The sequence below is a fragment of the Adiantum capillus-veneris genome, chromosome 2 (genome assembly GCF_014529385.1).
Source record: "Adiantum capillus-veneris isolate H3 chromosome 2, ASM1452938v2, whole genome shotgun sequence".
Classification (NCBI taxonomy): Eukaryota; Viridiplantae; Streptophyta; class Polypodiopsida; order Polypodiales; family Pteridaceae; genus Adiantum; species Adiantum capillus-veneris.
This window is the reverse complement of record NC_140932.1, coordinates 118,234,134-118,378,312: the sequence shown is the minus strand read 5'-3', so window position 1 is coordinate 118,378,312 and position 144,179 is coordinate 118,234,134.

Here is a 144,179-nt window from a genome sequence, read left to right as displayed (position 1 = left end):
TTTGCTGAATTCCTTGACAGTGTGACTCCCCTTTCAAATAAAAGGAGAGTGGAATGAAGCTTTGAGTCTGCAAAAAGATCAAAGAATATCACTTCAAAGGGTGTTGAGGCAGTGCTTGACTTGAAAAGCAAGTGCAGATATCCTTTCATCCATAGTATCCTTTTCCCAGGTCAATTAAGGGACCAGGCAGTGGAGTTGATTTAGTGAATCGGATGCGCCCTGGAGGTAATTTAGAGCAAATGTGGGTGCACTTTGATCATGTTCACCGTGTACAAGGATGGCCGACTATGTCAGCGCATGTCTATGACCCTTACGTGCGAGAGCTGCTCACCATTGCAACTGCTGAGTTTAGCGTGGAAAATAAATATGCTCAGATTGAATTTTGGAAGATGCTGAACAATGTGGTTAAGGAACAGGGTTTTGATAAGCCAGAGTTCAGGGGATTTATGGCAGATGAAGCCAGTGCCAATTGGATTGCTGTGCGTACTGTTTATTTTGGAGGAGCAAAGATCTATTCCAAACAAAGAGAGATCATGTATATTTCATTGGGAGCAAAGTATGGTTTGACATACTTGCAAGTGCATCCGTCCCGCATTTCAAGAGGAGCACAAGATTTTGTGCCGCAAGTGGAGAACTGCACCTACAGAGAATGCCGCTGAGCATTGTAAGGGAGAGCTTAGAAGATTTTGGAAAACAGGAATGGCCATTGAAGGGGAGATTGCTTCGTTGGAGACATGGCTGGCTTGGTGGGATGTGCGAGTGCCTCATTGGGGGGAAAGATTTGTATCACAAGATGCTGCAGGAATATTTGTCCCTAACACAAACTTGTCAGAGTCAAAACATGCTAGTATGCGAGCCTCTGTTGGTTATAAGGATCACATAAGTTTGTATGAGGAAGCATGTGCAGATATGGCTTTAGCTGTGCTTCAAAGTGTGAAATATAATGCCTATTTGAAAGGTGTTGGGAGCTCCACCGGTCCTGGCATTAAAGATTTGGCAGATCGCTTCATGAACCAACCTTCATCTGCTCAGTGGAAACAGGAAAGAAACTGGTTGACCTCACACATTCTTCAATGCATGAAATGGGTGTCAATAGTCCTGAAATGAATAGAAATATACTCCAAGAAAAGAGTATTAGAAAAAAGAGGCCAATTTTTGCTAATGCAAATATTGTCTTAGAGGAGGATAGCCACAGGCCAGAGTATGTTACAATGACAACTTCAATTGGTGGGCTTCAGGCCAAAAAAAAAACTCCAAGGGATGTCCCATATCCCAAAGTAAATATAGCAAAGTCAGTTTGGGCAATAAGGAGAACAGAACCTGGGCGAAAGATGACTTGTTTTGGTGTGGTGTCAAAAGATGGAGATAGATGTGGGCGGTTCATTAATGATTGTTCAATGGATGCCAAAATAGGGGTGCCAGCTCCTTGTTTTTGGGGTCGCAAAAAATATCCTCCATCTGTTTTACAACAGGGAGGCCTTGTGGAAGGGTACATTTGGTTTTGTAACTCCAATAACATGCACACGTGGAAGGTTCACAGCATAGTTGAAGGGCCACCAGCTCCAGCTCCTGGTGTTTGGGTGGTTGCAGAGGGCACAAATTTGCAACCCCAAGAGGTAACGTAATTGCAAGCCAATGGTTTTGTTTTGCAAGCAGGAGTGACATCAGCAACAAGAATGCATGAAACAGTTCCATTGAACCAAAGAGTTGCTAGCAGCATCCGTCCCAAATTTAGAGATGGAAAGATTGTGAAATGGAGATCACGATTAACAAAGGAGTTTCATGGCAAGATTGAAGTGGGTAGAACCATGGCAGCAGAGTTGGTGCGAGAGGTCATTGTGGTTTGCAATGAAACACATGTTTTCTATGTTAAGACTGTGGGGTCAAGTGCAAAGGGAGTGACATACTCTGTGACAATGTCAGATTTTCCTAGATGTACTTGCGAGGATTTTCAAAACCGAGAAAGCAAGCGCCTTGTCTATATGCCATGTAAGCACATTTACTTCATATTTCTACAAGTACTTGGCCTTGACCCTCATGCTCATGAGTTCATGCATCAGGCTGCTCTAACGAAATTGGAGTTAGTCCAAGCACTTGGAGGTTCACGGGTGCTGATGCAGCCTTAAAGGCTTGTGGACCTTGCAATGGTTTTGAGAAGTAGTTTTTTGGGTGATATATATGTGCTTATCGGTATTAACTTTTGCCTCAAATATTCTCGTGCGGCAGTATTTTAGTTGTTGCGCTCTCCATTTTGATTTGTAGATGCGATATACCTTTTTGCTTAATTTCAATGTTGATGGAAGGTTTTTGGCATGTGTTAGCGATAGAACAATTTAAAAATTATTTTGATATGTAAAGAAACTATGTAGGGAGTGTCTCTAACCAATAAAAGTCAAAGATAGATACAACTAATATATTGCACAAGGATATAAAAAAACATTGTAAGTTTTGCAAAGTTTATGGTTTGCTCAATTTTGTGTCAAAAAAATTATAAGTTTTGCTCGGTTTCCCCCTCGCTCGATTATATTTGCTCGGATTTTGGGATTCCCCAAACAAGTGTACATGCTCTGTTTACCAAAAAGATGAAAGAATTTACCAGAAGTAAATAATCGTGATTATTAACTTTTGTCAAATTTCTCAAATTTTTTGACCATCCTAGCATACCACTAGTTTTAGCGTGTTATATTAAACCCACAAATCAAATTTGGTAAGATTTGGATCATTGAAGTGAAAATTATGACCAAATTTGTAAAGTCAATCTGCATATACAAAACTGTTAATCATTTGAGCAGGGATTATCCAAACTTGATGAAACTTGGCTAGGGAGCTTAAGTTGAGCTACTTAACCATTCTGTGTCAACATTGTGGAAAAAAGTTGCATAAAAATACTAGGAGTAAATAATCGTGATTATTTACATCTGCTACAAAATTGGACATTTTTGCACATTTGAGTATACCACAAGGTCAAGCATATCAAGTAGACCACACAAATCAAATTTGGTGAAATTTGGATCACAAAAGTGAGACTTAAGCCAGATTCTTGAAAACTGAGTCTGCAGACACGAAACAGTTGTTGATGACTTGGACAAATTTTGTTCAAAGTCAGTGAAACTTGTCTAAAGACTTTAACAAGTTCAATACTCGGAAAAACAAATTAAAAAGTGCAAAAATTTGAGAAAAGTAAATAATCGCTGTAAGGTCTCTGACCCCAATCAAAAGAGCACCATTGTACCATGAAATAATCATAATGTAAAAAGTTACTATTTTTAGCAGTTTTCCAAATTCTGTCAATGCCATGATATTTAGAATGTTTTAAAGCTTCGAAATGTGAATTAAATTAATTTTTGTAAAAAAATTTCCAAAAATAGTAAGTTTTTGGTCACACGACCCGTCCAGTTTTGATCGTCTCGAAAAACTGCACCCGTATCCCGAATTTCAAAAAAATGCATTTTTGGACCCCAAGGGCTGCTAAATATGGCAGGTACTCGGTCCAGTACGTCTTAGTTAGAGCTCCGTATAGCAATTTACGGCATCAAAATCCGATTCGTATGACCCGTTTTAGCCAAAAATCAATTTTTCCAAAACTTGAGCGGGGAGGCACCGGAGCCCGGGACTGTGTGGGAACAGGTCCCAGGCCACTCCAGAATAGCTTTAGCAGCTAGGGGACGCCCTCTTTCCTTGTGGGAGTCCTGGGAAAGCTGCCAAGCCAGTAACTAAGTCTCAGAGTCAGTTAAACTAGCCAACCTGACACTTGGTGAGTAGGGAACTAGACTTGCCATGCTTAACTGGAGAAGCTCCCAGATGCATTTAACAACCCAGGTCGATTTTCAGCCTGTAGGAGCCTATTTAAAGACCTGCATACACACACACACACACACACACACACTTATGCTCATACACACACACACAGTGCATACACACACACCTACACATACTGGGAAGGTGATGCCGGTTCACACACCTTTTGAAGGAGAAGCAAGGAGGAAGGTGCTGCCGAATTCTCATCTCAAGAAGCTCGATTAGATCAGAAAATCGAGAAGATTATCAGCCCTTAATCACGATAACCACGGTTTAATTAATGCTATCTGTAAATTCCTTTCTCTACCATCTAAATTCCTCGTCTATTATGCTTATTCCTAGTTGTAATTCTCTATAATTACTCTCTAAATTCTCTTTAACCATATTCTATTATGTAATCATCATTCCATAGCCAAAAATCATTTTTTCCAAAAATTGAGCGGGGAGGCACCGGAGCGCGGGACTGTGTGGAAACAGGTCCAAGCCACTCCAGAATAGCTTTAGCAGCTAGGGGGCGCCCTCTTGCACACTGGGAAGGTGCTGCTAGTTCACACACCTTTTGAAGGAGAAGCAAGGAGGAAGGTGCTGCCGAATGCTCATCTCAAGAAGCTCGATTAGATCAGAAAATCGAGAAGATTATCAGCCCTTAATCACGATAACCACGGTTTAATTAATGCTATCTTTAAATTCCTTTCTCTACTATCTAAATTCCTCGTCTATTATGCTTATTCCTAGTCGTAATTCTCTATAATTACTCTCTAAATTCTCTTTAACCATATTCTATTATGTAATCATCATTCCATAGCCAAAAATCAATTTTTCCAAAAATTGAGCGGGGAGGCACCGGAGCCCGGGACTGTGTGGGAACAGGTCCAAGCCACTCCAGAATATCTTTAGCAGCTAGGGGGCGCCCTCTTGCCTTGTGGGAGTCCTGGGAAAGCTGCCAAGCCAGTAACTAAGTCTCAGAGTCAGTTAAACTAGCCAACCTGACACTTGGTGATAGCGAACTAGACTTGCCATGCTTAACTGGAGAAGCTCCCAGATGCATTTAACAACCCAGGTCAATTTTCAGCCTGTAAGAGCCTATTTAAAGACCCGCATACACACACACACACACACTTATGCTCATACACACACACACACACACTTATGCTCATACACACACACACAGTGCATACACATACACCTACACACATTGGGAAGGTGCTGCCGGTTCACACACCTTTTGAAGGAGAAGCAAGGAGGAAGGTGCTGCCGAATTCTCATCTCAAGAAGCTCGATTAGATCAGAAAATCGAGAAGATTAATATTATCAGCTCTTAATCACAGTAACCACGGTTTAATTAATGCTATCTGTAAATTCCTTTCTCTACCATCTAAATTCCTCGTCTATTATGCTTATTCCTAGTCGTAATTCTCTATAATTACTCTCTAAATTCTCTTTAACCATATTCTATTATGTAATCATCATTCCATAGCTGACTTATCAGCCATTCATCATTCTCGATTAATGATTAGTGTATAATTATTAGAATTTTCTCTCTCTAGGCGGCATAGTAATTAGTCGATAAGCTAGTATTTGTGTAGATTTAAGAGAATCACTTTTTCTATCACCCATTAATATTGTAACTAAATTAAATTCATTTCCTTTATGCATTAAGGTGTAATTAAGAAAAATTAAATATGTTATTAAGTCTCTACGAGTTGACTTTCCTCACACATATGCATAAGATAACTCTGCATCATCTAGTTGCTAGGAAAGAGGTTAATCATACTTCATTCATCTCTCTGATAATTCCACTAGTGAAATCCTACTATTCTTAATCACGTAAGTCGAGTAATTATCTTTAGAGCAGGTTCCCATAGGAATATGCATCATCCATAATGATTGCTATATGGAAAAATCTAAACCTCTCATGTAGCAGGCATTGTTTGATGTTGCTAATCTATCCTTTGGCTTGTTATGACGCTTGCGGACATTAGCTCTTTTCTCCAAGTTAATTATTTAAAGTAGTGAGTTTAAAATGGCCCCGATTAAGAGGACTTGCTTTGGTGGAGCCCACGACCACGAGGCAGGAACGAGCAAGGTGAACGGGAAGGGAAAAGCTCCCATGGACGAACAATTACCGGCCATCTCACGGGCCATCGACGAAGAAATGGAAGAGGTAGGTCATAACTTCATTCAAGTTGTTTAATTTAACATTGCACACGTTTAGTTAGGAATGAACATATCCCCAAACATGTTGGAGAAATCCGAAGGAAACCTCGGCATTGAATTCATCGTACTGAGGGCGAGCTTTTTGAAATGGGGCCTCTAAACCCAAACCAATGGGCCTACCCTCACAAAATGTTCGTAAAGAGGTACGCACACTACTTGGGGCACCACCTTCTTTTGGGAGTGGAGAAGGAAACCAATCAAAAAAAAAAAAAACACTTGCACTCACCCACTCAAGCAACACACTTTGAAAACCCCCTTACTCTATATACACTTTGGACACTTGAAACACCATCAACGATTATGCAATCCAATGCTGTGCATCAAAATGAAATATGCAATTTGTGGAATAGCATTCACCTTCTCCCCATAAGAATACCCATAATACATCCAAACTCTTCCTCTCTCAAGCACTCATCAAAAAATCATGCGCCCAAGACTTGCCTCTCAAACACACAAGAGAATCACTTACATCAAACTAACACACTTTGCATAGAGAGTTCATCTCCATCTATGCAATGCCGTCACACAAATACAATCACCATAAGAGGTAGCCACATGCATATGTAATGAAGCAAAAGAGAGTTGGAGTGAGAAATTTCTTTAGACCGATTGAATAAGTGTGGAGAAACAAACCAATGGTAAATTGAGAATAGAACACTTACTTGATTTCTCGAACACCTTTTAAGGGGAGGACAGACGCCTGCTAACCATCACGAATTGCGACACTTGAAAGTTTTGAAGATGATTTCATGATCATTAACATAACCATGAGAGAGATCATGATGTATTTAGAAGTTATTGAGGTGCTACAAATGATTTTTTGGGTTGATGGAGTAAGAGATTGTAGAATGGAGAGAGTGGAGAATAGAGTTGCACTTCCTCCAAAGAGGAGGGTTAGGAGGGGGGAGGTGAAAGAGGGAGAGCTTGGGGTTTTCTCTACTATTGATCAAGAAACAACATGAAGTTGAAAATATGGGTGTGTGTGTGTCCTTGAGTCTCTCCTAGGGGGGCTATTTGTAGTTGTGTAGGAGTGGGATTATGCTACACTTAATTAGAGTAAGTGATTAGACCTAATTAAGTGTTCTTTGACCACTCATTGAATATTGGACATAAAAGGGACTATTTATTACCAAAAATATCATTTTAGACCGTGAAGGCTCCATAGGGGTGCATAATGTAGGTGGGCCCCACCATGATGCACTACGGGTGGCTCCTACGGGGTATCTCAACTTGTCTGTCTTGGCATTTAGAAAGCATCTTTAGGTTGGTCCCATCACATGCAAGTGACTTTGAACACTCATTGCTCTTCTAGAAGATGAGTAGGGGAAAAATAAGATCTCACCCTCTTGATTTACTTGATTTATAGTTCCCTTTTGCTGCGAATCTGACAGATTTACACTATTTTGACCATAACTTTTTACCTGTAGCTCGGAATGACATGCTTCAAAAGGCAAAATTGACCTTCTCAACATGTTTGATATGAATTTGGACTATTCTTCACGCCCATGCACCAAGGAATTCGGTTTGGGAGGTCCACACTAGGCTAGGGAACCTTTTGCTTCCAAGTCTTCTTGTATGGGCCCTTTGCTTGTATGCATCCAAGGGGAATCATGCTTTTTCAAAAGGCTATGATGCTTAAACAAATAGAGGAGGGCCCAATATTATTTGCTTGTGAAAAGAATATACAATTGGAGTTTTTTTGAAAGGAGAGAAACTATATGTATATTCTTAAGAGATATTGGGCCACCTATGTAGGGGACATAGAAGACTTGTAGAGAGGGACCATAATCTTTGGTAAAGACAAGTGGAGAGTTGATTTCCATGGGAATTTATCTATATGGAGTGGAAGATGGATATATTATTTTTTCTACTACTAATTCACAAGAGGTAAAAAAGTTTGGGGGTATATAGTTGGTTATTGTATGCTTACTTTTATTTACAAAGCAAAAAGAAAAGGGTGGTAATATAAATATATGACTAAGGTGACATTCTTGGGAAGAGTACAATGTATGTGTCGCCACAAAGGTTAAACGAAGAGAGGGAATTTACTCTAGATAACTTAATAGCGTAGAAAAATATATACACATATGAGGAAGAGGACGTTGAGTAGGCTGAGAAATGTTGCAAAAAGATGGTTACCATTTTATGCCACTCATATTAGCCCTCCCCCAAGCCTAAAGATATTCATATCTTTAGGAGGACGGTGTTGCCTTTTTTTTCTTTCTTTTTTTTCTCTTTTTTTTAATCATTTTTCCTTTTCTATTTATTTTTTTTTCAATAGGAGGAGTGTCATGCACTCTTTTACTCCATTAGACCTGCTTTTCATTACCTCAATCCCATAAATCGGAGATGGGAGGGTTGCCTTGGGTATGTTCAGATTCCAAGGCTGGTTCTTCTTTGCACATCAAAGCTTTAAAAATAGGTGGAGCATTTGCCAAGTTGAAGGGAGCCATGCCAATTTGGAGTTTAGACGATGTAGACAGATGACTGCCTATCAACGGATTGATACGTTGAAAGTAGGGCTTTAATCTCCATCCATTGACTCTGGTCTTGTGGAGTTTTTCTGATAAATCTGCTAATCTGTAACTACCATTCCCAAACTTTGTTTTTATCATGAAAGGTCCCTCCCATCTTTGCAAAAACTTTTTGTCAAGTCGAGTATCAAGTCGGTTATCATAGCGAAGAACCAACATACCTTCCTTCAATCCTTTCCCCTTGAGCTTCTTGTTGATTTTATCCCTTTGGCTTGTCGCTTTGGTGATGTAGTGATCAATGGACTCTTCTCTATCTAGCTCAAGTCGTTGGAGATCTAAGATCCTTTCATGTAGAGCCTCTTTTGGTTTTTTTGCCACTCTTGCAAGAACGCGCAAGCTTGAGAGCTCTACCTCAATGGGGAGAAGTGCCTCCTGTCCATAAACTAGATGAAAAGGGGTGAATTGGATAGATACCTTGAAAGATGTCCTATACGCCCAAAGAGCAGCCGTCAAATGGCGATCCCAATCATTAGGCCGGTCCACAACCTGCTTAGAAATGATCTTACATATCATTCCATTCACTTTTTCCACCAATCCATTGCATTGAGGATAGTAGGGTGTGGAATGCAGGTGTTTCACTTTTAACCTCCTCAAGAGATCATTCAGAAGGTCAGCCCTAAAACCCGGGCCTCGATCTGATAAGATTTCTAGGGGTGTTCCAAACCTACTACAAATATGATCAAAAATAAACTTTGATACCTCTTCAGCTCTGATTCGGGTTGTGCTTGTTGCTTCCGCCCATCGTGTCATGTAGTCAACACCCATGGTGATGAAAACCTTCCCTGTAGAAGTACGAGGTAGGGGACCTATTGCATCCACACCCCACTTTTCAAAAGGGCCATAAGATATTATTGGGACTCGAGGTTCATATGTTAGTCGTCTATCCCCAGCAATTTGGCACGGCTTACATGCCTTACACCAATATTGGACATCACGATGTAAGCTCAGCCAAATAAACCCTGCTTGTAAAATCTTCCTACTTGTAATATCTTGAGAAAAGTGACCACCACAGACATCATCATGACATGAAGAAGAATTTTCTCCACCTCTTGCACACCTGGTACTCTCCTCAAGACCAAATCTTTCCCTTTGTGATATAAATCATCCCCGATCAACTGGTAAGGTGTGGCCTTCTTAACTAGTCTATGTCTTTGCACCTTGTCTAAGTGTTTGGGACACTCACCTGCTTGTAGAAAGAAGATAATGTCTTTTAGCTCCTCTTGACCTTGATATTTGGGTTCATATAGTTTCACACCTCCTACCGCCATTTGAAGCTTTTCATTTGCGAGTAAGTCTGCTTCCTTGTTATGAGTTCTCACAATGTGTTGTACCTGTGTTGCTTTAAAACCCTTCATCAAAGCTCTTACACTACTAAGCCACTCAAACAATGTACGATTCTTGCACCTCCAAGTCCCTTGGATTTGCCTGAACACTAGCAAAGAATCACCTTTTATAATAAGTCTTTGTATGTCTAATTCTTTGTATTCTTCTAACCCAAGGATTAGAGCAGCATACTCAGCCTCATTGTTAGAGTGAACACTGGGTAGAGTGATACCTTTTCTAACCATTACCTCCTTTTGTGGGTTCAAAATGATGATTCCCCCTGCTGCTTTGTCTTGTTGGCGTTGATAAGCTCCGTCAAATCATAGAGTATGGGCATTATCAATCTCCTTCACTTTGAACTGTTTTGAGCCTTCCTCTCTTTGTAGTCGTGATCCTTCCCTTTCTCTCACTTTGTAGGTGAGAATGTCTGCAAGTCCTGCTCTTGTGCTATCTTCTACAAGGAAAGTGTATTCAAATTCTTGGAGTTCAAGCACCCACTTTGCTATTCTAGATGAGAGGCTCATGTGTTGTACTACATATGGTAGATTGTGCTCTAAGGTGAGAAAAACAAATGGCACAGGGAGAAGATACGATCGAAACTTCCTTACTGCAAACAAGATTGCAAAGACCACTTTCTCCATTTCAGTGTATCCCTTCTCGGCCGGAGTCATCACCTTGCTTGCAAAATAGATCGGCCTCATGTATGATGTTTTAGGATCTTTTTGCATCAAAACAACACCAATTGCTTCGAAACCTACACTTGGAGTGACATAGTAGGTCTCCTTTGGATCTGGTGGCATTAGGATCGGGAGAGAGCTAAGAATGCCCTTCACTTCCTCAAAACATTTTTCATGTTCCCTCCCCCATTCAAATGTAGATTGGCTTGCCAACCTATGCAAAGGGGCGATGGCTTCTGCTAGGAGATGGATGAAGCGAGACATGTACCTCACTTTGTGGTTGAAGGTCATTAGCTCCTTAGTTGTTGTTGGTGGAGATAATGACAAAAGGGCCTCTACTTTAGAGGGATCCACTTGAATTCCTTGTGAAGAAACCACATGGCCTAGCAAAACCACCTGAGATTCACCGATATGACACTTCTCTGGGTTGAGTTGTCCCCCAAATTGATGGAGCCTCTTAAGCCCCTCTTCAACCTTTTGGCAATGAAGTGATCTACAACTATAAATACAGAAATCATCCATAAAGACTCTTATGGATTTTCCAAAGAATGGTTGAAATACAAATATTGTGAATCTCATGAAGGTGCTAGGAGCATTGGTGAGCCCAAAAGGCATTACTTTGAATGCAAAACATCCCCAAGGTGTGATGAAGGTGGTTTTTGGTTGGTCCTCTTCTGCTATTCTAATTTGAAAATATCCTGAATACCCATCACACACAGTGTAGCATTCGTGACCTGCTACTTCATTCAAAATTTCATCTTGGAAAGGGAGAGGGAAGTGGTCCCTCTTTGTTGCAGCGTTGAGGAGTTTGTAATCCACGCAGACCCTCCACTTACCATTCTTCTTGGGAGTGACTACAATAGGTGATACCCATTCGGAGTTGGATACTGGATAGATGAAGCCAGCCTTCAAGAGTCGATTCACTTCTTGTAGGAGAGCCTTTTGTTGCACAGATCCTAGTCGCCTTAACTTTTGAGCCACGGGTTTGGTCCCTGGTTTCAATTCAATTCGATGCTCTATTACATCTACACCTCTTATTTGTGAGTAGTCAGTGATAAACAAATTAGGATACTTCCTTAACATATTGATGTAGGACCTCTTCTCCTCACAAGTAAGATCTTTTGCAAGCATCTTCTCAAATCCTTCTTCAAGGTGGTGGCATCTTTCATCCCCTCGTGTGTGATTGTCTGTTGGCTTTTCTTCTACTGGAACATCTTGAGTGTTGGCGTTGAATACAATTCCCATTACCTCCAAAGAAGACTCCTCTTCACTGGTTGATGCACTGGTTGATGCTTCCTCATCACTTGAGTAAGGACTCTCCTCCTCGCTCTCTTCATCTGCCGTGGTTTCATAGTTGATATCTAGTTGCTTTCCTTCTCGCCAATCATACACCACCGGTTGACCCTTCTTAAGAATCAAACGACCACTTCCCCATTTTTGATCTGCATTCTCAGCAATGAGACAAGGCCTCCCTAGGATGATGGGATAGCCCTCCCCCTTAGCTGGCATGACATACATATCCACTCGTGCATCTATGTTACATACAGAGACTTTTACATTTTCAATGATCCCCAAACACTTCACACTTGAGTTGTTGGCTAGCCTAGCTTGACAATTAGAGGACTTTGTAATTTCAAGCCCTAACCTGTTCATTGATTTTTCCGTGATCACACACATTTGAGCTCCACCATCAACATATACATTAGACACCTTTTTACCCCTTATGTAAGCATCCACAATGGGTTCCACATCTTTTTGTAGCTTTGAGGCCGCAACCTTAATGGAAAGATTTGTTTTCTTTTTTGGAATTCTTGTACTTACCAACTTTGGCCATTGCCTTCTTACTTTGGCTGATAGGTGTAGAAGTTGAGGCCATGAAATGTTCGGCTTTTGGGTTTGTAAATCCTCCAGGATGTTGTAGGGCTCTAGCTCCTTTCCCAATGGGAAGTCGTTGATACCAATTTCCCTTCGCCTTGATCTTTTCTTCCTGCTACTTTCAGCTTCTTCCATCTTTGACTTCTTCTTCTTGTCCCTTCTGGCTGAATTTGTTCCTTCACTTCTCATGTCTTCATCCTTATCATGTGCTCTTGTGCGTTTTTCTGCCGGCATAACATCAAAGTTTAGAGTATGCTCATCTATTACCTCTTCTAGCTTGATGATGTTGACTCCTCTTTCTTCCTCCTCATGTGGGACGGGAGGTATATTTGTTGGTGGTGGTGGTCGACAAAGGATTTGTGGGCCTTGAGCTTGTTCTTGCTGCACAGTGAGAGGAGGCGGTCTGGGGGGATATATGTCTCCCGGAAGTCACCTTGGATGTGGACAATTGTACATGCCATGGCCCATTTCATTGCAATTCCAACATCGCAACTCTTGAGCTTGTCTTCGTTGATTGCGATTCCCTTCTCTTGGTTGTCGTTGTTGAGGTAGGCCTTGTACTAGATTCAGAGTGAGGTTCTCAAGCTGTTGAGTTAGCCTTTGTAAAACCTCTTGTTGAGAGTTATCTCCTATTTGTGAAGATTGTGCAAGAGGGGTCCTAATTGGTGCTTCCATGGTTTGTGAAGACTCTCTCTCACTCACTTCATTCAAACCCCTTGCTCTATGTGCTTGGAAGTGTAGTTTTCTAAACTTGATGATGGCTACCTCACGTGCTTCTTCGAAGGTGGATGGGAATTTTAGCTCTACTTTAGCCTTTAAAAGTGGATACAAGCCAATCATGAATCTCTCTTTTTTTAGAAAGTTAGGTGCACCACCATGATTTTCTAATGTAGTCTCCCACCTACCCCATAGATTGACAAAGGTTGCTTCATAAGAGGGATAGCCTTCAAGTGATACCTGCTTATGCCCAATAAGACATTTCCATAGTCCTTCAGAAGTATCACCTTGCCCGAACTTGGAGAGGAAGCTTGCTCGCAGTCTCTCCCAATTGGACTTGATTTGGGGTTGCAAGGTCTCATACCATGCTTTAGCTTCTGCTTTTAGAACCAACGGGAAGGTTCGTAGCTTTACTTCCTCTTCATCTCTCCCGGATATGAGATGTGCCATCTCCAAGTTGTCAAGAAACTCTTGCGCATCTTCCCCACTTCTTGCATAGAACGTGGGAAAAGAACTTGACATTTTGTTTAGACTTTTTTAAATCTCTTTTTTTAAAGAAACTTTTCTCTTATAGGCCGCACAAGATTATTGACACTATAAATCTGATTACATTAAAATGAATATGTACACATCCATTGTTAATTCGTACTTTATCATAGGTAGAATAAATGGATTAATTGAAGCATTGATTTCATTGAGGCGAGTGGATCCAAATATCCTCCTTATGATAGACTGAAACCTAAACTTAGTTGCAATGATTATATGAATGGATTGCCGAGCAATAGGCCTAAAAGGTTCATTATTTTGATCATGATTCATGTGCTACTCCTCGTTGTTGGTTTGAAGACCTCTTTCCTTCATATGGCCCTTGAGCACCCCTTCACCACTCCTTGTTCCTACCTTTAAAACAAAATGAAAACGTGAACATCAAAAGAAGTTTCATAATTGATGATTGGAAGTATAATTGGATTGGGTGATGCCAGTATTTCTCTAAGTCTTTCTGCACCAAACATAAAAACAATGCGTTGCTGGAAAAAGACTTTTCTATTTATGTGAACATTTACTCTAATGTGTTGTGCAAAATGAAATGGATAGATGGGAACTCCATTGTTCATCACTAAAGAATTTGAAGGTAACTTGGAAATATGTTCCTCAGTGGGGGCACCACTTTATGAGGGCGAGCTTTTTGAAATGGGGCCTCTAAACCCAAACCAATGGGCCTACCCTCACAAAATGTTCGTAAAGAGGTACGCACACTACTTGGGGCACCACCTTCTTTTGGGAGTGGAGAAGGAAACCAATCAAAAAAGAAAAAAAACACTTGCACTCACCCACTCAAGCAACACACTTTGAAAACCCCCTTACTCTATATACACTTTGGACACTTGAAACACCATCAACGATTATGCAACCCAATGCCGTGCATCAAAATGAAATATGCAATTTGTGGAATAGCATTCACCTTCTCCCCATAAGAATACCCATAATACATCCAAACTCTTCCTCTCTCAAGCACTCATCAAAAAATCATGCGCACAAGACTTGCCTCTCAAACACACAAGAGAATCACTTACATCAAACTAACACGCTTTGCATAGAGAGTTCATCTCCATCTATGCAATGCCGTGACACAAATACAATCACCATGAGAGGTAGCCACATGCATATGTAATGAAGCAAAAGAGAGTTGGAGTGAGAAATTTCTTTAGACCAACTGAATAAGTGTGGAGAAACAAACCAATGGTAAATTGAGAATAGAACACTTACTTGATTTCTCGCACACCTTTTAAGGGGAGGACAGACGCCTGCTAACCATCACGAATTGCGACACTTGAAAGTTTTGAAGATGATTTCATGATCATTAACATAACCATGAGAGAGATCATGATGTATTTAGAAGTTATTGAGGTGCTACAAATGATTTTTTGGGTTGATGGAGTAAGAGATTGTAGAATGGAGAGAGTGGAGAATAGAGTTGCACTTCCTCCAAAGAGGAGGGTTAGGAGGGGGGAGGTGAAAGAGGGAGAGCTTGGGGTTTTCTCTACTATTGATCAAGAAACAACATGAAGTTGAAAATATAGGTGTGTGTGTGTCCTTGAGTCTCTCCTAGGGGGGCTATTTATAGTTGTGTAGGAGTGGGATTATGCTACACTTCATTAGAGTAAGTGATTAGACCTAATTAAGTGTCCTTTGACCACTCATTGAATATTGGACATAAAAGGGACTATTTATTCACCAAAAATATCATTTTAGACCGTGAAGGCTCCATAGGGGTGCATAATGTAGGTGGGCCCCACCATGATGCCCTACGGGTGGCTCCTGCGGGGTATCTCAACTTGTCTGTCTTGGCATTTAGAAAGCATCTTTAGGTTGGTCCCATTACATGCAAGTGACTTTGAACACTCATTGCTCTTCTAGAAGATGAGTAGGGGAAAAATAAGATCTCACCCTTTTGATTTACTTGATTTATAGTTCCCTTTTGCTACGAATCTGACAGATTTACACTATTTTGACCATAACTTTTTACCTGTAGCTCGGAATGACATGCTTCAAAAGGCAAAATTGACCTTCTCAACATGTTTGATATGAATTTGGACTATTCTTCATGCCCATGCACCAAGGAATTCCGTTTGGGATGTCCACACTAGGCTAGGGAACCTTTTGCTTCCAAGTCTTCTTGTATGGGCCCTTTGCTTGTATGCATCCAAGGGGAATCATGCTTTTTCAAAAGGCTATGATGCTTAATCAAATAGAGGAGGGCCCAATATTATTTGCTTGTGAAAAGAATATACAATTGGAGTTTTTTTGAAAGGAGAGAAACTATATGTATATTCTTAAGAGATATTGGGCCACCTATGTAGGGGACATAGAAGACTTGTAGAGAGGGACCATAATCTTTGGTAAAGATAAGTGGAGAGTTGATTTCCATGGGAATTTATCTATATGGAGTGGAAGATGGATATATTATTTTTTCTACTACTAATTCACAAGAGGTAAGAAAGTTTGGGGGTATATAGTTGGTTATTGTATGTTTACTTTTATTTACAAAGCAAAAAGAAAAGGGTGGTAATATAAATATATGACTAAGGTGACATTCTTGGGAAGAGTACAATGTATGTGTCACCACAAAGGTTAAACGAAGAGAGGGAATTTACTCTAGATAACTTAATAGCGTAGAAAAATATATACACATATGAGGAAGAGGACGTTGAGTAGGCTGAGAAATGTTTCAAAAAGATGGTTACCATTTTATGCCACTCAGTACATTAAGTTCTAAAGTAGGAAGGAAATGATTGATGGGTATGCTGGTTGCAATAGGAAAGAATGTTTTTCAATGTTGAATCAGTCCTGACCCCCCTACTGATCACAGGGGGTAGAGTTCCTCGTTAAGGACTCTTGAATCCACGACTTGCTTTTTATGCGGTGGATACCCACGACTTGCTCTCTATGCAGTGGGAACCCATGTCTTGCTTTCTATGCGGTGGGAGTGTCCATGACGTGCTTTCTATGCGGTGACATACCTAGTTGTATAGGCAGCTAGGCGACAACGGGAGGAGTGAACTCTCGCTGGAGGGGGGATGTTGTACCTCCAGAACATTGGAATTTTAATGAATAATTTTGAGTAGAATTTTTACTAGAATTCTGTCTTGGTGCTGTTTGCAATACTGGTTGAAGGGTTGTCTTAACGAACAATGTGATTTGGAATTAAACAAGGAATGTTTATGTTGAACAACCTTTGTGGTAGTAATTAGGTCACGCATGAAAGTGTGAGTGTGGGGGTGGAAAGTGGGGGCTTGGCTCGTGTTGCCAATGCCTACGAGATGGGTGGTCCCGATTGGTCGGGAACTCTCTGTCCCCATAGTGCTTACCCGATATTAGTAATTACTCATTGCCCCTAAGATGGTGAAATCTCGAGGGTACGTGCCTCTGAAACATGGGGAAAAAGGCACTCGGGGTTTCTCTCCTCTTGGAAGGTGGGTCTTAGGATCGCTAGATAGTTTAAGTACGCTTTCCCTGCGAGGTGGAGCTAGATCTCCTTGCTAGTAGGCTCGAACTCGACTCACCTTGTGATGAGAGATCGTCCGCTAGTCGAACCGTGAACCATTTTGTGTGCTTCCGTAATAGATCTAGTGGCCACCAGGTTCACCATCAAATCCGCTGGTTGATGCGGCGGGGTGGGGACCTCACAATCGCGATTATTTACTTCTGATACACAGAGACATAATTTTGGACTTTTGAGCTTGTACAGTGTTATAATACAAGACCACCGGTCAAAATCGGATCCAAATTAGTACATGTTCACTCCGTTTTCAGGTTGCAGATTAGTCTTTTGGCTTTTTGCAAAAGTAGAATTTGAAAGTCTCAATTGCTGACTCACTTAGCTCAAATTGAAGTGATACACATAGACCAGTCACAATAGCTAGCAAAAATTGTACAGTCTTTGTGAAAGGATACCTAGCTTAATTAAAACTGATACAGGAATCAGTTTATAGACAAGGAATTGAAAGCTTGATAGAAGTTGTAATCAAGTCAAGTGGAAGAAACTGATAACAAGTCAATCTGACGGTAAGTACTCTATCCAAGGCTTCAGAAGTCTACATGAACCTTAGATCTGGCCGTATACTCGCAAATCAAGGCATATTCGGAGAGACCACTAGTAGAGCATCCATCAAAGAGAGTGTGAATCAAGGTGATCACTTGGACACTATCTTTGAAGAAGTCTCATACACTTTTTCAGAATCAACATCTGAAATGTCTTCCTATTTGACTCATTCTGAAGCCGGAATGACAATGCAATGTAAAGCACATACTCACCTTTTATAAGACTAATTGCCATGGAGCTCAGGTTTGCCTGGATCCTAATGAAGAGTATGCCATTCGCATTGATGACCATGACATAGAGTTTGAAGAGGAAATCAGGGCAAACAAACAAGGGAATATGTACATGGATAAAAACGGAACTCAGTATTTACAAGTTGAAAACCTTAATGTGATAGAAAAATCGAGGTTATAAGTAAATAGCATAATTCCAGATATGGCAGCAAAAGAAGTACCACCGACTTTAGAATTCAAGAGATACGATCAAGTTGATTTGAAGCCTTTGAAATGGCTTAGCACGGATAATCCCAGGATCGGAATCTATTGTTGGGAGGATAGAAATGTCAAAGATCTTCTATCGCGTTCTCATGCCAAATCATGACAGTTAACACCCATGAAGATCATCTATATCTTCAAAATCAAAGACAAGGGTTCAACAGATCTACCTACCTACCTATTTATGGATTGTTATAGCAATAACTTTGTCATGATGAGTCCTGAGGAGGTAGAACAAACCAAATACCAAGGGTACTCTATAAGAGATTGGATATTGGGCTAAGGACCAGAAACTATTCCAAGAGAGGAACTCCACGTGAGAGATCTTTTGGAAGCAATCTTAAAAAACCCAAAACTACCTCATTACGAAGAAAATTGGGTGACAGTAAAGCCAATCCTAGGCTACATGAGTCACTATTTCCAACAGAGAACTCGAAACAAGGTGTGTGCTCCTTGCCGCACTGTCGAAGCAAGGGACTTGCCTAACACTGTGTGCGAGCCACAGACGGCTCCAAGCACACAACTAGCTTAACTAGTAAGCTCAAAGAAAGCGATGGTGTGTCACTCACCGCTCTACGCTTGCTTCGTGGAGGATTCCTCACCGCGAAGAAGAAGGAGCCGCCGCTTCGCCGCGCTCAACCGCTTTGCCGCCGCCGTGCCGTCGTCGCAATGCTCGATCGCACTCTCGCTCTCTCTCTCTCTCTCTCTCTCTCTCTCTCTCTCTCTCTCACACACATACACACACACACACAAGGAGGTGAAGAAGAAGAAGATGGAGATGGAGATGGAGCAAGAGCACTCTTCTAATTGCACAAATGAGAGAATGAGTGAATTTTAGGTTTAGTTGGCTTTTATATGAGCTCACCCCATTCACACTTGGGCGCCCATGCTTAGCCAACTAATCCCTTGAATGTCCCAGTTAGAGTGCGCCTCTCATCGGCGATCACTCTTACCCTTTTCCTATTGGTCCGACAAGCCCGGTACCCGACTCTACCAAATACATAATACATGTCCGTCGTAGGTGATGGGGTGTCCGTGACCCGTGAGGGTTAACATGCCCCCCTTCCTGATGTAGATTCCGTCCTCGGAAGCTATTGAGTTGAAGCTCGTTCGTCGAGGTGGAAGAGCATTTTAGATGAATGTCCTTAGCCTTCTTCAGTCACTGCAAAATCAAACAACATTGGCACAGTAATTGCATTCTCATAAGTGATTAAAAAGCATATGCAGTTTTAGGTAGACAAATTGATTGGTAAAAGAATTTCAAAAAATTTGTCAGCAATGAACATTAAATTGCAATGTAATCAAATGCATAAACAGATGTAAAGGTAAAAAATTAAACAAGTCTGGGGTCGCTAATTTGACGGTCGAAAGGCACTAGAGATCGAATATTAATACCATGGGTAAGCTTCTTAATTTTCTGTGGTCAATTCAGTTGTTTAATCGCGAGAGCCAAGTATTCATGTTCGAGGGCTGACTAGAGGCTATATCTAGAAGACCTTGTAGTTAAGCTACTATAAAAGGAATTTCTCATGAAATCATCTCCTGACTGATTACTTTTTCTTTGACCCCCCAAATTCTTTTCACAGTGATTCAATTTTGATGTGTATGCTTATTTTGTATGCCTTGGGTTTTTTGCTTTTCAAGAAAAAGCGCCCATACTGGGAACCTCTAGGGCTCTAGTACCATAGGCGATACATGTGAGTGAAGTACCCAATCAAGCTGAGATTTCTCTTCCAGCTTAAGATTTTACAATGTGGCACTTTGATTTTTTGTTTGTTCATTTTCATCATTTTAATTTTGTAACTTTGGGGGGTCATATAACACTGATACACCTCCCCAGGCTCATCACACTAGTAAACTCCCTTTATAATACTTAAGCTAAAGGTCAATAGGGTCAAGTCCACTAGAAAGCCCTAGTACATTTCACACAATGCTGCCTAAATCGGATTAAGAACCTAAGTAACCATTAATTATTAGGAAGGCATTCCCCATGGTATTAAGAGAAGATCTCTAACACCTAACTTGGTCAAACTAGCTTAGTTGGACTTGCTTGATGTTTAAACCTAGACAAGGGATTATGATAAAAAAGACATTGAATTAAATGTTTGATACTAAGCAAATGTGATGGATATTATGCTACCAATCACAATCAAAGCAGACAATCATAAATGCAAAAAAGATAAGGGACAATGCTAATGGACAAGAAACACCTGTTTGTGTTGATGGTGGCGCTTGATCTGAAGTGTGAACGAGAGAAAGGTTCCATGAAGGTCCAAATCCTATCAATAGCAACACGCTCCGGTACACACTAGGAAACAAAAGGAATACCTCTAGGAGGCACATTAGTGGGAAAAGGTACCAACACTTATTGAACACAACAAAAAAACATAAGGAACCCTAACCTAATTAGTTACACTCCCCCTAGAGAGTCAAGGGAATAGGATATTGTAGAGGTTGGGGGGAAACCCTAAGGCTAAACCCCTATCCTCGTCGTCGAGATAAACAAAGTCATCATCCATGAGACCATATGTGCCATCTATGTAGTCCTGTAAGTTTTCTTCTTCATCATAGGTGCCCATGTTTACTAAGAAGGTCACTAGACGCCTATAGTCATCTTGGTCAAAAGGGTAGGCTTGTGCACTGGGAGAAACGTTCTCTACTAAGTATGGATTAGACGTGGTTAAGAGGCGTACCAGACATTCTAACTCCTCAAAATTCCTCTCACATGCTAGCGTACCTATCAAATCCCATTCACATGCAAGCACTGGAAAGACCATGTGAAATATTTGTGAAAAGTAACGAGGGTACCTCTCACCCAAGGCAGGAGTGGATGACTCTAGCGTACTAGCCATATCTGTACATGCAAATAGATGATGGTTAGAGTGCAAATATTACAAGGGTCCTGTTCTTGTGCATAATTTGTTTTTATGATTTTGTGTTATGGCTCTTGCTCTTTTACTTTTTTATCTTGTTTTTGTGAGTATAAGGCTTTATATATACATTCACTAAGATTGGATATTAAGAGGTCAGGGAGAAAGGTTGAGAGGGAAGCAAGTGAATAATGGATGTCAACAAACACTCCCCCCTCCCTTGGGTAGATCATACTGTTTGAAATGATGTCGTCACCCTTTGAAACCAATTGTTCCAATTGGTAATAGGTGAGGATTTTTGCCAGTAGTTTTCTATTACCCTAGGTGCCTCGTCAAGTTGCAAGGGTGGTAAGGTACTCTCCCAGGATCGAACTTGAAGTGGTTCATCAAGTGATTCTTGAACACTGGGACGTGTGGATTCTTTTGTAGCTTCATGGAGGTCCACTACTATAGATGGAGGCTGTGTAGAAGCTTTTACCTCTATGGATGTATTATATGATGAGCTAGAAGCTTCATGGAACTCCCCCCTTCTTGAGCTAGGTGGAATAAATTGGTTTTGCCTTGAAGCCCAAACTAGCTCTGGACTAGGTGTGTAGCATTCTGTGATCTTTCCCTTCCCACGGTCTGCCATTGGATTTAGTGTTACACTGTTTGACTCATATGGGTTTGTTGTCGATAGGGAAGGACACATTTTACGTTTAGGTACCCAAATTTGCTCATTTTCATCATAGTAGCCTTGGGCTTCTAATAGTCGTTTTGGAATCCATCGTGATTTGGTCTTGACTCTCCTAGAGCGCGCTCTTGGTTCTCCAGGGAAATTTTTTCTTGAAATGGATGGGGGGGTTGAGGTAGTTGGAAGTAAGGCCTTGGGGACCCATTGATATGTACTCTTAGGTCGTGCAGGTTGAGTACTTGCAATATTACTGCTTGCTGCAACTAAAAGTGTTGAAGTGCTAGGTTCATGGGTAGCCGGCAAAGACGAGTTAACCACCTTGGCTTGTGAATGTTGGCTATCCTTCAACTTTGCTAGAGTTTGCAATGTAGGTGACTTTGCTTGAATGATAGGGGTAAGAGTCGGTGATCGCATCGTGACAATACCAGTATCCCAATCAATAGTGCATTTGGTTGCCAACATCCACGTGCGTCCCAGGTTTACGTTGCCTTCCATAGCTCCCACGGGCATGACTAGAAACCTCTGGACTATGCTTCCATTGTCATAGACAATAGGGGTCTGAAGGACTCCAAGAATAGCAGTTTTATTTTTATTAATTCCCTTGACTTGCATCGTACTCGGGGATAGGGTCGGTTTCCCTAATTGACACCAAACTCCATAGGACAACAAATTGTGTTTAGCTCCCGTATCTAATAAGGCATTGTATAGTACTTTCCCATAGGGGCTATTTAGCTCAATTGGGTACTATAGGGGTGGCTCAGATTCTAATGAGTCGTCATCTGTGTCCTCGAAAAATGCTTGCGTGATTCCCAGATTAGCCTCTCGTTGGCATCTAAGACGTTGTTGTCGTTCTCGAGCCTCAACTCTTGCTTGGATTTTTTTAAGCTCTGCTTGTTCCTTGGCAGCCTTCTTTTGATGGATAGCTTGCAACTCTTCCTGGCTTAGAGGATCATAATATCTTTTGAATTTACTCCCATTAAGGAATCCAATGGTTTCAACTCCATCTAGAGTCTCCACACAAATGGTACCTTGTGGGGTAATTTCACACACTTGATATGGTCCCTTACCAGCGTATTTCAATTTCTTCTTTTCATTACGTACCCCGTACATAAGAACTTTGTCACCAACCTTGATGTCTTTATCCTTTAAATGGCTATCAAACCACTTCTTTCTCCTATCCTTCTCCACTAGAGCATTTTGCACAGCTAATTGCCTCTCTTCATCTAGCCTTTCCTGGATATATAATCGCTCCACTAAGGGGTTACCATCCCAACCTTCTTGAGAACCTACTCGAAGACTAGGAATGACAAACTCCCATGGCATAACTGCTTCTTGGCCATACACCATCTTAAACGGTGTGCAATTAATAGCAACTTTATATGCAGTACGATAAGCCCATAAAGCTGATGTAAGCTTTAGGTCCCAATCAGTGTGATGAGCCTCAACTGTCTTTGTCAAAATGGAGATAAGAGTTTTGTTGGTACTCTCAGCTTGGCCATTTGCTTGGGGATAATAGGGTGTAGACTTGTGGTGAGATATCATGAAGTTTGATGTGAGTTCTTTTATTACTTCATTTATAAAATGAGTTCCATTGTCACTCACAAGTTCAAAGGGGCATCCAAAATGTGTGATAATGTTCTCAAAGAGGAACTTAGCTGTTGTTTTTGCATCTGCCTTTTTGGTTACATAGTCGGTAGCCACAATGATATATCGTGATTGCGTGTTACGTGCAGCCGGACTAATCGATCCTACAAAGTCTAAGTCCCACTTTTCAAATGGTTGGGTTACCTTGATGGGATGTAGAGGCATCCTATCACTTCTTTGTGGCTTCTTGAAGCGTTGGCATTCATCACATCCCTTTGCAAAAAGTGATGCATCCTTAAACAGAGTGGGCCACCAATACCCTGACTGTAAGATCTTTCGGGCAGTCAACTTTCCTGAAAAGTGACCACCAACTACGCCCATGTGTGCCTCTTGTAGAATATATAAATACTCATCCTCGCGGGCACAGCGTCTAAGAACATCATCTTTTCCTCTCTTATAGAGAGTTCCCGCCAGTAAGTAATAGGGTTCGCATTCCTTGATTAATTTTTGAGCTATATCTTTTCGCAACTCTTTGGGTGGAAAACCATTAACTAAGAAGTTAACAATCTTTTCACTCCATTCAGGCATTGTCTCAACAATGAACAAAGGAGTATCAGGCAATTCATCATCAACCCCCGTAGGAGCTTCGCCATTAGGGATACGAGATAAATGATCCGCCATGACATGTTTTCTCCCAAGCCTCACAACAACGGTGAAGTCAAACTCAAGAAGAATTAACAACCATCGTGTAATTCGACCTGTGGAACACGGCTTGTTTACCAAATATAGCAATGCTTGATGATCCACATAAAACACAAACTTGGTAGCAAGAAGGTAATAGAGAATTTTCTTTACTGCGTAAATCATAGCTAGACCTTCGCGCTCTGTAGTAGTGTATTTCATCTCGGCATCATTTAATTGGCGACTTGCAAAGCTAATAGGGTAGTCCAATTTATGTTCTCCTGGTTGAGTTAGAACACACCCAATAGCAAAGTTTGATGCATCAATATGCACATGAAAAGGTACATTCCAATCAGGTGTTCGCAGGATTGGAGCACTTGTTAGGGCCTTCTTTAATAACTCATAAGATTGATGACATTCTTCCGTCCAGTGAAACTCGATAAGAAGCTTGTACAATGGACGCGCTATCTCAGCAAAGTTTAAAATAAACCTTCGATAATAACCAACATGGCCCATAAATCTTTGAACTCCTTTATAGTTCGTAGGTGGTGGCAAATCGGCAATGGCTTTAATCTTACTCTCATCTGTGGATATCCCGTTCTTGGACACTATATGCCCTAGAATGACTCCATGCTTAACCCAAAATTGGCATTTGAAAGGGTTCAATGAGATGCGATAAAATCTGCACCTTTCAAATATTTTTCGTAGATATAACAAATGCTTCTCCCAAGAAGAATAAACACAAAGGTCGTCTAGGAAAGCTTCACAAAACTCCCTTAGAAATTCTTTAAACGCAGTGTTTATTAATCGTTGGAATGTAGCAGGGGCATTTATTGAGCCAAAAGCCATAACACGAAATGCAAACACTCCAAACTCTGTGATAAAAGCAGTTTTAGCTTGGTCCTCTAATGAGATTGTGATTTGATTGTAACCAGAGTACCCATCTAAAAAGCTATAAGCTTCCTTGCCCGCAACTCTTTCAAGCACATGTTCTGAATATGGCAAGGGATAATGATCTCTCCTAGTGGCTGCATTAACTTTCTTGAGGTCCACGCACACTCTTAGTTTCCCATTCTTTTTTGGCACAATGACTATTGGAGAAACCCATTCTGAGTGCTCAATAGGGTATATGAATCCACATTGGATAAGTTTTTCAATCTCCTCTTGTACAATTTTGGCGTACTTAGGATTCATTGGATAGGGTCGTTGCTGGACGGGTTTAGCAGTGTTGATCATGGGAATTGTATGTTGCACCACAGAAGGTGGAACGCCCTTCATGTCATGATATGTCCAAGAAAAGATATCCTTGTATTCCTTGAGGAGATCCTTAAGTACAGCCTCTTTAGTTTCGGTAAGGTCTTGAGCAATAAAGACTGGTTTAGACTCCTCACCTGGTTCTGCTAATTCTATCTCTTTAACTACCGCTGGACCATCATAGACTCCCCTGCTTCCATTGGTAGGTATTCGTTGGGCTTTGGCATACACAACCTTTCGCTCCCCCGTGGTATAAGATTTAAAATGTTCAGGAGCCATATGTAAGTCAGCAGGCTCTTGTCTTGACAGAGACCTTTCGTTTAGTTCTGCCTCCTTTTGTTGTTGAGCTAACTCTCGGTTTTGACGTCTTCTTATAGTTCGACTCAATTTCGGCTCTGTAACCTCCAATTGAGCGAGGTCAATGGGTCGCGGGCTGCACCACATGACACTCTGGAGATGTTCACCCCAATTGTCTACTAGCTTTCGATGAGCATCACATGTCCCTAGATAGCTAAGCCATTCTACAGTAGATCTTTCCTTGTTTATCCTAGCTCTCACATTTGCTCGATATCGTCGTCTCTTATATGACCTTTGTTTCTTGTTAAGGTTTTGATTTTGGTAAATGTTTGAACTCGACTCGCCTGATAGGTCTTCGCTTGTATCTTCTTCACTCTCATATAAATTACCATTGACGGTCGTACTAGGCCTTGAGTATTTATTTTCTATACTTGGTTCACTCGATGTTTCCTCAGGTTCTGAATCCATTTCTTCCTGAGATTCCGTTTCCGATGTGTATTGGCCTGAAGCCTTTGAGGAATCATCAGTTTCACTCTCAGGTAGGTGTGCCTCTTTCTTATCATCGGATGTTACATGCGCTACACCTAACATGTTTACTGGTGCAATGTGTGGTATCTCTTCCCCATCTGGTGTTACCCAAGTTGTTCCTCTAGCTCCCCATGTATCTATAGTTGCCGCTAGGTGCACCCAATCAACATTGTCTGACTCAGCCATTCCGGGTAGGATATCCATATAAGGAGAGTTCTCCCCAATATCCGTGTCTTTGTTACATGTGTAACAATACTGTAATGGAGCTGAGTGAATTGTTGTGTCTGATCGATTATCAATGATGAATTTATTTCCTAGAGGATGCGTTCGACCACTTAAAAGATCAACTCGAATGACAGAGTCTTGGAATTGTAAGTAGATGTGGTTTTTGGACCAGTCATGCACCATTTTTGCTTCCCTCATGAATGGATGCCCTAAGATCATCTCAAATGACATAGGATGCTTGGAAAAATCCATAACAATGAAAGTCTGCCTTACCTTGTGTCCCAAGACCTTGATCCTGAGATCCTTTAGCATTCCAATAGGCGTAACAATAGATCCATTAGCCATTTTTACCACTATGCTTGTGGCTTCAAGGTGAGGTCTCCCCATAGACTCCCAACAACTCTTTGTCACCACGCTGACTCCCGCACCACCGTCAAAGACCCCCTTTACAGTTAATCCTTTAGTAGTGATTGGTAGAGTAGCATTAGATTCATCACCTTCAAAGTATTGCCCCAACTTGCTAACGGGTATTTCAATTACAGATTCATGTCCCGCTAGGTCAGATGGTGGTGCTAAATGTTCCTCATCATTCATCACCGAGTCAGGTTTGTTCATATGTGCAAACTGTGGTAATCCGGCCTGTAATTCTCCATTGAGAAGCGCTCGCAGTGCTAGGAATAATTCTGGATCTCCGTATAACTTAGATATGATAGTCGTACGTGTTTCTGAGGACATGAAATCCATCAGCTTGGCAACATTTAATGGCATCTTGTGGGACGTAGGACCCTGACAAGAGAATGATGAAGATGGAATCTCCACTTCCTCAAGGGGGTCGGGCATTCCCTCATTGAACATTCTCTCTAGTAGGAAGGTGTGTGTGTCCACTTTCAGATGTCCTACCCTCACTCTCTTCCCGAATAATACTGGGTATAGCTAACGGCCTGTAGTTCTTGTGAGGTTGAACTTGTGTGGGAAACACTGTGTCCGACATCTGGATATGTTTGGGTTCAGGTTCTAATTTTCGTTGAGTTTATTCCACCAAACCCCTCAGTTGTTGGACTCGTTCAATTCCCACTGTTGGGTTTGGATAGGTTCCAATCTTTCTCTTGCAATCCTCATTTTTTGTCTCTTGTGGCTTATCTTGGGGGTTCGCAACTAGGTGGTTTAACTTTGAATACTCTTTTGGTGTTCGTCGTAATTCCCTCTTGTGATCCTCCTCACTGGCTTTTTCCTTTGTAGTAACAGTTTTGGTCTCCATGGTCTCTATAGAATCCGAGTCATCCTCAGGGTCATTCATATACACGGGATCCTCTCCTGTCCCTATGTTAGTCTTTGAACTAGGTTTTGAGCTAGAAGCATTAAGGAATTTCTTTCTTCGTGTTTTCTTCTTTCTCACTCGGCCAATGGATGCAACATCTCTCTCTTCGAGGATGTAATTTTGCTTTTGGAGCATCGACCGTGTGAGTGCATTCACTGGTGCTATGTTTATAGTTGGTGGTGTCCCATCAACAATCTCTATTATGTTCAATGGTGTGATTTTCGGTGCGTTTGGATTGTTAGGACACTGTGCGATCAAATGATCTATGCCACAACAATTACAAGTGAGTATTGGCATTGCCAATGCACTCCCTTGACTTGTTTGCATTAGTGCGGCATTCTTTTGCATTCTAATGGGGCACTCAGCTACTCGATGTGGTCCACCACATTCGTAGCACTGAAGAGGTGGTCTCTGGGCAAAACTATTAATGTTTTGGCCTCTTGCTGCTAGCGCAATAGCTTGATATACCGGTTTGATTTGTCCCCAATGGTCTTCCATATAGTACATGGGACACTCCTCAAGCATGTCGACTCCATAGGTGATACTAGAGTCTATGTCCTCTTCGCAATCTACATAAGTACCAGATGACTCGCAACCTATTTGGTTCATAGGTGTAACTCTTGGATGAGGGGGTTGCGGTCCTAGCACTGGAGGTGGCAACGGTGTGGTTTGGACCACATTTTGGGTTCTAGGGACCATGTGCTGTACTGGCAACTGTTGCTCCATGGGTGGGGTAGGCATCAATGCAGGAACTCGAGGTGAGTCTACCCAAGCTATAGGCGGTCTATTTTCCATGATGCATTTAAGCATTAGGCAATCCTTCGCTTGATGGCCATACCTACCATACGCGTTACAAGTCCCGTTAAACTTTACTCTGAAAGTAGGGCATTCACTCGTAGTATGTGGGCCCAAGCAAATTGAGCACCATTGTTGCTCCCTTCTTGGATACATATGAGTGTTTTGTGGAGCACGATTACCCCTAAGGCTTTCTTGGATGGCCTTGGTGAGATCTTCCAAAGTCATCTCAGATATCATTTGCTCTTTCACGATTGGGTTTATCTTCATTGGCTCATGCCCTGACGCTTGCGAGCTACTAGACTTCATCTCGGCAGACACTCTTTCTCCTGCAATCATTAAATTATCCTCCAATTGGATTGCATTCATGGTGACTGCTTCCCAAGTAGTGATACCTCTAATGACTAGGCCATTATAGATACTTTCATGTCGTAGTCCCCTAATGAATCTATTGAGCAATTGGTTGTTGTTGAATCACTCGTTTGGATTGCATCGAGAATTCAAATTCTTTAGGCGACTAATGAAGTCTCTCACGGATTCACCTTCTTCTCGTTGGGCTTTCTGGAGATGAGAGGCTACACCCCAAAGTACTCCCTCTCGTATGTGCTCTTTCAAGAACAATCTCCTAAGAGTAGAGAAGATCGTTTTCTCTTCTACTCTTAAGGTTCTATACCAATCTCCAGCCTTTCCGCTTAGGGTCAAACTCAAAGCCTTACACTTATGTAGCTCATTGTGCTCTTCCAAGGAATCACACACATGTTCAAAGACTTCCATATGCTTTCTAGAATCTCCGTCTCCACTAAATTTCGGTGTGAGCTTAGCTACTTGAACTGCCTTGCTCCTAGGCTCTCTATCATGCGCACTACGCATGTTTTTCGCAATAGAGCGAGCGATAGTTTGAGCAAATGCTGCCAAATCTCCTATTTGAGCAGGTATAATGGGTGTATGTGCTCCTGGAACCACATGTGAGATGGGAGTTGGCCTTGGCCTTGGCGTACGCACGGCTCTTGGGTCCCATATTTCATATGGTGGTGTACCAGACGGTGGTCCAAAGTTTACAGGCATGGCCCTAGGCATAGGGGGTGCCTGATATGGCATGCTATTAAATGGCATGTCTCCACTTGTATAAGAGCTTGGATAATGCCATTGTGGATTGTAAGCTCTTAGAATAATCAGAGGTGTAGGAGCTACATGAGGCTGAGGTACGACAGGTGCACATGATTGATACATACATGTAGGTATAGTTGGGGGCACTGTGCTACTAGGCATCGACGCAGTATTAACAAATGAACTCCATGGTGTACTTCTTGTCATGCTCACCACTAGGATATGCATGGTAGCCGTAGTGTCATTAAGAGAAAGATGAGCTAGATCTGGGAAGGTAAAGCTGCCACTTGTGGGCTCAGATTGTACTGAGGCTCCTGGCGAAACAACATATGGAGTATCAATGGGGCTCACTGAGGGAGTCTCCATTTGTGATAGGGTTGGTTGGTTGGCCTTTCCCGTATCCAAGAATCTCATTAGGTCTGTTGAAGGCATGTTGATCCCCGTGTTCTGTCTTTCTAACTCGACAATCCTATGGAGGACATCACAGACTTTCTCTTGTTGCTCATCTATGCTAGTAGCACCCGATGTGGATTGTAGAACATCTAACCAACCCACATGATAGTTGTGTCCTGTGTACCGATCAGTTAAAGCTTCCGCTTGTAGGTCATACTCCCAATTTTCGTTTAGGAATATCCCATCTAGGCCTGGCGTGCTGGAGGTTTCCCTCAAGGTGGAAGCATTATTGCTCCCCATCGCTTGCCCCTCCGTGACTGCTACCTTGGGAGCACTCGGTTGCTTGGCTAGCATGATTGTTGTCATAGGAGCCTTTTCTTTCAGGGCTCGACTTTGTTCTAGGCTTCGTAGGTTCTCAATTTCCCTCTCCCTTGTTGCTTGCATATAGCGTTCGATCTCTTGCACTTCGGCAAGACTCCTACCATCGGGTAGTAGAACCTCAGATGGAGATAGTCCTAAAGGATCAGGAGGTGCAGTGGATGGAACATTCACATGCACACTCTCAAGAAGCATAGGTTCTATTTTAGGCATGAATGATGAATTTACTTCCCCACTCCCTTCATTTATTTCATTAACCGCATGTTCGGAGCGAGTAGCTCTACTAAGGGTCTCTTTTAAGCGGCTAAACAGCTGGACCCGGGCCGTGGGCCCATGGCATGCATGTTTTGAATTGAACTATTAGGGTTTGGTGTAGGATACCCCTCCATGACTTCGTAGTCAGAGGAAGAATCACTAGACGCGATATGAGGATCTTGGTTCGCGCTACCTTGAGTCCCGGCCGAAGGTCCAGAACCTAGGGTGGAGGAATAATGGGTGCCCGCGTAAATGGAGGCACTACCAATATGCTCGTGCTCTAACACTCGTCCAGACCGTAGGTACATGTGACCTCCACACTCTAAACGTGTTGGTGAGTGCCCGTGAAGGCCGCTCACTTAGTTTTTTTTTTTTTTTTTTTTGGTGTTTATAACCCAAGTTTTTCATTATTCTTGGTTATTTTTTGTAACCAAGCCACAAAATATGGCGTGTAATAGGTCATGACGAGCGTTTTGTCTAAAGGAACGTGCCGTGCTTTACAGCTCCCTATTCGGCTACGTGAAGCCCTCGAAATCCTAAAATTAGTCTTTATAGTCCTCGAAATCCTAAAAATGGTTTTTAAATATAAAAAGGTGTATAAACTATATTTTAAAGATGAGGACTGAGGTCTGGGTTTGAGCTTGGGCTTGGGGAATGATCCCCAGTCCAATCCTTCTTTTATTTTTTATTTTTTTTTAAAAGATTTTTTTATTTTTTTTTCCTGAAAAAGTCACCGCGGCCGTGCCGCGCACGCGCGCACACACACACTTAACCTACACCCAACTTATCTACTTACAGCTAATAGAGATACTACCACACACACTCTAACACTGTTTACACAGTACTACAGTAGCTAACAGATCTACAAAACTAACCTTACAGAACTAACATTCCATAGCTAATACCTTAATTCTAACAGTACATTGCAAAAAAAATTGTAACTCCTTCTTTACAGAAAACAAAAAAGACAGTACAGTGTAACAAAAATCTTCTCCACACAACCACACACCTTCCTTCTTCACAAATCCTTCTCCACACAACCACACACCTTCCTTCTTCACAAATCCTTCAATTGAAATTGCATCACAAGAAAGCGTAAGGTGCTTAACCGAGCTTAGTGTAGGGCATTTCCCGACAGCGGCGCCAAAAATGTGCACTCCTTGCCGCACTGTCAAAGCAAGGGACTTGCCTAACACTGTGTGTGAGCCACAGACGGCTCCAAGCACACAACTAGCTTAACTAGTAAGCTCAAAGAAAGCGATGGTGTGTCACTCACCGCTCTACGCTTGCTTCGTGGAGGATTCCTCGCCGCGAAGAAGAAGGAGCCGTCGCTTCGCCACGCTCAACCGCTTCGCCGCTGCTGTGCCATCGTCGCAATGCTCGATCGCACTCTCTCTCTCTCTCTCTCTCTCTCTCTCTCTCTCTCTCTCTCTCTCACACACACACACACACACACACACACACACACACACACACACACACATACACACACACACAAGGAGGTGAAGAAGAAGAAGATGGAGATGGAGATGGAGCAAGAGCACTCTTCTAATTGCACAAATGAGAGAATGAGTGAATTTTAGGTTTAGTTGGCTTTTATATGAGCTCACCCCATTCACACTTGGGCGCCCATGCTTAGCCAACTAATCCCTTGAATGTCCCAGTTAGAGTGCGCCTCTCATCGGCGATCACTCTTACCCTTTTCCTATTGGTCCGACAAGCCCGGTACCTGACTCTACCAAATACATAATACACCTCCATCGTAGGTGATGGGGTGTCCGTGAGCCGTGAGGGTTAACACAAGGCCAACTGCCAGGAGACCGGGAGTTGAACCAAATAGACGTGTCAGACCATCTGATTTTCAGAAATGGGTCAAAAAATACAGTGGATCTGGGGATCCATATGACCACTTAGCAAGCTTTAAACAAATGCTAAGAGCAGAACGCATATTTGATTTCCATACTCAATTCAAGGGATTTGGAATGACATTAGAAGGAAAAGCACTGACATGGTTTCACAACATTCCACCAAGGTCAATCATGGACTTAAATACATTAGCTCAAGGATTTGTAGCTACATGAACCTATTGTTCCAATTGAGGTAATCACCAGAGCCTAGGCTAAGAAAAAGAAACATAAGCCTTTGATAATTCAAAGAATAATAAAAATTTCCTCTCAAAGGACCAAGAGAAGCAAAAGCAAAAGGTATGACATGAGAGAACAGAAACAAAGGGCTGAAATCAAGGGGAAAGCCAAGAGACTATTCCAGGAAAAAGTGAAATAAATTGGAAGTGAAATCAAGGAAACCTCTCCAAGATCGAAAGATCATCGTTGAAAAACCTGTTAGGGAACTAAGAAAACAGGGTGAGTCCTATGAAGGACCTGAAAATACAAAAAAGGTAGATCTGGCCGAACCAGGAGAAGAGCCTAGACGTGCTTACATTGCAAACGACTTGACGGAAGAAGAAGAAGAGCTTTTGTTAAGCTTATTAAAAGAATATTGAGATACCTTTGCTTGGTCTTATAAGGATCTCAAGGGTGTTGATCCAAAAATCTGTCAACATACTATACCTATGAGAGATTATGCAAAACCAAGTAGACAATGGCCATACACTTATAAATGAGACATTTTCCAGAAAGATCAAAGAAGAGATAGAAAAGCTAAAGGAAGCCGAATTCATTTAAGAAATTGAACACACAAATTGCGTGTCTCCAATTGTGGTAGTACCCAAGAAAAATAGAAAATTAAGAGTATGTGTCAATCTCAAGAAAGTGAATGTAGCTACCATTAGAGGCAAACTTTCCTTTTCAAATCACTGAGCATGTTTTAGAATGAGTTGCAGGAAAATGTTCTTTCATCTTTTTAGATGGTTTTTCAAGACACAATCAACTTGTTGTGGACCCCAAAGATCGGCATAAAACTACCTTTACAATTGAATGAGGTATTTTTGCCTATTGGGTTATGCCTTTTGGGTTAAATAATGCTCCTGCCACCTTTCAAAGATTGATGAGCCATGCTTTTAAGGAATACCTTTGGAATTTGTTGAAAGTATATATGGATGATTTATGTGTACATTCATCAATCTGGGCTGATTATTTTGAACACCTCAAAAAGGTATTCGAGAAATGTAGACTTTATAAGATTTGTTTAAATCCTAAAAAGTGCACATTTATGGGCAGACAAGGAAAAATTCTTGGACATATAGTGTCTAACAATGGCATAGCTACTGACATGGATAAAATTCATGTTATTGCTGAATTGCCTAGACCGACAACAATCCAAGGGGCTCAAGCTTTTATGGAACATTGTGGATATTACCGACGATTCATCTACATGTACGCTATAATTGCAAAACACGTGTATAGCTTGATTACACTCTTTGAACTTCTTGATGAGTGTGAAGAATCCTTCATGAAGCTTAAGCAAGCTCTCACTTCAGTCCCAATATTGAAAGCACCATACTAGAATAAGATATTCCACATACATTTAGATGCTTCCAATTTTTCCATTGGGTGTATACTAGCTCAACTAGGAGATATGAAAATTGATTTTCCTATTTCTTATGCTAGTATACAGTTGAATATGGCAAAGAAAAACTATACAACCACCGAACGGGAAGGATTAGGAATGATCTATGCCATAAAAAGTATAGACATTACCTATTAGCTAACAATTTGTGTTCTTTGTGGACCACCAAGTCCTATTGTACTTGGTCAACAGGCCATGCAACACAGGAAGAATAGTGAGATGGTTCATCATTCTTTTGGAATTTGATTTCATTATACTTGTGAAAAGGGGAACCACTCACCAAAGAGCATATCATTTATCAAGGATTATTTCAGGAGAACCACCGAAATAGGTAGGCGATGATCCACCAGATGCATATCTGTTCTTTGTGGAAATGATACCCTGATGGTCGGAAAATATGGTATCATTGATGACCATAGCTCAAGTGGATTCGCAAATACCACTTCCTATTACAACCGGATTAATCGAGCAATCTGCTATGTATCAATTACTAGCGGGGAGGCTATACAAAAGAAATCAAGATGGAATATTGCTTTTATGTCTTAATCCTAAGGAGAAAACCCAATACCTAAGCCAAGCACATATTACCATAGTGGAACTTCACTTTGCGGAAGATCAAACTATGCAACAGATCTTGAGACTTGGAGTATTTTGGCCAACCATGAGAAGCGATGTTCACTCATTGTAAAATAATGTCCTCAATGACAAAAACAAGCACCCATACCTCATGTGACATTGTTCGAGATATCACTCGTTCCTAAGTGGAGTAACTATCTACTTTCTTACTTATCATCCGAACATTTCCTGAGGATATGAGTAAACGCCGACAAAGAGCAATTAAACTTAAGCAAGAGACTATGCTCTTATTGGAAACCAATTGTATCAAGGAGGGAAGGATCAACATCTGCGTCTTTGTGCACATGAAGACAAATATATTCCCATTATAGAACAAGCACATGTGAGAGAAATATTAATGGCAGGTATATGGTGGCCAACACTTTTTGCAGATGCCAAGGAATATGTTTGAAGGTGTGATGCATGTCAACAAGAAAAAATGCCAACCCGTGTAGATAGCATGCCTTTAAGACCAATGATGGGGGATAGAGCTTTTGCAAAATGGGGTATAGACTTTGTTGGGTCAATACAACCACCTGCTTATAGAACCCAAGCTCAATATATCATTGTAGCTACAACTATTTGACCAAGTGAACAGAGGCTAAGGCATCCCAAAAAAATGATGCCAGAACCACAGTTGCACTCTTGTATGAGTATGTGTTCACAAGATATGGACTGCCAATAGAAATTGTCAATGATAGGGGAGCTCTTTTCCTCAATGAGGTAATTAAGTTTCTGCTTAATGAATTTATGGTCATCCATAACAAATCGGCTCCCTATCACCCACGCGCAAATGGACAAGCTGAGCATATGAACAAAATTCTTAGCTCAGTATTGACTAAAGTGGTTAGTTCAGGACGGGCTGATTGGGAAATGAATCTCCATGCCACTCTATGGGCTTATAGAGTTTCGTTCAAGATAGCTCTAAATGATACACCCTTTAACCTTGTTTATGGTCTTGATGCCATACTGCCGATAGAATTTCTATTGCCGACACTAAGGGTAGCTCAAGATCTTGAGTGGACTGGACATGAATTGTCAGAGAGGCTTGAAGATTTAGAAAAGCTTGATGAGCAAAGGCTAACTGCTGTAGCTCACATCTATGCACAAAAGAGGAAACAAATATTTTTTTTTGATTCCCATCTAGTTACAAAAATCTACAAAAAAGGGGACTTAGTTTTAGTCTATTCCCTTAAGCAACACATTCCCAAGTTTAAGAAAAAGGGAAACTGACCATTTATCATTGAAGACATATCTCTAAGTGGAGCAGTTAAGTTGTCCACCGTAGATGGTGAACCAATGGCTAATTGGATTAGTGGATGCCGTTTAAAAAAGTACAATTTGCCCCTAGCCAATGCATTTCTAGAAAGGATGCATGTAGCAAAGCAAAGAAAGATAAAATGACAGCAGGTTATTGATGAAGCCCAAGATGAAGCTTGGCTTCGAGTACTCAAAAGAAAAGCTTCTCTAAACAATAAAAAAATACCTATTCCCATCAACACTCTGGAAAATTAGATGATCGACTATGGGAATTACAGAAGGATGCAGTGTCAACAGATGATGAATGGTTAGAGGGAATGGACCTTCGCATCAAAGTACAATTGAACAATCATAGCACAAATGTATTGGTTGATATAGGTGCTTAAGTAAACGCAGTCAGTTATTCCACGTACAGGAAAACAACGAACCAGTCTTTGACAACAAGAATACCAGCTATCAAAGGGTGCAACAAGAACCCCAACACCGGCACTAGGAGTAGTCAACTTAAATGTTGTAGTACATGGATGTTCATGCCCTCATCAGTTTGTATTCTTACCAGATGAGCACATGGATGCGGATGTACAAGGCAGTATTAGATTGGGATACCAATCAACTCAAGCTATCACCTAAAGATGGACAACTCATTGTTCCAATTGCACCAAGCAAAGAAGAATGGAAAAGAGATTACCAATAGAACAAACCACGAAGCAATCAATCATCTCCATCCTATAGACAAGCAAATGCTACAAGTAGCATGCAAGGAGTCAGGCATATCTGGGTACCAAAAGCACAACTCAAGGACAAGTTGTTTCAAATTTGGGTGCCCAAAACATCATCTACCGTACCAAAGAATATTCCAAGGTTCAAAACACAAAGCAGAGCATCTTCGAGCAGCGAATCTGAAACAATATGGATTTGGAGGACAAAGGAGCACTTATCTTCTCCGTTGCAAACTGTAAAACCGATGAAGCAGTGGAGAGTTAAGTCTCAAAACACTCAGCCACAACAAGAACCAAGATACAAATGGCGAGTTAAAGCTCAACAACAGTCATTATTGTTACCGATACCTCAGGAAATCAGCATGCCAAAGCATCGTGATGGTACAATAAAGCAAAGAGCACATAAACTGCAAGATTTTCTCTTTGGGAAACAGCAAACGAAAACCTCGACCTCAGAAACCCTTGAGCTAATTACTCAAGACCCACTTCTTGCACAACATAATGGTTTAAATTGCATTGATCTTCAATGCATGATAGAGCCAACCAAGGCTATGCATAGACACGATTGTTCAACCCATGACACAGTCATTCCAAAGTATGCCATCTAGGAGAGGTGGAAGGGAACTAAGTAATTAGGGGCAATGTTTGAAGAGGGAGGAAGAAGTTGGATGTTAATGTGTGATTTTTTGCAAAATTACCTAATAATGCCCTTAACAAGTCATCAACCAGGAAAATTTAACTAACTAATAACATCTCCTCGATGAGTGTAAATAGTGTATATACTATCAAAAAATGATCAAAATGGTCTTTTTTTGTTATTTTCATCATTTTTTCTTGATTTTCGTACTTAAAAATGGAGAAATCCAAACAATAAAGCAATGTTTCTCAATGGATTTTCTTAATTATTGAGTTTTCACTTTGCTTTTTTAGTGCATTTTATTATTTTCTTTGAATTTTCTCAATAAACACGTAAAAGATTAATAATAAATAGCAAGTGAGCTCAGATGGTGAAACTGAATACGTTGATGATCAGAAGGACAAGGCAGACAAACACAAAAAATTTCACTCGGATCAACAGATGGAAGCGCGAAGCCTAAATTAGACCGCCAAGGCCTACTTTCACAAATTCTTGCAGAATGAGCTAACGCAATCTGATTGAAGAAATTTTTGAGTCTAACAAAGATTTCACGGCCTAGTAGGATTAAGAAGGGAATTTGGGGAAAAATAGTTTGGGAAGTCCGAGTATAGATATCCAAGGTAGCCCAAAATCACCTCATTTTCACTACTCACTCTTCGAGGAGAGAGATTTCTGCCTTCTTTGCGCGCAACTTTCGGAGTCTACAGTCATCCATTTACAGCGCCGTCTTACACGATACATGAGGGGTAACTTCTAAGATTATCAATGAACAATTCTATATGGTTGGGTAGCAAGTGTTAGGGTAAGCCCACGCTTGTGGCACCACTCGTGAAAAGCCCCTAGCACTTGCATGGCTATTAAGCTGCCACCCCTCTTCACAAAGAGCATTCCACCTAGCAGGCTATGTGACACACTCCCATGGCTTATTCTACTTCTATATCTATAGCCTTCTTGTACACAATTTGAAAATCACCTTTTTTTGAATGCTACTCTATCACTTTTGTACAAGCTCTTGTCTATTGTCTATATCCTAATTAAGTGACTAATAGTAGAATCATATAATTACGAATGCTACTAACGTACATCCTCAATAGCTATTAACCTTACAACTGGTATCAGAGCCTCATGTAGGGGTTTATTTATTACCATTAGAATTTTTAATAAAGATATCTATTTTTTTCTTTTATTGTAAATATCTTTTTTGCCTTTTTAGGTGTCTCATTGCACTCCTGATAAGTGTCAAAGGGAAGTCAGAAAGTTTTAGCCAAGTGTCAAGACTCATTCAATGACTGAGCCTTGAATTTGAAAGCCTGAAAAAAAAACTCGCATCTGAGAATTTCTCTTTGGTGGCACCATCTTCAACTTTACACAAAACCACTAGGTGCTCTTGCTTGTCTCTTTTAGTTCAAACAAGTCTCTTTTGGGCTTGCCTTGTTCGTGAGGTGACGGCTACAGTTTATCTTCGAGCTCCAAGTGCTACCACAACTTTACATCACCGACTCGCCATCAGCATACAACTCTAATTTTGGGATGTGTTGTCATCATCAACCTCACGCTGCAACCTCAAGGTGCGTTGCTACGTCTGCTTCCTACCTTCAACTTCACACACATACACAGTGTCCTGTAGCAACAACCTTGCAAGCCCACGCCATTATACAAGTTGCACACCCTTCCGGCATATCTCAATCTAGTCAAGCCCGCTGCACTACCTGCTCAACAACTCACTTGTCAAGGATGTACAAGCCCTGCTGCTCATTTTTCATCGGCCAGCAGCCCCTGCCAACTTTGACAGCTCGTCAACAGAAGCCGGTCGTCATGAGCTGATGGAAACCCACTCACCTTGTAGTTTCCTGCTCGACGACTTGACCAGTGACGGTGCAACCCACTTGTTTTACGTGGTATTCAACCTCGCACACAAGCGTGCTTCCCTCGACGGTCACTCGCTCTACACGCAACTCTAGAGACCCTGCCTGGTCGTCGATGCTCTACACGTGCAATTTCATTGTCCGTTGAAATTTTGGCATTGTTCCCACAAAACCTCACAGTCAACCGTGCTCAAAGTTAAGGACATTTTTCCACTGCCTACAAATCTCGTCCACCAAAAGCTTCAATGCAAGGTTACTTTTTCATTGCACACATAGGCACGACACCAAGCACTTGTATGTATCAAAAATTTCAGAGCCTTTCTCACAATAAACATTATGTATGCAAATAAGTGCACCAAGACACACGGGTTCTAGACACTGCCTATATGTCATGTATACAGTAAGACCGCCCCTCAACATGAGCACACACATAAGAATATTCCTTGGAATGTATGTTTACTTCATGATGTTAGCCATGAAGGCCACACCCTCGACAAGATGGACCAATGAAGATCAAGATCTATATCAACATGATGATCATGAAGAAGCCATCGACACACGACGAAGCTCTCAACATGAAGACAAAGACGGTGAAGGGGACGATATCGACAATCCTTCAAACTAAAACCCATGAATGAATTTTGTATGACCCTAGGTCATTAGAGAACCTATCTTAAGTCTCTTTTGTGAACCATAGTGATGAAGCCAGTAGAGAACCGCTATGATGTGTCATGAGGCATTGAACCATGGTTGTTAAATCCACTGAGAATCACCACAATGTATCCAGTTGGGAACCGAAAGTGTTAAACGTGTTGAATCAGGGAGCTGAATCCTATAAACCTAAAAGTGTTTTATGTCAAAAACAAAACGACTTGTATTTTGCCCCAAGCTTTGGCTTAAGGGGATGATTCTTAGGGTAAACCCACGCTTGTGGCACCACACAGAAAAAGCCCCTAGCACTTGCATGAATATTAGGATGCCACACCTCTTCACAAAGAGCATTCCACCTAGCAAGCTATGTGGCACACTCCCATGGCTTATTCTACTTCTATATCTATAGCCTTCTTGTACACAATTTAAAAACCACCTTTTTTTGAATGCTACTATATCACTTTTGTACAAGCTCTTGTCTATTGTCTATATCCTAATTAAGTGACTAATAGCAAAATCATATAATTATGAATGCTTCTAACGTACATCCTCCATAGCTATTAACCTTACAGCAAGTCTAGGCTCAAGAAAAAACCCTAGAAACCCAGCAATGCACGAAGTCTTATAACACAAAATTGACCATAGCGGCCTGTCAGCTCAACCAAATTGGACGAGACTTGAACTATAGCATGCCCCTATATAATAGAACACTTCTATATCACCAGATGACCATTTGGCAGGGGTGGGAGGGGGGGGGGGGGGGGGGGGGGGGGGGGGACGTCCCAAGTAGATAATCTAGGTTTTTGTCATATGCCAGCATTGGATTCTTACTCCATAGGCAGCATAAAGACTAGGTCTATACACAATGTACCTGGATCGTTTCATGAAAACATTCAAGGCAAGCTCTTGACCAACAGAAAACAGCTCGAAGACTACAAAGCATCAAATTTGACATAGGAAGTCAAACTGACTTCAAATGGGCCAAAACTGGATGGGTAGCATCAGGACTATGTAGCAAACAAGTCCATATCTTCAAAAGTGACTAACCAACTCCACATGCCATCTAGTCATAAAAATCGGTGATTTCAGAGTCGACAAGAGCACGAAGTGATGCTGACACGACCGAACTTTACCAAATTCATTTTAGGACTTGTTTTAGATGTATTAAATATGTTTAGGTCATGAAATTGTCAATGTTTTAAAAAAAGTGGCTGTTGTAAATAATCGTGATTATTTACTTTTGTGCTTGTTTGGCTTGAAATTGATATCTTCACTTCATCTATCACTTGTACACATCTATTACATGCCACATGTCAAGTATGAGCCCAAATGATCAAGAAAAACCTTAAAATTGTCAAAAAATGCACCAAAGTCTTTCCAATCCAATGTTTGAGTTATCTGTCACATTTTTTTATCCAAATCATCCCATATCTCATACATAGAGTCTACATCATGACTAGAACCAAGTTGCAACAAAAAATGTACATTTCGATGAAACTGTAAATAATCGCGATTATTTACTTTCTTACCAAAATGGGTGCAAATTGCAACTTTGACCTTATGGGACGAAAGAACATAATGTCCCAAGTCCACTGACCAAGTTTGGATCAAAATCTCTTTATATCTACTATTTAGATTCTAAAAGACTAAATCTGGCACCATTTTTAACCAGTGCACTCAAATGAGCCCACACATGACTCAGAGCACCTAAATGCCATATGTTTCAAGCCCAATGATGTCAAAAATGCAAAAAGTTGAAAAAAACTATGCATGTTTTTATGCATCTATGCATGCTCGAGCCTAAGTTGATTTGAAGCAAAATGGACATCATTTGTCGGCAATTCAGACTCAAGGCATTTTAGAGCGGAATTCGCAGAATTTTCTAACTTTGACATTGTATTCACTTAACAGGAGCAATGCGAGAGACCGAGAAGGAAAATAAAAGGGTGTCTCAGAAAGAAAAGCTGCAAGAGTTGCCACCATACCAATTATATCCAAGCTCAGTGAAGACAACAAAAGCAACTTACTTACAGCTCAAAGAAAACAACACAGTGGTTTTCACCGGCAGATTCAAGAGCAAAGAAGGACACCAAGTGGAATTGCAAATGCTACCAAAAGAGAATGATGTAGCTGCCAAGCTAGACACCAAGGAAGCCAATAGAAGGCTAGGCCTAAGAGATTTCTACAACCAGGAACCATGCGGTGTGGATTTCCAGAAGGCATATGAGTTACTATCCACGATCAAAGAAGATGGGTCAGCCCATATCACCGATCAACAAGGGAAAAAGGTAGAAGTGGTAATCACAAAAGAGATAGTGGTCGAGGCATTGAACCTGCCAACAGAAGGTTTGAGAAGGCGGGCCAAAGATAGAAAGATAGCAGGTACTTTTACCAAAGATACTGTGCTGCAACTTTTTTTTATCTCATCCAAAGATAAGTGGACAAACCAGCTCGCCTCTACCATCAACATTTCCACTTTCTATCAAAGATACCACCATGGTACACAACTCCAAACCATGCTTGCAACTACTGATAGCCATTTTTCGACTCTTTGTAATTGCCACAGTGAGTTACCTCACCCTACCAAAATCACCCAAACACTGTGGCTATCCCTACCATTTCACTGTACATAGGCGTGCGTGAGTCACGGGACTTTTCCCATATCTTTTCAAAAAACCCTCAATTAGCTAGCCATTGGGCTAGTTGAGCCAAAAAAGTTTTTTTTAAAAAAAAAGTACATTATGGCCCATGCGTATGTAAATATTTCTTTGTATATAGGGCCTAAATAAAAGATTTTTTTCATAATTATTTTGATATTTATTTAAATATTTCTACCGAGGTGTGTGTTATTTATGCTCTGTACATTGCCTCACCATTACCACAATTTTTCTTACCATTTTTCATACTCTTTATTCCATATAGAAATATTTTCATGTAAGCTTCTCTTATTTTTGGTGTAACTCCATCCCAACAAAAATCCAAAAAAACTAGTTCTATTTATGTGTATATTTTTTTCACTATTGTGATTTTTTCCTTCCTACATATATTCTCTATTACTCTCATAAATTAGACCACCAAAAATATTCATCTTTTTATGGTAGACTTATAATGAGAGAGATTTATTTTGACCCCTTTATATTTTTCCACCTATATTATTTATATTTGACATGTACATATTTTTTAGACCCCTCAATATTTGATTTTCTTAGTTGTACTATTCACTTATATCATGATCTCAACAATATCTTCAATTATAGACCTACCAAATAAGGTCAAGGGTAGGTGGCATGCATACATGCACTATGGAGGGCTCACTCTTGGAGGTATTCAAAAGAATCATCCAAAGAAGGACCCCACAAGGACCTTTGCAGTGGAAAAAAAACGGTCGATTTTGCTGAATTTTTAAAGTTCACTTGCTCTCCGAATTTGAAAAGGTGATACAAACAAAAGTTGTAGCTCGTGGGCTGAACTTTTGCCTCAAATGTTTTCATATTTTTTTGAGCTACGAGCTGTGAGCTATGATTTTTTTAGTGGACCCCAGTTTTCCCATGCTATGCAGCCACACTCTCTCTTCCACTTTATCATTTTCCTCTTTCACACACACTTCTCCACTCATCATCCCCATCTCTCTCACCACTCCTCTCTGCACACTACTCACCTTCTCCTCAACCTTGAAGAATAAGAGAAACCATGGTGAACTCATACCTCCCACACACAATTCCATTCCAAAATTGACCACCTAGTCTCATTTTTCCTCCTCCAATTTACCCATATCTTTCAAAAAAACCACAAAATTCAGCCTCTTCTCTTAAAAGATAGCATCATGGTGGTTGATTACTCAGCTTCAATTACCTTGTCTCTCAAGGAAGGTCAAGAGTGGAGAAAAAATGTACCGTCAAAGCTAGTGGACCGTCAACAAGCGTCAAAATTAGCCCTACTCAAGACACTTGGAGCATCAACCTTGTAAGAAATCCACCTTTTCTTACTTCTTAAGAGTTTTTCTTCCTTATTTGTATCCTACATGGATACTCCCATTGTAAATATCCAATTCCATTTGTAAATTAATACTAACTCTACTAACACTAACCCACTATGAAAAGTCCTATCACCTCCATTTCTCTCCTCTCTCTTTCCCCACCAACTTCTTGATAATTCCAAGCAAAAGAAATTAGATAAATTGCTGAAAATCTAACCCAACCATGGTTAGAGGAGTAACCCTAGCCTTCAAAATTGCTATAAAAGGAGGGTGTAGCTAGCACAAAGGGGGAGCCATAAGCAAGAGCACTATGCTATAGCTTGAGAAGCCAAGCCCAACCTCTCTAGAAGGAGCTCTTGAGTGGAAGCTCATTGTCTTATGCATGTGCATGTGTTGTAATAGGGGATTAGCAAGGGAACTCTATGCCATTGTAAGAGAGAGAGTGATAATTCAATTGAGAGTAGGAAATCTATCATTTCTCCTACTAGTGTAAGCCCAACATTTGCTGAATCAAGGAGGGTGGATTTGGACTAAGCTTGGATACTTTGTCTCCCTTCCAACGTGAAGTAATGGACAACAATGATGCGTAAGTGTCTTGGTGTTTTTTGTTAAGTTCTTGATAGCTTGTCTCTGGTGTTGTCATAAATCTAGCCATAAATCCCACATACTGTAAGAGGGCGACAGGGTGGAGAGGACTCCCCTGGCCTTAAGACAGTGATTGGGGTGGCTTTTCTTGTGATGTGTTGTGGTGAAATTTATGCAAGCTATGTTGAACAAATACTAATCTCACTTTGATTTATCATGACAGATTCGTAAGAAGGTATTAATGCAACAAGCACCCCCTCCCCCTTTCTCTCTCCTTCTTAAATATATAGTTGTGTTTGCTTGATCATTGCCGATACGTTTCAAAGCAGCCCGAGCACTATCTCTCTCTCTCTCTCTCTCTCTCTCTCGTGTTTTAGGGTGTGAGAGTATTCCATTGGTGTTATGGTTAGTGTAAATTCCTTGCTTGTTTGTGGGTTGCTCTAACGATTCTCCTCTTTTGCGTCCTAGTTCGCTCTTAAACTAGGTGGTGCCCCTTGTGTAGTTGGGATTTGGCTGTGGGTTTGTTGTTTTGGTTTGTGTTGTGTTGTGCCCCAGCCCCATTGAGCAGCACGAGAGCCTTGAAGGGTGTTTAGAGGCCACTCTTCTTGTTGCCCACCCCGGACCGCCTCAAATTGGTGCCCCCACTGAGGACAGGCTTGTGTATGTTTTGTGAAGGCTCAACCTTTAGCATAATCAAGTAGCTTGCATGAATCACGAGAATTTGTATGATCCCTTCATTCCCATTGCAAGGCAAAAGGTACACATAATTGTTAGTACTAAGTTGCAATTTCAACGTGTCATTCGTAGAATTTTAGGTCCTCTTAGGTTGGCCGAGATAAACGCTTCAGTAAATCCTTTTATTTTGCCTCTCATTAGGTACGACCTTAGTTTGGACGTCTATATTTTTGTTTTGTTTTAAGCATTAGGACATGCATAGGCCATGGATAATGGCCCAGGAATAGAGGTTTTTCCCTTTCATTTTACTCCACACATTAGAATAAACGTTGCAATTAGTAGAAAGATCCATTTTCAACAACGAATGGTGTTCATGTTTGGTGCCCAAAGAGCAGGAGAAATTCTTGCATCACCAAACCCTGTCATTCTACCTCTCATCAACTACCACACTTCTTTTGATGTACATGTGTTCATTTTATTTTAAAATGAAGTGCAGCCCGACAAAATAGTGTGTATGTTTGTTTTTTTCTTTGTCCAAGTTGTTACAAGAAACAAAAAAACGATCATTTGTTCTAACTGGGAATGTGTGTGCAATGAAAGTTCAATCCTTAGAGATCTAGCTCTATTACCAATTGAGTTGTAGGAGCAAGTAGTAAGGCGTCTCCCTCATAACAAGAGGGTGGTGAAGTTAAGACGGAAGGTCCTACGCGTGGATTCCATTTTCCTCTTGTTGTTGGGCACTAAGGAAGACCGCGCATTCATCCAACTAGTGTGTGCCCTAAGATTGGTAAATAGAGTGAAATTTGGCGTTTGGCAAGTGCATTTCACCATTGAGGAAGACTCTTCAGGAAACTTGCGGCCAGAGTTCACGCTTCATAGACTCACATTTGGTGAATTTTTCCCTCATTTGCGTCTTATTAATAGTCTTCCTTTCGCTTTCAACAAAGGAGATAGGGAGCTATTTAGAGCTTGTATTAATAAAGAGAGCATAGAGAAGATTGCAAATTTGTATAAATTCTCATCCTTCTCTACTTTCTATGACACTTTGTTCATAGAGACATTGTAAATCTCTTTATGCTTTTGAATGATTTAACCATAATCCTAAGGAGTTTTTGTCCAGGAATTTTGTAGCACAAGTGGAGTCTTTAAATCTTGCAAACTTGATTGGACTTGATGAGGATGTTCTTTATGAAATTGTGAGAAGGTTGCCTCACTCCGACTGTGTGGAACTCGAAGGAAAGGAGCTCCTAGTCAATTACTACTTTCTCACGGCCTTCGACGAGCATGAAGATCTAGTTTTTATACAAACCGCTTGTGCGTTGGGAATTGTAGAGCAAGTGCAATTTATCACTTGGGACGTGGTTGCTCTTTTGGATCCAGAAAATGAAGTTCTAGAGATTTCTGTTTATCGCCTTAGCTTTGAAGAATTTCAACCCTTCTTAGAGCTCATCAATAGTCTACCTTTTTGTTTTGATCAAACAAATCGAGACCTTATTGAAGCTTGGATAGCTGAAGAAGAAAACCTAGAGTGGTATTTTCTCACTTCTTCATTTGCAAGCGAGTGGTTCTAAATCTCTATTGTATCCCTTATTGTAACTCGTGTTGTAATCTTTCATAATAATGGAGAGCCAACGCCAAATGTCTGGATATCCTCTTTTCTTTGGAGAGCCTGGAGAGGATGCAGAATTATTTTTAGCAAATTTCAAGATGTCTTGCCGTATCAAGAGGATAGTAACCGATCAAGAACGTGTAGAAATGTTTGAGGTGGTCCTTAGGAAAGATGCTAGTACTTGGTTTGACTCTTTGCCTGAGGAAGTTAAGGGGAATTACACAGAAGTGTTGAATCGTTTTAAGAGATACTTCTTTGATTCCCAAAACACTCAAAAACTATGGCAAGACATTGTTTCTCATAAGCAAAAAGACTTAGATGACTACTACTTGTACAAGAAATGGATAAGAAATCTTTGGGCTCTATGGATAAGAAATGTTGCTAACCCTGGTGATGGTGCAGAATTTTTAAAGAAGGAGAGGTTCATAGCCGGACTCTTTCCTGACCTTAAGGTAAAAGTTGAGGCGGGTGCACCTGCTACTTTTGATGCAGCGGAAACTAGGGCTGCTGAGAAGTATAGGAAACTCAAGTGCTTAAGGGGAGAGGTTCCAATAGAAGTTCTTAGACCCAAAGGTAAGTCACAAGCATCAACATCTAGGGAGCTTCCTGATGTAACGTCTGAAGTGATTGAGAAGCTAAATGAATCTTTAAGCAGCCTGTCAATTCACCTTGCACAAGCTGTAGGTCCAAAGGGACAAGCAAAGAAGTCAGAAGAGAGAGAGCCACGAACTAGGAGAGTCTTGCAATGTTGGAATTGCGGAGAGTCTGGACATGGGATGTATAATTGTCCTTGGCCCCGTGGAGAGCCAGGGAGACCTAACTTGAATTACCCAGTGATGAATGCAGGAGAAGGAGCTGGTCAACAACCAAGGCTTCTACAAAGGCCAAATGGACCAAGACCACCTCCACAAGGGGTAGAAGGAGTTCCACCTTTGCCAGATCCAAATGTGCATGTGGTAGAGGTGACAAATTCAAATGAGTTTGACATGGAAGCCAATGGCATTAAGCGTGGCCGAGGAAAAGGTAAAGAGAAAGAGGGTGTCCCATCACAGAGTGACCATGGACAAGGCAAGAAGGCAAAGGAGACCAAGGAAGCTAAGAGGACTCGACGTCGTATCAATCTCCAAGACTTCCCTCTTGGACATGGTATGGCTCCATACAACCTGTTGGAAGACATGCGAGGTAAGGGTCCTGATATCTCATGGCCTCAGTTTCTTGCATTATGCCCACAAGTTAGGAGGGATTTAACAAAGACAGTTAGCACTAGGAGAAAGGTAAAAGAGAGTTTTCCTGTTGTAAAAATTGCACATGCTGAAATGAACGAGGATATTACACCTGTGCTGGATTGTTACATAAAAGGAAGATTGGTTAGGAAAGGTCTAGTGGATGGGGGTGCACAAATTTGCATCATGACAGAAGGGCTCATGCAAAGACTAGGCATGCACATCCATGAGACACCTGAAATCAAAGTGAAAATGGCAAACAATAGCAAGGCTAGGTGCGTAGGCATTTGTAAAAATGTTTTTGTGGAGGCCTTTGGCATTAAGAAAGCGGTGGATTTTTATGTTATGTCGACCAAGGGAAGTGGTTATCCATTTATCCTAGGGAGACCATGGCTAATGAAGATGCGAGCTTTGCAGGATTGGGAGAGTGGGAAATTAATTTGCAGGAATGACAATCATAAGAAGGTTGTCTTTGACATGAAGGAGCAACGCCAAGAGGAGCTCCATGAAGAATCATCTCAAAGTGAGACGGAAGAAGGTTGGACCGATAGCACTTCAGAAGAAGAAAGTAGCGGCAGCATTACTGAAGAGGAGTCTTCCATCGAAGTCATGGGGGTAAGGTTTAAGCCAAGCAACCAAGAGACCTCTTGTCAAGGCTTGGAGGAGGTAGGTCCTCAAGAGAACGAAGGTGTTCAAGATGAAGGGATGCTGGAAGGTATGCTATCAACAACACTTACAAAGGATGAAAGACAGGAGTTCAAATGTGTGCTAAGGAAGTTTCCTAGGCTTTTTGCTAAAGACTACACCGATGTGCGTGGAGTAGATACTGTTCAACACAAAATTGAGTTGAAGCCAGAGGCCACACCTAAGGCTCAGAAGCTACGAAGGCTAGGAGTCATCAAGGAGCAGGCTTTACTCAAGGAGGTAAGAAAGCTTCTAGCAGCAGGTTTCATTTATCCAGTGGAGAATTCAGAGTGGGTCTCTCCCGTTGTTGTCACTCCTAAGAAAAACGGAAAGTGGAGGGTGTGTGTGGATTACCGTCCACTCAATGAGGCAACAAAAAGAGATCACTTTCCCCTCCCATTCCAGGATGAGATACTAAATGAGGTAGCTGGTCATGAGAAGTACACTGTGTGCGATGGTTACTCAGGTTACTTTCAAATAGGGATTGCATTGGAGGATCAATTGAAAACAACCTTTATCACTCCTTGGGGTTGTTATGCTTTTAGAGTCATGCCATTTGGTCTGACAAATGCTCCTGCAACTTTCCAACGCTTCATGAACATGGTGTTTCAAGCATTCTTTGGAAAGTCCATTAGGGTTTTTATTGATGATTTTTGCATTTATAGCTCAAAATCATTGCATCTACAAAGGGTAGAAGAAGGTTTAAAGAAGCTCTACGACATGGGAGGTCAACTCAACCCCGATAAGTGCCATATAGGTGAGGATGAAGTAATCTTGCTTGGTCATAAAGTTTCTTACAAAGGCATTGAAGTGGATCCTTCAAAGGCAAAGGCTCTTATTGAGCTACCATCACCCAAGAGTCTTAAGGAGGTCATCTCTTTCATTCAGAAGGTGAAGTATATGTCACGCTTCATTCACTTAGCCTCGGAGTTGCTTCATCCTTTGCAAAAGTTAACACAACAAGTAGAATTTGCATGGTCTGATGAGATTGAAGAGTATTTTTGTAACATTAAAGTCATTTTGTCAGAGCTACCAACACTCATGCCTCCTTGTTGGGAGTACACATTCTTTGTTAGCTCTAGTGTTGGAAGGGAAACAATTGGTGCTGTGTTGCTACAACAAGATCCCCACAGTACAAGGATGCGACCCATCTACTTTGCTAGTAGGGTCATGAATGCTTTGGAGAGAGACTACACAGAAGCAGAACTCATGATGCTTTCTCTCATGTTTGCGGTGAGAAAGTTTAGATCCTACCTGCACCAAAACCTTTTGTAATTCTCACTGCAGAGAATTTGTTCCCTTGGGTGTCATCTCAAATGAATCTTAGTACTAGGATCTCAAAGTGGATTATGGAGTTGCAAGAGTTTCAATACTCTTTCAAGGTAGAAGATAGTGTGCGTGCACAATTGGCAGGGATTCTCACTTATAGGGTGCATGAAAAGGAGATTAAGGTGCCTGAAGTAAAGACCCTACCATTACCACCACCAAAAAGTATTCCTAATGCTTTTACCTTGTTCTTTGATGGAGCTTTTCGTCGAGCCACAGGAAAAGCAGGGGGAGGGCTAGTGTTGCTCAACCCAAGTGGAGAGGTGGTCATGAAAGAGAAGGTCAATCTACCAGGTTCAACTAGCAACAATGAAGCAGAATACGACACACTACTTCATGGTTTGAAGATGTGCATTGGCCAAGGGATAAAACGTCTCATGGTAAAGGGAGATGCACTTCTCATTGTTAAACAGATTTTAGGCATTTGGGCATGCAAGAATGAAAGCTTAAGGATAAAAGTTCATGCCATTCGTAAGATGTTTAATCAGTTTGAAGAAGTGCAACTATATCATATTCCTAGGAAACAGAATGAAGATGCCGATTTACTTGCACAACAAGTAGTTACATGTGTTGAGAAAGAAGTGCAGGTCATCATGGTGGCAGCAACTGTCAAGCAACCGAGATACCAGGGATTGGAGTCATTGACTCCCATTATTAGCTACATTTTGGAGGGCGAGTTTCCACAAGACTTCACGAAGGCTCAGAAGAGGAGACTCATGAAGAAGGCAAGCATGTATCTCTTCCTAGAAGGCTCCCTCTATCAAAGAGGGAGGGATCAAGTATGCAAAAGAGTACCAACTATTGAGGAAATTCCAGCCATTCTAAAAGGTTTGCATGAAGAAGCATGTGGTGGTCATTTTGCCCAAGAATTAACTGTGAAGAAGATTTTGCTTGCGGGGTATGTTTGGCCAAGTCTGCATGTGGATGTCCAACATTGGTGTAAAAGTTGTCACAATTGTCAGGTAAATGGGAATAGAAGATTGGTTTATGGTCCAAGGCAAATCGTGCTTGCAAATGGACCGTTTGAAAAGTGGGGCATTGATGCTATGGGTCCTCTGCCTAGGACAAAAAATGGTAAACTCTACATTCTAGTGGCTATAGACTATATGACTAGATGGGTGGAAGCACAGAGTGTGGCAAAGGTAAATGAGAAGACAGTGAGCAAATTCGTCTACACTCACATTTGTTGTAGATTTGGCACACCTTTGGAGATTGTTTCTGATAATGGTCCAGGGTTTAGAAAGGGATTGCTCACAGAAGTCTGTGAAGAACTTCACATTCTACATCGTCACAGTACACCCTACTATCCCCAATCAAATGGTTTGGTAGAAAAAGCTAATGGTGTCATTGCAGGCATCATTAGAAAGATGGTGAAAAACAAGACAAAGTTGTGGGATGACTTCTTGGATGGTGCCTTGTGGGCGTATCGAACCACATATAGGGAAGCCACGGAGTTCACACCATTTCACTTGGTCTATGGTCAAGAGGCTTTACAGCCAATTGAACTAAACATTCCAACAATGCGACTTCATGACAAAGCAGCACAAGATGATCAAGAAGCATGGATGGATCGACTTCTTACCTTAGCTGAGCTTGAGTGGAAAAGAGAAGCAGCATACGAGTGCTACAAGAGGAAAGCTACGCAGGCGAAGGAGAAGCTTGACAAGAAACTAAAGGACAAAGGCATCAATGAAGGAGATCTGGTGCTAAGGTATGACAATCGACTCGATAATCATTTTGATGCCAAGTTTGAAACTAGATGGCAAGGGCCATACATAGTCAAGAAGGCTTTCAATTCAAGTTACTATCAGCTTATGGACTTGAATGGTAAAGAGCACTCCAGGAAAGTAAACGGGTATCGCTTGAAGCCCTATTTGAGTCGCCTTCTACCAAAGGATCTACCAAACATCTGTCAAAAGGCCGCTGTCTCATGTAAGTATTGCTACATGAAGCATGAGTGTAACTCCAGCCAAAATTCTGAGGGCCCAAACAATAAAGATCTCGTCCAGGACTCTGAAGCACTCTCTTTGGAAAAGATGCTCTATGATGGTACATGAATATACCATCATCCAGGGGGAGGGCTAATGATAGCCGTTTTTCGACTCTTTGTAATTGCCACAGTGAGTTACCTCACCCTACCAAAATCACCCAAACACTGTGGCTATCCCTACCATTTCACTGTACATAGGCGTGCGTGAGTCACGGGACTTTTCCCATATCTTCTTAAAAAACCCTCAATTAGCTAGCCATTGGGCCAGTTGAGCCAAAAAAGTTTTAAAAAAAAAAGAAGTATATTATGGCCCATGCGTATGTAAATATTTCTTTGTATATAGGGCCTAAATAAAAGATTTTTTTCATAATTATTTTGATATTTATTTAAATATTTCTACCGAGGTGTGTGTTATTTATGCTCTGTACATTGCCTCACCATTACCACAATTTTTCTTACCATTTTTCATACTCTTTATTCCATATAGAAATATTTTCATGTAAGCTTCTCTTATTTTTGGTGTAACTCCATCCCAACAAAAATCCAAAAAAACTAGTTCTATTTATGTGTATATTTTTTTCACTATTGTGATTTTTTCCTTCCTACATATATTCTCTATTACTCTCATAAATTAGACCACCAAAAATATTCATCTTTTTATGGTAGACTTATAATGAGAGAGATTTATTTTGACCCCTTTATATTTTTCCACCTATATTATTTATATTTGACATGTACATATTTTTTAGACCCCTCAATATTTGATTTTCTTAGTTGTACTATTCACTTATATCATGATCTCAACAATATCTTCAATTATAGACCTACCAAATAAGGTCAAGGGTAGGTGGCATGCATACATGCACTATGGAGGGCTCACTCTTGGAGGTATTCAAAAGAATCATCCAAAGAAGGACCCCACAAGGACCTTTGCAGTGGAAAAAAACGGTCGATTTTGCTGAATTTTTAAAGTTCACTTGCTCTCCGAATTTGAAAAGGTGATACAAACAAAAGTTGTAGCTCGTGGGCTGAACTTTTGCCTCAAATTTTTTCATATTTTTTTGAGCTACGAGCTGTGAGCTATGATTTTTTTAGTGGACCCCAGTTTTCCCATGCTATGCAGCCACACTCTCTCTTCCACTTTATCATTTTCCTCTTTCACACACACTTCTCCACTCATCATCCCCATCTCTCTCACCACTCCTCTCTGCACACTACTCACCTTCTCCTCAACCTTGAAGAATAAGAGAAACCATGGTGAACTCATACCTCCCACACACAATTCCATTCCAAAATTGACCACCTAGTCTCATTTTTCCTCCTCCAATTTACCCATATCTTCAAAAAAACCACAAAATTCAGCCTCTTCTCTTAAAAGACAGCATCATGGTGGTTGATTACTCAGCTTCAATTACCTTGTCTCTCAAGGAAGGTCAAGAGTGGAGAAAAAATGTACCGTCAAAGCTAGTGGACCGTCAACAAGCGTCAAAATTGGCCCTACTCAAGACACTTGGAGCATCAACCTTGTAAGAAATCCACCTTTTCTTACTTCTTAAGAGTTTTTCTTCCTTATTTGTATCCTACATGGATACTCCCATTGTAAATATCCAATTCCATTTGTAAATTAATACTAACTCTACTAACACTAACCCACTATGAAAAGTCCTATCACCTCCATTTCTCTCCTCTCTCTTTCCCCACCAACTTCTTGATAATTCCAAGCAAAAGAAATTAGATAAATTGCTGAAAATCTAACCCAACCATGGTTAGAGGAGTAACCCTAGCCTTCAAAATTGCTATAAAAGGAGGGTGTAGCTAGCACAAAGGGGGAGCCATAAGCAAGAGCACTATGCTATAGCTTGAGAAGCCAAGCCAACCTCTCTAGAAGGAGCTCTTGAGTGGAAGCTCATTGTCTTATGCATGTGCATGTGTTGTAATAGGGGATTAGCAAGGGAACTCTATGCCATTGTAAGAGAGAGAGTGATAATTCAATTGAGAGTAGGAAATCTATCATTTCTCCTACTAGTGTAAGCCCAACATTTGCTGAATCAAGGAGGGTGGATTTGGACTAAGCTTGGATACTTTGTCTCCCTTCCAACGTGAAGTAATGGACAACAATGATGCGTAAGTGTCTTGGTGTTTTTTGTTAAGTTCTTGATAGCTTGTCTCTGGTGTTGTCATAAATCTAGCCATAAATCCCACATACTGTAAGAGGGCGACAGGGTGGAGAGGACTCCCCTGGCCTTAAGACAGTGATTGGGGTGGCTTTTCTTGTGATGTGTTGTGGTGAAATTTACGCAAGCTATGTTGAACAAATACTAATCTCACTTTGATTTATCATGACAGATTCGTAAGAAGGTATTAATGCAACAAGCACCCCCTCCCCCTTTCTCTCTCCTTCTTAAATATATAGTTGTGTTTGCTTGATCATTGCCGATACGTTTCAAAGCAGCCCGAGCACTATCTCTCTCTCTCTCTCTCTCTCTCTCTCTCTCTCTCTCTCTCTCTCTCTCTCTCTCTCTCTCTCTCTCTCTCTCTCTCGTGTTTTAGGGTGTGAGAGTATTCCATTGGTGTTATGGTTAGTGTAAATTCTTTGCTTGTTTGTGGGTTGCTCTAACGATTCTCCTCTTTTGCGTCCTAGTTCGCTCTTAAACTAGGTGGTGCCCCTTGTGTAGTTGGGATTTGGCTGTGGGTTTGTTGTTTTGGTTTGTGTTGTGTTGTGCCCCAGCCCCATTGAGCAGCACGGGAGCCTTGAAGGGTGTCTAGAGGCCACTCTTCTTGTTGCCCGCCCCGGACCGCCTCACTACCTTCACCCAAGTATTGAAGTCAACAACTAAGCAGGCAATTGATCATGCGCATTACGTGCTTACAACACTGAAGAGCACAAAGAAAGAGGGAAAGATCACATATCTGGGCTCTCCAGAAGTGCTAACAAGAATAGAATATCATGCTATTGGAATGGCCGATAATTTACCGCTAGCCCCAGATCAGAACACCTGGATCGTGTTTGCTCAACCTTCTCCAAGAGCCACTCGATCAACAAAGAGAATGTAAACGTTAGATGAGGAATCTGCAAAAAGTTCCCATGAAGTTCATAGCAGTGAAAGTTCTAACAACGAAGAAAGACGAGCAAGGATTGAAGAAATGAAAAAGAAACCAGTAGAGGCTCACCAAGGAGAACCGCAACAAAAGAAGGTGAGATTTGAAAGAGAAAAGAAAACATATGAAAGAAGCCGCCAAGCTGTAGGTGAGGACCCTAAAAGATGGAGTCAAAGAGATATAAGGGGATCAATAACCAAGAACCTTGCAAGGAAAAGAACAGAGGATCCCAAGGATTTCCTTGAGTGGATGTATGTAAAAGCAGATGCCTTAAAGCTGCAAGAAGCTCAAGAAGATCAAAGGAAAGCAAAGGAAGAAGTGGCCGAGCAACAAAGACAAGTGGAAGCTACTGAACAAAGTGAGTCACATCATGAACACGGGGATATGTCTCCAAGACCCACTTCACCCACTATAGAGCAAGAAGACCATCCCATGCCAAGTCCAAATCCTTCACTAACTGCTAAACCCAATGAAGGCGAGGAAGCAAAGGGAAAAAAGAAACAACAATAAGAGGCCAGTTTTGAACAGCCAAAGGGAACAGAAACGCCTGGAGCTGGACCTTCTACAATAATGCAACAAGAATCAACAAAGACTTTTGCAACATCTCAAGGAGGAGAAGTAGAACCCCCTCCACATGGCAAAAAGCAAAAGCAACATCACCAACCAAAGACCCACAAACTGAAACGGCCTAGACCTCTAAACAATCCCAGGTAGACCCTGAAGATTGGGAAACAAATGATGAAGTCATCATGCAAGTGAATGAATACGCTAAGCAAATGCAGCTGATGACAGATAAGATGCGAACATCACCACTTAGCCAGTGTGCTAAGGTTAAGGATCTTGAACTAGTCATTGATGCTCTACAAGGAGAGCTAGATGACAGGATGAACATCATTGCAGATCTTCAAAGGTAGATCAAAGAGTTGAAAAATGAAGTAGAAGAACACCAAATTTCAAAGGAGAAGCAACAGAAAGAGATGGAAGAGCTAGGAGAGCTTTTGACTAAATTATTCAATGCTCGAAAAAGAAAAGATAAAAAACTGATAGAAGTAACCAATGAAATTCCAACTACTACTCTGATAGTACAAAACATCCAAGTGCAGCTCGGTGTAGCTAATGCTTCTTTGCAGTACTCCGAGCAACGGATCAATGACCAAGCAACATTTTTAAGACAGATAAGAGAAAACCCTGTTGTCGCCTCAATCAAGGGAATAGATGAAGTCTACAAGACTTTATAAAAGAGGAACAAAGACCTTTAGCTAGTGTTAAAGCTGGAACAATCGCAAAGATGAGACCTTGCATTGATGCGGGTCCAAAGAGATGAGCAATTTCTCAAATAAATAGAGGAATTAAAGAGATCCAATCAGCTTCTACGAGAGAGACAACCAAAAACTCAGGATGAAGCAGGAACCTCTGAACAACCAACCATCAACATACCCTCAGTCTCATTTGCTGATATGGAAACACAACCGTCAGAAGGACTAGCAAGAGAGTCGGATTTTCAAGTACCACTCACTAAAGTCGAGCAAGTGCCCATGGTCCAACTTTCTAAAGCCAAGGAAGATGCATTAAAAGAGTAGATTGTCCAAGAAACAGATACCAAATGGAAAGCAACAATGGATTGGGAGTTGAGAGTTCTCCACTTAGTAAATGTAACTCAGCTCACACCCAACCAAATCAATGCTCAGTGGCATCATCAATCACTGCCCTACCCATTGATCAAAGTGGAGCTACTATCGGTTACGAAAAGACTATACAAGAATATGCAAGCAACATGATCAGAGGATATCCACCCCAAGTTGAGAAAAAATTGGTTGAACAAGAATTCTAGATACCTAATTCTGTTCACAAGAGAACCTACAGCCCTACAGAAAGACCATACATTTTTTCCTGTACCAAGAGTAAGGACATGCATGCATATGATGTACTGAAAAAGAAGAGGCCAACATGGCTGAATTACTCACGACTACCAGCTCTACAGCAGGGACCAGCAACGGAAAGAGTACATGGTGAAAACCCTAACGGGTGCCATGAACTTCTTCAAGAGCCTCCCTGACCTCTCATGTGAAATGTTGTACAAGATTTGCAGAATGCTTCTCACTTGTATTCAAACTTTTGGAGCCTGGGCAAGCGAGACCACCATGGATGTCTTTCCTTGAAGGCAATAAAGTTCTATGTTATGACTTAAGTGGACAACCTTAAGAAGAAGTCCTTTACGACTTCTACACTAGATGCATGTTTCTGCCATCTAGAAATATGTTGGCATTTAAAGAAGCATTCTATATAGGTTTCTTTACATGGCGAACGAAGATATTTGGGCTAGTGATAAGCAACCTTACATCAAGGTTTGTTGGCTATTCAGCCATTGAGCTTAAAAGCAGAGTCACCATGCAATTTTTGCAAGTATCAGACAAAGAAAGAAGAATCAGATATGAAAAAACCCTACATACGCTTAAAGACCGCCTCACCATCCATCAACCCAAGACTACTTTAGTGCATGAAGCTGTGCCAAGGGACAGCATAGTCGAGGAGGGGGGGGGGGGGGGGGGGGGGGGGGGGGGGGGGGATGTTAGCAGCAAGCTAACTCGGATAACATTTTTTGGAGATTTTATTGTAAAAACACTTATTATTTTGATAATCAAGAATGTTGTAACTCCTACTCTCTAGATAAACAGTGTAATTGATGAGCCAAGGCTACAAGCTTCCAGATTGTATCAACCTATCTTTAGTTAGAACTCCCAGATTATTAGTTTTGACCACAAAAACCTTGGCTAAGCTAAAGCCAATTTTTATAAGTATTTTATAAGTTTTTGGATAAGAGAAACACATTGTGAGCTAATAATGCTCACTTCTCTCCTTCTCGTGCTTCCTACTCCCTTCGCGGTTGTCACATTGCAGTGTCGTCTATTGCGTTGCAACCACACGTAAGAGCTCTACGCATTGACCTAAGCATTTCATGGTAATCCGTAGCTTTTGGCGTCGTTGACCCGTGGCCTAATTTCATCATAAGTAGGAATTTAAGATTAAAAATCATAAAATAAGTATAGGTGGGTATTGGGGCATCATTGCTAAGCATTTAGATGCATTCTTGGTCGAAAACGACTAGGTCAAAAACTCACTCTTGTTAATAATCACGATTTTTGCACTTGACCTAAAGTGAGATTTGAGACCATAAGCATGTGTGATTAGGTCTTATAAACATGTCCTAGAAGTTTTGTAATATTTTGATGTCGTTTGATGCTGTAACGGCGGTTATGATTTGTTTGCCGCCACTGAGCGACTAGCTTTTAATGATTTCTGTCATTTGAGTGTAGCTTGAGTTAGATACGAGTTGTCTGTTGTTTTCCAAGAGATTGAAAACCTCTTGTAGCCTCTATGCACTAGTCGAGTCACCTTCGTACCATGGATTGACAATTATATTCGTGGTTCTCGCTATGTCTGCAATAAGATAAGAGTGAGGTGTTAAGTATGGAGCCTGATTTACCCTCGTAATTTTCTGTGGTAAAAGCGCACATTTGTAAGGCCCCCATTATGAGGAGAAGCCATCGTGCGTGAAGGAAAATCACTCACCGGAAACCAAAATTTTCACGGACAAGAATCAGGGGCAACTTTAAAGGCCTCGGGGGCGGAGGCCCCCGAGACTTTTTTTTTCGCCGGAATATTATGGCCGGACGGCGGCCGGAAAGTGGTCGGAAAACAACCGGTCGGTTGGCCGGTGGCCGGTAGTCAATGGTCGGTGGCCGGTGGTCGGAAGTCAATGGCCGGTGGCCGGTGGCCGAATTCAAAAGCGGACTTGTCTTCTCAAGGGCGGCCACACATGGGCGGATTGGAGGGTCCGATTTGGACTTATTCGCACAAGGGCGGCTACACATGGCTGTCTCTCATAAGAGAGGGCAGCCCTTTTGGCCTATAAAAGGAGGCCATTTCTACACACATTTCATAGTGTGAAGTTGATGCAACAAGGTGAGTGTGAGGTGGTGAGAGTGAAGCAAGGCGGGAGCTCCATTAAGGGTATAATCCCTTTGTAAATTACTTCTTGTTTTGAAGTACTAAAGCCATTGAGTGGCTGCTTTCCCGTGGACGTAGCCCACATTGGGTGAACCACGTATATCGTGTGTACTCTCTCTCTCTCTCTCTCTACTCTATAATCTCGTGTATGTAAATCTGTCTCTCTCCATTAAGTAATCTACTCACTTATCTATTTAGCTACGTCTTATTTCCTAACATGAGGTTAGACACCCGTCCCACAAAAGTACATTGAAAACACAATCATGCCATAGGATGCTATGACTTTTGATGTCAAGAGTGATGGTCACAAGAAATTTTTAAGTACCTTGAATTTAAATTTCATTTTTGAAATTATTCCATCTTGTAGGATTGGGCAATGCCAATTTGACAAGTAAATGTTGTTTTGGTCAAGCAAAATTTGGCATTTAGAGGAAGTTTGATAGCTATGTTTTCTAAGCTATTTATTGTCACAGTATTGAGCAATCTCATGATTCTTAATAAGATGTATGATTTGACAAGGCCAATTCTCTATGCAAGCTCCACAAGGGTCGATTCTCTTTTGCTTTGACATTTGTGTGTCAACAGGAGCATCTGTTAGCTATGAGCACTTTGGATCAGTTCTAAGATGCAAGGATTCACTTTAGGGCATACTACATAGAAGTTCAAAAGTTTGTAATATGCTATCAGCATAAAAACTTGGGAGAACTTTGGAAACATGTCTACCTACATATTATTGGAGGTCACTATCTATGAACCCACCTATGAGGCCATACAAGGTATAACCAATAGCTCTAATTTTTTTAGTATACATAGTCATGAGCTAAACTCATCAATACGGATGGCTATGATCCTGTTCCAAGCACAAGGATCAAATTCACTCTCAACCAAGCAACTCCCTCTGAATTTCAACATTATGGGCCATGGAGAGGTGACAAGGTTAGCTATTTTTAAGTTCCTCTTGTTTTTTATGTCTCATCTTTAAACTGGACATGATTTTTTGCCTGTGCAAAGAAAGTGCTTTGACAATTTCAATGAGAAGCAAGGCTTTCATTTTGTGCCAAGTACTATCCATTGATTTAGATTTAAGAATAATGGCACACATGTTTGACAATAAGAGGATATAAGCTCACAATTATATTCTACAATGACCAATTGTGATGTATCCATGCCAATACACATCATGCAAGGCACATATGGCATCTGCTCACGTTGTGGAGACTATCACTAAAGACAAGGGCTTATCACACTATTTTTCTGATATGCATGTATGGCATGCCAATATTGGGGATTCATTTCACTAAAGCATACTTTAGGCTTCCACTATAACATTAGCTATTCTGTTCAGAAAGAGTTGAGCCTAGTATATTTGTTGTAATCATTGTACATGCCTATAATGGTGGAAACTTTCTATGCACAAGGTGTTGGCAATATAGACGATGCTTTCTATGGATAGCAAGTAGGCATGGCCTTGCTATCAAGCAAAGAATTCATGGGATGGCATGAATAGACTAAGAGAACCTCAAGGTAGGTCACCTCTTGTTTGAATACCAAGAAACTTTAGTATGACTACCTTTTTTGGGTGTTGACAATTTTTCTTTTCTGTTCATAAGAGATATGATTTCTTCCAAATTGAATTGTGAATAAGATTCCAATTTTAAGACAATCTACGCTTAGTTACAACACTGATTGTGTCTCTCAGAGTGGTAATTGTAGGAGTATGACCTAGCTAATATATAATCACTCCATAGGTGTTGAAGGTTCCACGCTAATCTCATCACAACTGCAATTTTAAGGAAAATAGTTCACAATCTACCAAGGGATAATGACAAAGTTCCACTACCCAGGTCCTTTATAAGTACTATTAGATATGGTAGACAATGCTGGTCCTCGTTGGCTAGTTTGAGTAGTTTTTATATAGAGTCTACCCAAGGGATTTGACATTCCAAACCAATGGTTTTGGATTGCAAAGGCAACACCCAGGGTTACCATTGCAATAATACTTGATTTTCAGTAATCTTTCAATTAGTTTTACTAGCCCTTTTCAAGTAGGAGATCTAGTCATGTGTGTGTGACTACGGGGAAGTGAACGCTATGTTCAACCTTGAGGTACGCATGTGGTTTGGTTTTATTACATTTTTTAAATATGTTTTTTTTCTTGAATTCTCTAAGTAGAATGCGTCAGCTTAAATGCTTTCATCCATTTTTCTCTTCAGAGACATGACAAGGTCATGTATGGGCAACAGATTTTCGGATGTAGTGTCCTAGATACATTTATGCATTATGCAATTAAGGACCTACATGGTAGAGTTTTATTTTGCACATGTTGTCCCAAAAGGAGCAACATGGTCTAGGAACTCATGTAGTTCAATTAAGCGAGTGTGGAGCAAAGTTTATGAGGGCTCCTCTAACTCATGTCACTGGATGTTTACAATTACCTCCACACATAAGCACCTCTCGTGCTTTATGGATGTCATTTTTTGAGACATTGTTATATGAGTCATATTCCAAATGTGGAGAATATGAGTCTCTAGGACTAATATTGGCGCCTGTTATTTCAATTGTGTGTCGTGACAAAGCCCCTAGGTGGTGGTCAAATCTGTTTACTAGACCATTTTGAGCACAATGGTTGAACAACTTGTTGGTACTTAGTAAGACTTGCTAAGGTTACAAGTATTGTTGAACAACTTTAACTGATGATTGCTTATACACATAGAACCATTATGTTTAGTTAGTGAACTACTTCTTTTGGTACCTAGATGTGATGGATTTTCACATTATATTATGGTCCAAATATATTAGCATGGTTTCAAGTGGAAAGTATTTACTTCTTTCCCCATGAGCTATGAGCATAACATTAGCCATGAGCATTGGCAAGTACGCTTATGCATATGTAGGTTTGGATTTTTTTTTTGATAAATGCATGCACAATAAGTGCTATGCGCTCTAGTGTTTAGTAAAGGCTGATTTGGAATAGCATGTACATTCATGACATTAGTAGCTTCTTAAGCATTTTGCACTCTATGTCCACTATCTCTAAGAGATTACTTGTAGATCTATCAATCACTAATAGAGGTCATGGCTTGGTTTGGGTGCTTGTAGATCATCTCACTGCAGCTAACCAAGATGGTTGCTCCTAAAATTACTGATTAATCAATAATAATACAAGGAATTGAGATCCCTATTTACTAGTCATTTTGGAGAATTGTCTGTAAATGGTGGGGAAACACAGCTCAGTATTGTCAGTTACCCAAAGAGGATAGAAAGTTTACAAGTGTTAATCTGGTGCTAAAGGATATGCTAAGCACATACATTAGCACCAAGAAATCCAATTGGAATGTTATCTCTCTAGTTGAAGTTAGCTTACCTTGAGCCAAAGAATGTTGTGAAACTAAGTTTACCCTCTTCATGTTTTCAACCTTGAACACTGGTTATGGTGGGGTTGTTTACTGATGAATATTGATAACAAGTCAAGGACTTAATCTTTGCTGATGAGTTATGTCAGCCACTTACTTTCATGGAAGGTCAAAAGAGGTACTTTTTTGGGTACATCTTAGTTGTGATAACTCGTTCAGAATACTCAAGTGAGTTCTAAATGGAGTCTTTATGCTATGTTGGATATGGGCCGATTACATACAACCGTTACAAAGGGACAACACTGTAGAAAATCAAGATGTTCTTCTTGATTTCAATGAACCTCATATTGTTTGCAAAGGGACAATAATGTAGAAAATCAAGATGTTATTCTTGATTACATTGAACCTCCTACTGAACCATATTCCGGTCAATGAACAACTGGATCCATGAAGGATTCCACTACAAAGAACAAGTATATTTATGAAGATATCACCTTTTTTTTGGAGGAAAAAAGCGCTCCTCCAAAGGAGGAGTAATGTCAAGCCTAGGGTAAGACCGAACAAGCCAAGGGCCATGATGAACATGCGATAAAGGGGGTCCTATTATTAGCAGGGCCAAAGGAGGAGTGATGTCAAGCCTACGGTAAGACCGGGCAAGCCAAGGGCCATGATGGACATGCGATAAAGGGGGTCCTATTATTAGTAGGGCCAAAGGTCTATGTAGGACATGGTTGGGTGGTGAGCTGCATGGTTCAATCCCCCACGGTCTTATAAGAAGAATACACAGAGCTGCATCGCTTGATTAGTGCTACACTCTAGGGGAAAGAAAGAACAAAGTATCTTGCTTATGATTTGTAGAATGATTGTTTGAAACTATTGTCCCCTCAAGGCACATGTAATGCTTGAGGTTAAATGTACATTCTTTGCTAGATTTAATATAATTTTATAAAAAAAATAAACAGATATGAACTCACATTTCTAGCTTTAAAGCTCTCTTTTCAGGGCAATCAATTATAGATAGTGTGTTGAGAATCTCTAATTGAAATATTTGGAGACTCCAAGTCATTTTAAGAGATTATTGTATTATTTACACCTTTGTTTTGACTAGAGTATTAGAAGCTCTAGTTCCAAATGAAGTAGGAATGCAATTCTTGGTCTCATTTGCATTTGGTCCAAGGATCTAGTTTCATATCGAGTAGTGTAAGAGATTATGTATCATTACACCCTCGTTTGACTGGAGTATTAGAAGCTCTAGTTCCATATGAACTAGGAACACAATTCTTGATCTCACTTGCATTTGATTTGAGAATGTAACTACATGAGTCAAGTGGATACTCTTTGTCTCTTTCGTCTTGATTCTTTTATGTGAATAGTGCATACTTCTATTCTTTTACATGCACATGCTCTAAAATCTAGGGGGGGGGGGGGGGGGGGGGGGGGGGGGGTCACTACAATATAAAAATATAGGGGGAGTCAAGCGGATATTCTTGTCCCTGTCATCTTGATTCTTTTAAGGACAGGACATAGCTCTATTCTTTTGCATGTACATGCTCTAGAATCTAGTGGGTCACTACAATAAAAAAATTCATATCACGTGGAATTGTTTTATTCTTTATTTTATCATATCTTCACTATAGAAGGGTGTAGAAAAAATGATCTTGAAATAAAAATTACAAATTGAATAGGTAAAGTACCATCAGCGAGATATGAATTTTACGATGGACCCCAGTCTGTCCACTTTTTCTCACAAGTCACCCTAGTCTTCTCTCACTTTTATTCACACTTCCACACACACACTCATTCCTGTTTATCCTTCACTCAAACCTGTAACTTCCATGGTTTCTTTCACCCTCTTCAACACCAACCTCCCCTCTCACCTCCATTAGCCCTGATATGAGCTCTACATGTATATACACTATATCTATGTCTCTCTCTAGTACCTGTAAATCATCTTACCTCTTCTTTATGCACATAAAATTCAGTATGTATGCCATGCTTAATCTCTACAAAATTGGAAAATCTTGTCACTGAATCGTCATCTTAATAATTGGTGATCGACATCGGCAAAACAAAGGCTAAAGAAGAAGAAGAAGAAGAAAAGGATTGGTAGTCATTCTTGACAATCTACACAAGGTAAGTCCAAGCTTCTTCAAGGCTTCACCATCTCCTTTAACCATCCAAACCATTCTACCATTGTAAATTACACCACTAACTTTTTAGCGATTACTAACACTAACCACTAACTTTGTTGTAAAAAAATGCACCCTATACTATCCACTAAAGTAGGCACTCCCAAGTTATTCACTCAAGCATCTCTTATTTCAACCTCAATAATTCTCTCTCCTTGAGCTCACATTCATGTGACTCAAAGGATAAAAGAGACCCACTCTCATATGAAATTTTAAAAAATTCATAATCCTTGTTTCTCTTAATAAAATTGATTAGGCTTAGTCAGGGCTTTCAAAAACCTATAAATAGAGCCCTTCTCTTCTTTGTAAATAGGATCCATTGCACACATAACATAGCACTCTCCAACCCTAAATGTGTGAGGAGATTGTAAGCTTTGAAAGCTTTTTATCACATTTTTATGTGCATAGAGATGCTTTGACGCTATTGAGAGGAATTGAGTGATGCTCTACTCTCCATCACATTTGTAGCTTCCACTTGCTCATAAATAAGATTAATAGTTTGGTGTGCAATTGTGTACGACGGTTACACCTCTTCTCTCCACAATAAACTCGGCATGTTGGCTCAATGGATTGTATAAGGATAGCTTGTCCTCAAGATTATTTGTGTCCTTCCGTGCTTTGTGGTTCTAAGGGGCTTATTGAATTGCTACCTAGGACTAATTGTAAGAGGGTGATATGGTGAGAGGGCTCCTATAACCCTAAGACAAAGGTATAATGGCAATAAGAGCAAGCCTTGTGTTGTCTCTCTAATTTTTTAAAGCCTAGAAATATCTAATCTTTTAGGCCAAGATCTAGTTGTTCAAGTTGATTTTGTACTCTCTACCTTACTCTCTTCCAAATCCCTACGATTGTGAAGGATTCTATCTTTTGGGTGTTTGTGTGGCAATTTTGTATTCCTCTCTTTGCATGTTGGCCTACATACTATTTGCATCCTAGTTTGCATCCATAACTAGGTAGTGTTCCTTTCTTTTTTTGGGTTTGGATGTGGGTTTGTTGTTGTCTTGTGTGCTTGTAGTCTCTCAGACACCAATTGAGCGGCACGGGAGACTTGAGAAGTGTTTAGAGGTACCTTCTCTTATTGGCGTCTCTGAACAACCGCAATTTTGGTATCCCCACGGAGGAGGGTGGGTGTATGTTTTTGTGAATACTCACCCTTTAGAGTAATCAAGTAGCTAGCATGAATCACAAAAAAAATGTATTACCCGTTTGTTCCCATTGCAAGTCAATAGGTGCATATCATTATAAGCACTAAATTACAATTTCAATAAGTAATTTGTAGAATTTTGGACCCTCTTAGGTTGGCCAAGATAAATGCTTCAGTAAATCCTTTTATTTTGCCACTCATTAGGTATGATCTTAATTTGGACGTCTATATTTTTGTTTTGTTTTAAGCACTAGGTCATGCATAGAGCATGGATAATGGCCTAGGAATAGAGGTTTTTCCCTTCCATTTAAATCCACACATTATAATAAACATTGCAATTAGTACAAAGATCCATTTTTAGCAACGTATGGTGTTTATGTTTGGTGCCCAAAGAGTAGGAGAAATTCTTGTGTCACCAAACTCTGTCATCCTGCCTCTTGTTGACTATCATAGATCATTTGATGTGCATCTTTTTATTTTGTTGTAGAATAGATTGCAATATAGAAAACATTATTGTGTAGTTGTTTTTAAGAAAGAAAAAAAAAATGTGTTGTCACTTTGAAATTGATTCAATGGAGACCCAACGCCAAATGTCAAGATATCGTCTTTCTTTTGGAGACGCGCGCAAGGATGCTGAGCTATTTCTACTTAATTTAAAAATGGCTTGCTGCATAAAAAAAGTGATAGGAGATAAGGAATGCTTAGAAATGGTTGAGCTAGTTTTGAGGAAGGATGCTAGCACTTGATTTGACTCTCTATCTCACGAGGTTAAGGGAACCTATAAGGAAGTTGTTAATCACTTTAAGCGATAGTTCTTTGACCCCCAAAACACTCAAAAGCTATGGCAAGACATCATTTCTCACAAGCAAAAGGATTTATATGACTACTACATGTATAAACAAGATTTTCTACATCTTTGGGATGTATGGGTGAGAAATGTAGCCAACCATGCTAATGGTGCATAGGTCCTAAGGAAGGAGATGTTCATAGCCAATCTCTTTCCCATACTCAAGATACACATTGAAGCAGGTGCACCTGCTACCTTTGATGCAGCTAAAACTAGGGCTATTGAGAAGTATAGAAAACTCAAGTGCCTAAGGGGAGATGTTCCAATAGAGGTCCTAGACCCAAAGAAAAATTGCAAGCATAAACATCTAGAGAGATTCTTGAGGTAAAAATTGAGGTGATTGAAAAGTTAAATGAATCCTTAAGCACCTTGTCAATTCATCTTGCACAAGCTGTGGGTCCAAGGGACAAACAAATAAAGCTAAGGAGCAACATGCAAGTACTACAATGTTGGAATTGTGAAGAATCTGGGCATGGGATGTATAATTTTCCTTGGCCCTTTGGGGAACCAGGGAAACCTAGCTTGAATTATCCAGTGATGAAAGCAAGTGAAGGAACTAATGAACATCCAATGCTTTTGCAAAGAACAAATGGTGCAAGCCCACATCCATGAGGAATGGAAGGAGTTCCACCTTTGCCAGATCCAAATGTGCATGTGGTAGAGGTGACAAATTCAAATGAAATTGACATGGAAGCAAATGGCATCAAGCGTGGCCATGGAAAAGGTAAAGAGAAGGAAGGAGTTACCTCGCAGAGTGACCATGGATGAGGCAAGAAGGCAAAGGAGACCAAGGAAGCCAAGAGAACTCGACATCGTATCAACCTCCAAGACTTCCCTCTTGGACATGGTATGGCTCCATACAACCTGTTGGAAGACATGAGAGATAAGGGTCCTAATATCTCATGGTCTCGGTTTCTTGCATTATGTTCACAAGGTAGGAGGGATTTAATGAAGGCAGTTAGCACTAGGAGAAAGGTAAAAGAGAGTGTGGCTGTTGTAAAAATTGTACAAGCTAAAATAAATGAGGATATTACACCTGTGCTAGATTGTATATCAAAAGAAGGTTGGTTAAGAAAGATCTAGTGGATAAGGGTGCACAAATTGGCATCATGATAGAGGGACTCATATAGAGACTAGGCATGCACATCCATGAGACACATAAAATCAAAGTAAAAATGGAAAACAATAGCAAGGCTAGGTGCGCAGGCATTTGTAAAAATATTTTTGTGGAGACCTTTGGCATTAAGAAGGTAGTGGATTTTTATGTTATGTCAACGAAGGGAAGTGGCTATCCATTTATCCTAGGAAGACCATGGCTAATGAAATGTTAGCTTTGCAGGATTGGGAAAGTGGGAAGTTGATTTGTAGGAATGACAATCATAAGAAAATTGTCTTTGACATGAAGGAGCAACGTTAAGAGGGATCCATGAAGTATCATCTCAAAGTGAGATGGAGGAAGACTGGACTAATAGCACCCCAGAGGAAGAAAGTAGTGGTAGCACTACAGAAGAGGAGTCTTCCATTGAATTCATGGGGATGAGGTTTAAGCAAAACAACCAACAGACATGTTGTCAAGGTTTGGAGGAGGTAGGTTCCCAAGAGAACCAAAAGGTGCAAGATGAAAAGATGATAGAAGACATGCTATCAACAACACTTACAAAGGAAGAAAGAGAGCAGTTCAAATGTGTGCTTAGGAATTTTCCTAGGCAGTTTGCTAAAGACTACGCCGACGTTTGTGGAGTAGATTTTGTTCAACACAAGATTGATTTAAGGCTTGAGGCCACACCTAAAACACAGATGCTACGAAGGCTAGGATTTATCAAGGAGCCGGCTATACTCAAGGAGGTAAGAAAGCTTACAGTAGGTTTCATTTATCTAGTGGAGAATTCAGAGTGGGTCTCTCCCGTTGTTATCACTCCCAAGAAGAACGAAAAGTGGAGGGTCTGTGTGGATTACCATCCACTAAATGAGGCAACAAAAAGTGATCACTTACCCTCCCTTTTGAGGATGAGATACTAAATGAGGTAGGTGGTCACAAGAAATACACTGTGTGTGATGGCTACTCAGGTTACTTTCAAATAGGTATGGCATTGGAGGATTTATTGAAAACAACCTTTTTTTGACGGGCGAGCGGCGTCAACGACATGCATTATGCTTCCATTGGTGTGTACACATATGTGTATGCATATATTTTTTGTATTTACGGGCTCCACATTGGGTTCCAAGTTGTACATTGATGATTAGATGAGCCTAGATACCTGCAGCATGTTATACATTTTTTGGCCGGCCGCCCATTTTTAAAAGCCCTTGTATATAAGTCAATTCACAAGATGTGAAAGGGCATTCTAAGAGAAGAGAGTGTGAGGGAGTGTAGAGAAGAAGAAGAGGAGTGGCTATGGAGCTTGGATCTTCCACATCATATGTAGTAGTGATCGAGATTAATGGAAGCTAAGTTCTCTCCACTTCAAGATTATGTGTGTTAATGGTTAGATTAGAGTGTGTGTGTGCGTGGGCTGCATACATTTCTCTCGTTAGGCTTCTTTGTGTATGCTTAATGTGTGATTAGAGTGTGTGTGTGCTTGAGATTAGAGCAAAGGGATACACCATTGTCTGCATGATTAGAGAGTTAGAGTGTAGATTGAGAGTGTGTGTGCATAGATCTTGCTTCATCGGCTTTCCCTCTTCTCCTCTCTTGCTTTACCCCTCTTCCTAGAGTCCTCATTCCGTCACATTAGGTGCATCCATGCCTCCCTGCACTAGCCGGGTTCCGATCCACCGGATTGACATTATGTCGGTGGGTTGTGCGTTGTGCGTTGTGCTATGACCGCCAACATTGGCGCTGTTTTCGGGGATCAAGCGCCTAAGTAGAGGATCACCTGTGTGATGGTTTGAGTTTCTAAGTTTCATTAGGATTAGGTATTGGTGATGGTGAATGGTTGATTTGTGATGAGATTTTGTTAAAAAAGTTGTGTGTAACTTCCATGTTTTCTCTTCATTTTTACTAATTGATCACTAATTTACTACTAATCCGCTAACAATTGGAGTGTTTAACATGTTTATGTGCCTAATTAGAGGCTTGTGCATCACTCTTACGGGTTGAAATTTCATCAATTTTGCATGATTTGAGTGATTAGAAAGTGTGTACTTATGTGTGATTTATGCTAATTTTGATGTTTAATTACTCACTAATCTTGTGTGTTTTTGGTGCTACACACGAATGAATCTCTAATTGGATGTTTTGTCTTCATGATTATGTGTTTGATTTGAAGAAAAATGATGCTACACATGATGCTTTGTGATTGTTGCTTGTAGGTGGAGATGCGGTGAAGCGGTTGCCTACACACACGTGTGTAATCGTCAATTGGAGTGGAGAAATCGACACGATTCTTGTTGTAATGTGAGAGTGCATTAACCCACTCTAAAATCTGAAATTAAAGTGCAGGTTTGAGAATTGATTAGGTGCACTTAATCGGTGCAAATCTAGTGTATGCCAACGTGAGGGAAAATGTGTACAAATTGGTGCTTGATTTTTGGCAATTTTGATGCTAATGTGTTTGATGCAAAACCATTGATTGATTATGGTCATTATGTTGATATGGTTTATGGTTTTCGATTGCCAATTTTTCACCGAAATGTTGCCCAATTTTTGGTAGAACGGAATAGTGTGTGCATTTACTTAATTTAGGTGTGTGCATTTACTTAAATTGGGTGTGTGTATGCAATTACTTGATTTAGGTGTGTGTGTGCACTTACTTGATTTAGGTGTGTGTGTGCATTGCTTAATTTAGGTGTGTGCATCATTTAAGAGGGGTGTGTGCCATCCTAATTTTGGTGAGTGTAAAGTGTAGTGCACAAGCAAACAAAGGGTGTGGGGGTCAAGCACATGTACATGCTTGTCTTTAGGTGTGTGGAAAGGGAGTAAAGTCAACAATAGACAAGGCATGTGAGAAAAGAATCTAAGTGAGAGAGAGAGAGAAACAAAGTCAACAAAGATAATAAAAAGAGTGTGAAAGGCACAAGAAAACAAAATTTGATTTGCATGGGCGTCCGAATTTAAAAGGCCTAAAAAATTAATTTTAAAAAATGATTTTTTTTCTTTCTTTCTTTGCTTCTCACACATATTCCACACGCATCACACGCCCCACATACTCGACGCTCGCGCGCATGTACACACGATTAGACACATTTAGAGTAGATATGTCCGAGAGTTAGGTTTTGCTAGATTTGAGTCCAATTGTACGCATAAACCTCGATTTAGTGCAGATTTTGGTTTTAGTTTACATTCAACGAGTTGACGAGGTTTAGAGGCCTATCACATGCCGAGAGAGCACATATGATGGCCATGACCACTTCGTGCTCTGAGTACACATTGCTCACACTTGTAGGCGAGCACAGAGGCCGGCCCTTTTACATGGACACATATGGACATTTCTTTGTTCAGTGCCGCACCTCCTTTGGCCCCACACAGACCCTCTAGGTGGTGCGAGTCCTTCCCGACGACACGCGGGATGGCACATTTAGAGATGACTATCGCACCACGTATGTGGTCGACAATTTGATTAGGCTAGAGGAGATAGAGCTAGTACACGCAGATGATTGCCTTGAGGCCTTCGACCATCTCATGCGGGTTACATTACAGCGGGTAGGTCCTCGAGTGATCTATATAGATAGTGCTCAGTGCATATATCGATTAGAGTGTCGCACTTCTAGTAGACGCCTATCCACAGATATTGTGACACTAGTTGGCGAGCCTAAAGACAGATGCTACATGAGCACCACAGGCACTGAGCTTTACTTTTTGACTTGTGGATTGCCGTACGATCCTCAACCGACCGAGCACCCTACTTCGAGTAGGAGTGCCTTACCTCCTTTAGACACAATGCCACCACCCACATCACTCAGGAAACCACCGCCAAGATTCTCCTCACCTAGACTTGATTTGCCGCCAAGTGTTTCGAGCTATCATGAGTCTAGAACGATGTACACGGTGATTGCTAGCACTTTGTGTACCACTCAGAGTGAGCCACAGATAGAGACCCAGAGCCTTCGAGACATGTACTTTAGAGAGTCTCAACCTCGACACCTTGCACCATCTAGAGACCCATGCCAGCCTTTGATGACACAGATTAGAGAGCATACGAGAGAGTCTATGACGACCACATCACCCCAGTTGAGAGCACCAGAGGTAGGGACCGGTAGATCACCCATTGTAGATATGAGTGCCCCTAGACCACTGACCCCCACCCTTCAGACACTGTCCGAGACCAGAGAGACTAGGGATAGCATGAGAGATATAGACGGTCATATCTTGCATATAGTAGGCCAATCTCCATGAGGGGTTGCATATTATGTTGACACTTATGATTACCCCTTTGTGAGGCTAGCCACCCCGTAACGTATGATGTCTACACCTAGGTAGATTGTGAGAGCCTTCCCACAGGCCGATAGAGAAGTTTTTATTGATGAGCTCGGAGAGCAGTATCTCTTGATTGAGACCCTTGATTTTGATGAGATTGAGTGAGCACACCAGATGATAGCCTAGACACACAGACACATCCTAGGCTAGTGGAGCTTTGGAGAATTGAGCAGACCATGACCTATCTAGATGAGCTTCATCGTAGGTACAGACGCCTGACAAGTGGTGGATCCAGAGATCCTTCAACCCGCCTTCTTGAATATTTGATAGGAGATCCACGTGAGCGAGTTTATAGGGATGTCGATCATGCAGTATATTTTTGACTATAGGTCTGCTCTACTCCCCTCGACTTAGACATGATGATTTATGTTTACCCACGATGACCACGCTAGCTCCACAGCTACCGAGAGATCAGAGTCCTTCAGAGACACCACTAGAGAGGTCACCTCCTAGACTTCTTTTGTCATGTCGTACTCTACCACCTTGGGAGATGCCAGCAGAGGATGATAGTGTGCCACGAGAGATAGCTCCATCACCTAGCCTGCCACAGGTAGAACCCCTGAAACTAGAGCCCAGTCAGAGTATTTTTAGGGAGCCTACACTACCTACCACACTTATCCATGAGACTTCCAGCACACAACGAGAGATCTCACAGAGTCATAGAGTAAGGACTCCGATGGCTTTGTTATAGATGAGACCACTCCACACATTCTAGCTGCCCTTGAGCATCCTTGTTTAGATCTGCTGACCTCACAGAGGCCCTTAGAGATAGCTGTCGAGCTAGAGCCATCTACAAGAGTAGATCCCCCTATGAGAGAAGATGCAGAGCCGACAGCATCGCTATCCCACTCTTTTAGCTTGCATAGCGGTGTCATAGTCAGTGAGTCACAGAGAGAGCAGCCACCACATATAGATGTTGCCCTAGTGCCATCTACGAGTGTCGATTCACGATCATATCACCCGATTGAGCGGAGACCATCCACGAGCCGTACTTTTCTAGATCAGGTTCCTAGAGACCACATTACTGACACCACAGAGATAGAGGCTACACCAGAGATACATGGACGTACACAGACTAGAGTGACCTCTACTGACACCCTATGTAGGGATACGATAGAGTCTGCTAGACTTGTTTGGAGACCATGTACACAAGCATCTCAGCCATGTGTAGAGCCTTCTCTAGGCAGAGGCTCTGCGACGATGAGTAGTGCCATTGAGGAGTGACACACGATAGATCAGGCACATAGCTCTCCACGTAGAGCTTCCAGGACAACCCAACATGTATTTTCTCCCCATGACGAGATACATGCTAGATTTTTACCTTGTGATGACACGATCATATTTCTAAAGATCCATATGAACGACGACGGACTTTCATATGGTTGGCTCACATCTAGATGGTCACTTGAGGCGCAGGATTACTTTGAGGGACAAAGACATGTTTGGGTACCTAGGCCACGAGAGGTAGCACACCCAGCGCATACAAGATCATACCCTAGAGTGAGACCTCCACAAGCCAGATGTCGAGAGATGAGACTACCCCTAGAGAGGTCGGTACCTTCACAGCAGAAAGTATGTCCTAGAGCTGGATGCACACGTAGACACGCTAGGAGAGCTCAGACTGACATCCCTACGAGAGTGCGAGCATTGCAGATTTGGCTACCGAAGAGCCTTCCACAGACTATTCGAGTAGAGGTTGATTCCCACCCTACAACCATTCCTTGTGCTGTTGAGCAGACTTTACATATGGAGCTAAGTGTTAGCCATCCCTTGACTATTAGAGATCGAGCTAAGAGATTGCAGATCATGCTTCATGGTGAGAGCTCTCTCTTGACTCCTAGTTGCATGAGATTTGATATTTGTACACATTGATATGTGCACTAGATTTATGTGCATATACCAGAGGCACTTTTTTCCCTTTTGGGTTTTTTCCCTCTGGATATCCAGGTTTTAGACCGTAGCTTAGATGTTTTATTTTATTATTCTGTTACTTTTGTTATTTTATCTTGCTGCTGACATACCTCTTGGAGGTACGGTGCTTTTGTTGATCTTTTGATGCAGCACGTAGACACACATTAGCTTGCCCATGGAGATTGGACGACCATGTAGACATGATGTATCTCCAGACACGAGGAGCTTCCATGACATCGACCTCTTCATCGAGCCCATGCACAGGTGTACTCCTTCCTATGCCATATGGTTTTGTACATTTATATTTTTTGATTGTGGCTTCTTCTTGGTTTAATTAAGTGCAGTCAATTATGTTTTGTTATCTGCCATTAAAGATGTATAAACTTGTCCTTTCTTTAGTTAATTGACTTAGAGTTTAGTTTTATTGATGAGCCTTGAGGCTAGGAGGCCGTGACTTTAGGTTAACTCATTTACTTGACTAGCTACTAGTCCTAGTTGGTAAAATTATTTGAGTGTTTGAAACCTTAGGAGTGTTTTAAGCATAAAGAGGCAAACAAAGAACACTAGTGAAAATACAAAGGAAATGGAAGAAAAACAAAAGTGCCACAAGTGTAAAAGCTTAAGCTGGAAGAGAAATCCTGGCTTGATTTGGTACTTCATGCACATGTATTGCCTATGGTACTAGAGCCCTAGAGGTTCCCAGTGTGGGTGCTTTTCTTTGAGAAGCAAAAAGCCCCGGGTATACAAATAAGCACACACGTCAAATGATTTTGCAAAATGTGAAAAATAACAAATGAAAAGCAAGAAAAATGAAATGAGAAAGACTTCCATTGAGCTTCAAGTAAAAAACATTCAAGCTTTTGTTTCGAGTTGTGAGAGTTAGTTAGCTAATCTATGACAGACATAATTAGGGAATCTTGCATTGGGATAAATTTACTAACTTAGCTAGTACTAGAGTAAATGTTTTAATCCTTAGTCGTAGCTAACTAATTGATAGACTCATTCATAAGCCCAAAAATCTTGATAAATTAATTTCAACAAGTGCAATTTATTTTTCCTTAATGGCAGTGTAACATTTCATAATTCTTTGCATTTCCTCATTACTACATGTGCTTTGCCTTTTCCTTATGCCTTATCACCATATATTTGAGCTTGCTACCTCATCCACCTTTTTCTTTTTGCAGGCACATTCTTTCTCAAGCATCTACCATGACATGGCTTTGTCAGGGATGACAAAGGTTCGGCAGGGAAGAGTGTTGACGGGCGAGCGTCAACGACATATGCTTCCATTGGTGTGTACACATATGTGTATGCATATATTTTTTGTATTTACGGGCTCCACATTGGGTTCCAAGTTGTACATTGATGATTAGATGAGCCTAGATACCTACAACATATTATACATTTTTTGGCCGGCCGCCCATTTTTAAAAGCCCTTGTATGTAAGTCAATTCACAAGATGTGAAAGGGCATTCTTAGAGAAGAGAGTGTGAGGGAGTGTGGAGAAGAAGAAGAGGAGTGGCTATGGAGCTTGGATCTTCCACATCATATGTAGTAGTCATTGGGATTAATTTTAAGCTAAGTTCTCTCTACTTTCTCTTGTCTTTCAAGCTTATGTGTGTTAATGGTGTATGATTAGTGTTAATCTTCTCTTCTCCCTCTTGTTTGAGCATTCTTGCTTCACATGTGTGCTAGATTAGAGTGTGTGTGTGTGTGCGTGGGCTGCATACATTTCTCTCGTTAGGCTTCTTTGTGTATGCTTAATGTGTGATTAGAGTGTGTGTGCTTGAGATTAGAGCAAAGGGATACACCATTGTGTGCATGATTAGAGAGTTAGAGTGTAGATTGAGAGTGTGTGTGCATAGATCTTGCTTCATCGGCTTTCCCTCTTCTCCTCTCTTGCTTTACCCCTCTTCCTAGAGTCCTCATTCCGTCACATTAGGTGCATCCATTCCTCCATGCACTAGCCGGGTTCCGATCCACCGGATTGACATTATGTCGGTGGGTTGTGCGCTGTGCTATGACTGCCAACACCTTCATCACTCCCTGGGGTTGTTATGCTTTCAGAGTCATGCCATTTGACATGACAAATGCTCCTGCAACTTTTCAATGCTTTATGAACATGGTGTTTCAAGCATTCTTTGAAAAGTCAAATTAGGGTTTTTATTGATGATTTTTTGCATTTATAGCTCAAAATCATTGCACCTACAAAAGGTAGAAGAAGATTTGAAAAAAAATTACAACATGGGAGGTCAGCTCAATCCTGACAAATGTCACATAGGTCAAGATGAAGTGATATTTCTCGGTCACAAGGTTTCCTAGAAAGGCATTGAGGTGGATCCTTCAAAGGCAAAGGCTCTTATTGAGCTACCATCACCTAAGAATCTCAAGGAGGTCATCTAATTCATTCAAAAAGTGAAGTATATGTCCCGTTTCATTTACTTAGCCTCAGAGTTACTTCACCCCTTGCAAAAATTGACACAACAAGTTGAGTTTGTTTGGTCTGATGAGCTTGAAGAATATTTTTGTAGCATTAAAGTCATTCTGTCAGAAGTACCAACATTCATGCCTCCTAGTTGGGAGTACACATTCTTTGTTAATTCTAGTTTTGGGAAGGAAACAATTGGGGTTGTTTTGTTATGATCTAGAATTGAAGTGCTTGAAGTGCTCTATCGGCCTGTCTTTACAGCTTGTCGATTTGAGCTACGGTGCAAAAGTTATGGCAGTTTGAAGTTTGCGTCAATTGCAGATCCATACTGGATTGGGCAACTGCAGCTGAGGGGACAAAATGAAATGAATGCATCGGTTTAATGTGCTCACTTTGTGGAGTGCGTCGGTCTTTTTAGATCACTGATCCGAGTTCCGGTTGCCAAGATATCGCCAGATTAAATTTCCCTGGGGGCCAGTTTCGTGCCAGGTCGATCGCCTTGGACTCTGTGTCATCTGGGAATTTTACAGCCTCAGTAGGGTTTGTATGAGTTCTATGCAGCTTGAGAACTCTATAGGAGTTTACAGCTTGCCAATCGAAGTCCAGAACTGTAAAATATTTATGTTTGAAGTCAGTGACAACGACCAATCAGATGACTTTTGGCAGGTTTGGCAAACCTCAGTTAGTGGGTCCACAAAGTTTGGGACGATGGATTTACAGTTCTTAATGAGTTATCTGTCCAAAAATTTGTCTCCTATAGTGTGCAGCCATGTTGAGTCGGAGAAAAAAGTTGTGATCTGCAATGCTTGAGCTGGTGCAATGCCCAGGCTAATGTGTATGCTAAATGCTGTAAGAGGCAATGCCATAGACGTTATGTAAGCCAAATGTGGTGATTTTTGTTAAAAAGGGCTTAAGGGGGGCGGCCACCCAAAAGGGTTCCGGCCACTAGTGAGCTTAAGGGGGACGGCCGCCCAAAAGGGTGCCCGCCCAAAAGGGAGGCCCCGTGGGCGGCCACTAGTGGCCGCCCAGGGGGCCTCCCACTTAATGAATAAGTGAGTGTGAAGTCAATGGGGGAAAGGGGGAGCCAGGGTGTGGTGGCAGCAAGCAGGCGAGCTGCCAGGGAGGAGAAAATTGTCGTGGCCTGCACAAGGCTCAGAAGGGCAAGCATGAAACAAAAGTGGCTTAGCAGCCCATGGTGAAGCTTTTTGGCACTGTCTCTGCCACAAAGGGCGCTGTCCAAAAGATTTCCTGCCACGTCATAGGGTCCGATTCTGTGACACATCACCGACGGCACCGTCGTTGCAAGAGTAAGATGGGGTAAGCAAGAGGAGGGTAATAGGGTAACGAGAACAAGACGAGGAGGAGAAGGAAGTGAGAACTCCGGCATAGCAAGGAGAAGGGCAAGAACAAGGGGAATTGAGGGCTCTCTCCCGTGCTCTTTCTTGTCCTCCGACACAAAGGTAAAGCTCTCTCTCTCTCTCTCTCTCTCTCTCTCTATATATATATATATATATATATATATATATATATATATATATATATATATATATATATATATATATATATATATATATATATATATATATATATATATCTCGCGGCCTGAGAACCAAAGCGGGGTCTCTCTTGCTCTCGTGTTGGAGAAGCAAGAGAGGGTCTCTTTATCTCATGCTTGGGGACCAAAGCAAAGGCACGGCTCTCTCTCTCTCTCTCTCTCTCTCTCTCTCTCTCTCTCTCTCTCTCTCTCTCTGCCCTTGAGAAGCTTGATAGGGCATGACGCATTAAGGAGGAGTCAGCTTGGCAAAGAAGGAAAATTAGGGCTTGGCGATGAGCTCGGCAAGATAAGGTGAGCAAGAAAAGAAAGGTTTCCGAGAGCTTGAAGGGGAGAATAAGGAATCATAAAGCACTCTTTTCCTCGCTCTCGTCCACGGCTAGCAGAGCAAGCAATGGAGACTCTTTCTCTCGCTCTCGGCCATAAACTAGAGAAGACGGGAGTAAAGTGCTTGAGAAGGAGAGACCTCAAAGTTGTTGCATGAAGGTGGCATGAGCTCGGAAGAGGAAAACAGAAGGCAGGCCAAGCAAGTGTAGCGGCCAAGCAAGGGTTAAAGCTTCAGATAGCAATTAAAGAGCAGGAGGAAGTTAAAACTAGAGTACGGCAATTAAACCAGTGCAAAGCATAAAGAACGAGAGATTGCAGCACAGTTGGAAATTTTCATCACCGACATCAGTCCGAAGGTTGATTAATCATCATCTTAAGCCCTGGTGTCATTAACACCCCGGTTAATTTTGTAAAAAGGGAGCTTAAGCTCCTAATGTTTAGCTGATCCGAGAGACGGTGCTGCTAACAACCCACCTGGCTACCAATTATATTGTACTCAGAGTTTGAATTGATTAATTGAAGACTACGGTGATTGCCAAAGTCATATGCATCTGTTTTCCTTGTTCTCTTTCACACCTCCCACAGCTAGAGGCCCAGCGCCTGCCCGGCTCACGTTTCAAATACATATCCCTCGACATCTTTCGTGAACCCGACGCAAAACGAGCCGGGGTGGGAGGTAAAGATGGATAATTTAGAGCAGATGATGAAGATGATTGCAGAGCTAAGTGCAAACGGTTTGAAGATGCTTCAATTGGTTCAAGAATCTCTGCTTGAGATGGAGACCGTAAAGAAGAAAAATCAAATGGGTGAAGCTTTGGATGCATCTTTAGATGCGTATACGACGAGAGGCGCTTGTTTGATGGATATGATCCAGAAGGTTACCTTGAGTGCTATGAGATGGAAACCAAGTTAAGAGGCATACCTGAAGAGTTAATGGTCAGATCTTTTGAGGAGTTAGTGAGTTCAGATTTGAAGGAGCAAATTCAAGAGATTACCGAAGCCTGCAACCACGATTGGGAATATTTCAAAGAAGCTATTGTACATGTAAGTTATGAGAATTATGCAAGCTATCAAGAATAGAGTCCAAGTCTACCAAACTACACAGATATTCGAGGACAAGTACGATCAAAGTTAGAAGCTGTGATTGATGAGTGTATTGTACAAGATGCTACCTTCTTACAGGCTAATGATGCAGATATAGTTGAAGCTGTGTATAAAAAGATGGGTTTAGCAGATGCTTTGCATGAAGTAGAAGTCTTTGAGGGTGAGTCTTTATAGCTTCAGGATACACAGGGTGAATTTTGCAAAGAATCTACACATGCAGTTCAGGATACATTTCAGGATACACAGGGTCAAATTTGTAAAGAATTTATAAATGCAATACAGGAGGAAAAGAGATCAGGGGATCAAAATAACAAATTGGCTAAAGCTCAAGAAGAAATTGTGCAGGTGAATGAGTGTAGTCATATTGAAGAAGAAGCTGATACTTTTGCTACTACTGGCTTAGAATTAGAGAAAAACAATTTGGGTACAAATTCTACCATAGAGTTGATTGAAGATACTGGTACAGATTCTACCATAGAGTTGAATGATGATACATATGTTATAGGTCAAAGAAAGGCTACTGCTGTTGAGAGTAGCATGATCATGGATTTGGGTATACCAGATTTACCAAATTTGGATGTACCAAATTTTGAGGACTTGGTTAAGCAAGAGTATGTGTTTGAAGATCTTCAAAATGTTGATTCAGAGGGGGTGCAGACTCCTTCATTGACAAGCTCTAGTGAATCCAAGCTACCAAAGTGGAAAACTGATCTACCAATGTGATGATGATGAATCAAAGGGGGTGCAGACTCCTTCTTTGACAAGTTTCTCTGACCTAGAGCTACCGATCTGGCAGACTGATCCTGAATTTGATGCTGATTTAGAGGGGGAGGAAACTTCTTCTCTATTAAGAATTTGTGACACAGAGCTCACATTATGGCAGAATGATCATGAACTTGATGATGTTGATTCAGAGGGGGTGCATAGTGAAGTGCAATCTCTTAATGTTGAATATGATTGGTTTCATTGTGCCGATGATACAGATAGGGCAGTAGATGAAATTTTCAATGTGCATTCTGAACTTTGTGCTACAGAAGTGCAAAGATATTTGGATGAGGGTGAAAGACATACAAACCAGTCTATAGCAAATGTGTCTTGTATGCATGGTCCTATGTGGAAATCTTAGTTTACTGCAGCAACCTGAGATGTGCAGGATGGAGGAAACTTCTGAAGCGGTGGACCTAGATCTTATGTGCTTATTGCACGAAGCTTTGGAAGGGTTCTCAATACAGATGCTAAGGATACCAATCAATATAGAGTCATGCATGAGTAAGTTTGTCCAGATGCAGCTGATGATGACCTTATGTAGTTGTTGGATGATGCTCTACTTAATTTTAAGCCTCTACAAGATAGAGAATTGTTTTTTGATGCATCTTACGAGCTTGATGAAGAGAGTTCTGTCAAAGATTTGATGTATTGATATATGCATGATTGGGATTCCAATACTAATGAGAGTGAAAGTGCACTATCAATGCTTTTACCTGTGATTGATGATCGACAATTGGATGAGCCAATTGCATAGGGAATATGGCAGTATCTAGTTCTACTTGATGCTATATGGGATCTGATGTTACCCTATGATGTAGGGGATTTTGAGCTAGTTTTTGACCCAGGAGCTGACAGATACGGGGAAATTGACTTATATGCCATATGATATAGGCGGTGTTCATGAATATTTGTGGGCTAATTTATGTTTATTCTATACTGATTGGAAATTCTTGTATTTTTCATATGATCCTGGAGATGCTGCAAAATTTTTAAAGGAATGCTCACAGTTGGGCAAATGATTAGTTTCCCGTTTGATTTCGGGGGCTACTAAAGTTCTAGTTGCAGATTTGAAGAGTACTGGCTATCTATTGTAGCAGGTTGCATGGTACAAGGTTTTGTTTCCTAGATCTATGCTAAGTCAACAGTGTTTTGGTTATGCATTCAATAAGATTACATGGTTGGCTTCCAGTTGAATTCTTTGGACAATTGATGAAGTATCTTTACATCTTTTGAGTGGTTTCTGCTACCAGAACTTAAAGTAAAGGACTTGACGGCCATTCCCTGTGCAGACAGAGTAAGGCATACTTGAGCTTGACAGGGTTCTCTAAAGCGTGCTTAATGGTCAAGCCGTGTGCATCATAAACTGGAGCACTTGAGTCTGGCGGGGTTCACTAAATAGGTTTACATAATTGCATGCTTTGGAGATACGGGAGATACAGTTCAAAGATTTTGGATGGGCAACTACCTAATGGTTAAGCTAGAACATTGATGATAGGGTGTAAGCCTTACTTTAGCTTTCATATGTTTACCAGTTTCGTAAGTCTGATGATGGCAAAGAGCTTAAAATACATATAAAAGATGCAGATTGAAGTGCAGTTGGCACAGACCGTAGGCTGTGCAGGTTCAGAAGGGGTGGATGTCATGCAGCTCCGCTCCCATGCTAAGAAATATGCCAAAAAAATCCACATGAAGATTATTTGAAGCTTACCTGATTAATGATCAGTGTTCAAGGCTTGGTAGCACGCTATCTTTACAGTTAATGTATGCTAGATGCGGCTTATAAGGGCCAACAGATGCCTTGATGATTCCAAAAATGAGTATGTTTGAAGTGAGCACAGATGGGGATTATAAAGTAGAATTGAAGTGCTTGAAGTTCTCTACCGGCATGTCTTTATGGCTTGTCGATTGGAGCTACAATGCAAAAGTTATGTCAGTTTGAAGCTTGAGTCAATTGTGATCCATACTGGGTTGGGCAACTGCTGCAGTTGAGGGGACAAAATTGAAATGAATGCATGGGCTTGAAGTGCTCACTTTGAGGAGCGCATCGGTCTTTTCAGATCAGGAATCGGAGTTCTGGTTTCCAAAGATATCGCCAGATTAAATTTCCCTGAGGGCCAATTTTGTGCCAGGTCGGTTGCCTTGGACTCTGTGCCATCTGGGCACCTTGCTCTCGTTACCCTATTACCTTCCTCTTGCTTATCGCGTCTTACTTACAAAAACGCCATCGGTGACGTGGTGCGGAATTAGACCCTATGACGTGGCATGCCATTTTTTGGACAGTGCCAAAAAGCTTCGCCATGGGCTGCTGAGCCACTTTTGTTTCATGCTTGTCCGCTTCTGATCCCTATGCAGGCCGCGATGTTTTTCTCCTCCCTACGGAGCTCACCTACTTGCTGCCGCCATGCCCTAGCTTACCCTTTCCCCCATTGACTTCACAGTCACATTCATTAAGTGGGCGGCCCCCTGGGCAGCCACTAGTGGCGGGCACACTTTTGGGCGGCCGGCCCCTGAATGTCTTTTTAACAAAAAGCACCACATTTGTCTTACATATCGGCTATGGCATTGCCTCTTACGTTATTTAGCATGCACATGAGCCCGGGGATTGCTCCAGCTCAAGCACTACAGAGCATAACTTTTTTCTCCAACTCGACATGGCTGCACACTATAGGAGAAATTTTTTTTGGACAAATAACTCATCAAGAACTGTAAATCCATTGTCCTGAACTTTGTGGACCCACTAACTGAGGTTGCCAAACCTACCAAAAGTCATATGATCGATCGTTTTCACCGACTTCAAACATTAATATTTTACAGCTCCATACTCTGATTGGCAAGCTATAAATTCCTATAAACTTCTCAAGCTGCATAGAACGCAGATGAACCCTCCTGAGGGGAATTGAGGGCTCTCTCTCGCGCTCTTTCTCATCCTCCGACACAAAGGTAAATCTCTCTCTCTCTCTCTCTCCCTCTCTCTCCCGGCTTGAGATCCAAAGCGGGGTCTCTCTCGTTCTCGTGTTGGAAAAGCAAGAGCGGGTCTCTTTCTCTCATGCTTGGGAACCAAAGCAAAGGCATGGATCTCTCTCTCTCTCTTTCTCAGCCCTTGAGAATCTTGAGAGGGCATGAAGCATTGAGGAGGAGGAGTCTTGGCAAAGAAGGCGGCGATGAGCTCAACAAGATAAGGGGAGCAAGAAAAGAAGGGGATCTGGGAGCTTGAAGGGGAGAAGAAGGAAGCATAGAGCACTCTTTCTCTCGCTCTTGTCCATGGCTAGCAGAGCAAGCAAGGGAGACTCTTTCTCTCGCTCTCGTCCATAAACTAGAGAAGAGGGGAGTCAAGTTCTTGAGAAGGAGAGACATCGGAGCTGTTGCATGAAGGTGGCATGAGATCAGAAGAGGAAACACAAGGCAGACTAAGCAAGAGTAGCGGCCAAGCAAGGGTTAAAGCTTCGGATAGCAATCGAAGAGCATGAGGAAGTTAAACTAGAGAACGGCAATTAAACCAGTGCAAATCATAAAGAGCGGGAAATTGCAGCACATTTGGTAATGATTGAAGCGTGATGATTGACAGAGTGAACTTACATGAGGTTTTCAGAATCTTGAAACTAGATGAGGCAGATTAAGCAACAAGAGGAAATTTTCATCACTGACAACAGTTCGAAGGTTCATTAATCATCATCTTAAGCCCCGGTGTTGTTAACGGCCCGGTTAAGTTTGTCAAAAAGGGGCTTAAACTCCTAATTTTTAGTTGACCCAAGTGACAATGCTTCTAATAGCCCGCCTTAGCTATCGATTACATTGTACTCAAAGTTTGAATTGATTAATTGAAGACTACGGTGATTGCCAAATCCATATGCATCTATTTTCCTTGTTCTCTCTCACACCTCCCAAAGCTAGAGGCCCGGCACCTTCCCGGATCACATTTCGAACACATATCTCCCGACAGCGTGCACAATTGGTAGGGATTCTCACTTATAGGGTACATGAGAAGGAGATTAAGGTGCCTGAAGTATAGACCCTACCATTGCCACCACTTTAAAGAATTCCTAATGATTTTAACTTGTTCTTTGTTGATGAAGCTTTTTGATGAGCCACAAGAAAATCAGGGGGAGGGCTAGTGTTGCTCAACCCAAGTGTAGAGGTATTCATAAAGGACAAGGTCAATCTATCAGGTTCAACAAACAGCAATGAAGCAGAGTATGACATTTTACTTCATGGTTTGAAGATGTTCATTTGTCAAGGTATACAACGATTCATGGTAAAGGGGGATGCACTTCTCATTGTGAAGAAAATTTTAGGCATTTGGGCATGCAAGAGTAAAAGTCTAAGGACAAAAGTTCATACCATCCGTAGGTTGTTTAATTAGTGAAGAAGTGCAATTGCATCATATTCCTAGGAAACAGAATGAAGATGCTGATATACTTGCACAACAAGTAGTTACATGTGTTGAGAAAGAAGTGCAAATCATCATGGTGGCAGCAGCTATTAAGCAACCAAGATACCAAAGATTGGATTCATTGGCTCCCATTATTGGTTTCTTTTTTGAGGGCGAGTTTCCACGAGACTTCATAAAAGCTCAAAAAAGGAGACTCCTGAAGAACACAAGTTTCTATCTCTTCCTAGAGGGCTCCCTCTATCAAAGAGGGAAGGATCAAGTGTGTAGAAGAGTACCAACTGTCAAAGAAATTCCAGCCATTCTAAAAGGTTTGCATGAAGAAGCATGTGGTGCTCATTTTGCCCAAGAATTAACTGTGAATAAGATTTTTCTTGCGAGGAACAAGCCTGCATGTGGATGCTCGTTATTGTTGTAAAAACTGTCACAACTGTCAGCAGGTAAATGGAAATAAAAGATTTGTACATGGTCCAAGGCAAATCGTGCTTGCAAATGGACTCTTTGAAAAGTGGGGCATTGATGCTATGGGTCCTCTACCTAGAACAAAAAATGATAAAGTCTACATTCTAGTGGCTATACATTACATGACTAGGTGGGTAGAGGCTCAATGTGTGGTAACAGTAAATGGGAAAATAATGAGTAGGTTTTTCTACACTAATGATTTGACACACCTTTGGAATGGTCCACGGTTTAGGAAGGGTTTACCCACGGAAGTTTGTAAAGATCTTCACATTCTTGGATGACTTCTTGGATGGTGCCTTGTGGGCGTTCTAAACCACATATAGGGAAGACACATAATTCACACCATCTCACTTTGTTAATGGTCAAGAGGCTTTGTAGCCTAGTGAAACTTGAGTGGAAGAGAGAAGCAGCCTATGAGTGATACAAGAAGAAAGCTACATAAGCAAAGGAGAAGCTTGACAAAAAAAAAAGGACAAAGGCATCAAGAAAGGAGATATTGTGCTAAGGTATGACAATCATTTTGATGCCAAGTTTGAAACTAGATGGGAGGGACCATATGTAGTCAAGAAGGCTTTCAATTCAAGTTACTACCAGCTCATGGACTTGAATGGTAAAAAAGATCACTCCAAGAAGGTAAATGGTATCGCGCTAAAGATTTAGTTGAGTTGCCTTATACCAAAGGATCTACCAAAGAATTGTCAAAGAGCTACTATCTCGTGTAAGTTTTGTTGCATGATGCATGTGTGTAACTCAAGCCAAAGTGAAAAATAACTACACAATAAAAATCTTGTCAAGATACCAAGTATCACAAAGGAATCAGACCAATCTCTTTGGAAAAGATGCCTTATGATGATAATGAATGTACATTCATTTGGGGGAGTGCTAATGATAGCCGTTTTTGGCTATCCAAAATTGCCATAGTAAGCAACCTCACCCTATCAAAATCACTCAAACATTGTGGCTATCCTCACCCTTATAGTTGTGTGTGAGTTAGGGAACTTTCCCAATATCTTCTAGAAAAAAGCTAGTCATTGAGTTAGCTGAGAATAAAAAATAAAAACAAAAAAATATATATTATGGTCCATTTGGGTTTAAATATTTCATTGTATATAGGGTCTAAATATAGGGATTCTTATAATTATTTCAATATTTAATTAAATATTTCTACCTAGCTGTGTTTTATTAGACCTATGTATGCCTTCTTTCATCCTCTTGCACCATACATGTATTTTTGTTGCCAATGTGTACATCCCCTAATCTCATAATTTTATTTTTTTTTTTAATACAAATCACCCCTACATTTCCACCCTCACCCTTGTGAAAATAAAAAAATCGGTTTCTACTCCCTTAGTCACTTTTATTATAAATTTTCATTTACTTTTATACTTTTTTCTCTTTCACCCAAAATAATACAAATGAGGGATTATGTCATATGATTCCAATATCTTTTTTCAAATCCATAATTCTTCCTTTTTTTTGTACTCATAATTCAAACACTATGCGCTCTTAGAGATAAAGTCCATGAATAGTCCATACACTAGTCCCACCATGTATATATTTCTCTATTCACCAATGATCCTTCTCCATGTATGTGTAGAGATAACTTGGATGCTTTGTATCATGATATGACTCATGGAGAGGCTCACTCTTGGATACATTGTGCAAATTCAACAAAGGAGGTGGCCAATAGAAGACTTTTGCAAGCATTAAAAATAGGCTTTTTGGTGAGATTTTTGGCGCCTATCTCCACTCAGCGTTTGAATAAGTCACCAACAAACAAAATGTAGTGCAGAAGCTGAATAATTACCTCAATTTTTTGAATAATTTTTGAATCTACCATCAGCAGCAGTGAGATATGAATTTTATGGTGGATCCCAATCTGTCAAATTTTTCTCACAAGTCACCCTAGTCTTCTCTCACTTTCATTCACACTTCCACACACACACTTATTCCTCTTTATCCCTCACTCAAACCTACAACTTACATGGTTTTCTTCACCCTCTTCACCACTAACATCCGCTCTCACCTCCGTTAGCCCTCCTATAGACTCTACATGTATATACACCATATCTATGTCTCTCTGTATTATCTCTAAATCATAATTTCATCTTACCTATTCTCTATGTACATAAAATTCAGCATGTAGTCCATGCTTAATCTCAAAAAAATTGGGAAATCTTGTCACAAAATTGTCATTCTCATAATTGGTGATTGACATCGCAACAAAGGCTAAAGAAGAGAAGAAGAAGAAGATGATGATTGGCAGTCATTCTTCACAATCCACACAAGGTAAGTCCTAGCTTCTTCAACGTTTCACTATCTCAAGGATTGTCACTTCATTCACTATCTCCTTTAACCATCCAAGTCATTCTACCCATTGTAAATTGTACCACTAACTTTTAAGTAATTACTAACACCAACCACTAACCTTGTTGTAAAAATTGCACTCTCTAATATCCACTAAAGTAGGCACTCCCAAGTTATTCACTCAAGCCTCTCTTCTTTCAACCTCAATAATTATCTCTCCTTGAGCTCACATTCATGTGACTGAAAGGATAAGAGAGACCCACTCTCATTTGAAATTTAAAAAAAATCATAATCTGTGTTTCTCTTAATAAAATTGATTAAGCTTAATCCTAATCAAGGCTTTTAGAAACCTTTAAATAGAACCCTTCTCTTCTTTGTAAAATAGGAGCCACTACACACATAACATAACACTCTCCAACCCTAGTTGTGTGAGGAGATTGTAAGCTTTGAGAGCTCTTTATCACATTATACTCATATGTGCATAGAGATTCTTTGAGGCTATTGAGAAAAATTGAGTAATGTTGTACTCTCCATCACATTTGTAGCTTCCACTTGCTCATAAATAAGATTGCTAGTGTGTTGTTGCTCTAATTTTTCTAAGCTTGGAGGCATCTAATATTTTAGGTAGGATCTAGTTGCTTAGGTTGATTTGTACTCTCTACCTTACTCTCTTCCAAATCCGTACGGTTCTGAAGGACTGTGTTTGCTGAGTGTTTGTGCGGAAATTTTTCATTCATCTCTTTGCATGTTTGGCTACATACTATTTGCTTCCTAGTTCACATCCATAACTAGGTGGTGCCCCTCTCTTTTGTTGGTTTTGGCTATGGGTTCATTGTTGTCTTGTGTGCTTGTAGTTGCCCTAGCCTCAATTGAGCAGCATGAGAGTCTTAAGGAGTGTTTAGAGGTCTCTTCTCTTGTTGCCCGCCTAGGATGGCCTCAATTTTGATGCCCCCTTGGAGGAGGGTTGGTGTATGTATTTGTGAATACTCAGCCTTTAGAGTAATCAAGTAGCTTGTATGAATCACAAAAATTTGTATGACCCGTTTGTTCTTATTGCAAGGCAAAAGATGCATATCATTATAAGCACTAAATTACAATTTCAACGAGTAATTTTTTAGAATTTTGGGCCCTCTTAGATTAGCCGAGATAAATGCTTCAATAAATCCTTTTATTTTGCCTCTCATTAGCTAGGACCTTAATTAGGACGTCTATATTTTTGTTTTGTTTTAAGCATTAGGTCATGCATAGAACATGGATAATGGCCTAAAAATAGAGGGTTTTCCCTTCCATTTCACTACACACATTAGAGTAAATGTTGCAATTAGTAGAAAGATCGATTTTCAACAACATATGGTCCTACTCTTTGGCGCCTAAAGAGTAGGAGAAATTCGCGTCACCAAACCCTGTCATCCTGCCTCTTGTTGACTATCATAGACTATTTGATGTGCATATTTTTATTTTAATGTTGTAGAATAGATTGCAATTTAGAAAGGCATTATTGTATAAATCTTTTAAGGAAACAAATGTTGCCAAATGTCTGGATATTTTCTTTTTTTTGGAGAGCCTGACGAGGATACCGAGCTATTTCTATCAAATTTCAAAATGGCTTGTCACATAAAAAGAGTGATAGGAGAGAAATGCTTAGAAATTTTTGAGGAAGTTTTGAGGAAGGATGCTAGCATTGGTTTGACTCTCTATCTCAAGTGGTTACCGGCAGCTATAAGGAAGTTGTTGATCATTTCAAGTGATACTTCTTTGACCCCCAAAACGCTCAAAAGCTATGGCAAGACATTGTTTCTCAGAAGCAAAAGGACTTAGATGACTACTACATGTATAAACAAGAGTTTCTATATCCTTGGAATGTATGGGTGAGAAATGTGTTGGGTGGGCACATCCTATTATTCTTATCTATGGCATATGTAACACCTCTTAGCCCTATTAGCCTGTGTGGCATAATATCTAGCCTAATAGTGTGTGTGTCACTATGCTAGAAATAATATCTTGGATATTTCTACCACCTTACCTATGATGTCACCTTGTATGTCATTGTATGGCTCTTCTATATAAGAGCACCATTGTACATTTCTACAATCAATCTAATTTAGCAATCCTTATTTTGTATTTTGACATTTGCATATCTTGTCTCTCTAATTAAGTGTAATTTACTCATAATAATGTGTCAAGCATGAATGCAACTTACAACAAACCTCCTTAACTAGAGCCTTACAAATGTAAGGTTCACTTATTTATCTTATAATTATATCTTATTGTAAATATTATATTATAAAGTGATTATATCTTTAGAATTAAGTATCTCTCTACATGCATGCTAGTGTAATCATCTTCATAGTCTAGGTGTCTCATTCAGGATCTGATAAGTGGCATGGAAATCATGAGAGGATGAGTCAAGAGTCAAGAATCAAGAGGTTCGCTCTTTTTTCATTTAATGAGAGAGATTTTTTGAATTGTCAATTAGGGGATATTATCATTTCCTAGCTATCCAAGTTCTTATCTTCATTGAAGGCTTTGCATTACATAAACTTTGCCATACCTCTTGCACTCGACCCAACTCCATCACGCCAAAGCTATTTCTGCAGCTCCTCACCCTTAGTCGGACTCACCCTAATCTGTAGCTACCTACAAGTCCTACCACTCGGGCTTAGCACACGGCTCATTAACGACCTTTCACTCGTCACATGAAACTACGGCCCGTTCTCATTTCTCGCCATCTGAGCGTGAAGCTCAAAGCATATCTCGTGTCCTGCCATCGGCTTGACCATTACCAACAGCCTCGACCCTTTATAACGAAAGCCTGTGTTTGAAGCCCGGCAGCTCGAAGCCATACCTGCAACCCGCTCCCAGGGCTCACAAGCTAACACTCTTAGTGGCTTCAAGCTTGACAAATCCCACTTCATCTTCGAGTTCCCTTGCCAGGCCCATCCTCTCCACACGTTGTGCTAGCCTACTCACGATCTGCCACGTCACCTTGGTTGCAGGCGTCCAGCTGTAATTTTTTTTTTCAAAGACTCCGAAGACTTATAGGCTATCCTCACACAAGGTTTTTTGAGTGTTAGTCTCACCATTCACACTCAATGCACTCTTGGTTCTCCTAATTGTATGCAGCTTCACAATTGAGCATTATCATCAGTTTCTAAATGAAGCATGCTTATGGACTCTTTGCATGGCAAATAACGGCACTTACTCAAATTTAAATCCCAACCAAGAAGATTCAACCACCTTGACTTCACTAAAGAAAAGAATTTCAAGGACCGAATATCAAGAGCATTGGTGCAATAAGCTTAGGCCGCAACAACCAGCTCCTCAACTTCAACGTCATAAAGTTCAACCACAATTCAAGCCCATTGAAGAAGTCGCTGAAAATGGTCTAGACAAAGCTTTCTGCAATTACACTCAGAGCTTGGTAAATAGAGTGCTTAATTTCTAAGGTATTTTCAAGACTTTTTATGATTTGTATGCTATCACTTCAATAATTATTTAGTTGTAAAGAGGTGGACACTGGAATTAGAAGAGTCTCCTAAATCTAAGACCCCTCTAGCTAGCCAAACAATGGGTGATAAAGGAGTGGAAAAATTCAATGAAGGATTTCATACATGTTTGTCATCCTGAGTGGATACCATTTTGTCATCCTGAGTGGATACCATGTTGTCATCCTGAGTGGATACCATTTTGTCATCCTGAGTGGATACCATGTTGTCATCTTGAGTGGATATTTTACCTTGTCTTCATTTGTAGTACATGCCCAAGGGGAGGATTGTTGGGTGGGCACGTCCTATTATTCTTATCTATGACATATGTAACACCTCTTAGCCCTATTAGCCTGTGTGGCATAATATCTAGCCTAATAGCCTGTGTGGCACTATGCTAGAAATAATATCTTGTATATTTCAACCACCTTACCAAATGATGTCACCATGTATGTCATTGTATGGCTCGTCTATATAAGAGCACCATTATACATTTCTACAATCAATCTATTTTAGCAATCCTTATTTTGCATTTTGCCATTCGCATATCTTGTCTCTCTAATTAAGTGTAATTACTCATAATCATGTGTCAAGCATGAATGCAACTTACAAAAAACCACCTTAACCAGAGCCTTAAAAAATGTTGCCAACCCTGGTAATGGTGTAGAGTTTCTAAAGAAGGAGAGTTTCATAGCTGGTCTCTTTCCCACACTCAAAATAAAAGCTGAGGCGGGTGCACCTGTTACCTTCGATGCAGTTGAAACTAGGGCTATTGAGAAGTATACAAAACTCAAGTTCTTAAAAGGGAAGGTGTTCCAATAGAGGGTCCTAGACCCAAGGGAAAGTTACAAGCATAAACATGTAGAGAGATTCTTGAGGTAACAACTAAGGTGATTGAAAAGTTAACTGAATTCTTAAGCAGCTTGTCAATTCATCTTGCACAAGCTATAGGTCCCAAGGGACAAACAAAGAAATCTAAGGAGCGAGAGCCACAACCCAGGAAAGTACTACAATGTTGGAATTGCAAGGAATATAGGCATGGGATGTATAAGTTTCCATGGTCCCATGGGGAGCCAGGGAGACCTAACTTGAATTATCTAGTGATGAATGCAGGTGAAGGAACCAGTCAACATCCAATGCTTTTGCAAAGACCAAATGGGGCAAGACCACTTCCAGGAGGACTGGAAGGAGTTTCACCTTTGCCATATCCAAATGTGCATGTGATAGAGGTGACAAATTCAAATGAAATTGAAATGGAAGCAAAGGGCATCAAGTGTGACCTTGGAAAAGGTAAAGAGAATGAAGGAGTCACATCAGAGAGTGACCATGGAAAAGGAAGAAAGTAAAGGAGACCAAAGACGCCAAGAGGACTCAACATTGTATCAACCTCCAAGACTTCCCTCTTGGACATGGTATGGCTCCATACAACCTGTTGGAAGACATGAGAGTAAGGGTCCTAATATCTCATGACCTTAGTTTCCTACATTATGTCCAGAAGTTAGAAGGGATTTAATGAAGGAAGTTAGCACTTGGAGAAAGGTAAAAGAGAGTGTGTCTATTGTAAAAATCACACAAGCTGGAATGAATGAATATATTACACATGTGTTAGATTGTTACATCAAAGGAGGTTGGCTAGGAAAGGTCTAGTGGATGGGGGTGCACAAATTTTCATCATGACAGAGGGACTCATGTAGAGACTAGGCATGCACATCCATGAGACACCTAAAAATCAAAGTAAAAATGGCAAACAATAGCAAGGCTAGGTGCGTAGAGATTTGTAGAAATGTTTTTGTGGAGGCCTTTGGCATTAATAAGGCAGTGGATTTCTATGTTATGTTGACCAAGGGGAGTAGCTATCCATTTTTTCTAGGAAGACCATGGCTAATGAAAATGTGAGCTTTGCAAGATGGGGAAAGTGGAAAGTTGATTTTCAAAAATGACAATCATAAGAAGATTGTCTTTCACATGAAGGAGCAACATCAAGAGGAGCTCCACAAAGAATCATCTCAAAGTGAGATGGAGGAAGAATGGACTAACAACACCTCAGAGGAAGAAAGTAGCGGTAGCACTATGGAAGAGGAGTCTTCCATTGAAGTCACCAATGATCCTCCTCCATGCATCTCTAAAGATAACTTAGATGTTGTGTATCATGATATGACTCATGGAGGGCCTCACTCTTGGATGCATTGTGTAAATTCAACAAAGGATGGGGCTACTAGAAGACTTTTGCAGGCATAAGAAACAATCTACAAATAGCTTGAAACTCATCTGGTAGGATTTCCATAGCATGTGTATGGTGCCTATAGCATTAGAATTGAAATTGAGCTTGAAAATGGATATCAAAAGCCAAAAATGGAATTTGTACGCTTAGATTTATGCCACATGGGTAAAAATTGGTCAAATGATGTCCAAATATGATGAAACTTTGCTGGCAAGCTAGTAAAGATGTGATAAAGGCAATGGAGATCTTAAAAACACTGCAACATGTCAAATTAAGGGGTCTAGACATCATACAAGTATGATGTCTAGGTTGGCTTTTTTGGCTCATATTGATGTATAGCTTGTTCATGATGTGTGCACCACTCTAATGTGTTCATACCTGAATTTGAACAAGTTCTCATGTGCCCAAAGTCATAAAAGGTGTTTTCGACACTTGAATCTGGAAAACGAGATGTGTAATGACCAAAACTTGTCCATTCATGCCCAAACTTGGTGTAGAGGTTGTGTATGACATGATATTGAATTTTGGATACTCAAATGATGACAAAATCTCCATTTGATAGGCCTAGACATCATACACGTATGATGTCTATTCCTGGAAATTGAAATGGGAGCATGGGGGTAGGATGTATATGCTATGTGCATGCCTTGTGTCAAGCTTCCTTGAGTTTGGAGCATTATTTTTATGGATAAGACCATATTTTTCTTGAGGACTCCAACCTACAACCAGCTTGCAATCACTCTTAAAGATCAATATAAGACATCATTTGCCATAAAATGGGGTATATATGTGTATAGAGTCATGCCCTTTGAATTGACTAATGCCCCGACAACATTCCAGGCATTAATGTCACATGCTTTTAAAGAATACTTGATGATATTCTTGAAATTTATATGGATGATCTATGTGTACACTCTCTCTTGGGAGATTAACAACACCTCATAAAAGTATTCAAGAAGGGATCTACTTTAACTCAAAAAAGTGTGTATTCATGGCTAGACAAGGTAGAATCTTCGGACATACCATCTCAAAAAATGGCATATCCACAAATTTGGATAAGATAAAAGTGATTGTAGAGATTCCTAGACCAAACAATGCAAAGCAGGTACAATGCTTTATGGGACACTATGGTTATTACAAGAGGTTCATCCACATGTATGCAGTCATTGCTCAACCCCTTGTATAGACTTATAGTAGTCTTTGAATGGACGGAGGAGTGTGAAGAGTCATTTCCAAAGTTAAAGAGAGCACTCATAGCCGCTCTAGTATTAAAAGCACTAGATTGGGAAAAGATCTTTCATGTTCATATTGATGCTTTGGTGTTTGTTATAGGGTGCATCTTGGCTCAACCAAGAGAAGGAAATATGGACTTCCCAGTCTATTATGATAGTAGATATTTTAACATTGCAGAAAAGAACTACACTACCACTGAGAGAAGGGTTGCGGATTATATATGTTGTTAAGAAACTTTAGCATTATCTCCTTAAACACCAATTTGTGTTTTTTACTTATCATCAAGCCCTCTTATACTTTGTCAACAAACCATGCAATACCAAAAGCACTATACAATGTTCATCATGTTACTGAAGTTTGATTCTACAATAGTGGTTAAAAAGGGAAAGACACATCTTTGAGCAGATTATCTTTCTAGATTTCCAAATGGAGAAGCTCCCGAAGGTGTAGATGATGGCATCCCTGATGCATAACTTTTCAATGTTGAAATGGTACCCAAGTGGTCTCAGGAGATAGCTCGTTTATTGTCCTATGGAGGAGATTTTGATAGGATTGAGCAAGGATTTAAATTACAGATGATGCATCAATCCAATAATTTTCAATTAGTTGGCAGAGGTTTGTATCATTAAGGCTCAGACAACATTTTACAATCATGCATAAGTCCCAAAGAATATGATTTCTATCTTTTAGAAGCACATGTTCAGGACTTGGAATTACATTGCTTGCACATGAAAACATATTAGCACTTGAAAAAAGTAGGAGTTTATTGGCCAAATATGTGTGTTGATGCTCATGCGTATGTTACAAATTTGTGCTACATGCAAATCTACACCACCAGTAGAATATGCAACATTGTTTCAGGTGACAATTGCACTAAAATGGAGGCAGTACATAATTGACTACCTAACAACGAGAACGTTTCTTGAAAATACCTATAGAGCACGTCAAAGAGCTATAGAGATAGAGGATCAAGACTTCACATTGATTGAAAATCAGCTCTATAAGAGAGGAAAGGATAATCAACTCAAGATATGTGTAACAAAAAGCACGTATCTTGAGCACACACATGAGGGAATAAGTGGAGGCCATTTCTCAGGAGATAAGACAAAAAAAATTATCTTAACCACGGGAATATGGTGGCCTAAATTACAGATGGATACTGAAGAATATGTTAAAAGATGCGATGCTTGTTAGGGTACAAAAGTGCCAATAAAGAGAGATGAGATGCCTTTAAGTCCAGTAATGGGATCCATAGTTTTTTCTAAGTGGGGTATAGACTTTGTAGGTCCAGTTTCACCGTCTGCTTATAGGAATCACGCCAAATATGTCATTGTTTCCATGGACTATCTCACTAAATGGACTGAAGCAAAAACCACACAGAAAGGGGATGCAAGGACCACTGTACAATTTCTCTATGAACATGTCTTTGTCAGATATTTTCTACCAGTTAAACTTGTTAGTGATCGTGGCACACATTTCATTAATGAAGTTATTGAAATTATTCTAGATGAATTCATTGTGATTCACAAGAAGTCTGCTCCATACCATCCACGAGCTAATGGACAGGCTAAAGCTACAAATAAAACCCTCTGAAATGTATTGACTAAAATAGTATCTCAAGGACTGATTGCAATCAAAAGTTATAGTCTACATTGTGGGCTTACAAGGTATCTTATAAGACATCTTTTGGAACAACACCGTATAACATGGTGTTTGGTCTTAATGCTATCTTGCCCATGGAGTTTTTAATCCCAATGCTAAGGGTGGCTAAGCAACTAGAATGGACAAGCCATGAACTCTCTTTGAGAATAGATGACCTTGAAAGCTAGATGAGCTCCGCTTGAACATTGTAGCTTCTATCTACTCTCAAAAAGAAGGCAAAATAAGTTTTTTTAAAGCATGTTTATTCAAAATAATTTAAAAACAAGAAATTATGTTCTGGTTTATAAATTAAAACAACATGCCAAGAAACTTAAAAAGCGAGGGATGGGACCCTTTGTGATCAAAGATCTATCACCAAGTGGGGATGTCAAGCTTGCAACATTAGCTGGTGAAGAAATGCCCAATTGGATTACTAGATGCAGGCTTAAAAAGTATCATTTTCCACTAACCCAGAACATGCTTCAAAATATCCATGAGGAGAAGAAACAAACACAAGAAAAATAGCAAATAGTTGCAGAAGCTCAAGCAAAAGCAAAGGAGCAAATGGCAAAGAGAAAGCTTCTACAACAAAGGCAACAACAAGGATCACAGCCGCTACTGATCAATGCACTTAAAGTAATAGAATTTGATGAAAATGATATGGTGGATCCCACAATCAAAGTCAAGATTGAAAGTAATCAAGTGGAAGCAAATGTGCTTGTATATTTAAGAGCTCAAGGAAATCTTATTTCCTATAGCTTATACAAGCAGCTTGCACTTGAGGAAAAACTACAACCCACAAATATGACATTTAAAGCTATTTGGAGAATCCAATCAAGGAGATGGGATGGAAATTCATACTTGTGTAAAATTAACCAATATGTCTATCCGTATAAGTTTTATGTGGTAGAAGATAAGCCAACACAGCATTATTTATTGCTCGGTTAGCCATGGCAGAGAAAGTACAATGTACAGATTGATTGGAGCTCTGATAGAGTCAACATGCAATATACTAAGGAAAGCCAAGTTGTTCCATTTGTTGCACAAAAAGATAACGAACCATCGGTAGTGGAGTCAAGACTGAATATGTCAAGGAAACCCACAAAGCAAAGGTAGTTGTCACAGACAACAGTACATAAGCAGGTATGGTTAAAAAGAATAAAGTCGCAAAGTTTTAGCAGACCATGGTCAAAGCTACCTCTCCAATGACATATGATACACCCAAAAAATTGAACACATAGGGTATCACAATATGGGTGCCAAAGAAGTTGATTGCAACTCAAGGAAATCAAGAATAGCTCTGGATTCCAAAGAGATAGGGGGAGATCTCCCTTCAATACAACCACCTAAGATTCAACCAGAACCAAAGCCCAAAAAACCACAACAAAACAAGAAGAATATTTCGGTACCCAAGAGCTTGTGGATAGATCAAAAGAGTGAGCCTAAATTTTGGATCCTTAAAACAACAGACCAAGCCCACAATATATTCAGTATTTGGATTCAGACAAGTGTGCAACCACACGATGCAAGACAAAACAGTAGTATAGGAGAATCCAATGTCAATTAAACAAAGAGTGACACAATTATAATGCTTATTATTTCATAGCTCTAATACAGGTTATACCAAAACAAGACGCCTCAACATATCGACTACCAATAAGCGTATTGCTTATACCCTCCTCTTGCACAACATTAATTTTTTCCATGCACTGAGTATGCATATAGGGCTAAACTACATGGCTTGCATTAGCACAATGTTGATATACATGTACAACACATACCCTAGGATGATACACCATTGTTCAGAGGACTCCAACTAGGTGGGGGGGAGGCATTGCCAATGCAAACCCACAACAAGCATAAAAGAGTGCAAAAAAAGGGCATTGTTTTCTATGTTTTTGGGTTTCTCGTGTTTGATTCTGAAATTTTTTGGTGAGATCGAGTACTCATGCCCTTATCTACCTTGGTACTACAGATATATGAGGACAAATGCCAAAAATAAGCCTTCAGGGGTGTGAGTGTGTGTGTGTGTGTATAAAAATAACAGTTTTCCAAGCCAAAATATGATAAAACGGAGCAATCCAAACAAAATTATTACAAATAAATATACGTAGTGGATTATCCTTTTTTTTAATTATTCTGATTTGTTGGCATTTTAAAAAATTGATTTGCTATTTTTCTTTTATTTTTGCAATTTTTTGAAGAAAACACAAAGAAAAATAAAAAAGGTAGCTGAGATGGTGATGTAGCAATAAAATTAAAATACGAGGTTATCAAAAAGTCAAGGGAAACATATGGTAAAGGCGGGGTGCAATTTTGAGAACGTTGTGGAAAGTCCAATTCGACCAATTTTTGAGAAAAATGACAAATTTTTCGAAAGTCAAGAAAACGATGTTAAAATCGAAATTTTTTTGAGCCTAAAGTGCATTTTGTGACAAGATAATAGCACATGTCAAATTTTGTGGCAAGTGGTTTCGAGACCCTCGATATAAGATATTTTGACCCCACTTACTAGCTCATTTTCACTATTCACACTTAGAGAGAGCTTGAGAGACCTTGAGAGACCTTGAGCGTGCGGAACTTCTATGGCTTTGTACAATACCCATGGCACACTGGTCAACACCAGATAATGAGAGGTAGGCTCATTGACATGGGCTCTTCATGTTCAATACTAACTTCAATGCAAAAAACTAACAAAAGTGCAATGTGGCATCGACGGGCAGAGAGTGAAACCGGACCATAACTTGATTATCACTACTACGATAGCTACAAGATTCGATAGGGGGTTAAACCTAGGCTAAATGAGCATGTGTATGCCCTTCCATACTAGTTCAAATAAAAAAATTACCAAACTAACATTCTTGAACCCTGTAGAAGACAATCTGAGACAAGTCACCAAAATAGCACGGAACTTCATGGGTAGGTGCCTCTTGAGGTTGTCTAACAAGACCATGTAACTTCCTCCATATTCAAACTACAAAAGGTGGGACAAACCGTTGTCGAGAAATTTGCGGTCTTGCCGGGAAAGCACCGGGCTTATGGCTGTGAGAGTTTGTGAGAGAACTCAACAAAAACTATATGAAGGAATTAAACCATAGATGCCATGAAGACTAGGGTTCGGAAAGAAGTGCAATCAAAGAAGTCCCACTCTTTCTCTCTTGCACTCACACACACAAAGAAAGAACAAAAAAGAGAATGTCAAAATAACACAAAGATGAAAACATCAAGGCTATGGTCATATCGTAACATGGGTAGTATGAAAGGGTTAATAGATGAGTTAATGGCATTCAATCTTGGCTGACCAAATATATATGTTTTGTCTAGTGATGGGGATTAATTGTGTATACAAATCCTCTTGGTTCATAGCAAGATAACTACGCTTACGTCAAAAGAAAATTTATAGTCTATGAGAGGTAGTATAATGGGATCCGGTGATAGAAGTATTTCATTGAGCCTTTCTGGGCCAAAGAGAAACACTATACGTTGTTGAAAGTGTATTTTACGGATAATCCATACGTTAATTCTAATAGATCGTACAGAGTGAAAGCGATAGAAATTATCATCATGTGGATTATTCATCTAGTATAACTCTAGTATGAGTAAAATGTAGATATGAGAGAAGAAAAGGGAAGGGAAGAGAAGAGAGTTTCCCTCCCATGTCCTATTCTTGCCCGTAGGCAATAAGGATACTGCGGGGAGAGATGTACCTGTAGCAAGGAGAACCTAAAATTTGTAGAGAGGATAAATTACTAAGAGTGAGAGAGAGAGATTTGGTTAAGGAGATGATATTAGATATATATATATATATATATATATATATATATATATATATATGTTGTATTAGAGATGAAAAAGAAAACAACAAGAAATCAAGAAAACATCAATGTAGAACACATCTTACTTGACAAACCCTTTGACACCATTATTGATGGAGAGAGAAGAAGAGGGGAGAACTCCACTTTGATTGATACGCCAAGTGCAAGACCTTCTTTGATTAGAGTTGATCTTCCAAGGATAGCGTACAAGAATGGCTAGTCTTCCTCTAGGAGAAAGTGTAAGCTTGGGCTTATGTTAATGGCTAAGTACAATTAGGCATTACTACTCACTCCCTCAAGAATTCCTCTCAACAATGGCTTGAATGCTTGAGTTCCTTTTCAAGGATGAAGAGGTCCCCTTTTATAGGTGAAGGGAACCCCCAAGGGTTTACACAAGAAGAGAGGAGCCAGTATGAATAGGAATTGGAAAAGTTAGAAATGAGCTGTCCCTGCATGATGTGGACAGACTGGGATCCATTATTTTGATCATATCTCCTCAACCGTGGCTCCAAATAAAAAAGTAAAAATATAGGCAAAAACTTCAGCTCATTAGCTACGATTTTCATTTTAAAATCATTTTCCAATTCGTATTGGAACCTTGTGTAAAAAAATCATCAAAATAGGGTCCATTTCTGGCAGAAAAAGTCTTCCCGTGGTCCCCTTAGCCTAGACTTTCATTTAATTCCAAAGGACACCTCATGCCATATGAAAGCATGACATTGCTCCTTGACAAAGTTTTGTAATCATGCTTGCAATAATGCATTAGAATAAGTGTATCTTTGAAATCATGCCACCTAGTGTCCCACTAGGATATGATTCCCTCCTCCTAGTAGCTATTTAAAAAGAAATATAAGAAAAATATGAAAAATACATAGAATATATATATACTGGAGTTTACCCTAGATATAGGATCTAGCTAGGGTGTGAGATGATAATGAGATAGTAGAAATAAAGAATCAATGCTTTTTGCCCCAAGTTAAAGAGGCGGAGCTATTGATGCTTTTCCCATAGTATTTTCTGATGGTAAAGTAAGAATAGGTTACCCTTGAGAAAAATAATAGGATGAGATAGAAGGCTTATTATTATACTTAAATATGCATATGTACATTATAGGAAAGATAATTATGTATCTAAAAAATTACAATATAACTCTTGTAGCATGCGTTCCCACTATGTACGTATCACACCACGACACCGTCAATCTTGGCTTCACACACACAAAGCATCATTTGGCTTTCACAACTAGATGGAGCGTCCGTTTGCCACCAAACTTCATGAGCAACATCGACATACCTTCAACAATCAAGACATGTGGTCAAACATCAAGAAAAGTCGACATTGGACCATCACCCAACTAGAAGATTCTTTCAAAGAAACAAATCATCATAAAGGACATCCGTAAGGCCGAAGGCTACACCGAAATCATGGAAAGGTTCCCCACAACATCTACAAGCTTAGGTGATCAAGCTCAAGTAAAATCATCACGAAAAGTCATCTCCAAGAGTAGATATAGACTTCAGAGTACAAAGCATCAAACAATGAGTTTCTAAGTTGAGCTAATGAATTTTAAAGTTGGAACCAAAGTTGAAAGGGCTTAGGGCACTTTCACAAATCTTCCCCATGCATTGAGACCAAAAAATTCATCCCAAACATCATATACATATGATATCTGGTGGACCTTTTTACACATGCACAAAATACATTCTCAAGACCTCCTAATGTAGCTGAATTAAACTCCTCAACTAGGGTTTGGTTCACATCTTTGTAACTATGGTCTTTAATGCTTATGTGCATTGTGGTTTCTATGTGCCTGAGGTATATATGATCATATCCCCAGTCTTGGACCATCTTCAATTGTTGCATGAATGGTCATCCAAGTATTATGTTGTAGTTTCTCAATGATGCAAGAAGTAACAATTACCTCCTCTAGAAGCCCTAGGGATTTCTCCATAAAACCATCTACTAATTGAAAATTCATCCTTGTGGCTCTCAAGGTAGGTTTTCCCCATTTCTTCCATATCTCTTTGGTTGCAATAGCCACACCAGCTCCACTGTCATGAATTGCCATGGTTCTAACACCTTGAAACTGAATGGGAAGCGTAGTATTTTCATCCTTTCCTTCACAATATCCCCTACCTTGTTTAATGGTACTAGTCGCGTGTTTATCTGAGGCTTCTCTAGCTCTCTCTGACCTTCTTTTATCTGTGAAGTTGGATCCTTACACCAAACTTTTCTAAGAATTTTCCAACTCTCACCCACATGTTTGGTCGTATTTGAAGAAGATCAACTAGCATAATGGTGCAAGTTAGAGGTGCAGACAATATGTCTCTATCAATCCTTTTTATTCGACCAGCTTTGATGGTACTGCCTTCATATCAGGCTTTTCCTCATACTCTCCCATATAAGAGGGTAAAATTCTTAGAGATCGAGCTTGGCTATCCCCCCAATATGAGAGAATATTCAAATCTACTCAAGATCTTACCTCAAATTCCTCAATAGGAGAAAGAAACACATCCCTCCCATTATTGGTATGGCTAACTCTCTGACTTAGCTCATTTGTTTTGTTTGCTTCTCGTATTTTTTCCCAAAGTTTGTCTAAGCCATTGTCTTCTTTGTATATCTTAGATGTGATAGGGTAGAAACCATAAGATGCATGATATGTGATATTCATCACTACTTTTGACTTTTGGATTAACTCTACCGATCCTAATTTAGCTATGGGAATCTCATCTATCCTTTCAAGCTCGTGTCTTGGTGGGACCACTGGTGTTGGAGATGGACCCTCCATCCAACCCTCTAGTTTTCTTGCCGGTGGCTCAAATAAAGCTTGGGACGTTTGAATCACCTTCTGACACGTCTCCAGCCTTTGATTTTTCAACTCAACATATGGGTATGTCATCCATCTTTGTTCTAGGGTCTAGTTATTCTTAAGCCGTGTCTCATAATCTTTTAGAAAAAGTGCTTCTAGAGGATCATTCACTTTTTCAACTAGTACAGATCCTCCCGAACTTGCACTTCTTGGTTCCTCATTCTTATTAGGCTCTACTTTAGGGATTCCCTTTTTCTTGTTGGCTTCTCCTCCCAATTTTCTCAGTTTTTCCTTGGTTTGTTTTAGCTCTTCTACTAAGGAAGTTTGTTCTTGTTCCTCCCTAGCTTTCATGCCTGCTTTCCTAGCCTTCCAAGTGTTGCATCAACTTTTTCTTTCAAGACTAGGTACATCTATTCTAGGTTCCTGAATTATTGGTCCTTCTATTTCTATTTGAGCTTGCACTCTTGTGACAACATGTATAGGTATCATTGTTTCATTTTTTGAACCACTACTTGACGGGATTGCCTCTAGCATGTTCAATGTTGTCTTCACCATTTTAATTGGATTTTTTTGAAAAGTCACTAATCAAATGATTGATGCCACAATCTAAAAAATATACATTCACTCTAATGATCTCCATATGAGGACAGGTCACCACCACACTTGTAGTACGGTCCTAATGGATGGCGTGGTGCTCTTGGAGCCACTCTCTCCTGATAGGTAAGCCTTTGTCCTTCTTAGCCACCATTGATTATGAACAATATTGTTTTCTTATCTAAGTTGTATCTACCTTCCATTGAAGCATGAGCTATTTTTGGCGGTCCAACATTTCCAATCATGCTCCAAGGTTCTAGCGCTTTTGACTCTTTGGGTGGATAGTATGCTGAACAATCCATGTATTCACTTAGCTCTTCGTAATATGCAGGCACAAGCACTAAGTCTTGTTCCTTTGGTTCTTCTACAGTGGGTACATACCTAATGCCTACAAGTCTTGCTCTTGGGAGAGGTGGTTGTTGCCCAAAAATTGGTTGTGGCCATTCAACCCCTACTCGTCCAAGAAAATTTCTTGATGTATACCTAAAAATTGGTGGTACTTGAGGGGGTGCTACCTGGGTTGGTGGGGCATACTATCACTCTCTCACATATCCCTTGTTGTAGTAACACTCTTGTGTCAAATGTTTGTCCATTTTTTCTCAATGGCACACCACTTTGGTTGCTTAGCCTATGGCTTAGCAAATGGTCTTATCCTTTTGAGCACTTCTTTAATAATTTTCTCTTGACTTAAAACTACCTCACTCTTCAGTGCTTATTTTGTGGACTTTGATCCAATATGCTTCTCTGATGACAAATCACCATCTTAGTCTTTATAGTCACCTTCCTTGTAGACCACACAATTTTCTACTAGGTGTAAGGCTTCTTTGTTCACCTGTTTAGAGTTGTGCTCTTGTTAATATGAAGATCCTTTTGAAGGTCCGTATTCCTTAGTCCTTGGATAAATATCAACACAATTCTGGATTGCATTGGTAACTCTTCCAAAGGGTAGAGTTTTACATAGCACTTTAGCCTTAAAGCTACTTTTGGTATAGATTCTCCTTCTTGAGACCGTATTGTGAGCTATCCCTCTTTGAGATAATTCCTTGGTAAACTCATCAAATACCTCCTCCATTAACTCAAAATCTGTGCATTCAATGGAATCAAACCAAGTGGTGATGTTCTCCGCTATAGTTAACTCAAATCCTATGAATTGAGTGGGCAAGTCTAGGACTTCCTCAACTCTAATGATGTGCACAAATGTTGCCACATGATCCCTTGGGTCCCTGTTTTTGAAATATTTCTTGTTAACCCATTTTTGGACTTGAGATGGTTTGATCCTATGGTGATCCATCGATCTAAGCATAGGATCCCCCATTCCTCCTCTGTGAGCTCTTTCTAAGCTACGATATAGTATGTGTTCCCCACCTAGGGGTACTCCACCTATGGGTGCTCCTAATCCGTATTTCCTGATTGGTCTAGCAAGTGGTCGTTCCTCTGCTTGGACCCTTTTTTTTTCTCATTTCCAATGTGGTGCCTCAGTCCTGGTCAGATTTGACATTCTCATTCTACTCTTATCTTGGTATTGCTGATGGAGTGGTGGTTTTGGTGGTGCTTCCAACCCTAACATGGCTTGATATCCACCCCCTTTTGTGTTTAGGTCTGGTGTTTCAAACTACTAGAGCCATGCTTGAAATGATAGGGGCGAGGTTTGTGAGTTTTGAGGACTGGATAATGGCTATCTATTTGATTGCAATGTGGTGTTGTAATCATATGAGAAGGGATTTGTAGATTTTCTAGGGGTTTCTATGGGTTTTTTCTTCTCTTCAGAAGCCTGTGCCAATAGCTCTGGCATTATCACTCTCCCTACATCTTCTGGGTGAATTGGCTCATATTCTTGTCCATACCTATCAATAAAAATGATATGGGTTTTAGTTGGAGAATCATATAAAAATTATTACAAGACTTTGTCTTTGCTTAATTCATTCACATGGGGTTCCATGCAACGGTAGTAAGAGGTGACTCTCCCCTGCTGGTGCTTGTAAATGTGAATATTTTTATGAATTGTAGCCACTCTCACTATTCTCTTGTCATGAATGTAGAAGGTGACAGGAAGAGTGAACTTAGGAGGCAATTCTTGGATCTCCATAAGCATCTTCCCTTTTGCTACAATGTCTCCATATTGAATGTAATTTTTTGGGTCTTTGGCAATGAGGTAGTGGTCTCCCTCTTCATCACCAAACATATCACCATCATCATTTACTATAATTATGCTAGTCCTCTAGATCACCGTTCTTCAATACAGATGCATTGATGTCCTCAAACATCTGCATACACTAGGGATATGTGGGAGGTTTTTCCCTGTAGGAAGGCTGCTGTGTATTTTAATATATTAAAGGGTTGTTGCGAGGTGATACCCTCCATAGTCCCTTGATGTTGGAAACCTCCAAGTTACTGGTTAGCCATCCAATGGTATGATTTGTCAGAAGAGGTGTCAGTATCACAACCCTCTTATATGATCGGTGCTAGCATATCCATCCTTGCTTCATTTACACTCTCTTCTATAGACACTAAGCTAGCCAGATCTCCTCCCTCCTTTGGTCTCTATGAAGATAGCTATCAGATCTCAAATTCATCAAATCTTTCACACACAATTATCAACCCAAATTTCTCACCTTAGAAGTCTATGTGTAGCTGCTCTTTGCTCTAATTTGCTTTCAAACTGCTTTCTCAACTTGTAAAGTACTTTGCACTCCAAAATGATAACCAACTTGCAGGATCCTTGGTTCTAGCTATCTGTACAAAACTTTCATCTCTGTAAATCTTGTTCAAAATAGTGATTCTCACTTAATTACTCTACGACGTTGATTGGTATAACTAAAGGGTTAATCCCAACCAAACAACTATATATAAGGATTTGATTTCCTATGTGAGTCTTATGCACCAATCTAAGGAGACAAATGGAATCCAAGGGCATCAAGGCTCTTGGACATTCAAAATAATCCCTAAAATGAACCTCCATACTTCATACCCGTATGATGTCTAAGTGCTTAGAATTAGACCAAACTTAAAATTTAGACTCTCTTAGATGTGCTATGTTCACCCCAAGTTGTGCTTTGTGATTCAGACACCCGTTGGTGGTTCTATCACCCATAACTTTGTCCTAATTCTTGTCATCTTCTTTAGGAGGTCTTCTAAGTCATGATCCAAATTGGGTGAAATGGTCTCTAAGCTTGTTTGGTGGTGCTAAACACTCTAGTCAGCTTTAATGTCACCTCTGGTCTCTAAAAATGCCTATTGGTTAGAATAAGGTGAGACTCACTCCAGAGGTCTCCCACCACATAAGCAACTCACAGTAGCTTTTATAGCTCAATTTCAACACTTTTTGTGCTAGATATAATCAAATGAAGCATTCACTTTCCCTTGATCCGTCTCTTGGTCTTTACAAGCCCAAAAATGCTTAAAATTCAATGGAATTTTTCCTCTTTGCTTCTTAACTGCTCTAGATCACAAGAGTGTACTCAAATGTGTCCTTTGACCCCAAATCTGTTGTCTAAGACAATATACGCATATGATGTCTATCTTGTCAGAATGAAGCTATCTTCCTACCCCACGTGACCCTTGATGTGTACATCATGCACATGTGCTCACAACAAAATTTGGAAGTCAAACTTGCATCAATTCACCATTATTTACCAAGGAGCTTCCTAGAAAGAGTAAAATACTCTTAATATTGAATCTATATGTCCAAATGAAATGAAACTTGGTGTATGTGCTCACCACAACATGCCGAATATGGATGCCAGCTTCACCCTTCAGACATCATATGCGTATGATTTTTTTTTATGGACTTTTGTCCCAAAATTTATCCACAGGCATCTTAAGTCTCCAACACTAGTTTTCAAGAAATTTCACCAGTTTTCATGCAAAGACCTCCTTAGAATCACAAGTTTCTCTTTTTCTTATTTTTAACACTCCGCCTTTTGTCTTCTGGGTACTAAGTGTTGGTCAAGACCTAAGTGTTGGTCAAGACTTTAGTATCAAGGTGTACTTAGGGTAAAGCACCCCTTTTGAACACTCTGGTGTGCAGTCTGTTTCGTCAAATATGGCCTTCTAATAGCCCTTAGGACATCATACGTGTATGAATTCCAGAGTCGCAGAATTACAAATTTTATCAACAAATTTCTTGTAGATGCTTTCTTGTATACTCATCGTCATTTAGTCATGCAAAAATATCCGCAAAAACTTGTTTGTGGCATTTTTTCCTAAAAATCAAACTTTTTTAAGATTTTAAACTCAAACAAGCACACAAGCAAATAAATATGTGATGAAAAGCTCTAGATCATAATCAACATGTCCTTTCCATGACTACTCCTACACATCATATGGGGTGTTTTATTTATGATTAGAAAAACGCTTCCCTACCTAGCATGGACTAGCTATTGTTTTTATCACCTCACAAATCACTCACACACCATCAACACTAAACCACAACTAATACTACATATGGTGAAAAATCCAAGAATGTCACATGCTCCCTAGAACCTCTCCAGATCTCAAGAGTCCAACTGCTAGATCCTACCTAAAATAAAATAACAAGACACTGACAAACGACAGGGACTTCTACCTTGTAGGACTAGTCTAAGGTCACCTACCTAGGGATAGTTGTGCCAATGTTGATGGATATTCCGTGAGCAAACTCTAGCATAGCGCGAAATAAACCAACATACCAAAATATTGATCAAGGATGTAGCTTGACCCGCAGGCACATGGAAGCAAATAGATGGTTGTCGACAATCACTATTTGAGGAAATCAAACCTAGGCAACCTATGTTCTTGTGACTATAATACAACCTACGACGCTGACACTGCCAGAATCAACGCCAAATGTCCTTGATTACCTCAAAACTCACAAGGAACCCTCTACTTACCAAGAGGTCACTACCCTATGGACTCCGACCCTATCTCCCACGTGTAGCCGATTTGAATCCATAATGGCGTGGTCTATTAAAGCTCTCTCTTGGCACATTTTGATGCTAGTTAGCAGGATTTTTCTTGCTTCGGCTTGAAAAAACTGCAGCACTTTTATAGTTGACTGCTATTTAGACTCACAAGAGTTAATCAACTCTAGCTCAAATGCTTCAAACTTGATTGTAGTCCTTTGAAATGATGAAAATTTTTGCTCGTAATAGCCTAGTCTGCAAATCCCCGTGATTTGTGCTCCTGTTTGTTTAACTGTAAGCACAATTTGCAATGCCATTACTTGCACTTGCTCGTTTTTGGTCGGCACAATCACCTCTAATTAATCACCTGAATTGTGGCCACACTATCCACAATACAACAATGATATTCTTCACAAAACAGTTTACTCTCAATTCCCAAGGGTTTTCCCTAACTTTAGACTTTGGTGAGACTTACGACTCAAACTTTATCAAATTTTTTTCCAAAATCTGCAAATGTTAGCCCCGATTCGCAATTTTTGCGTGTGAACAATACCCTATCGGCCAAACTTTACTCAAAATTCAATTATAAACTAAGCGTTGTGTGGACTTTTCCTAACCAATCGGCTCTCAACGCAAATCCGATTTTTCGATTACACTCGATTCGTTTTTTGCTCGCTTTCGAAAATCGGTGAAATTTTTCTAGCGCTCATGGCTTTGAGTTGGTCTCTTTTCTGGCTTTTTTTTATTTTGGAGACTTCTTTTGGCTTTTCTACTGGACTCGTTCTTTTTTTGCTTGCGGTGCGTGACTCTATCGGCTTTGTTTTTTGCTTTTTATTTATTTATATATTTTTTTTCTTTTTTCCTTTTTATATTTTTAAAGGTTTTATGAATTTTAAATATGTTTTAGCTTTTCATCGTGTTGTAATGGATTATTTTCTAAATTTAATTATTATTATGATTATATTTTTCTTAATTTTTTGGCCTTTTTTGTAATTTACTTTTTGTAAGGAATTTTCTACTTATGTTTGGGGGTTTTTTCTATAATGTTTTTTTTTTTAAAAGAGATTCTATTAAATAAAAGCTAACTAAATTAATTTAACTTACTTACCTTGGCTTCCATAGGCGGCGATAAAATTGACCTAGAGTGCACATATGGCGGAGGCGACAAGCGGAAGGCGATGAGCCGAGGGTGTATGGAAACTTGGAAGGGGGGAGAGAGAGAGAGAGAGAGAGAGAGAGAGAGAGAGAGAGAGAGAGAGAGAGAGAGAGAGAGAGAGAGAGAGAGAGGAGAGAGAGAGAGAGAGAGAGAGAGAGAGAGAGCATGCTCGGGTGCGACAGAGGTAGAGGAGAAAAAGAGGGAACCTCCCTCAAGCTCGCGGCTGGCCCCACACCGAAGAAGGGACTTTAAAAGGAAGAGAGAGAGAGAGAGAGAGAGAGAGAGAGAGAGAGAGAGAGAGAGAGAGAGAGAGAGAGAGAGAGAGAGTTGGTGCACATGGGTGAAGGCCAGAGACAGAGCAAAAGAGACGACCTTGCAGGCCCACTCAGCTTGCTACCATCGAGAAAAGACCATCGAGCAAAGAGAGAGAGAGAGAGAGAGAGAGAGAGATAGATAGATAGATAGATAGATAGTTCTATTATCGTCCTGGGAGGTCAAATATGACCTATGGGACCAAATGAACATGTCACGTGGTGTGAGTGGAGTTCATAAGTGACTCTCGATGCTCAAAAATGGCTGAAATGAGCGTCGCAATAGAGAGTCCACATCGTGGTTGGGAGAGGAAGGTATGTAGGGAGAGCTCATGGCTGAATATATGGGGAAAAGAGGACCTAATGTGGTCAAAAGCTGAGCACTCAAGTAGTGTGTGGTACTCACTCTCTCGCACTTGACGAGGGCATAAGGTGCAAAGTCGATGACACTCCTCGCCAGTGCCCCAACGTCCTGTCTCGCAGCGTAGAGAATGGGAGCTAAGACGAATGGAGGCAATGGTGCGGATCGCACTCAACGGGATGGGCTCAAGGATGTAGGAATGGGTTCGGTTACCTCGTTCCGAGAAGAAGAGAGATTTGTAGTTTGGGGCAACGTGTGTGGTGTAATGGCTGAAGCGAGAACCTCCAGATTTCTCCCAAGCCATGATACATTGGCGTTGTAAGAAGGCCTCATTAACTTGGGAGTCGATCGACGCATCCTTGACCAAGTGACATGCATCCCATCTTCCAAACCATTTCTTGATATCAAGCATCCACCCCGAACTTAGTATTTTGCTCTTGCATGTCTTTTGAACCTTTTGACTTGCTTCATATGCGATTCTAGGAAGTCGATGCAAAGGGCTACGTTGTGTCTTACGCATGTACTCCACAACCCTTTCCATGCCCAAGACCTCAATGGGAAGCGATCCGGACTCAAGAAGTAAGAGCATGTAGGGTGTTTGTGTCTTGACTTGGAGAAAGTTGGTGAGAAAACGCTTTTGGACATTCTCAAACTCTTTCCAAGTAGACTTCCCGATGCTTCCACCCCACACCTCCACTCCATAAAGAAGCACCGGTGTCACCAATGTGTCAAAGAGGTACTTTTTGAGAGCCCAACACTTGATCTCTCCTGCATTGCACATGTTCTCAAATGCATAATAAGCCCTCTTTCCGGCTTCCAAGCGACGCATTGCACAATCCTTCCATTTATGATTGGATGGAACCTCAAGGCCAAGGTACTTGAAGTGATCTACCACTTCAAGTTTCTCATTGTTGTATACAATGCATGGATTTTCGTCATTGAGGGTCTTTACAAGCATAACCTTGGTTTTGGATCCATTCACGATCAGCCCGCTATGTAGGCAAAAGCGTTCCAAGACACTCATAAGCTTTTGTGCATCTTCTAAGGTATGTGCCAAGAGCACTACATCATCGGCATAAAGCAAAAGCATGATCACCGCATTTCCAATCTTAACCTCTTCTATGCCTTCTTGCTGCATAAAATCAAGAACCATGTATTCCAATTCATCAATGAGTAGCCCAAAGAGGGTTGGGGAAAGTGGGCATCCTTGTTTGACACCAATAGTGCTTGCAAAAAATTCTGAAATTCCATCTCCCATACGTAATCGACAAATCACTTTTTGGTAGATGCGAAAGACTGCATGCATAAATTCTCTCGGCACTTGAAGGCTTTGCATACGTCTCCAAAGATTTCCTCGCGGTACCATGTCAAAAGCTTTCTTGAAATCCACAAAGCAACAATACAACTTTTTTCCTTTCAATCGAGACGCTTCCATAAGAACTCGAAGAGTGACAAGGTGATCAATAGTGCTATGATGCTTTCGAAAACCTGCTTGGCCAAGCGCACGTTTGCCATTCTTTTCAGCCCATTCACTTATCTTCATCTCCATGATACATCCAAATAACTTTGCCATCAAAGAACCAACCATTATAGTGCGATAGTTGTTCACATTGTTTACATCTCCTCCTTTGTGCAAAGGTTTGATCCAATTTGCACTCCAATCATGAGGCATGCCATACTGAAGTGCAAGGTTAAACATATCGCATATCCAATATCGTGTTTTCTTGCTTGTCCATTTAATCATTTCAGCCTTGACACCTTGAAGGTCACCTGCCTTGCGAGTAGCAAGTTTCTCAAGCGCGCGGCATACATCTTCAATGGTAAAGAAGGGAGACATAAATGGAAGGGAGCTACAACCCTCCATCTTATCAACATTGGGTTGCTCATAGAGGTTCTTACAATGCATATACATATCCTCAAGAGTCAAGTCACCAAAGCTCTCAACGCGCTTGCCTTTTAGATTTTGCCAAAACTTGCCACATGCATGTGCTTTCTCTTGTGCTAAAAGAAGTTGTTTTTCGACTTCCCACCTTCTCCTCTTCTTTTGAACAAGTGCTTTGTATGTGTGTGAACATTCCAAGTAAACTTCCTTGTCTTTGATTGCATCCAATCTTAGCAAGTGTTTTCGGGCTTGACTACATTCCATGTCAAACCATTTCTTCTTGGTGCTACCCTTCTTAGACCTTTTGCAAGACATGTGTTTCGCCGAAAAGCATTCCTTCGCACAAGAGAAAATTACTTCTTTGAAAACTTTCCACTTGCATTCTAATGTTGGGCTCCCTTGATGCTCTATCATGCTTAACATTTGGTCCACCATATCAGCATATATAAGTGCTCGTTTGAAGTCTAGACGTAGGTACAAATGATTCACATCATGATTGGAGGCTACATGCTCGGGCCGTTTACCACACTTGAGGTCAATACATAACATCCTATGATCCGATTCCGGATTCCATTCACCAAGTGTAAAGCTTTGTATGCATTCTAGAGTGGCTTCTGAGAACAACATATAGTCAATCACGCTAGCACCATTGTGCTTTCTACATGTAAAGTCATTGGTGCCTTGCCATAGAGATACACCATTTGCAATGAGCATTCCGGTACTATTGCACATATGTAGAAGTGACTTTCCATAGTGATCCACTTCTTTTGCATCATTAGAACTTCGATTATACATGTATGAGTCATCCACTCTTCTTGATACATGCGGCATGTCGACTTGTTGTGTGTCGTGTTGTAACATATTTGTGCGAGCATTCATGTCTCCAAAAACAATGACTTCACCTTGATCCTTGTAATAAGCAATGTCTTCCTCTAGTTCAACAAAGGGCTGATCTCTATCCATATTCAAGCGAGCATAAAAGTTGGAGTCATAGTGAGGAATGTAGCAGCCGGCCACAAACATGACTTGACCATTTGGTGGGCTGATTTTCAGCCATAAGTAGCGTTTATACTTATCTTCTTTGACAATGGAAACATCTTTCAAACCCTTTTTGGTCATACATGCTATGCCTCCTTGGCCTCTTCGTTGCTTTGCATTTTTGGCCCACATCAAAGAATGTACATCGTATTTGTCAAATCCAAGAATTCGTTGCGCATCATGCTCCCATGTTTCGACAAGAAGTATCACATCGGAGTCATTGGTAAGCTCATCAATGCCAATTCCCGCATTCCATGGATACCCGTTACAATTCCAAAAGCTTATTCGCAAGCGTGAGTTGGTCTCATAGATCATGTGTCCCTATTTGTTGGGTGGACTTGCATCCTCCTCAAGTGCCTTTTCTTCTTGAGATGATACCTTAACCTTCTTGCTTCTTTCCTCGTATGCTTTGCGACGTACATTTTGTTGCATAAGAGTGCGATCCTCATATACATTACAACCCGTTCCTTTGAGGTAGATCCAACCATTGTCAAGGATGATCTTTCTCTTTACCTCATCAGCCATGGTACATACAATAGGTCTTTCTCCCGAGCGAGGGACTCCTTGTTTTCCAACTCGATGTGCACCATAAGCCATGATTCCTGACATGCCAAAGTGTGTAGCAAAAAACTCTTCAATAGCAACCGCAAGAGATTGGGGTGTTTCCATGCTTTCCTCCTTGATTCCACGAATGACGATGTTCTTTGAGCGTTTTTGTCGTTCTTGCAATTCTTGAGTGTCCACATTCTCTACATTCTTTGCTTGGACAACGGCTTGCGTGATAGGAGATGTAGAAACCACATTATCCTTACATATATCAGCCCATGATTTGGATGCATTTCTCATCTCACATACATCATGTCGTATTGTATCTATCGTTTCCTCTTTCAATACATGATCACTCTCAACTTTGCTCAAGCGCTCTTTCACTACATTCATGTCCACAAGAGAGCGTTTACATTCTTGAACTTCATTCTCAAGATGCATCAAGCGCGTTGTTTGCATTTCAAGAACCTTCTTGAGGTGCTCATTCTCCACAACGAGAACTCTTAAAGTACCATTCTCCATTGCAAGTGCGCGCAACTCTTCACCTTGCTTGTTGACGGTTTCTTGTAACGAGATCAAGTAAGCCATGATCATTGCTTCCGTTGTTGTAGACGATGTGGTTGGATTAGCATCCAAATTCCTTGGAGATTTTGCATCATTCTCCATGGCGAGTGTGGCTTTTCCACCCTTGCGAGTTTTGTCTGACATTGCCTTCAAGTCGGCAACAAAAACGCAAAGTTTTGACAGTTTTTTCAGTTCTGAGATGCTGTTACAGCAAAGCCTTCCATTACACAGAAAAATTTTGTCTTTACATCAATGCGTAGAGGGCTTCGTGCTCTTCGATTGAGGCTATAGATCACCTAAATCGGAGTTCGGATGAGCAAGTTATGGTCAAAAGAGTGAACTGCTGTCTACTAGGTCAAAAAACGGCTGTGTGTGTGGTGTAATGGCTGAAGTGAGGATCTCCGGATTTCTCCCAAGCCGTGATACATTGGTGTTGTAAGAAGGCCTCATTAACTTGGGAGTCGATGAACGCATCCTTCACCAAGTGACATGCATCCCATCTTCCAAACCATTGAGAGAGAGAGAGAGAGAGAGAGAGAGAGAGAGAGAGAGAGAGAGAGAGAGAGAGAGAGAGAGAGTCAACGTGGGCACTGGGTAGCGGTAACAAGGAGAGAGAATGAGGTTGGTTGTCGTGGAGCGACCCTGACGGGCTCTAGAGCAATAAATGTGTGTGTGTGTGTGTGTGTGTGTGTGTGTGTGTGTGTGTGTGTGTGTGTGTGTGTGTGTGTGTGTGAGAGAGAGAGAGAGAGAGATGGCGGCGTGCTCTCAGTCAACAGCGAAGAGAGGCGAGAAGAGTGTTGCGTCCTTTGAGGAGAGAGAATAGGGTGTTGTGTGTGTTAATGTGGGCAATAAGACAAAGAGAGAGAGAGAGAGAGAGAGAGAGAGAGAGAGAGAGAGATTTGGTCTGTGTGAGTGGGGTCAATACCACAAGGAGGGAAAAAGAAAGAGAGAGTTTTTTTATTTATCTTCTACGTTTGTCAAGCGAAGAGAGAGAAAGCTAGAGAGAGAGTATCTTTGTTGTGGTCTCAAAGAAAGAGAGAGCTATCTTATGCGGAGAGAGAATAGGGAGAGAGAGAGAGAGAGAGAGAGAGAGAGAGAGTGAAGAAGAGAAAGAGTATAATGAGCGCGTTGAAGATGGAGGGGGAGGGGATTTTTTTTAACTTCTTAAACCCTTAATCACCGAGGAGACGATTCTCACGTGAACAAGCCGTTGAAGTTGATTTTACATCGAGGCCCAAATTTCACTGCCGCTTGTCGTACACATTAACGCCTTGCGAAATTGCACATCGGAGGCTTGTAAAAAATTTTCGGCCCTCACATCAAAGCAAATTTTTCAATTTTAAATTTTGAAAAGCCCGAAAATGCCAAATTTAGTCCAAGAATTAGTCGAAAACGCTAAAAATCGCCCGGATAGAAATAGTGCAGACAATGTCTAGTCATTGATTCTCAAGGTTGAGTTTGTGTTTTTTGGTGTACGATTGTGTGTGCATTATCAAAAAAGCGTGTTTATTGAAGGTGTTTTCGAGAGGATAGGGGTGTTGTGAATACCTTGGGCTATAGATAGGGATTCTGGTTGTGTTTTGGATGTGTTCCTCATTCCCCCTCTCCATCATCTATACATGTCCTATGGCAAGGCCACTGATGGGTATCTCCAACAACCTAATCCACCTCACACAAGGTAACTTGGCGCCCAGTGCTTGGCTTCAAAAAACCTCATGCTACGACCCTCACAAAAGGTTATGGAGACATGGCTAGCCATAATTTCACTACAATCTCTTCCAGATCGAGTCTCAAAAATGGTCTTGTGACTACCAAAACAAGCCAAAATGGACTCCACAATGAGTACAATGGCAGTGTCCTCAACAAAACGTACATCCAAAAAACATAAAATTGTCATTGTAAGGACGTACAACATGCATTCAAACAACCGTTATAACATTTGATGCACTAGTAACTTGTGTGTAGAGGAAAATGATAACATAGTGAGAATTTCATTAAGAAAATGTTCTTAATGAGCATAGAGAAAGTACTTGGTTGGAGAAAGCAACATAACAATTACGCCTAGCTAGTTTGGCATAGACAATACTTGAAAAGAGAGAGAAATAGAACAATTGAGGACCAGATTTACATGGAGCGAGTCTCCCCTCCAAAAAGGCTTTGTATTATAGCTTCTCCCTGTGTGTTCCTTGACAAAACTCGTTGGTGCAATGAAGATGGAAGCTTCATGCACCAAATTATGCTTGAAAATAAACACACCTAGTGGTCCCAGCCTTAGTCCCAAGACCTCACACACCTTCAAAGATAGTGAGAGCTAGCAAGGAATGAGGAAAGATGAAGAGGAAGAAGATGTATCTTACAAGAAAGAAGTATTCTTCTCACATAATCACTCTTATGGAATAGCTTAGCTTAGTAATTAGCATGGTAGAGGAGATGAGCATGTCATTGAATCTTGGCCCTTGGTTGGGTTTGCATTCCATAGCCAAGAGTTGTTGTTGTAGGCCTCTACTTCTCAATCCTTGGAGAAGGAGATGAAGTTCTTATTCAACACATGAGTTGTGTGTGTGTCTGTGTGTGTGTGTGTGTGTGTGTGTGTGTGTGTGTGTGTGTGTTTGTGTGTGTGTAACAAAATTAGTTAGCCTCAAAATGCCAACTCTCTCTCTTCTTGGTAGACCCCTCTTCCCATTTGCTCTTGTTGACTTCCCATTGGCACCAGCAGAGCTTAGCCAATAGCAATTAAGAAGCATAGTTGATAGTCTTGTGACAAGTGTCCTCCTTTCCCCTTTTTTGAGAGCACTAGGTAATTAAAATAACTTATTTAAAATCTCATTCGACCTTTTGGTTTTATGGTCAATAGGAATCAAGAAACTCATTGGGTTGCTAGATGCTCATTGGACCCCTTGGTAGATTGTCCAATAGTCTTCTAGGGAGCTTAATTTCTATTGGTTCTTTTATCAAAAAAATTTAAATTGATTAGACTAATTTTATTCTAGCCTAATTCTCATTGGTTCACCTCTATGGCCATCCAATAGGATTTGAGGGGAGATCGGGGGCATCTAGGCTAGGAGCTTGCCATGTGTCCATTATTCCCTTTGTGTAAAGGGAAATCTTGGGAGTGTGTGTGTGTGTGTGTGTGTGTGTGTGTGTGTGTGTGTGTTTCTCTCCCTTCCCCTAACTTTAGGGCTCGCCCCCTCCTTCCTAGGGATGTGGGAAGACTTTTTAGTCTTCCCATAAACATCCAATATTCCCCACTTGTGACCATTGGACTTTTTAATTAAATTTTGAAACCTTAGCCTATGGAAGTCTTAATGGAGATGAACCTTAGGTCTTTTAAGCTCTATTGATGCACATTGCTCTTTTGCAGAATGTCCCCCTTTGGATCCCTATTTTCCCTCCTTTGGATCCCTGCTGAGATAACCGGTCTGGTAGCCTTACCAATATTCTAGCTTTCACTCCCTTGGTACCTCCCCATATTAAATGATAAGTTTAACATGAGAAAATCATTTGGGGAGAATTAGATGTTAGTTTTCCTTTGCTGAGAGATGGATATAGCATCCTTAATCTTTTGGAGAGATTCTTGCAGGTCTCGGCTATATTCATCTGGAGCGAAGATCTTCCCATGTACCTTGAGTAGCAAGGGACTTTTTTATCTTCCCTCTTTCACCTCAAAAGGTGATTTTCCCGTGGAAGTATGTACAGTGTTATTGTAAGAATACTCCACTAAAGGTAAGTACTTCTCCCATTGGGACTTTTGATCTACTTCTGTGACATAAGCTTTTGAAGTGCGCGAGCGGGAGTGTGTGTGTGTGTGTGTGTGTGTGTGTGTGTGTGTGTGTGTGTGTGTGTGTGTGTGTGTGTGTGTGCAGCGATGGAGAAGAGAGGAGAAGAGGAGACCTTGTGTTTGCAGGGGCTAAAACTCACTCTATACATGTGAGCCCCCTTATTCTATTATGTACATAATGAATAAGTATAGTGGGCGGGCACCTGGCACCCCGCCTAACCGGCCACATGGGGCTTTACCCCAACAACCTCCCACGTAAAGGCCAATGTGGCCGTGAGAGAGAAAAGAAAACCATAAAAAACTTGTACAAGGCCATCACAAGTATGACCTCAGCCAACGCCCACTGGCTCACTGAATCTGTGTGCATCCAGCTCTAATTGTAGAGGAAGTATAGAGAGATTGACACCATACTCCTCACCTACAAAGCATCCCTATGCTCAAGGCCAACGTCAGTCACTGCATGACTAACTGCTCCCACTGCAAATGCATCTACAGCAAATGAAATCTCATGTCGCGAGATGAGTATCTCGTACATGAGACTCCTTAATGCTGATGCAATCCTAGCAATATCTGCCAATTTTACCATATCAATCAAATCTGGCTCAAAACTCCACTCATGGAAATCACCCTGACACCCGAATTCCAATCCCTGGAATCCATCCTCGTGTCCATCTCATGTCACATGCGTACCAAGAGCATCTGTCTGTCCTGAACCCTGTGTATTAAGAGCAATGTCTAGCTCTAACTCACATACATCAATCTCTGGCCTAAGCATATCCATGAATGACTAAATCACGGCTGAATCCTCAGCACTCAAGTCATCCATATCCGTCATCGTATCCACGAATGACATGCCCTGCTACAAAACTATCTGCACAACTGGCTCAACATGCTCACAAACAGGAGCATCATGCAACCTATCCGCAAAGGACACATGCCTCATCTCTCTGCATGGTTGCATACTCACGAAAACTGTGCCGTCTCACACATGACGTACTCGCATCGCATGAATCGTGCCAACATTAGCACCTCTAGCTATGACTAGCTGTCCACGATGCAATCGGAAACTGTGCTCATCCAGCACTACCTGGCATCCACTGTCTCGGAAGTGACTCACAGAGATCAAGCTCTATGTCAAACCTGGCACATGGCATACATCTCGCAACACGTATGATGCACCACTCGGCAACGATAGTCTAACATCTCCTGCACCAACTATGTCATGCACTGAACCATCAACTAGACACACATGTCTAAGCATACCACTAGCATATGTGCTAAACCACTCATGACTCGGCGTGACGTAAAACCTAGCACTCACATCTAGTATCCAATGCGAAGGTAATGTGTCGTCAAAAACCAACATAAGAAAGTCAAGAGTAAACATGGAAGCAAAGGCGACATCTCCGTCATGCGTAGCCACATACGCTACATCTGCTCCCACATCATCCAAAATGATAGCATCCCTCTTGTGTTGTCTCCTGCGTTGTCTCATCCATCGAGAACAATGCCTACGTACATGCCCTGTATGACCACAATGCCAACACACAACATCTCTATGTCGGCAAGATCGTCCTTTGACTATAGGCATCTCTCTAGACTCATTTGTGCCAAAAGCATTGCACAATCTTTGCCATAAATCTCTAGTTGTACATGCATCCAACCCAATGCGATAGACAAACTAACCAAGGTGTAACATGATCGTCGAACGTGCAAGCTCATCCAAGTCCTCCCACTCATCGTCAGTCATTGACTCTGGCCTAGCATCCATGCCCTATAGTGGCAACACTTGGCCCAACTGAGTCAATGCATCATGCATACCTGCTTTCCAATGTTCAAAGTTTGAACCATCAAACTTTGTATGGAAAAGCACAAACCCTGACAATGATGTACATGCCAAATCCATTGCGATAACGTGTGACAAGACCAAGCACAAATCAATCAACTGACAATTGCCAAAGCCTGGCTAACTCATACACCATGTACTGTCAAAATACAACATAAGCTGGCATAAGCTATCTAAGAGAAGTATCATCAAATATGGCGATCAATGTAACAAAAAAAGTGAGAAAAACCGCTCAAATGATGCCAGATTACCCGCTCTAATCCAAGAGCACTATGTGGTAATCGATGAAACTATCATCAACAATTACCACATGTATGTCAAATGACATAATCCGGTGAGCAAACACTCTCACAATGCGATGCCAAAACACTATGGCAAGGCAACCACTGAGTGCCAAATGCAATCAAAACACGATTGCAAACCATGCGCATAAACAAATTAACTCGCAAGAAAAAATCCGACAGGCTTTCGACAGTATTTGGTTATCTAACCATAATAACCATATATGCCATAAACATGCTCAAAACCATGAGCAAATCATGCACAAAATCCGCACTCAAGTATACATGAGCTGCCCCAAAGTCTCAACTCCTTAAACTTGGAAAACAATCCTGTAATCCGAAACACAAAGTGCATCAACTGCACTCTACAAGCGAAGCACAACTAGCATAAACTTGGATGCAAGCCAACCAAAATGTGACACAAATTGATGCTCAAAATAGCTGAAAATCAACCCACATATGCCATTGCAAGGCGAAGAATACCATCCGCCGAAAAGCGCACATCATGTGCATCCACATGGCAATATATACTAGCATCAAGCATGTACCAAATGTGTATCACCACCACACTTTTCGAAATCTGCTCAGTCGCATAAGTCAATGCACATAACCTGTGATGAAGCCACTCTCGAACCTGAGAGTCCACAAGAATGCATACATCCACGAAGTGTTCTCAATGTGTGCGCATAAATGTGTTGAAAATATCAATCCACACTCTCTTCACTGAGAGAAAAACATCAATGCACAATACAAGAGAATGACAAAGCTCAATCAGAGCTCTCCGAATGTAGCAAATCACCACAATATGCATACATAATCTTCAACCTTTCGAATACCCTTGTAGCCTGTCAGCCCATATCTTCCAAACCGCTCAGAATTTGTAGAAACTTCCTTCTGCAAAGTTGTAGACCACGCGAAAACAATCAGTTTATGTGGAAATGGACCTGAAATGTGATGTTTATACAGGTCAAAACAAATCTGTAAAAATCTGCACCTGTATACCCTAGACGTGCAGGCAATCTGAGTGACGTATCTCAAAATTGGTGAAGATTTTGAGAAAACTTTCTTCAACAAAGTTGAAGAGGACAAAAAACCAGTCGGGTCTTGCAAGAATCGTCTTGAATGAAAACATTTTGGTAGGCCAAAACAGATCTACAAAAATGTGCTGCAGTTTTTGCTACTTCTCTGCCTGCTTCCCCGCTGAGCTCCAATGGTGCTCCCAATCCCTGAGCTCTGATACCAATTGAAGTGCGTGCGTGTGTGTGTGTGTGTGTGTGTGTGTGTGTGTGTGTGTGTGTGTGTGTGTGTGTGTGTGTGTGTGTGTGTGTGTGTGTGTGTGTGTGTGTGTGTGTGTGTGTGTGTGTGTGTGTGTGTGTGTGTGTGTGTGTGTGTAGAAATGGAGAAGAGAGGAGAAGAGGAGACCTTGTGTTTGCAGGGGCTAAAACTCACTCTATACATATGAGCCCCCTTATTCTATTATGTACATAATGAATAAGTATAGTGGGCGGGCACCTGGCCTAACCGGCCACATGGGGCTTTACCCCAATAGCTTTTAGTCCATCAAGAACTGTTAGGTTAGCTATTTCACTTTGGCCATCCGTTGTGGGTGATAGGCCGAAGAGAAGTTTAGCATTATACCTAAATTCTCAAAGAGACCCTTCCAGAAATTATTGGTCATTCTAGGATCTCTATCCGACACTATGGACATTCGCAAGCCGTGGTACTTGAAGATTTGTGATATAAAGAGGGTTGCCATTTGATGGGCCTTGATAGTCTTTTTGACAGGTATGAAATGCATTTGTTTGCTAAACCTGTCCACTATCGTCCATATTCCTGTATTCCCATGGATAGACTTGGGAAATCCAAAGATAAAATTCATGGATATGCTCTCCCATGGTCAATTAGGGATTGGCAAAGTTTGAAGCAATCCAGGTTGCTTCCCTCTATCAAACTTTGTCTTTTGGCATACCACACATTTTGAAACATACTCTTGTATGTTCTCTTTCATGGAAAGATAGTAGAAGTATGTTTCTATTCCTTTTAGGGTAGATTGAATCCCTCTATGCCCCATATAAGGAGAAGCATGAGATTCATACATTAATTTCTCACGTAGTGAGTTAGTAGCACATAGCATGTTGCCATAGAGAAGATAACCATCTTGTAAGGTAAATGGTTCTTCCTTCTTCCCTAGTGCAAGGGGTGAAATCGGATCTTTAAAATCGAGATCGATAGCATACTCATCTATCATAGAAGATAATTCATTGTGAGTTGCTATGAATACCGCATTAACTCTCGGTCGTCTTGAGAGTGCATCGGCTACTTGATTATGCTTGCCAGAAATTTGAGCAATATGAAAATGGAATTGCGGAAGGAAATTTTCCCACGTCATTTGTTAGTCAGAGATCTTGGTCTGCGTCATGAAGTACTTAAGGCTATGGTGATCCGTTCGTAGGATGAAAGGAGTCCGCAATAAATAGTGCTTCCACAAGTCTAGAGCATGTAGAACTGGTAGGAGTTCCTTCTCATATATACCTAGAGCTTGCTCAACAGGGTCAAGGCTTCGGCTTTTATAGGCTATGGCATGCCCTTCTTGGAGCAAAATAGCACCAAGGCAATCACCATAGGCATTCCATTGGACCTCAAATGGCTTTGAGAGATCCGGTGTAAGCACAAGTTGAGAGATAAGCTTCTCTTTCAGCTCTTCAAAAGCATTGTTCTCCTTGGTGGACCATGTATACCTAACATTTTTCTTTGTTAGGTCATGTAATAGTCCCGCGATTTGTGAGAATTTTTCTATGAAGCGTCTATAGTATGCACACATACCTATAAAGCTTCTTAGTTCATGCAGATTCCTTGGATTAGGCCATCCTTTTATTACCTCTAACTTTGATGGATCCATTTGGATGCCATATTGAGAGATAATGTGACCTAAATATTGAATCTCTTGTGAGAAAAAATCACTTTTCTTTCGATTTTTAAAAAGCTTATTCTCTCGTAAAACTTGAAATATTACCTGGAGGTGTTGCTTGTGTTCGTCTAATGAATCAGAGTAGATGAATATATCATCAAAGAAAACTCTAGTAAAGCTTTGGTAAGGCCTGAATAGCTTCTCCATCATACGGTTGAATGTGGTTGGTGCATTGGTCAAGCCAAAAGGCATGACAATGTACTTGTAAAGACCAAATGTAGTGTGAACTGTGGTCTTTACAATGTCTTAATCAAATATCCTTATTAGATGATAGCCACTTTTTAGGTCAATCCTACTGAAGTAGGTTGACCCCTATAGCTTATCAAATAGGTCTTCTACCCGTGGAACGGGAAACCTATTATTGATAGTGATCCTATTTAGCGCTCTATAGTCGACACACATACGATATGTGCCATCTTTCTTTTGGACTAATAAAACTGGCGAACAAAATGGAGATGAGCTAGGCCAAACCATGCCTTTCTCAACCAACTCATGCACTTGTCGCTGTTGAGCTTGAGAGACTCGATAAGGAGGTTTATTAGGCGGTGAGCTTCCTGGAAGAAGTTCAATTGCATGGTCGTCCTCCCCTCGTTTGGGAGGTAGCTCACAAGGGATGTCATCAATAAATACATCTTGGAATCCATATAGGAGATTGGATAACTCTAATTCCTTTTGATTCCCTATATTTTCTTTTCCTAAAACATTAGGTTCCTTTTAGGAGTCTTTAGCAAAAATCATGTACATGGAAATAGATCTCTTTATTGACTTATTGAAAGCTTGCTTATGTACAATGGGTATGGTGCTACCCGACTCCTTAGCATCTATTTACATATCTTTTTCTTTGTACCTAAAGTAGATTTGTATTTCAGGGAATTTAACATTGGCAGCCATTCGATCAAACCATGATGCCCGTAGGATTACATCCTCATGCTTGAGAGGATAGATGAAGGAATCCTCCTTGTTCACAAAGCTTTGGACATGGAGCCTCGATTTCCCAATTAAGGGAGTGATTGAGGCTTCTTGTCCCTTGAAAGCACCATCTGTCAACAAGTAGGACATCTCCCATCTCATAAGCATGGATGCCTAGCTTGGTGGCCGACTCCGTGGATATGAAATTGTAAGTAGAACCAAGGTCAAAGAGAATGAAAGCATCATGTTCTCTTACCTTTTCCCAAGCATGACATAGAGGAGATCCTTTGTGATGAGCATCCTCTTATTGAACTTTGATTATGGAAGCTCTAGGAGTCTCATTACGTGAATTCTTGTGGGGGCAAGCATGATAGGCATGCCCTTGCTCCGCGCACTTTTGTAACAACGGTTATCTTTTCGATAAAACTCTAGATCTTCATGAGAGAGTTTATTTTTCCTTTATAAACTCCCTTCTCCTTGGCTTTGTTGTTGTTGGAGTTGCTTGTGGGAGACTTTTGGACGTTGTCCTTCCCCTTAGGCTCACTACGGTCCTTGTTTTCCATGGGCTTAAATTTTCTCTTAACCCCTTGTTGGAACTTGATTCTTGAAGCCACCATGATATGGTGTATGATGGCAGATATGGTGCGAGGCCTTTGGGAGTTAACATACTCCACCATATCCTCTGATAGACCCGCACAAAATTGTTGTTTTTTCTCTCCAAAATCCATCTCTTTATAGACAGTGGCTTTGAGATGTAAGTTCATAGGGAGAGAGCTTCAAGCTTCATCATTTGGTGAGTACTTTGTCTTTGGCATCGCTAGCCAAAAACTGCTTCATGATGGAAGCTCTTAAAGCTTTCCATTTTTGTGGAGCTTCATCGTTTGCTTGTAGGCTAGACCACCATTTCCTGGAAGATTTTTGAAAATGCATAGCTACATGGTGTAGCTTAGAGGACTCCGTGAATCCCTCATCTCCAAACGCCGCATCGAATTGTTGGATAAAGGCCAAGACTTTGTCCGTAGCACCAAAGGTGCCATTGTAGGTAAGGAAAGAGATGTTCTTTCCTCCCTCCTTGAACTTTTTGAGCTTGGATGACCTTTTCTAGGCAGCATAGGATTTACTATGGCCTTTTCTCTTAGGCGGTTTGAGAGCTGCACCATCACTTTCTTCAGAAAAGGAAGAGGATGAGAAGGATGGAGAAGAGGATGACCTCTTTCTCGCCTTTTTCTTCTCTTGTTCCTTGTCTTCTGCACCATTACTTCCTTCAGAAGAGGAAGAGGATAAGGAAGATGGAGAAGAGGGTGACCTCTTTCTCATCTTTTTCTTCTCTTGTTTCCTCTCTTCCCTCTTTGAATTATGGTGAAGAGGAGTATGCGATGGTCTTCTCCGTTTAGGGGGTGTTGGAGAGCGTTTTTCCCGCCGTCTTTGTGGAGCCATCTCCATCAAGGTGGCAGGAGACTTGCTTCTTTCTTGTTCTTTCGATGGGGGCTCTACCGTTGAAACTTGGGCTCTCCTTTGAGAGGGAGATGCCTCATCGAGTAGTAAATTTTTGAGCCCTTCGTACGGATCTCCCTCTTCTTCCCGTATTGGAGAGAGTCCTCTTTTGGAAGTCTCACTAGGAGCTTTCTTAGGTACTCTTCTTCTTGGTGGAGAGTTTGGAGAATACCATGGGTGCGCAATTGTTGTCGCACTTCACCTTGGAGGGATGGATTGCCCAGGGATTTTTGAGCCTAGAAACACGATAGTTTACAAGCATAGGGGCATCATTAATTGCCTATTGTTAGCAAAATCAAAGCTATCAACATTCAGTTCAATCTCTTTACCCTTGTCAGCCATACTAATAAATTTTAGATGTTAATTGTTTACTTGTACTTTGGATTCAAGCCCTAGTTGCTACTCCTCTTTACCTTCAAAGATAAGCACTCAAGCATCTATACCCGTGGCTCGAATATTATTAATTACAAAGAATAGAAGAGAGGGTTTCCCAAAGCCGAACAACACCGGTTCCTGCCAAGCTTCTAACAGCTCAGTAATGGTTAATCCATAGGCAAGCCCCGTAGGGATCCATTATTAAGACCATAGCTCTTAACGGTATCCCCGTTAACTACATAAAGCAAGCGTGATTCAAGGATGAAAAATCCCTATTCTACTTACTCTTTTGCAATTAATAACACCAACCATTTGTAGCAAGCTTGAGGTCCTCTCTTCTTGAGCAAGAAAAGAGAAACCAATAGCTCTAATACCAATGTAACATTTAATGCACTAGTAACTTGTGTGTAGAAAAAAATGAAAACATAGTGAGCATTTCATTAAGAACAAGTTCCTAATGAGCATAGAGAGAGTACTTGGTTGGAGAAAGAAACATAACAATTACACCTAGCTAGTTTGGCATAGACAATACTTGAAAAGAGAGAGAAATAGAACAACTGACAGAGGACCGGATTTACATGGAGCCGGTCCCCCCTCCAAAAATGCTTTGTATTATAGCTTCTTCCACCAAGGGAATTTTTGTACAATACAATCTTTGTGTTCCTTAACAAAACTCGTTGGTGCAATGAAGATGGAAGCTTCATGCACCAAATTATGCTTGAAAAAAAACACAGCTAGTGGGCCTAGTTTCAATCCAAGACCTCACTCACCTTCAAAGATGGTGAGAGCTAGCAGGGAATGAGGAAAGATGAAGAGGAAGAAGATGTATCTTACAAGAAAGAAGTATTCTCCTCACATAATCACTCTTATAACATAGCTTAGCTTAGTAATTATCATGGTAGAGGAGATGAGCATGCCATTGAAGCTTGGCTCTTGGTTGGATTTGCCATAGCCAAGAGTTGTTGGTGTAGGCCTCTACTTCTTAATGCTTGGAGAAGGAGATGAAGCTCTTTCTCAACACATGAGTTGTGTGTGTGTGTGTGTGTGTGTGTGTGTGTAGCAAAATTAGTTACCCTCAAAATGCCAACTCTCTCTCTTCTTGGTCGACCCCTCTTTCCATCATTTGATCTTGCTAGCTTCCCATTGGATTCTGCAGAGCTTAGCCAATAGAAATTAAGAAGCATAGTTGATAGTCTTGTGACAAGTGTACCCTTTACCCTTTTGTGAGATCTTTAGGTAATTAAAATAACTTATTTAAAATCTCATTTGACCTTTTAGTCTTCTGGCCAATAAGAATCAAGCAAGCCATTGGGCTGTTGGATGCTCATTGGACCCCTTGGTAGACTGTCCAATAGTCTTCTAGGGAGCTTAATTTATATTGGTTCTTTTATCAAGCATTTTTAAATTGATTAGACTAATTTTACTCTAACCTAATTCTCATTGGTTCACCTCTATGGCCATCCAATAGGATTTGAGGGGAGATTGGGGGCATCTGGGCTAGGAGCCTGCCATGTGTCCATTATTCCCTTGGTGTAAAGGGAAATCTTGGGAGTGTGTGTGTGTGTTTCTCTCTCTTCCCCTAATTTTAGGGCTCGCCCCCTCCTTCCTAGGGATGTGGGAAGACTTTTTAGTCTTCCCATAAACATCCAATATTCCCCACTTGTGGCCATTGGACTTTTTCATTAAATTTTGGAACCTTAGCCTATTGAAGTCTGAATGGAGCTGAACCTTAGGTCTTTTAAGCTCTATTGATGCACATTGCTCTTTTGCAAACTGTCTCCTTTGGTTCCTTATTTTTCCTCCTTTGGATCCCTGCTGAGACCGGTCTGGCAGCCTTACCAATATTCTAGCTTTTACTCACCTGGTACCTCCCCATATTAAATGATCAATTTAACATAACAAAATCATTTGGGAGAATTAGATAGTTTTTTGACAACCGTCATCGAGATGCAAGAAAAATATAGACTCTCAATAGAGCACAAGTACTCTCAAGTACTAGTCACGCATAAACCATATGCATCCAAACTCCCACTGGAGTTGTAATGGCTATCACTGCTAAAAATGCTTATGTGTTAAGAGAGCTTGTGACTCCTTGTGCATGTAAATTTTTATTTAAGAGCTGTCTTTGAGAAACCATAAACAACTACGCATAGGCAATAGCACAGAGACCATACATAATGGCCAAACACATATGGAAATTAGAAAAAAATTCTCTCAAAAATACATGAGACTATTGCTATCGACAATCTGTAACCTGCCTCCCACTATTGACAAATTGTCTTACTCTCTTGCTCTCTACAATACCAGAGAGCGTGTGAAAATCTGTAGTTGATGTTGTTGAAGTCGATGCGGATGTCAATGCCTGGGGTCACTCCTCTATGGAAGAGGAACATCACCCTTACATGTCGATGTCGGAGAAGAAGATTCCGTAAGCCAAAAAAACGGGTTATCAATGCCAAGAAAAGTGGGTGTCAATGCCAATTTGCACCATTGAATGGAAGTGTCTCGTTCTTGCCTGCTCGAAGATGCTAGAGTCGTTGAATCCAAAAGTCGTTGTGTGTGTGTGTGTGTGTGTGTGTGTGTGTGTGTGTGTGTGTGTGTGTGTGTGTGTGTGTGTGTGTGTGTGTGTGTGTGTGTGTGTGTGTGTGTGTGTGTGTGTGTGTGTGTGTGTGTGTGTGTGTGTGTGTGAGGATACTGATATCGTGCACATTACTCCAAAAAATGTGATCAAAATTATGTCAAATGGATACCAACATTACATGCAAAATGTGCCAAAAACCCCAAACAACTTCTACATATCTGAATTTGTATGAGGAAATTATAACAAAAATTGCATTTTCTCAGGCCAAAAAATGTACCTGCAAAAACCTATTTTTGCTAATCTGTCACAGTGCGGGTTGAATAACCACAACTAAATGGTCACAAATCCTAGCAAATTCAGCTCCTAAATGAGTTAAAGACAAGATAAATATCTTAGCTTCACGATCCCATACATGGCTGCAAATTTCCTTCTCCAAATCATGTTGTAAGCACATACCAATGCACTCCAACGTGTGTGCAATCAAAAGGCAACAATTGGTTGAATACTCTCCTCCATAAGCACTCAAGAACAATTGCAAATTAGTTCCAAATAGTACAAAACACTCATAATGATGAAGCTCTCTCGCCGGCAACCAATCGGCTCTGATAACACTTGTGAAGAGTATGTGCGCAGATACATGCATACTTGGCATGTTGTGCGAGGAAGGAGAACGTCGAGAGTTTTGGGTGGAGCTCTCAATGCAGATTTGAATGCCCCACTACTCTTTATTGTTCTATACGAGCAAAAGGATAGATAAATTTAATATGGTCAATAAGATGGGTATCCGACATTTGGCATGAACCCTAATATACACTATGTTTGTTTGGGTTTCGGTAGTAGTTTTTTGTGTATAAGGCTTGCAAGTGGAGGCCCTTCCTATCCAAAAAAATCATAAAAGCTCTCTGTTGTTGGTAGGCTTCGTAATGAGAATGCCAATATGAGCACTCATGCTATTAAGATCTCCAAGTGTCTCCATCTCTCATCTATTGGATGATCTTACGTTACTAAATCTATACTAGTCTTTAGTGACTTTCATTATACCTCCTTGCTATGCCAGACTTTCCACTTTGCAGTAGGAGCTTTAAACCTCGTAGGTAAAGCAAGTCGAGAGAGAAAAGGGGTGAAGTGAAAACATTTTATGAGAAAAAAAAATTAGTGGAAAAGTACTATCAGCTATTTAGAGGTAGTAGGTGTGTGTCCGTGTGTTTTCCCCAAGCTTTCATGGATAGGAGTTTTTAAGAGCGAGAGAAGGCAAGAGGGAAGAGACATAGAGGCTTTTGGACTATTGAAGAGAGAAAGTATTTTGGTTTAGATGTGGGTATCCTAGGTTCTACTAACGTTTTGGCTTGCCCAAAGGGCAAGGCTATAGCGTTGCCTTCTCTTTTTGCTGATTAAAATAGAAAAAAGGTTGAGTTGTATTTTTAAGCATTTTTGGATAGGTCAAAAATGTTGATTGGTTGAAATAAGATAGTGGGCACTCATTGAAATGAATTGTGTAAGTCTAATGATAGGCATGCCTTGAGTTTTGAAATATGAAATGAACTCTCATAAATCAAGGAAAAGATTTTGGGTTGGCCAATGTCTTTGGAAGCATGAAACTTTGAGAGTCTTACGTGTTAAATGATAAAACCTTTAGAGGCTCCACAAATCCCAAGAGTCACCTTTTCGTTTTGAAATATGAGAAGTTCTTTTACCCACTTTTTCATTTTGAGAATTTGGTTCACCCTTTGAAACTTGAGATAATAGACTAAAGTTGTCATTTTTGTTACTTAAAACTTTATGGAAAGAAGGAAAGAATTTATCATTTAGGGCTTTAACCTTCAAAGATTTTTTATTTTTATTTTTAGAGATTTTAAAGCTAAGTTTAGAACTTAAAGATGTAGAACTTTTAAAGTAAGGTCTCCAACGATCCAATGAGGACCTAAAGGTTTTTTTATTAGAAGGTAAAACTTTGAATTAAAGATAGTGAAAATGTTACATGGATCCACTAGGGGGAGGGTCACCCCGAGACGCTAGAGTTTTAGGACTTAGAACTTTAAAGCTTTTAAAGTGGGATTTACAACTTAAGGATCTATAATTTTAAATTTGTAAAAAGGGCTCTAAAGCTTAAAAATGTAGAATTTTTTAAGTGGGGTGTAGAGCATAGGGATCTAAAGCTTAGGGTGTAGAACTTAAGGGTGCTTTTTTAATCAATTTTATGTACTTATGTTTTTTTTTAAAAAGCTTAGAGATGTAGTGATTTTAAAGTGGGATCTAGCTTCAGATCAAGGCCTAAAATTGACGTCTATTTTTTTTTGTCAAGGGCCATTTTTCCTATCAAAACAATCTCAAAATTGCCTGTCAATTTTTGTATTTATATCTTTAAATTAACGCTATATATGGCAAATTATATAAGTTGATTGCATTACAAAAAGCATATGAAAGGGGGCTTGAAAAATTGCATGTCAAAAAGAAATTTTTATCATACCTGGCAGGCTTTGTGATTTTATCACTTTTTTTTCAAAAACCCACAATATGTGGGTGATTATATAATATTGACCAGAAAAAGCAAAATTACATCAGAATTTATGTTCATCACGAGCCACATATACCCCTTAACCATAGATAGCATATCACCAAACCAAAACATAGCAACACGACAAACCACCGAGAGGTTCCCACAGACTCTGCATGAGCTGCCACCCCAAATAGAAATCTCCCTCCAGATGACAGAACTACAACATTAAAATGGCTAATAAGGAAGCCATCCACTAGAAGACACACAAGAGCAGATTGGAGAAGATACTTGTCGGGCGGGCGGGGCCCAGGGTCCCCATCACCAAAAGGAGCCTCCCATGGTGCCACCATGTAGGTGCCTCCACCACAAGCAGCATGCATGCCAAGAGAAAGCCACCAAGTAAAGACGAAGAATAACCATATGGACGAAAGCAGGAACCACAAACTCCAATAGAAGCCGAACAACAGCAACATCAAAGTCCCACCCCTTACAAGCCAGAGTCGAGGCTGAAACATCTGTTAAGGCGGTTACGCCGCTAGCGGAAGCTAAATAGCGAGAACTCAACCAACAACAGAATTTGTCAGACGAGGACGGAGCTTGACCCGCAGGCGCATGGAAACAACTAGGTGGGTGTCAAATCACCTACTCGACCTTCTAATGACAATCACTACCAAGGAAATCAAATCTAAGTTCTAAAATACGCAAATGACTGAAATCCGTACTACGAACGAATGCTATACGAAACAGGATCTAGAATCATCGAATCGATCTCAAAATCAAGGGGAAGTCTATACACTAGGTAAGAACAACACCCTAAAGACTTGAACTGCAAAATCAACCTATAACCACTCCGTGCGGTAAACGCGTATGAAGACAGGCCGAAAATTACAGGTGATCGAAACTTGACCCCGATGGTACCAATGTGTAGCTCTACTCGTTGTGGTTCTATAGATATGCTGCACGCTCTATTCCGACACACGAGTTGGAAGAAAACTCACATCGAAGCTCGTAGGAACTTACCACACATAGAAGCCGATAGCGCGCACTCTTGGTATCTGTGCGTAGCTCTCGCCGTTGCTAACACAATGGCGGTGTCGCTTCTCCAATGGCGGCTCCATAGCTCGCGTAGCAAGGAGATAAGACTCTCTCTCTCTCTCACTCTCTCAGACACAGTCACAGCGCTCAAAAACTCTCTTTGATTAATAATTGAATCCCTTTAGGTTACAAAACTTTGGCTTATATACCTCAGCCTTGGAGGTGAGAACATCTCTAATTATTTACATCAGCAGGTGAAATTACGTCGGGATTACAAGCTGGAAACTCAATTGAGTCCCGTTACTTAATGAATGGCTCAAATCAAAATTAATGTCGGAAAGACATTTATTACAATCAATGGTTACAAAATGATGGGTGTGAGCAAAAATGCGGTTGTGATCCTCTGCTGGCTCAACACTCCCCCCCTCCGCGTTCATGTCGTCCCTGACATGGCTTTTAGGCTTGGTCAATAGAGTCCTGTCGTCTTGAGCATCTGCAAATGTGATTCGTAGCGTAGGTTGCCGATGGTCAAGGTTGGGCCGAATATTTTGCTTTCGTGAGTGAAAAAGCCGGTGTAGAAAGCTTCTTCGAATGTTTGCATGTGGAAGCTAGGCAAAAACATAATTCTTTGGTATAAGAGATGTAACACCTTTGGTGATGGCTGCAATGAAAGATCATAAATCATATCCGTCACTGTGTCGGCCGTCGATAGTAGACTCGAGGTCGTGGCTTTGTCTGGCGCGAACACTTCAATGCATGCTAAGAGAGTCCTGCAGATTTTCTTTATCATCTGACACGAAAGGTCAGGAGAGCCAGTAAAGAGTTTGATGGTGCCCGTTAGGGTTTTCACCATGTAGGCTTTACCTATTCTCTCTCCTTCCTTTGGTCCTGGCATCCTTGGGTAATTAAGCCAATTTGGCTTCTTTTCTGCCATCCTGCCATGGTCTTTCCAGCTTCTGACTCTTGGCACCGGGCAGAAGGTTGCATCCTCCCGAATCTCCTTTGGAGCCTCTACCAAGTAGATGAGGTAGGCTGGGTATTTGTTCAGCCAACCTTTCCTCCATCTAGGTTGAGAATCTACAATCTTCTTTGATTGTTCCTCTTTTGTGATGTCGCCTTCGTAAAGAGCGACATACTGCTCCTCTTCTATTCTCTTTTTCGTTTTTATCACTTCAAACTTCATCAAAGGGAAAGGCAGACTGGGTTGCATCCACTCTTCATGGAGCACTTTTGTGTCTAGTCCCTGAAGTCTAATGGAGATTAGGAGTCTCCTCTCCCATTCCATTTCCGCCTTGGCACTTTCCTCTGTTGACTTTTCTATTTGGTCCTGGAGCCTTTGTTCTTCTTCTTCAGAGATTCTTGAAGTCGAGGCCACTTCTTGAACTGGGGCTGGGATCTTCAATTGTGGTTGCCTCTCCAGTTTCTGGTAGCTCTATGGCTGCTCCCCCTGCTTCTTCTTGTGGTGTCTCTGTTTCTCTTCTTTGTTGCTCTTGGAGGTCTTGGAGCTGTTTGCGGAGGGCCTCATTTTCTGTCCTTAGTGTTTGGTTTTCTGATGTGAGCCTCTCCTCCGCAGCCAATGATCCCTCTGCCATGTGCAACCTTTGCACTTGCTCTAACCTTAGCTCTCTTTGCAAACTTCTGACCTGATCTTCCAGAGCTGATACAAGAGCTCCCTCTTGTTCGGTTCCTGCTCTGCTAGCTCTAGGGGTGGTCCTGAGTCTCGTGATTGTCCTTTCTTGAAGTTCGACTCTTTCCCTTAGCTCAATGAGCTCATCCTTGGCTGCCTCCAACTCATCTTCTATTCGCTCCTTTGCTTCCTGTGAACTTGTTACCTCTCTTGAAGCTTCGGCCAGTTGGAGTATCAAGCCGTCTCTCTCGTTTTCTGCGTCGTAGAGTGATGCTTTATGACTTTCAGATTCAGTCATAGCATTCTCTAACTTCTTCTGCAACTCTGCTTCCTTTTGTTTTGCTGTCTCAAGTGCTACTTCCTTTGCTCTGGATCTTTCTTTAATCTTGCTGAGCAGTTCATGCACCATGTGCATGTCTTTTTCATCTTCATCTGTCAACTTGACAGCTCTTTCTGCCACCACCTCCAATGGCTTCGGCTCGTCCATTTTTTCTTCACTCTCCATTGTACCCTTTGTCTTTTCTTTCGTCCCTTTCCGATCGTCTTGTTTCCGTAGGGATATCCCATAAACTGCCTCCAGGGCCTCTTCTTCACTGTATCCGATCGCTACCAGATCCTCGTAATCATCTTTCTTTTGCTGAACTGGATCTATCTCCTTTTCCTTGGTCCCGGCCTCCGGCTTTTCCATAACTTCTGTTTCTATTTCTATTGTGGTCTCCTCCACAATAATTTCCATCTTCTTCGGGCTTGGTACAACAGTAAAAGAGGGCTGATTGTCCTCAGTCATCTTGGCTTTCCCTTTGTTTGCTTGCCCGTCTTTCTCTCGAAGTTCAGTAGACTCATCTACTTTCTTCTTCCCCTTGTCGTCCTTTTGTAGCTCAGCTTTTAAAAGCTGTACTTCCTCTTCAGTATAAGGCTCGACAGGTTGCTGCTCCAGTATGGCCTCCGACTCCTCATAAGCTCTAATATATTGATCATATTGATCAACATGTGGCCTGGCTGAGCTGGTTCCGACTTTACTGGGGTCTGGCACCCACATTTCTTCGAAGTCCCCCTTTAGAGCTCTTTCCGCTCTAAACTGCTCCACCAGCCTTTCCATTCTTGCGGCCTTTTGACTTTTGGTTTGCTTGGGATCGATCGGCCTTCTTCTTCACCTTCTTCTTGAGCAGCTCGTCCACGGCCTCCTCAGGTTCTGAAACTATTTCTAGTTTTCGGCGTGCTCTTGTGGACGCCCTCTTGGATACTTCTTGCTGTTCTTCCTCCTCATCGGCTTCTCTAAGCCACTCATTCTGGGAGGGAATCTGGGGCCCTTGATCTCTAGCTCCAATAGCTTCATAAGCTATTCTTGTTAGGATTTCTCCTCCTCCTATGTACTTTGGTTTCTGGTTGTGCATGGCGATTACTTGCTCGTGGATGTATTGAGCGTAATTCACCTCTTTTGGCACGTTGCTCTTCAGTGCCCATGTGATGGTTGTCGCAATGGCATGGGGTGGTGTAGTATACTTCTGCGGTCTTTTACTGCACACATGGAAAAACTGGTTGTATAATCGGCAAAGGGTTGCCGCTCGTTGATCTGCCATATCTCCGTAGGTTGTATTTTGTTTCTTTGATCCATAGACCTCTATGGCTTCCCGTCTTTCTCTGACAGAACTCCCTTTGTTGTGCAGCTTCAATGCATCTGCAATGAGCTGTGGAGTGATCTGTACTTCAACTGTTTCTCCATCCATGGCTGTCAACGTGGCTTTTTCATCCTTCTGAATGGATGTTGCCAACTCATACACTCTTCTTGTGTCTACACCTGATGGTCTCGAGGTGAAGAACCTGTGTAAGTCAGCCTTTTCCAGGTATCTGCTGATGTTCTCTGATCTGCTATAATCCACTAATTCTCGTGGGATCATAGGTACATCGACCGATTGCCCTTGAGGATCTCTGAAGGTCCCTTGGTAGATCTTTATACCCTCTTTTTCTAGTACTGCTTCCTCCATCCAAGTCTTGGTTGGCTTGAGGGTTTCTGTTGGAATATCAAAAGGTTCTGCTTCTGCAAGAGCATCCTTGATGGTTGGTCTTTTTCTCTTAGTTGCCGATGACTTAGCGGAATCCATGGATCCTGTAACTCCAATTTCAGAAGTTAGCGTCTTTTTAGTACTGAAAGCCGAAATGAAGCTTTTAACTATTCAAATGACTTGAAAATTGAAACATGAGCTATTCAGGGCCTAAGGATGCAATGTAGGTGAAAAAATATGCACACTGGGCTCAAAAACATGCTTGAGACATTATACGCGTATGATGTCTTTTGTGTCAGAATGACTTCATATTGGTTGTGCTTGTAGCTGATAGTGTATACATAAGTGTCATATGCTTGGATTTGAGTTTGGATCCCATTTGGTCAAGTTTTGGCCAGTTTAGTCCAATTCAGGCTCTTGGGCAAAATTTTGAAAGGGAAATGGATTTTATGATCCAAATTGGGTAAAACTTGGTGGATTACTTTCAAATGGCATGTAGAACACTTCTGTTTTGTGGTTGAAGCCCTTAGGTGCCAAAATCACATAGTGAGACATCATACGCGTATGATGTCTTTTAGTGCATTTTTGGACCAAATTTCTCTATAAGGTTGGATTTGGCTTTAATAGGCTTATTCAGTGGATTTATGAAGTTTGATAGAATTTGGGCTAAAAATGGCTCTGGAGACATCATACGCGTATGATGTCTTTTTGATCAATTTTTCATGGGATTGGTTCTGTGGACTCTCCATGTGCTAGTGAAGGACTGTTTATACTCAAATCTTGGTTTGGACTTGAATATGTTGGATTTGGGACAAAAATAGGCTTTGTATGAAGGATTTTCTCTTAATTGGGCTAATGGGGTGATCCACTTGACCAAATGGTTCCAAACTTCATATGTAGCATGTATTAGATATATATAATGGATGTATGATGACAAATGAGCATTTTTGGCTCTGTAAGTGCAAATAGACATTATACGCGTATGATGTCTTTTGTGTCAAAATGGTGCTTTTTGGTTCCAGATAGCTTGTAGATGTGTTAATCAACAATCCTACAAAGTTTCAATGAGTTTGGAGTTATTTTGACAAAATTAGGACCAAAAATCAATTTTATGGCCTACTTTGCGTCTTTTTGGTTTTCCTTGGGTTTTCTAACTCCAATTCTCATGATACTTGGTTCATAGGATGTGATTAACATGTGGAATGAGGCTATGCACTCAAATGTTGAAATGGATGTGAAAATCATGCTGTGAGACATCATACGCGTATGATGTCTTTTCTTGAAATGTGGACTTTTTGTGCAAAGAATGCTTTGTGCTAGTGCCCTAAGCCCTGCTAACTAGTTTTCAACTTAAAAAGTCATCAGTTTAGCTAAAAAGCCCCCTTATAGGCATTTCAGTCTCCGAAGTTGTCTTTTTGCCTTGGAGTTGAATTTCTTCAACTTTTCTTCTTGAGAGTTGCATTTCCAGCTTATTGGATATGTTGTGAAGCCACCTAATTGATTGAACTTGACTTTGGCTCCCCGTTCTCCATCTTTCTCCATTTGGTTGCCCTAAAGCGTCTTTTTCACCATCGGTAATTGGATCAGCTTTCTTTTGGGTTTTGCTTGCAACATAAGTCATCCATGTAGATTTGAAGCTGCTTGTGAAGTTTCATCTCATTCGGTCGTCAATTTTAGCCGTTATGCCAAAATGACGCTTTGTGTGTCCACAGCCGAATCGGTTGTTCCGACCTACTTTTGGTGGTCCAAACCTGGAGATACTCCATGGTTGCATTGTCCTCAATGTTGTTAAGCTTCCTGAGAAGTTTTGTGTCGTTCCGACAACTTTTTTCTGTTTGACCTAGGGTTTTTCCAGTCGTTCTTTCTCGAGCTTTGAGTGCTAGAAACTCATCTCCTATACTAGGGTAACCCACCTCCAAGTTCTTGCAAGGTTTGGTTAGGCGGTTGTGCCCCTACCTAGAGTTCTTTCCCATTCCCCGTCTGCTCTTGTTTCTTGGTTTTGGTGAGTTTTCGCGACAAAAGTTAACGATAAGCATCAAAAGCTTATGGCAACGAGTCTACCTCTCATGTCTGGTGTCCTCTGAGCTCTCGTAGCAGTCGTAGAAGGCAGTAGAAGGTCGGATGCTTCTTTGTGCTCTTTGCTCTCTCCAAGAAGGTAATAGTGGAAATGAGCTTGATAGTGAAGTGAAAAATACTTAACTTCGGGCTTCCCGGATCACTTGTTACCAAATTTGACATGTGCTCCTATCTCATCGTGAAATGCACTTTAGGATTTGAAATTTCTCAATTTGGACTCCATTTGACCTGTTTCTGAGAAATCTGTCCACTTTGCCAAAATTCTGTCATTTCGGGCTTTCCGCAACTTTTTCAGAATTGTACCCAATTTTTACCATGGGTTGCCCTTGTCATTAGGATCATCACCGTCTATTCTTTTCTTTTTTCCGATCTCATTTCACCTGCTTTTTTATTTTTCTTTTATTTTTATTAAGAAAATCATAAAAAATAAAGGAAAATAGCAAATTGAAGCCAAAAAATTCCAAACATACACTATAAATAGCTGGTAACCCTGTGTATATGAATATACACTTCTTTGTGATTTCTGGACTTGGATTACCACTTTTTTCCACTTTTTAGCTCCAAAAACACTCTTATTTAGTGATATTTACACATCTAGAGACCCAAATTCATCATTTGATCTCTTCTTGTTGCAAAACAAGGTATATAAGGGCATAAATATTATCAATATCCGCAATCAAACATAAAAATTGCAAAATCATGTAAGACACTGCCCTTGTAATATAATTTTTGTTTTTCTTTGTTTTTTTTTTTTTTTTTCACTTGTAGCTGCTTTGTAACTCCTGTATACCTCCCCCCCTCCTAGTCTGAGTCCTCCCGGACGACTATGAAGTGTCTGTGGGTGAAGCATTGTAGTTGTTTTGGTCATAAGTTCCCAATGCAATTGTAGAGCGACGATACAACATTCTTTCCAATAAAGCTGCTCTTTGTTTGATTGAAGGATTGGTGGTCGGGTTTTGGGTTGGTTTTGGCACTTCGGTAGTAGAATTAGTAGATGGATTCTTCATTACCTTGTTGTCTTTTTTCACAATCCAAATCTGCTTCCGCTTTGCTTGTGCTTGCCACAAACTCTTTGCGACCCAAACCTGCTTTGTTCTGTGTGTTGATTTCCTCGCCTTGAAATACCTAGGAGTTTCCGTTGATTGTATTGAAGGGAGTTCCTGTTTACAAATCTTTGGGATCCAAATTTGCTTGCTATAGCTTTGTGCCGTCATGAACTTCTTTGGAATCCAGATCTGTTTCACTGTCCTTGATTGTCTGGAATCACTCTGTTGTCTGGTATTGAAGACTCTGTTTTCCACCTTTGTGTTCTTTGGCACAGCCTTTTTTGGTCTCCATACCAACTTTGACTCCGTTTTTTTCCAAGGTTGAGCTGTTATATTATTGCTTGTCTTCCTTATCCACTGTTGAGAATTCCTCGTCGAAGAGTAATCCGGTTGTATAGAAACTTTTGGTTGCCATTGCTTCTTCTTTTTCTCTGGTTGTTGTTTGCCCTTGTTCGTGGATTCTTCCTTTGGAGTTGGCTCTGCTCCTTTGGTGAACTTAACTGATTGACTTTCACCTTCGTATTTGATAAGCACTGATTTAGAACTCCAGTCAATCATTGCATTGTATTGCTTCTGCCATGGTTGTCCTAGCAATAATGGATGTTGTGTAGCTTGGTCTTCAACCACGTAAAACATATGAGGATACACATATTGGTTAATCTGTATATGTAAAACTGTGCATCCGACAGTTTTGATTGAATTCTCAGAGTAACTTTTTAACTCTTGCTTGGCAGTTTGTAGTTTAGTGTCATTTGTCAATTGTCTATACAAACTGAGTGAAAGTAGGTTAGCTTGAGCTCCTGAATCCAATAGTGCTCTGGCTTTGATTTGGTTGGTCCCTACTTTGCATTCAATGATGGGTTCTTCTTTGTCATTCCCCATTTCTGTTATACTGACTGCGTTTATTCGTATTGCTCCTTCATTGCGCTGTTTCTGACGCAGTAGTCTTCTTTTCTCCATTCTTTCCTTCGCCTCGGCTTGCGCTTCCTCCACAATATTTTCTTTTTCTGGACACGCAGCTTTTCTTGATGTATTTTGAGAAGCATGTCTTGTGTTAGCGGCAACAGATACTTTTTCACTCTGCATCCACTAATCCAATTGGGCATTTCTTCTCCGTCTAATGTAGCAAGCTTGACGGCTCCACTTGGTGATAGATCTTTAATCACCAGAGGTCCCATCCCTCGCTTTTTAAGCTTCTTAGCATGCTGTTTCAGAGTGTAAACTAGGACATAGTCCCCAACTTTAAACTCTTTAGTCCGCACATGCTTATCAAAAAATTCCTTTTGTCGCCTTTTTTGAGCGTAGATGGAAGCTACTGCTTTTAGGCGAAGCTCATCTAGCTTTTCCAGGTCATCTATTCTATCAGAGAGCTCGTGCCCTGTCCACTCTAGATCCTTAGCCACCCTTAAGGTTGAAATCAAGAATTCTATTGGTAAGATAGCATTTAGCCCAAAAACCATGTTATATGGGGTCGTTCCTATTGATGTTTTATATGCTACCCTATATGCCCATAATGTTGAATGCAACTTTTGGTCCCAGTCAGTTCTCGACTCAGATACAATCTTCGTAAGGACCGTGCATATGGTTTTGTTTGTTGCTTCAGCTTGTCCGTTTGCTTGTGGATGATACGGGGCTGATTTCCTATGGATTACCATGAATTCATCTAGAAGGATCTCTATCACTTCATTTATGAAATGTGTGCCTCGATCACTCACAATTTCTATTGGCAATCCATATCGTACAAAGACGTATTCATATAGAAATTGTGCCGTGGTCCTGGCATCTGCTTTTTGAGTTGCCTTTGCTTCGACCCACTTTGTTAGATAGTCTGTAGCCACAATGATGTATTGTGCATGAGTCTTATATGCAGGAGGTGAAATGGGTCCGACATAATCAATCCCCCATTTTGCAAAAGCTCTTGCCCCCATCATTGGTCTAAGCGGCATATCATCTCTTTTAAGTGGTACTTTGGTCCGCTGACAGTCATCACACCGTTTAACGTATTCCTCAGCGTCCATATGTAATGTTGGCCACCATATTCCTGCGGCTAAGACAAGTTTTGCTGTCTTATCACCTGAGAAATGGCCTCCACCTACTCCTCCATGAGCTTGCTCTAGGATTATCACATACTCAGACTCTGATGCGCAAATCCTAAGCTGGTTGTCTTTACCTCTCTTATAGAGTTGATCTCCTATTAAAGCGTAATCTCTAGCTTCTGTCTCTACAGATTTCTGACGAGCTTTTGACGTTCCTTCTGGGAAAGTTCTATTTGTGAGATATTCAACAATATACTGACTCCATTCTGGAGCGATCATTATCTGATATAATGTCGAATACTCGGCTGGCGGTTTTGATGAACATACAATACATACAGTGACATATTCATGTACGCTTTCTTTCATTCCTGGCCAATAGACTCCCAATTGTAACAAATTCCTATATGTGTTCCTTCTTGAACAATGAAATGCACATTCCTGAACATGTGCTTCGCGCAGATATATACTATATTCCTCAGGATTGATGCATAGTCGTAAAACATGATCATTTCCCAATTGATACAACCTTCCTGCAATCAATTGAAGATTCTTGGATTGCTGAATAGCAATATGTTTCAGGTTGTATTCTCTTCTATCGAACTCTCCTCCATAGGTTAATAGGTTAACGACATTTTGAGACCACCTCGGTATCATTTCTATGTTGAACAAGTACGCGTCTGGCATGTCGTCATCTACTCCTATAGGGTCTTCTCCATTCGTCAATCGCGAAAGATGATCAGCTCTAAGATGTGTTTTTCCTTTCTTTACTACTACCGTGAAGTCGAATTCCAGTAAGATAATGAACCATCTCACTATTCTCCCGGTATTGCATGGTTTATTCACTAGGTAGAGCAAGGCTTGGTGATCCGTAAAAAACACAAACTTGTTGGCTAGAAGATAATGCCGAAATTTCTTCACAGCATATATCATTCCTAATCCTTCTCGCTCTGTTGTGGTGTAATTCTTCTCTGCATGGTTGAGCTGTCGACTGGCGTAACAGATAGGAAAATCCATGTTTCCTTCTTCTGGCTGAGCCAGAATGCATCCTATTGCATATGCCGAAGCATCTATATGCACATGGAATATCTTCTCCCAATCTGGTGATTTCAAGACTGGAGCAGTAATGAGTGCCTCTTTCAATTTCTTGAACGATTCCTCACACTCCTCTGTCCATTCAAAGTTCACTATTAGCCTGTAAAGTGGTTGGCCTATTATAGCGTACATGTAAATGAATCGTCTATAATATCCACAATGTCCCATAAAGCTCTGTACTTGTTTCGCATTGGTTGGTCTAGGCATATCCACTATAACTTTTATCTTCTCTAAATCCGTGGATATTCCGTTTTGTGAGACAATATGTCCCAGAATTCTGCCCTGTCGGACCATAAACACACATTTCTCAGGATTGAGACAAATGCGATATGTCCTACATTTCTCAAATACTTTTCTTAGGTGTTCTAGATGCTCATCTCTCAGAAGAGAATGTACACATAAGTCATCCATGTAGATTTCTAGAAACAGCCTTAAGTATTCCTTGAAAGCATGCGTCATCAGCCTCTGGAAGGTTGCGGGAGCATTGGTTAGACCAAAAGGCATAACCCGATAAGCATAAATTCCCCACTCCGTTGCAAAAGCTGTTTTATGTTGATCTTCCAGTGCTATGGCTAGCTGGTTATATCCTGAAAAACCATCAAGAAAGGAGTATGCTGTTTTCCCTGATACACGCTCTAGAACATGATCAGTTATCGGCAGGGGATAATTGTCCCTGATTGTTGCAGCATTCACTTTCTTTAAGTTGACACACACTCGGAGTTTTCCGTTCTTCTTAGGTACTACCACAATCGGAGATACCCAATCGGTGTGTTCAATCTCGTATATGAATTCAGCTTCCATTAGCTTATCTATCTCTCCTTGATTCGCTTAGCAAAAGTATCATTATATGTGTATGGTCTCTGTCTGCTAGGCTTTGCGTCTTGTTTCAGTGGGATTGAGTGTTGGCATATCGATGGGTCAACTCCCTTTAAGTCCTTATAAGACCATGCAAACACATCCCTATACTCTCTGAGAAGACTCAAAAGTCTCTCTTCCTCGCCTGGAGACAAATCTGTGGCTATGTACACCGGTCTAGGTGGCTCACCTGGAGCTGCTAAATCAACTTTTTTTGCATCCTCCGGTCCGTCATAAGATTCGTTCTCCTTTCTCTCTCGAATAGGTTGGGTTAATACCACCTTCCTATCCTCTATTGTGAATTTCCTATAGTGAGAGGGAACATCCATGTTTTCCTTGATTTTGGCGTTTTCGTCCTCTCCACTCTCAATTTCTGTCGTCCAAACTTCTTTCAGAGTTTTCTTGAGCTCTCTGTACTTGTTTCTACGTTCTAACTTGGACTCCGTGTATTCTCTGTTGCGCTTGTTCTTTTCTGATTTTTCTGTTTCAGTTTTCGTTCCATTCTTTTGAACTTGATTTCTTGAGCCTCTTTTGTCTTTTCGTAAGCTCTTTTGATCATTGCCTCTCATTCTTCCAGAAATCTTATCCTTAACACAATCTTCAGCCTTTACTAGCATTAGGAATTGATTTTTTCCTCTTATTCTAGGCATCGGATTGGTTCTAACCCCTTTTGTTTTTCTCTTTGCTCTATAGTGTTTCTGGCGTTGTTTAGTTTGGTTCGGAAAATCATAAAATCGGACATCCGTTATAGTTTCTTCGTTTCCGCTTGAATTGTCCGTTGACTCGTTGTCTGCTTCATTTCCCCACTCTGGATGATCGGGAATGTCGTGAAACACCTCCTCTTCATCTTCCTTTTCCAGTGTATCGTTCTTTTCAGTTTCTTTTTCGAGTACAGTTCTCAACATGAAATACGGAACCACGTCGTACCCGTCCTTGTCGCAAAATTTCGTTGTGGGACCATCCGGAATTGCACAAACATCTAGGGTTGCTAGAATGTGTGTCCATTCTAATGGTTCAAACGTGTCCTCTGGAAAGGGTTCTCTACATAAGTTTCGTCTTCGATAGCCCTTTCTAAAACACATTCTTCTCGTTTCAGACTTCCACATTTCGAAGCTCCACACATCCATAACTCCTTGGGTTTACCTAACCAAGCTGGAAATTCGGATCCCGCCAAAGTAGCTGAATCAAACTCCTCTACCGGTGTTCGGTTCACATCTTTGTAGCTATGGTCTTTCAGGTTCACACGTGTAGTGGTTTCCATATTTCTCAAGTATATGTGATCGTAGCCCCAATCTTGGACCATTTTCAACTGTCTCATGAATGGTCTTCCCAATATGATATCATAGTTATTCTCCTTGCCAAAATCGACAATAGCAAAAGTATGTTCGTATTCAATGCCGCAAGAAGTCACTACAACTTTCTCTAATAACCCCATAGGTTTCTCCATGTGTCCATCTGCTAATTGGAGTTTCAACCTAGTCTTCCTTATTGCTGGTTTCCCCCATTTTTTCCAGATTTCTTTTGTAGCAATGGCTACCCCAGCTCCGCTGTCTAGTATTGCCATTGTGTTCACTCCTTGGAATTCAACTGGTAAGGTTGTATTCCCCTCTTCACCTTCGCAATACTCTCCGACCTTGTTTAAGGGTACAGGCTTAGCGTTCTTTTGTGGCTTGCTCAGCTCTTCTATGCTCTCTTGCAATCTCGATGTTGGATCTTTTATCCCGAATTTCTCCAAGCATTTTCCTACAGTGGTCCACATATGTGGTCTTAGCCTCAAAAGCTCAGCTAGAGTGATAGTGCATGTCACTGGTGTTGACAAAATCTCTATCAATCCTTGCGAGTCCATGACTTTTTCTGATGAGATTTTTCGTGAGGGAAGTGCTCTAATCTCGGATTTTGCTTCATA